Source organism: Natrix helvetica, assembly GCF_964273705.1.
Source record: "Natrix helvetica genome assembly, chromosome: 9".
Taxonomy (NCBI): Eukaryota; Metazoa; Chordata; class Lepidosauria; order Squamata; family Natricidae; genus Natrix; species Natrix helvetica.
The window spans coordinates 10,914,473-11,032,015 of NC_138560.1; the positions used below are offsets into that span (position 1 = coordinate 10,914,473).

The 117,543-nt window shown below is 43.7% G+C and overlaps 5 protein-coding genes across 10 annotated transcripts; 3 read left to right on the forward strand and 2 right to left on the reverse strand.

Annotated features, from left to right (window-relative positions):
- Nucleotides 1-675: 675 nt before the first annotated feature.
- Nucleotides 676-45,792, reverse strand: SERINC2 (serine incorporator 2). The gene is made up of 10 exons (XM_081961752.1): nt 45,501-45,792; nt 38,251-38,412; nt 22,258-22,439; nt 18,428-18,507; nt 16,571-16,708; nt 15,659-15,828; nt 14,674-14,764; nt 13,624-13,768; nt 9,769-9,981; nt 676-2,279 (listed from the first exon to the last, which is right to left on the reverse strand). Exons 1-10 carry the CDS (start codon nt 45,537-45,539, stop codon nt 2,141-2,143), a joined length of 1,359 nt encoding a protein of 452 aa, XP_081817878.1. The 5' UTR covers nt 45,540-45,792; the 3' UTR covers nt 676-2,140.
- On the forward strand, nt 44,626-64,587 carry LOC309396562 (cAMP-dependent protein kinase inhibitor beta-like). Of its 2 annotated transcripts, none has more exons than XM_081961753.1 (3): nt 44,626-44,720; nt 60,690-60,841; nt 62,406-64,587. In XM_081961753.1, exons 2-3 carry the CDS (start codon nt 60,697-60,699, stop codon nt 62,486-62,488), a joined length of 228 nt encoding a protein of 75 aa, XP_081817879.1. In that variant the 5' UTR covers nt 44,626-44,720; nt 60,690-60,696; the 3' UTR covers nt 62,489-64,587. The 2 variants fall into 2 exon arrangements, with proteins under 2 accessions (XP_081817879.1, XP_081817880.1); XM_081961754.1 differs by lacking the exon at nt 44,626-44,720 and adding an exon at nt 53,932-54,008.
- A 9,270-nt stretch (nt 64,588-73,857) lies between these two features.
- Nucleotides 73,858-84,963, forward strand: FABP3 (fatty acid binding protein 3). 2 transcript variants are annotated; one of them, XM_081962390.1, is made up of 4 exons: nt 73,858-74,061; nt 80,382-80,554; nt 83,672-83,773; nt 84,604-84,963. In XM_081962390.1, the coding sequence occupies exons 1-4, from the start codon at nt 73,989-73,991 to the stop codon at nt 84,718-84,720; spliced, it is 465 nt and encodes a 154-aa protein (XP_081818516.1). In that variant the 5' UTR covers nt 73,858-73,988; the 3' UTR covers nt 84,721-84,963. The 2 variants fall into 2 exon arrangements, with proteins under 2 accessions (XP_081818516.1, XP_081818517.1); XM_081962391.1 differs by having other exon boundaries at nt 73,867-74,061; nt 84,667-84,963.
- ZCCHC17 (zinc finger CCHC-type containing 17) lies at nt 84,812-95,159 on the reverse strand. Of its 4 annotated transcripts, none has more exons than XM_081962389.1 (8): nt 95,040-95,159; nt 94,425-94,549; nt 93,509-93,566; nt 92,610-92,710; nt 91,975-92,066; nt 90,793-90,893; nt 90,370-90,494; nt 84,812-89,622 (listed from the first exon to the last, which is right to left on the reverse strand). In XM_081962389.1, exons 2-8 carry the CDS (start codon nt 94,464-94,466, stop codon nt 89,455-89,457), a joined length of 687 nt encoding a protein of 228 aa, XP_081818515.1. In that variant the 5' UTR covers nt 94,467-94,549; nt 95,040-95,159; the 3' UTR covers nt 84,812-89,454. The 4 variants fall into 4 exon arrangements, with proteins under 4 accessions (XP_081818515.1, XP_081818512.1, XP_081818514.1 ...); XM_081962386.1 differs by lacking the exon at nt 95,040-95,159 and adding an exon at nt 94,874-95,033; XM_081962388.1 differs by lacking the exon at nt 95,040-95,159 and adding an exon at nt 94,866-95,033.
- A 37-nt stretch (nt 95,160-95,196) lies between these two features.
- SNRNP40 (small nuclear ribonucleoprotein U5 subunit 40) lies at nt 95,197-106,597 on the forward strand. Its single transcript, XM_081962385.1, has 10 exons — nt 95,197-95,423; nt 96,902-97,031; nt 97,644-97,737; nt 99,469-99,634; nt 101,015-101,137; nt 102,288-102,408; nt 103,843-103,925; nt 104,348-104,409; nt 105,512-105,615; nt 106,163-106,597. The coding sequence occupies exons 1-10, from the start codon at nt 95,277-95,279 to the stop codon at nt 106,210-106,212; spliced, it is 1,080 nt and encodes a 359-aa protein (XP_081818511.1). The 5' UTR covers nt 95,197-95,276; the 3' UTR covers nt 106,213-106,597.
- Nucleotides 106,598-117,543: the final 10,946 nt, after the last annotated feature.

Here is a 117,543-nt window from a genome sequence, read left to right on the forward strand (position 1 = left end):
GAAGAAGAAGGGGGTGACAAAGAATGAGGTTGCTGGGTGGGGTCACCAAAGCAGTCGGCGTGAGCTTAAATGGACTCCAGAGGATGGTAGAGGACAGGAAGGCCTAGCCCTAAAGGAATGTTGTCCATGGGGTCGCGATGGGTCGGACACGATTTAGCAACTAACAACAACAATGAATCCAGCCACAGTGGAATTAAGTTCCAATGAATTATCATGAGCAAATGCTCTCACTGTCTATTTCTATGTTGCTACTTCTGTATAACTCATCAGTTTTCTTGAGAAGGAAAAGATGAGTTTTTTCCCCCCTCCTTTGGGGCTTAATTCTATGTACCATCCCAAAGTATCTTACCAAAATGTTCTTCTTCCTAGGAAGAGGAGGAGGAGGAGGAGGAGAAAGAGGAGACCCATTGCTTGTTCGTAAAAAAGGAAAAGAGAACAAAATGCAGGAGAAATTTCAGAACAGCAACAATAATAGCAAAGAAAGGATAAATGCAACATGTTGTTTCTTTTACTGTATTGTTAAATAAGAGCCCAAAAGTGCTGCCCTATGTTGGATGCTACAAAAAGGGACATGCGTCAGCAGAGATCCACGCTACTTTTTAAACACAACTGCAAACTTTGTAGAAGAAGAACAGTGTTAATCGACGGTAGCAAAATTCAGAAGGATCCAGTAGCATCTTTTCCAATGTGCACATTTTATTCAAAGATACAAACTGCAGTTTGCGAAAGCTTATAATAACCTTAATAAAAAAAATTAGTTGGAAAGTTTTGAATAAAATTTATTAGTCAGAAAATTTTGCATAAAATTCGTGAGCTGGGAAATGACAACATTTGTTTGTCATTTTGATCAATCACAACAGAGGTCTCACAAAGAGAGACATAGCCTAAACTATTCTAGGTTATTGATGCGATTTTTCAGGTTATTGATGTGATTTTTCTAGTGCATTCAGTCAAACCTACCATTTATGGAATGTCTTCCCTCAAGCCACAATCATTTCTTACGCGTCTCTAAATGTCAGAACGAGACACGTATCCTAGAATGTGCTACACCATGATATAACCATGGTTTACTAAGTAAACCATAATTGACTAGGTTGGTATACACTGTATTAAAATCAAGGCTCTCAGAAGGCTGCCCTAAAGCAACTTACCCAGGCACTGTTGTGATGATAGTCTGTTTCTATGCTTGACATTCATTGACCTAATACAGGATATTAATTTTATTACCATCAAGTTCCATATCAAAATGAGAGTTTATTTAAAAGGCTTCATGTAAGAAGGCAAAGTGGTGAAAAAATCCTTTAAACCACAACTTAAAAAGGAACACATAAGTTATTCCTATACCAAATATATATATATACTATATTGCCAAAGGTATTCGCTCACCCATCCACATAATCAGAAGCAGTTGTGAGCAAATACTTTTGGTAATATAGTATGCATGTGTGTGTGTGTGTGTGTGTGTGTGTGTGTTGTATTTGTGCTAATAAATAAATAAAGGGAGACTAGTATAGATCTATTTCAAGCTATTTAGCTCTCATCAGCTAGCCATACCCTTACTGGGATTCAAACCTGGGTATGGCTAGCTGATGGGAGCTAAATAGCTTGAAATAGATCTATACTAGTCTCCCTTTATTTATTTATCAGCACAAATACAACACAAACATAGCAAAGGCAACATTGAAAATAAAAATATGGTTTTCTGCCTGGATGGTCTTCTGTAATGAGCCGAAGGACAGAAAGGGGGAGTAGTGAGCTCCCTCCCATATTTGGGCATACCAGGCATTTTACAATATACTTGGAAGTCCATTAGTATGGGGGGGGGGGTGTTGTGCACACATCCTCTACCAGAAATGTGTGTCGAGTCTCGCACACATAAGTGGATAAAACCAGCTTAACTTTTTTTTAAAAAGAATTTTTTTAAAAAAGAAATTTTTTAAGGCACAAAAAGATTTGTAGACTTGTCTGAATATAAGACACAGGAAAGAGGAGGAAAGAGGAGGATTGGTCACTTCTGCCTTCATAAGCTTGAGAGCCCATACCCAACCAACACTCAAACCTAGGTATTGAAATCGCTTGCTTATTTCTCATGGCACTGTGTAACATTTTCCCTTGGGAAGTTGGCACTCTTTGAAAGTTTTCAGCTGAAGTCACGGTCTGGAAGTACAAGTGGGGCAATCAAAGTCCAAAGATACAGGAGAAGCCCAACCCAGCTGGATGAAATCTTCACCCAGACAGCAGTCCATGGGCTGGTCAGCTCTTGGCGGCTTTCACTAGGCCTGGAGGAAAGATAAGAGCAACATCAAACATTCAGCTTAAGAGATTCAGAAAGATTCCTGCCCATCATATCCAACCTTTTGTCAATTATCAATATTCCTCAGGGTGACAGATGTGATTCTTCTAGTGTTTAATCACAGTCACACTATAAAGTTGGAGAAAATATGACTCTAGGACAGCTGATGGGTTTAAATCCATGCTGCTCCCATCTCTTAGAAATCTACCCATTCTAAGAAACCATTATTCCTAAATGTTCAAGCTTACACTGAAGCTGAACAGCCGTGCACTCGTACACCAACCAAAGAATTTTCAAAGTTTCTAAGGAAAAGAACTCTATGCACAGAACACAGCATATTCAAAGGTATTGTTTTATGCACCAAGAACGAATGGAGCCCTCTTCAGCAGGCTGCAAACAAGTTTGCTACAGAAACCCACATTGTTCACGTCAGATTATTTGTTGTGTTCTTCTCAAGATAAAGGTTCCCCTCGTACATATGTGCTAGTGGTTCCTGACTCTAGAGGGCAGTGCTCATCTCCCTTTCAAAGCCAAAGAGCCAGCGCTGTCTGAAGACGTCTCCGTGGTCATGTGGCTGGCATGACTAAATGTCAAAGGCACATGGAACACTGTTCCCTTCCCACCAAAGGTGGTCCCTATTTTTCTACTTGCATTTTTACGTGCTTTCGAACTGCTAGGTTGGCAGAAGCTGGGACAAGCAACGGGAACTCACTCCATTACGCAGCACTAGGGATTTGAACCGCCGAACTGCCCACTTTTCTGATCGACAAGTTCAGAGTCCTAGCCACTAAGCCAGGCTACAACTAAAACAGAAACTTATTTGTTCCTGGATCTTTACACAGATTTGTTCCAGCCGGTACACCTATTTGTTTCAACATCTGTACACAGCTGGATAGCCACTGCTACGCAGAGTTGACGCACTATTGCTAATCAGATTCTCAGGCCTACCAAATGCAAATGAAACTTGTAATGGAAACAACTCATGCCATCAGCTGTAACCTTCATGTTCAGCTTAGACCTTCTTCTACGTCACTGTCTAAAGCAGTGTTTCTCAAACTTGGCGACTTTAAGTCCTGTGGACTTCAACTCCCAGAATTCCCCAGCCAGCTATGCTGGCTGGGGGATTCTGGGAGTTGAAGTCCACAGGACTTAAAGTCGCCAAGTTTGAGAAACACTGGTCTAAAGCCTTCACTAACACAATTATACGGAGTACCATTTAGAATAGTGTTTCTCATTTGCTAACTTGAACACATGAGGACTTCAACATCCAAATTTCCCCTGCCAGCATCGAGTTGCCAAGTTTGAGAAACGCCAGTTTAGAAACTTCAGATATTTCACCCTTCCAAATACACTACAACAAATTAATCAACTGAAATTCTATTTTTCAGACACAGTAGACCAGTGTTTCTCAAGCTTAGCGACTTTATTTCTATGGAGGTTCTCCATAGAGGTTTCTTGGATGAGAAGTGAAACATTTTCAAAGAAAAACACGGAAGTCTAATCACCCCTTGAAAAAGCACCTAGGGGACTTAACAACTTTTAAACTTGGGGACGCAGTGGCTCAGTGGCTAAGACGCTGTGCTTGTCGATCAGAAAGGTTGGTAGTTCAGCAGTTCGAATCCCTAGCGCCATGTAACGGAGTGAGCTCCCGTGACTTGTCCCAGCTTCTGCCAACCTAGCGGTTCGAAAGCATGTAAAAATGCAAGTAGAAAAATAGGAGCCACCTTTGGTGGGAAGGGAACAGCATTCCGTGGGCCTTCAGCATTTAGTCATATGACCGCGGAGATGTCTTCGGACAGCGCTGGCTCTTTGGCTTTGAAAAAGAGATGAGTACCACCCCGTAGAGTCAGGAACCACTAGCACGTATGTGCAAGGGGAACCTTTACCTTTACCTTAAACTTAGTTGTTTGGAAGTCCACATATCTTAAAAGATTGAAAAACAGTGCACTAGACTAATACCACACTAGTTCTAATCCCATTTCATATCAGTCAAAAGCTATACTACCAAGTATATTCAACAGAATGCTTTTTTCAATTTGCTGATTTATTAAACTGGATGGGCCTCCACAGTTGCAACTGCACAAACTGCCATTGAAAACAGAGCTGAGACAACCGGGTGGCGTTGCATCCCAAACCCAACTAGGGCCAACTCTAATTCCTTTTTGGGTTGGGTTGTTTTTTACAGATTATTTTAGGTCAGCTCGAATGTTATGTAAGAGAAACTTACAAAAAAAAAAACCCTACTCAAATCCAGAGGTGAGCTGCTACGGGTTTGCCTGGGCTCGGGAGAACCTATAGCTAACGTTATGGCCTGTTTGGAAAACCTCCAAATCCCATCCCTGGCTGGCCTCTCCTACCCCTCTCCGCCCTTCAACCCCTCCCCTCTCAGGACTCTCCACGCAGCCCATTTTGGATGCGAGGTAAGGGCATGGCCCGCGTAGAGGATCGGGGAGTGGGGGAAACGGGCCTCCCAGAAGTTCTGGAAGACCAAAAATGGGCCCGTTTTCATCCTCCAGAGGCTCTCCGTAGTCTGAGTGAGGCCATTTTCACCCTCCCAGAAGCTCAAGGACAGCCTGGGGAAGGCAAAACTGCCCCCTCCCACCGTGGTGCAGGAGTCTGACTAGGCCACACCCATCATGGCCACACCCACCCAGCTACCGGGCAGAGAACCCGTTGCTGAAGTTTTTGAAGCCCACCCCTGCTCAAATCCACTACATATTTTACAATTCCCTCCCTCCCACTGCTCGCCCCCCACACCTCTGCTTTGACACAGGCATTCCCAAGGTTCCCAAGGAGTTCTACTCCTAGCTGTTTTGAACCTTGAGTTTGTATGGAAGTTGGAACTCATGCTCACGAATGGGCTGCCTATTAGTAAAATGGGTGAACAAGGATTCCTTCCTGAAGCTGACAAAATGCAGAAGGCATGTAACATTTTTATGGACTCCTGATGCCACGTGTTTATTTAATATACAGACTCTTGTTGACCATTCATGAAAATGGTCTTGGTACTGGCTATGTTTAGCTTAAGAGAAAGAAGGACTAGGGGAGACGTGATAGCATTGTTCCAATATCTCAGGGGTTGCCACAAAGAAGAGGGAGTCAAACTATTCTCCAAGGCACCTGAAGGTAGAACAAGAAGCAATGGACAGAAACTAATCAAGGAGAGAAGCAACTTAGAACTGAGGAGAAATTTCCTGACAGTTAGAACAATTAATCAGTGGAACAGCTTGCCTCCAGAAGTTGTAAATGCCCCAACAATGGAAGTCTTTAAGAAGATGTTGGATAGCCATTTGTCTGAAACGGTATAGGGTTTCCTGCCTAGGCAGGGGGTTGGACTAGAAGACCTCCAAGGTCCCTTCCAACTCTACTATTGTATTGTATTGTAAAACATTGTGAAGCTTCAGGGTTCCTAAGTGTGCGTTGTCTGTAAGTCGGACCTTTTTCACACAGGACTACTGTGTTTTCCCGAAAATAAGACAGAGTCTTATTTTCTTTTGACCCCTGAAATAAGCGTTTGGCCTTATTTTCGGGGAGGTCTTATTATTTTTAAGGTGCAGGAGTGGGCGAGCGTGGTCACCTCATGGATGCTGCTGTGCTGCAATATTTTCGGGGAGGGCTTATTTTCAGGGGAGGTCTTATTTTGGGGGGAAACGGGGCATCTGTGCATCCCATTGCACTCCATCAGGATAGATGCATATAAGCGTGACACATTCAGCATGTATTAATCCTAAAAATAATTCCAAAATCCTTGAACAGGTCACTCCAAATGAGGCTGGCTTCTAGCTCCCTTAGAAGAGAAAGAAAAGACCATTCAAGGGAAACTATGAGGCCTGGGATTGCTTACACGCCTCCAAACTCACGGTTCCAAATCAAACAACCAGGCCACTCCAACTAATGGAACACAGCCTGTGTCCTCAAAGGCCTTGTGGAAGTCCAACAAAGGGGAAACGAGGGCAAGAGAAGAACTGTTGCTCAGAGGTAGAGCACCAGTTTATGTGGGCAAAATCTCCTGATAGTTTTAAGGGCAAAGGTCTACTACCAAAACCTTGGGACATTTTTGCAAATCCGTATCAGTAAGACTAGTCTAGATGGAGCATGCCATGCTACACCTGGAACCTAAAATATTTGAAGAACGGTTGCAGGAAGTGTGCATGGCTAGTCTAGAGAAGAGAAGGATCAGGGATCACATGATAGCAATATTTGAGGGGCTTTCACAGAAAAGGAGGGGGATAACCTATTTTCCAAAGCACCTGAAGGCCAAACAAGGAACAATGGATGGAAACAGTTGAAGGAGAAGTTCAACCTAGAAATGAGGAGAACTTTTCTGACAGTGAGAACTATCAGCCAGTGGAATAGCTTGCTTTCAGAAGTTGTGGGAGATTCATCACTGGAGTGTTTCAAGAAGCAACACATCCACTTGCCAGAAATAGTGTAGGGTCTCCTGCTTGAGCAAGGGGTTGGACTAGATGACCTAGAAGGTCCCTTCCAACTCTGTTATTCTCTTATTATTATTAAACTAGTGTTTCCCAAACCTTTTCCTTCATTACCCAAAACCACTTATAAGAAAGCTTTAATAAATCTTGAGAACTGATTGTAAGTCTCTTGCTTCAGCATCGTCGTAACTTTGAATGGTCACTGAACAAATGGTCATAACTTGAGGACTACCTCTATTATAAAAACAGTATCACTGAATGATCTGAATGGTCATTTGAACAAGTTACCGTTGATCATTGATGAAATTATTCAATGTTTTGTCTTGAGAACTTTTCAAGTCTATTTTAGTAAACTTTAAACATCCTTGTTGTATAAATGGGTTTATGTGTTACCCAAAGAAAAACCACTTTTTATCCAGGTTTGGGGGACTTATTTAAGCTTGGGCTAAACCACACTGCGGTTTGTTTGGTTCTGATTGAGCTTCTGCTGCAAACTCAGCCAACTCGGATTGTAAACCAGGATCTGGCACATAAATCCAGCCGAGCGTAACTGATTCAATAAACCTTAGTTAAGAATGCCGCAGTTTAGGGCAAGGTGGGAAACCAGCCAAAGCCTTTGTAAATGAGTAACTGCCCTCCCAGACAACTTTTTCCTGCCTTCTTCCCAAATAAACTCCAAGGGGGAGGCAGAAGGACCTCCAGAAAATCTGTAGGGCAATGCTCTCCTCAACCTTGGCAGCTTCAAATTGTGTGGACTTCAAATTCACGCTGGCTGGGAAATTGTGCAGTTGATGTCCCCACATCTTAAAGCTGCCAAGATTGAGCAATACTACTGTAGGGCCTTGTTGACATACACACACACACACACACACCAATAATGTGGCAGGGCTGGATTCTCCCAGTGCTGTCTATGCGGTAGCAAAGCCAGCCCGCCTGTCAGTCTGCCTGGAGGAGGAGAATAATAGGATTTATTTGCTGCATGAGGGCCTTTCCTGGCCCTTTCCTTGTTTTTCAAGCCTGGTTCTTGCAGTTACGCACTCAGCCTGACCTTGGATGTCCTCTTCTCCGAGGGAAAGCAAGATCAAGAACCCAACCCCAATTTAGCATGCAAGGCCTTCTCCGGTTTGTTTTCATTCGGAAAGGGCAGCGGGCAGCCAAGAATTTGGCAGGGCAGCCTAGATTTTTGGTCAGAGCAGTGTCACAGACTGGGCCGTCTTCTATATCACACACACACACACACACACACACACTCACTCACACTCCGCATCAACCTTGCTGAGGCAATATATGGCCAGTGCCAGCCCACTGCAGCGCGACTTGGCACCGTTGCAGGTCTGGGGGACGTGACAGAAAGTCATGCGCTAAAAATAACCGAAGGACTCAGCGACAATGTTCTGTGCAATGGAATATAGTGGTCTTCAGGATGAGGCAATGCCGTTTGCAACCACGGTCTCACCTCCCCTGCATTCTCTCTCCCCCGCCCCCGCCCCCCAACCACCCCCTCCCCCGTCCCTCACCCAAAATGCTCCATTCTAGGCACGGCTTGCCAGCTTTTAAGCAGCACCTGCTTCTGCTTTCCCAGCCAACGCCAAGTTCATCTGAGGAGAATTGTTTTATTTTATTTTTTTGCTCTTCCCAAAGCTTGACTTGCGCCAAGCTGACAAATCATGCTGGTTTCCTAGGCAACGGGAAGAGGGTAAAGCAGGAATGCTAGAAACCTGAAGAAGCATAGCGCATCCTCAGAAGCTGGGAATTTATTTTATTTTTAAAAAGACCCGTGATTGAGTAAGCCATAGCAGGTTGCTTCAGCCAGCACGCTAAATTATGTTGAGAGGGTTTGCACCTCACATGAAGCCCAATCCAACCTGATTATGGTTCAATATCGTTTTGGTACCACTCTTCTCTATACACCCTTTTTCCTAAGCTTAAGAAACCCCATTCAATTTGGGTTCTAAAGATTCTGTGTATTGATTTGTTAATTGGAAATGGCAACCATTTCAATCAGGGCCAACTCTATAAACGATTGGTTTGGTTTGGTTTGGTTTGGTTTGGTTTATTTGGATTTATATGCCGCCCTTCTCCAAAAGGACTCAGGGCGGCGTACAACATTAAAAAACACACATCTCAAAAGTTAAAAAAAGATTAAATCCATTTCTCCCCCCAAAAAAACACCGAATTTTTTTTTAAAAAACAATACATTTAAAATAAGTTAAAATTAAAATTAACAGGCCAGGCCGGCTTGCTGGAAAAGCCAACTTTTTTAGAAGGTTCCAAGATGCAAGATGGCAAGGAGCTAGAAGAGTGAGGATACACCAGGCCACTTGCTCTACATCTTCTACATTACTGTTTATAGGAAATGTCCAAATATCAGTCTTGAAAGAGTTTGCACCAGAGGTGGTATTCAGCCAGTTCTGACCGGTTCTGGAGAACCGGTTGTGGAAATTTTGAGTAGTTTAGAGAACCAGAAAATAGGCTGGCCCCACCTCTGCTGCCTCCCAGCTGATCTTCTTTTGTTGCCCTGAACAGGAGAACGGAGCTGGAAAACAGGCTAGTGGGGTGGGGAGGGAGTGGGGATTTGGCAGTATCCTTCCCCTGCCATGCCCACAAAGCCACACCCACAAAGCCATGCCACGCCAACAAAGCCACGCTCACAGAACCGGTAGTAAAAAAATTTGAATCCCACCACTAGTTTGCACCTTAGTTTGCACTTGAAAAAGGAAGGAACACCATCTCAAAGAAGCGACATCTGTTCGTCTTTACCTTAAAAACAGACAAGTTCATACAGGAAAGTAAAACTTAGGATACCCACCATGGGGGCCTCATCCAAAACCACAGGGGAAGTCCACAAAGACAGCACTAGCTAATAAGTGCTCAAAAGGTTAAAATCCCAGAGCATAAAGTTCTGGACCAGTCGATGTTTTGAAAAACTCTTCACATAGCCGCTCCATTCCTTAAACACAACTCAAGTTAATGAAACTTGAAAATTATTTGACACAGATGGAACTGGAGCAGGAGAAGAAGGGCAGTGCCACTTGTACATACCTATACCAGTTGGTAAGTGTCATCATGATGTAGAGGGAGGCCAGGAAGAGGCAGATATGGAAAAAGGTGTAGTTGTAAGACACTCCTTCCTCTTCGTTGTCATAAGCCCTGTTCACCCCATCTTCAAGGTTAGTGTTTCCACCCCCTAGCATAGCTGGGCTTTCTTCTGTGAGCATCATCTTGTTCACCTGTGTATGATCCGAGGAACGGATGCTAGAATCAAAACAAACGAGGCTTAGTAATACTCCGTACTCACAGTCCATTATTCACTTACCTATGGAGAAACTCTTTGGGTCCATTGTTTTAAAGCTTATTATTGAAAAGTTTAAAAGCATCTTCTAAATCTAGTTTTATCAAGAGAGTGTCATAGGGCAATGATGGTGAACCTATGGCGTGCATGCCAGAAGTGGCACACAGAGCCATCTCTCTGGGCACACCAGCCATTTCATTGTGCCCGTTTCTCTTCTGGATTGCGCCAGTCAGCTGGTCTTTGTGAGTGAGTGCGTGCGTGCGTGGCAGAAACCGGAAGACCAGGTGATTGGCATGCATGTGCACGAAGAAGCCAGAAGCTCAGCTTCCCAGCATGCACAGGTGCACTGGGGAGCTGCTCTTCTGGTTCCTGGTGCTTCCCCCTGCACATGTGCGCACTCCCGTTTCGGTACTCGGTGCCAAAAACGTTCAGCAACACTGTCATAAGGTAAATGAAGAATTGTGGGGGGGAACCAACTTCTATGGCCTGTTTTAGAAGCAAGTCCTTTGGGGGTGGTAGAGATATTTGATATTTTGAAAATAGATGATGGCCGTTTCTTTTAAAATTGCTGCCAAGGTCGATCCAACCAGTGACCAAAGCAAACACACATGAATAAAGATGTGGAAAGTCTCTCGGAATTGGGAACAGAACATTCTGGAGATCTTGGGCTGTTCAATTTCCTTTCCAGACCATGCCCTTCCAAGAGTGATTGCGTGGTTTCTGGAAGTTAATCCGCCAAACCAGAAGTGATTTGTAATGTACTAGGAGGAATCAACCCCAAAACAGGTAGATCATCTCAAACCGTGTGCAGGATTTGTTTAGACAAGCATTCCTGAAATGGCTAGGAGATCTGGAGGAGATCCAGTGTACTGTGAAGGAGAATCAGAGCACTCCAAGCTCCTGTAGGATGTTCTGTTTCAGGGTCTGTGAATATTGTTTTCCCTACAAATAAGACTAATCACCACTATAGTCCTCAAGTCCTACTCCTAGTAATTCCATATCATAATCACCTCAAATTTAATTTGCCTCGGTTTCTCCTTGGCAGGTTGATATTCATAGCCCACCATTGCTATTTCTAAAGAACGCCTAGAGGGACCCATGCAAGGTTCACAGGGATTATTGTCAGCAAAGACAGGGGAAGGGTTGGCCTATTCTGCAAAGCACCTGGGAGCAAGACAAGAAGTAACGGATGGAAACTTATCAAGGAGAGAAGCAACCTAGAACTAAAGAGAAATTTCCTGGCAGTGAGAACAATTAATCAGTTGAATGGCTTACGTCCAGATGTTATGGGCACTCCATCACTGGAAGTTTTCAAGAAGAGATTGGACGCTATTTGTCCAGAATGGTACTGGATCTCCTGCTTGAGCATGGGGTTAGATTAGAAGACCTTCAAGGTCTCCTTCCAACTCTGTTATTCTGTATTATGAATGTGCAACATGCCAAATTCCCATTTCATTGTGTCTCATTAAGTGTAGCTAATAACACATGGGACGTGATGGCTTAGTGGCTAAGATGCTGAGCTTGTCGATCAGAAAGGTCAGCAGTTCGGTGGTTCAAATCCCTAGTGCTGCGTAACAGAGTGAGCTCCTGTTACTTGTCCCAGCTTCTGCCAACCTAGCAGTTCGAAAGCACATAAAAAATGCAAGTAGAAAAATAGGAACCACCTTTGGTGGGAAGGTTAAGAGCGTTGCCTGCACCTTCGGCATTTAGTCATGCCTGCCACACGACCATGGAGACATCTTCGGACAGTGCTCTTCAGCTTTGAAACAGAGATGAGCACCGCCCCCTAGTGTCGGGAACGACTAGCACATATGTGCAAAGGGAACCTTTACCTTTAATAACACATGGCAAACAGATGGGTCATGGAATCTGGCACACCTCTGATATGACAATGTGACTGTCACTGTAGTATCTGCATATCTGGCACATCACAGAGAAGGGAGGATGGACATCTACCCTGAGTACAGGAACCATATAGGGAAAGAGCACAGATCCTATTGTCTGGTTTTGTTCCCTTATCACTTCATGTGATACCGTTTTTTTCTTGGCTGTTATTAAAATATGATTAGATGCATGGGGAGAATGATCTTCATAAGCCAGCCTATAAAAAGCATAAATACCTACCAGGTTGATTAAAGCTGTACTTTCTAGGAAGAGACTGTAAGGAGATTGTTTTAACCCTTTTAAACCCTTCCAAGTCCCTACTCTTCTAAATAACCTGCCCTAAAGACTTTCAAGAACACCACGGAGAGCCAAGATTGGAGCACAGAACAATTGGAGCACAGAACAAAGAAATCCAGAATTTTCATTCAAGGCACAAATAGCCGGGGTCAAATTCTGGACACATCATGCAAAAGACCCAACTCCCTTGAGAAATCCATCGTTCTGGGAAAAAGAGGAAGGAAAGAGAAGTAGCTGGACTTCCATTACAGTAATGATGGGTGCAACAACACTGAAAAACCACAAGGGGCAGGATTGGGGCCAGATCGTCCTGCAGAACGTCAACATCTCCATGGTGGCTCAGAATCAACACCAAACTAATGGCATATATTCAATTTCTCAGCATTTACATGTATACATCCGAACTAGACTGTGTTGTTTCTCTGTGTCATATAATATATGACAGAGGTGGTATTCAGCCAGTTCTGACCGGTTCTAATGAACCGGTAGCAGAAATTTTGATTAGTTCGGAGAACCGGCAAATACCACCTCTGGCTGGCTCCGCCCCCATTTATTCCCTGCCTCCCAAGTCCCAGCTGATTAGAGTCCCAGCTGATCGGCTGGCTCTTCTTCTGTTGCCCTGCCCAGGAGAACAGGAGCTGGGAAGCAGGTTAGTGGGGTAGGGAGGGAATGGGGATTTTACAGTATCCTTGTCCTGGAGTTGGATGGGAATGGGAATTTTGCAGTATCCTTCCCCTGCCATGGCCACCAAGCCATGCACACAGAACCGGTCGTAATAATTTTTGAATCCCACCACTGGCTATGTGCATAATCTTTTATTTTGTATGTATTTATATTTTTCTCATGTTTATATAGTGTATATTGTAGGTGGTGACCCTTCGAGAGCTGTATGCAATGAAATTTTATTTTAATGTATGCTGATTAGGGTACATTTAAAGTGACGGTAAAGTTATTCTAAGCCTAGTCTAATCAATCCAGAGCCTTTCATTTACAAATGAAGAGCAATTGGGATCTCACAACCAGCAGAGGGAGTCCTGCAGCTGAAACGGAGATGCTCAGCCTACAGAAAACACCTCAGCAAAGCATTGTTGGGCCCCCAGGAACAATATCCGCACTGAGCCACGATGAGGTTTGTTTGGTTTTGGCTTAGGATGCTGACCTGCAAACCAGTTGATGGATTAGCACAGGGCTGTCCAAACTTGGGAACTTTAAGACGTGTGGACTTCAACTCCCAGAATTCCCCAGCCAGCATGGCTGGCTGGGGAATTCTGGGAGTTGAAATCCACACGTCTTAAAGTTCCCAAGTTTGGACACCCCTGGATTAGCACGTTCTGTAAACCTAATCAATGTTGCCGCGTCATAAAACAAATGCTTAAGCAAACCAAGGCTTAAATTCACGCAGGTCATTGGATGAGGAATCTCACCTTATGAAGAAAGTGCAGAAGACAAATATGATTAGGCCAACAATGCTTGGAGCATCCCACCATTGAGTTGGTTGGCCATTTTCAGGCAGTCCTGCTGTGCTGTTCCCCGCAGTCCTGATCAGGAGAGTGGGATTGCAGTGTTTCTCTAGGAAAAGAAAAAGAGAAATTCTATGCACGTTGCATTTCAAGTGTGACCGTTGCCTGCTCCTCAAACTCTCCCGGGTTTGCCGATTGGTTAGGTCTTCCTAGGGAGCGAAGTAGAAATATTCACCCGCCCACAACACCAGGAAGAAGCTTAGCCCTCTTCTCTCTGACCAGCATGAATCATGATCCTTTGCGAGAAAGGTTTTTTTCCCCCAGAAGAGGGCACTTTGCCTGAATTTGTAGGGAAAACTAGAGAAAAGTAATGGAAGATGTTTAAAAGTCCAAGAATCCAGGAGTGTCTCTTAAGAGCAGGGGTGTCAAACACAAGACCTGGGGGGGGGGCTGAATCTGGACCCCGGGGTGCTTAGAACTGGTCCGTGGGGCCATCCTGGAAACAGCAAAGGCCTCGCCCGTGGTGCCTCTGCCAGCAAAAATGGAGCTTCGGAGAGTTGCAGGCAGCTCTCGTAAACTGTTTTCACTGGCAGTGAGTTGCAGGAGGCCATTGCAGCCAAAAACGGAACTCGCAAGAACCACTGGCAGCCCTCCGGAACTCCCGTTTTTGCTGGCAGAGGGTTGCAAGAGGCCGTCACAGCCGAAAACAGAGCTTGGGAGCTCGTTTTTGCTGGCAGAGCACTCAGGCCACACAGGTGCCCCCGATACGAGTGATGTCAAGCTGACCACACACACCCTGCCTTCCCCAGGTCAAACACAACTCTGATGTGGCCCTCAATGAAATTGAGTTTGACACCTCTGTCTTAGAGGAATTAATTGAATTAAAAGTTCTCCCAAGAATTTCATGTCATGAAAATTGGAAAAAGACAGAAAGTTGGTCAAAAGAGTCTCCACTGGTTGTTGTTTTTTTAAAGGCACAAAGCCTTCAAAAAAGAAGAGAGCAACACTGCTTACCTGGTACATTGGCCAAAGCTGACCAGGTGACATACATGGTGTAGAGGGTAATGATGGAGGCTTGGAGAAGGCCAGAATGAGGCTGAGCATCCTGTAGAAAAGCAAAAACTCTTGTTACGAGGAGCAAAAAAACAGATTCAGGGAAAACGAGGGACAAACTAGGTACAATAATGGGGGTTCCTTTGCACTAATGCTGCCATGATCATATTCATTGAATGCTCTAGGTCAGAACAATCAAACTTGTAGCCCATGGACTGGATGCGTCACATGCTGCCCCTGCCCCCGCCCAGTTTAACGAAGGGGGGGAGGGAAAGTCCCAATATGTCATGTGATGCTGCTGTGACAACGCGGGTTTGACCCCCCTGCTCTAGATATTATTGCTCTAGTTCAGGGGTGTCAAACTCGATTTCATTAAGGGCTACATCAGGTTTGTGTTTGAACTTGGGCGGGCCAGGGGGGGGTGGCCAGCTTGACATCACTCGTGTCAGGGGCACCTGTGGTGGCCCCGAGTGCTCTGCCAGTGAAAAGTGGCTCCTGAGCTCCGTTTTCAGCTGCGATGGCCTCCTGCAACCCTCTGCCAGCGAAAGCGGAGCTCGGGAGAGGCACTGCCGGCCAATCCTTTGCTGTTTCCAGGGCAGCCCCATGGGGCAGATCGAAGCGCCCCAGGCCTTGAGTTTGACACTCCTGCTCTCGTTGCTGACAGATAACAGTCCGAAGGATCCCCACCTACGTGGAAAGAAGCTGATGGCAGTGATAGGCATTCCCTATGGAACAGCCTGCTCCTTGTTGCAAGGATGGCATTCCATTCGCAGGCTGGCAAAACGGGTCATTAGAAGGCCCTCTACGATGGAGCTCCCATATTACTTTGAACGATAAACTAATGACAATAAACAATACACATTGCATTGTAAGTGTCTACCTTCCCTCTAACCTAAGATTAAGGCGGTGGGGAAAGATATAAATCAATGGTTCGCAATACACTTACCTGGACCTTGGGCAGTATGGAGACCACCGAGACCACAATGCAGAAGATGAGATTGAGGCTGATAAAAACCTTGCTTGTGGTACAGCCATCTGATTTGGTGTAATAGACGTACAGTAGCACAATGGCAGCCATGGAGACAGCATAGAGCAGAAAGGTGAAGAAAAACAGAGCTACGGAAGAGGAGGAGGGAAGATTTGGCATCAGATTTGGCAGTGCAGAATATATGAGATATTTGCTCAACATGCTGAAGATTTGCCTCATACACCCCTTAGCTCAAAATTGCCAGATTACGCCATCACATTAGTAATCGTTTATTTGCTTATAGTTAGCGTACTTCAATTTACTTTATGCTTTTAGCTTCATGGGTTGCATGAATGCCCACCATCATGGTTTGTACATCGGAATTCAGGCTTAGTAAGGAGTTTACAACCAAAGCCTCAGCTCCAGGCGGCCCATTCAAACCTTTGACGCGGAGGCCCTACAAAAATTGCCTTTGAACTGTGCTATTTAATGAGGTAGAAGGGATAAAGTGACTGAATGCAAGGAAAGTAGCCAGATTAAATGAGCCACGGTGATGCAGTGATTAGAATGCAGTATTTGCAGGCTACTTCTGCTGACTGCCGGCTGCCAGCAATTTGGCAGATCGAATCTCACCGGCTGAAGGCTGACTCAGCCTTCCATCCTTCCGAGGACAGTAAAATGAGGACCCAGATTGCGGGAGGCAATAGGCTGGCTCTGTAAACTGCTTAGAGAGGGCTGTAAAGAACTGGGAAGCGGTATATACGTCTAAGTGCCATTGCTATTAAATCAGTGCTTTTACATGATATTGTTTAGTAATATGGAAAGATGTAGAGTTTGTTCTAGTCTTAGCTGCATCGACCGTGTTTCAAAACAGGCATGTTTCATACAGACCTGCATACCAGGACTTGCTGTTGCCTTCATCCGCATTGCGCAGCCAAATTTGACTCCAGGAGTGAGCAAAATCAATCAAGAGGATGAGCTGAATGAGGACAAAGAAGAAGGAACCAACCACGCCAAAGTAGAACCAGACTTCATGGGGGAGAAAACACACAAGAGACACAAGATAGTCATTCTCAACTTCCTGTCAGGCCTGGCAACCATCTTTTGCATTGGGCCTTCCGGCCTGCCTTATTCAATGCTGTGGGAAAATGGGAGGTGGGGATTATATGGAGTATGGGAGATATATCGTCAAAATAACGTTCCTTTCTCAGAGAGTCAAGGACATTTTGCCCTGCAGTTGCGATGGTGTGATTAGGAGGCATCTCCAGTTGGGACGGTGACTGATTGGGACATGTGATGGACATGTGGGTGCTGGGCAGGGACTTGGACTTTCATTTGGGTGGAGAAAACCTGGAAACTTTCAGATTCGGGTTTTCCCAGATGTGCCAATATGACTAATAAAATGGAACTTTGAGGAAAGTCAAGCCTCGGAGTCTTCTTTCCTTGGGAGATGTTACTTGGAACATTGACATTAACCTGAATCTCATGCTACCATCCTTGAATGAGACAACAAACCCCAGGAAGGAGTTTAAATATATCACAGAGGCTTGGAGGACGGGTAAGCTTTAAAAACACTTTGGAAGCAATGTGTCAGTCTTAAATGGATTATAATTTCTCTCAGGCTTAATTTCTTCCTGTTCCCCAAAATTTGGCATCCATTAGACCTGCACGACCTTAAGGTAAGGCCAGCCAGTAGCCTTACCTTAACATCTTTCTGTTTTTTCTGTTGGCCGGCTCCTCAAGAATTAGCCCCCAAATTAGCCCACCTCCCTGGAGGTGGCTGCTAGATCGATGGCGGACTTCACCTCGCTCCGCCTTGCTCTCTGCCCAACCACCCACCTATCCTTTCGGTTATCAGATTGATGTGTTAGTCTCACTGTGTTCCTTTGTCGTTGCTTATTTCATTGTTCTATTATTTTACTTCTCTTCTGTTTGCACGCCTTTCCTTCCCTTCCTTTTGATTATCGTAAGCGGCCTAGAGTGGCCCCACAGTAAAGACAGGCATTAAATAAATTTAAGAAATAAACTTAAGCACCATCACTAAGTGCTGCATCTTATGATTCTTGATGAATGTTTTTTTTTAATGTACACTGAGAGCCTATGCACGAAAGACAAATTTCTTGTGTGTCCAATCACACTTGGCCAATAAAGAATTCAATTCAATTCTTTTCAATTCAATTCAATTCTCAGTTCTATTTATTCTATTCTGTACTCTATTTATTTATTTATTTATTTATTTATTTATTTATTTATTTATTTTTTATTTATTTATTTATTTATTTTTTATTTATTTACTGAGCGCTTATAGACCGCCCCCTCTCCCGAAAGGGACTCGGGGCGGTGTACAGTCCATATCAGAAATACATCATATAAATAACTATAAAATTAAGCAATTAAAATTATTAAATAGATAAATAGATACGAAGGAGGATAAAAAGGTTTAACAGAACTTATTATATTCTATTTTCCTATTCTCTATTCTATTTTATTCTCTATTCTATTCTATTCTTTCTATTCAATACTCTATTCTATTCTCTATTCTGTTCTATTGTATTTCTTCTCTTCTATTCTCTATTCTACTCTACTCTACTGTTCCCTGTTCTCCTATTCTATTCTATTCTATTCTATTCTATTCTTTCAGCCCTGAGACATTCCCTTTTATTAAAGCAATTCCTGCATGCATATGAACAGAATTTTGCATCACAGATTCATTTAAATACACAGAAAAAAGGCTTTTTTTTCTTTTACCAGATGTGAATGTTCCATCGGGAATATAGAAGGCACCCACGGTTATTCCAATCAGCAGCAGGAGCTTGAAGAACCAAAACCTGAAGTTGGCAGCAACAAAATTTCTCTTTAGAGTTGTAGAAGAGGTAAGACAACTACAGTTAAGGTATCCCTCACCAGCAATCATGTCCTGCAGGACACAAAACTATCGCTGGCTTTGTGATTTGATTAGGTTCTCAGCATCATTTGTCCTCACAGAAATTCCCTATTTTTTTCACGTTCCAGCAATGGACAACATGTACCCCTCCAACCCAAACAGATATTATTAGATTTGGAGCAATTGCATGTTAGGTGGGCAAAGACTAATTGTCAGACCTGGAAGCCATATTTTGCATTGGGCCTTCAGGCCTGCCACATTTTTTGCTGTGGGAAATTGGGAGGGAGGATTATATGGAGTGGGGCAGTGAAAATAACATTCCTTTCTCAGAGAGTCAAGGACACTTGGAGTGGTGTGACTGGGAGGCATCTCCAGTTCGGACGGTGCTTGATTGGGCCATGTGATGGACATGTGGGTGCTGGGCAGAGATTTGGACTTTCTTTTGGGTGGGGAAAACCTGGAAACTTTCAGATTCGGGTTTTCCCAGATGTGCCAATATGATATCTCTAATAAAATGGAACTTTGAGGAACCTCAAGCCTTACGCTCGGGGTGTTACTTAGAACACTGACACTAATCTTTTCTTCAGCATCTTTATAGCTGCCCTTTCATTCTGCCAACTGTTCAGGAGTGGGTTCCTGCCAGTTCTAACCTCTTCTATACAAGAGGTTCCACAAATCTACAGTGCCGTTTAGAACCGGTTCCAGCTCCCTCCCTCCGCCCATCCGCACATCATCAAGATGAAGAGTGAGAAGAGGAATTCTGGGAGTTGAAGTCCACAAGTCTTAAAGCTGTCAAGTTTGAACACCCCTGGCGGTTATTCTTTCTAAAGGGTTAGGGGTGCAAGGGTCTTGTAACTTGACAGCTTTAAGACTTGCACACTTCAATGCCAGAGTTCCTGAGCCAAAATGACTGGAGGAGGAATTCTGGGAGTTGAAGTCCACAAGTCTTAAAGCTGTCAAGTTTGAACACCCCTGGGGGTTTTTCTTTCTAAAGGGTTAGGGGTGCAAGGGTTCACCACATTTTACAAGTTGGCCACGCCCACCCTATCACATGGCTGGCAAGCCACTCCCACCTGATCAGATGGCCCACAAGCCACTCCCACAAAGCCGGCCACACCTACAGAAGAGGTTCTAAAAAAATTTGAAACCCACCACTGCAACTGTGAGGGGAAAAATAAACCAGGAAGTGCCAGAAATGAGCGCAAAAAGCAGTCCTCATTTTGCAGACATTCTAACAGTATCACTTTCTTGAAGGACTAATTGTGATTTTGTGGTTGTAAGTTAATCATTCCTCCAGGTTCAGACCATATGGCTGAACTGAATCAAGTCAAGCTAGCCTACAACAACCTATATTGCAGACAGTCCTCGACTTACGACCACAACTGAGCCCAAAATTTCTGTTGCTGAATGAGACATTTGTTAAGGGAGTTTTGCTCCATTTGGCAACCTTTCTTGCCACAGTGAATCACAGCAGTTGATAAGCTAGTAAACGCCGTTGTTAAGTGAATCTGGCTTCCCCACTGACTTTGCTTCTCAGAGGGTCACAAACGGTGACCGCACGATCTCGGAACGGTGCAAACCATCATCAAAATGAACCAGTTGACAAGGATCCGAATATTGATTATCTGATCATGGGGATGTTGCAAAGATCATAAGTATGAAAAATGGTCGTAAAGTCATTTTTTCCAGGGCCATTGTAACTTCAAAAGGTCACTAAACATATGGCTGTAAGTCAAGGACTACCTGTAGTTCGGATTTCATGACATACCTGACTATATTTAAGATGAGCTGTAAGAAAACATGACTAAAGACCTTGCTAAAGAACAGTCTCGATTCAGAAACTAAGCTGAACTACAGTATGGGTTTAAAAGGTAAAGGTTCCCCTTGCACATACATGCTAGTCGTTCCCGACTCTAGGGGGCAGTGCTCATCTCCGTTTCAAAGCCAAAGAGCCAGCGCTGTCCAAAGACGTCTCCGTGGTCTTGTGGCCGGCATGACTCAATGCCAAAGGCACACAGAATGCTGTTACCTTCCCACCAAAGGTGGTCCCTATTTTTCTACTTGCATTTTTAATGTGCTTTTGAACTGCTAGGTTGGCAGAAGCTGGGACAAGGAACGGGAGCTCACTCCATTATGCGGCGCTCGGGATTCGAACTGCCGAACTGCTGACCTTTCTGACCGACAAGCTCAGCGTCTTAGCCACTGAGCCACCGCGTCCCTTATAGTATGGGTTAGTATACTTCTAAACCAGGTCACTAATGGACCAAGGTTACTTTTATTTTAAGAGAGGATTTATTTATAAAGCTTGCATGGTCCTGTTTCAGGGAAGGCATGGAGATATTTAATACCACCTTCCTACAAGCCTTGGTATTCTAGATTCACATCGGAGCCTTTACATCAACAGACAGCACTGTAAAATTTGGAAACTAATGGGGAGAAACTGAATTTCAACAAGTCATTGGAACACATAAAAAGGCACGGAGAAATAAGCTGTTTGATCAGGCTTTCAATCCTGAATTGCAATAGGGGGAGAGGCTTTAAAATAAATATCCATCCATTGATCCGGCTGTTTTTCACGGGCAGTTTATTCTGCCCTGCTTAGAGTTTTTAATTGAATTTGACAATACACAATAAAAATTGACCCAATTGTCTGCAAAGGCAAGGTCAGTTTCAACGTTTTTATCTATTCCTTAGATCTCTTGTTCTTTTTTTGACTTGAATTCTGCCAGAGACGATCTCGGCAACATCTACAAGAGAACTATACTTCAAAAAAGTTTTATTTTTTTAAAAAAATCTATTAGAAGCTTGGAAGGAACAGATCAGTAGAGAAAATTATGGAAGAGGGGATGCAAGAAAGAAGCCGGAATTTTTTAAAAAAAACAATCACCAATGTTTTACATCCGGAGGTGAAACATGTTTGGGTTTACACACGGGACGATCCTATCAAGTTCAGCTTAATGTCCCGAGATGACAGCTGTGGAAAAACTAGCTTTGAAATGATGCCGGAGCAACAGCAACAAAAAAAGGAAGGGAAGGGAAGGGAAAAAAGCCCTTAAATCAGTCAAAATCAGGGGTGGGATTCAGCCAATTCAGACCGGTTCTGGTGAACTGGATGTTAATTTTAATCTGGTTCACTGAACCGGTAGTTGCAAGGACTGGTTGACCCCACCCACCCTGCCCCTCCCAGGAATCTACACATGGCCTATTTTGAATGCCAAGTAAGTGCAGAGCCCACGTGGAGGCTCTGGGAGGGAGAAAAATGGGCCTACCAGAAGCACTGGAAGTTTGGAAACAGCATCCACAGAACCTCCGGAGCCCGGGGAGGTCATTTTTGTCCTCCCGGAGGCTCAAAGAAAGCCTCCAGAGCCTGGGCAGTGCGAAAACATAACCCCCTGCCATGGTGCAGGAAGCTGTCTAGGCCACGCCCCCATGGCCACACCCACCCAGCAACCGGGCAGAGAACTGGTTGCTAATCCTACCTCTGGTCAAAATCAATATTGCTTCTGCAACTTCATTTGTCTTTAGTCACAGATACACAAACACACGAAGCGAAACTGCAAGTTGAATGAAAGGAAGGCTCCCCCAGAATTAACTCCCGGATTCCCTGATCTGTTTTTTTTTTGTTTTTTTTTTTGCTCCCTTGGACAGGATAAAACATAAGCGTGAATAGCATCAGCTGAACGAAGGGCCTCACCCGTTCTGTATTGAAGCTCGGGGATCCTTGCTGCTCCTGACACAGAGCATCAGCAGGGCAAAGAAGAAGAAGAACGAAGCTGTGGCAAAACACATGCGGTACACCGATTTGAGTCCCAGGAAGGCCTTACAGTCAACATTGATGCCGACAGGCAAACTGCTTCCTTCGCAGAATCCAGGAAGCTGGTCAAAGGAAAAAGACAGCTTTAGAAAAGCCCTCAACTTTAATGCAACAATTACTGATTATTTCCCTGCCTTTTTCTCAGCATTATTTTTAATTGAACAGGGGGGGGGAAAAACCCTATTGATACAATAATTTTTAAAGGGCAATATTATAATGTTGGCGAAATTCCCCATGTTGTGTATGGACCATATAATGGTATGTTTGGGAAGAGATTTCCATTCTAAACAGCCACTCATTCCTCGACTTAAGAGAAAATTAAAGTTAATCAAATTAACAGAAGAACTTCTTTACCCATTCATATGAGCCGGAGACTGAGAAAAGTCTCCCTCTTATGAATCCGTGAGCTAAATTGAATCCTAAATAGAGGAAACAATCTAGTTGCTGGGATTTGTTGTAACCTCATCCTCTCCCCTTTCTTTTTCTTTTTTCCTTTTCATGAAGAAAAGGATAAACTTTTTTTTTCTTTTACTGTAATCCCTTTTATCGGGATGGAGTTGGGACAACTGAACTGAGCTGAGCATTTGCTGGCCAGATGCCCTTCCTGATGCCTATGCGGAGTTCACAGCAGATATTTTCTCTTTGCGCCCTGCTAAAGAAACATCTGTCCCTGCCTAGGATTGAATTCTCAACCTTCTGAGTGTGAGACAAGCGTCTTCATCTCTAGGCCACCACACCACTCATCCTCTCCCCTTTCAATAAACCTTGTTAAAGAAATTTGGGGAAACTGTTGCTTTTGGTGGAGGTGATCACACCATCTTTCTATCTTCCACTGGCATCTTAATTTTCTGTTCAATTCCAAACTCAGGATGAAACACCTCCCTTGGGGTTTTTCCCAACCTGGAAATCTGAGCAACCAGGAAAGCTATGGGGTGATAGCGAAACATACAACCCAAACCAATCAGGAGTAGCACCCTCCACCCACTGATTTATCAATAAAAGTAGCACAAAAAGACCACCAGATAAAAGCTCTTTAAACACGGCAAGTGTGAGGTGTGGAAGGGAGACATTATGCAAACAATTTAAAGAAGAAACAGACCACAAATTGAGCTCTTTGCAAATGTTCACTCTTGTTAATTGGAAGGTTAAAGAGCCAAGAGGAAATTTGTGTATTTATTATGAGCTTTCTAAAGCCCCCAAATAATTATTAATGGCATAAGGAGAGAGCCATATGAATTAGTTTAACAAATAACATGTATACATGTATGAGGGTGGGGAGAGAAATCATTATGGTCAATTTTGGAAGTATCCCAATATAGCCACTATTCCAAAAGAGTTCTGGAAATATTTTGAGTTGCCTGGAGTTCAAAATGTTTCCAAAATATCAAAAGAGTGTTAGAACCTTCCAATAACATCAGTGGTGTAGCGTGGGAGGTGCAGGAGGGGCCGGCCGCACCGGGCGCAACATCTGGGGGGGCGCCCTGACTTGCCCCGCGCCGCCCTTTGCCGGACTGTGGCCGCCTCTTTCCGCGCCCGGCTCGGCCCGCGAACTAAGGTCCCCGGCCCCAGCCCGCCCAGGCCCGTCCTGCGCACCGCCTACCTCCTAGCGGAGTCGCCAAGACCCGCCGTGCCCCCCTCGCGGGAGCCGAAGAGCGGCGCTGTGCTCCGTCTGCCCGCCGCTGCAACGCCACCGCGTCCTCCCGCTCCGCCTGGAGTGCCCCGGGGAGCCGGCGCCTTCCCGAAGCCCCCGGTGCGCCTCCCACCCCCGCGGCACCCTTCAGTCGAGCCTTTTCCCACTGCCCTTCGAGCTCCTCCTCGGGAGGAAGGCAGGAGGCCAGCATGGAGAGCCTCACTTGACTGATGCCGACCCAGGGGCAGCTGCAGTCGGGCCGCCCTCGGGTTAGGAGGGCGCAAATTACTTGCCTTGCCCCGGGTGCTGACAATCCACCCTACGCCACTGCCGAAGCGCTCTGAATCCGTTGGCAATATCCATTTTTCTGTACAGGTTCATGGGCAGCTAACCCTAACCCTAAGTGGGTTTTCCCCCCAATGGGATTTCCCCATGTATTTTACCAGGAAACATGGATAAAGCAGGCAAGAAAAGTCTTTGGCCTCCAAAGCATACCGAAGTGCTCTGAATCCGTTGGCAATATCCATTTTTCTGTACGGGTTCATGGGGAGCTAACCCTAACCCTAAGTGGGGTTTCCCCCCAATGGGATATCCCCATGTATTTTACCAGGAAACGTGGATAAGGCAGGCAGGAAAAGTCTTTGGCCTCCTAAGCATACCGAAGTACTCTGAATCCGTTGGCAATATCCATTTTTCTGTACAGGTTCATGAGCAGCTAACCCTAACCCTAAGTGGGTTTTCCCCCCAATGGGATTTCCCCATGTATTTTACCAGGAAACGTGGATAAGGCAGGCAGGAAAAGTCTTTGACCTCCTAAGCATACCGAAGTACTCTGAATCCGTTGGCAATATCCATTTTTCTGTACGGGTTCATGGGGAGCTAACCCTAACCCTAAGTGGGTTTTTCCCCAAATGGGATGTCCCCATGTATTTTACCAGGAAACGTGGATAAGGCAGGCAGGAAAAGTCTTTGGTCTCCTAAGCATACCGAAGCACTCTGAATCCGTTGGCAATGTCCATTTTTCTGTACAGGTTCATGAGCAGCTAACCCTAACCCTAAGTGGGTTTTCCCCCCAATGGGATTTCCCCATGTATTTTACCAGGAAACGTGGATAGGGCAGGCAGGAAAAGTCTTTGGCCTCCTAAGCATACCAAAGCGCTCTGAATCCGTTGGCAATATCCATTTTTCTGTACGGGTTCATGGGGAGCTAACCCTAACCCTAAGTGGGTTTTCCCCCCAATGGAATTTCCCCATGTATTTTACCAGGAAACGTGGATAGGGCAGGCAGGAAAAGTCTTTGGCCTCCTAAGCATACCAAAGCGCTCTGAATCCGTTGGCAATATCCATTTTTCTGTACAGGTTCATGAGCAGCTAACCCTAACCCTAAGTGGGTTTTTCCCACAATGGAATTTCCCCATGTATTTTACCAGGAAACGTGGATAGGGCAGGCAGGAAAAGTCTTTGGCCTCCTAAGCATACCGAAGCACTCTGAATCCGTTGGCAATGTCCATTTTTCTGTACAGGTTCATGAGCAGCTAACCCTAACCCTAAGTGGGTTTTCCCCCCAATGGGATTTCCCCATGTATTTTACCAGGAAACGTGGATAAAGCAGGCAGGAAAAGTCTTTGGCCTCCTAAGCATACTGAAGTACTCTGAATCCGTTGGCGATGTCCATTTTTCTGTACGGGTTCATGGGGAGCTAACCCTAACCCTAAGTGGGTTTTTCCCACAATGGGATTTCCCCATGTATTTTACCAGGAAACGTGGATAGGGCAGGCAGGAAAAGTCTTTGGCCTCCTAAGCATACCGAAGTACTCTGAATCCGTTGGCAATATCCATTTTTCTGTACGGGTTCATGGGGAGCTAACCCTAACCGTAAGTGGGTTTTCCCCCAAATGGGATATCCCCATGTATTTTACCAGGAAACGTGGATAAGGCAGGCAGGAAAAGTCTTTGGCCTCCTAAGCATACCGAAGTACTCTGAATCCGTTGGCGATGTCCATTTTTCTGTACGGGTTCATGGGGAGCTAACCCTAACAATAAGTGGGTTTTTCCCACAATGGGATTTCCCCATGTATTTTACCAGGAAACGTGGATAAGGCAGGCAGGAAAAGTCTTGGGCCTCCAAAGCATACCGAAGTGCTCTGAATCCGTTGGCAATATCCATTTTTCTGTACGGGTTCATGGGGAGCTAACCCTAACCTTAAGTGGGTTTTCCCCCCAATGGGATTTCCCCATGTATTTTACCAGGAAACGTGGATAAAGCAGGCAGGAAAAGTCTTTGGCCTCCTAAGCATACCGAAGTGCTCTGAATCCGTTGGCAATGTCCATTTTTCTGTACGGGTTCATGGGGAGCTAACCCTAACCCTAAGTGGGTTTTCCCCTCAATGGGATATCCCCATGTATTTTACCAGGAAACGTGGATAAGGCAGGCAGGAAAAGTCTTTGGCCTCCTAAGCATACCGAAGTATTCTGAATCCGTTGGCGATGTCCATTTTTCTGTACGGGTTCATGGGGAGCTAACCCTAACCTTAAGTGGGTTTTTCCCACAATGGAATTTCCCCATGTATTTTACCAGGAAACGTGGATAAAGCAGGCAGGAAAAGTCTTTGGCCTCCTAAGCATACCAAAGTACTCTGAATCCGTTGGCGATATCCATTTTTCTGTACGGGTTCATGGGGAGCTAACCCTAACCCTAAGTGGGTTTTCCCCCCAATGGGATTTCCCCATGTATTTTACCAGGAAACGTGGATAAGGCAGGCAGGAAAAGTCTTTGGCCTCCTAAGCATACCGAAGTACTCTGAATCCGTTGGCAATATCCATTTTTCTGTACGGGATCATGGGGAGCTAACCCTAACCCTAAGTGGGTTTTCCCCCCAATGGGATTTCCCCATGTATTTTACCAGGAAACGTGGATAAGGCAGGCAGGAAAAGTCTTTGGCCTCCTAAGCATACCGAAGCACTCTGAATCCGTTGGCAATATCCATTTTTCTGTACGGGTTCATGGGGAGCTAACCCTAACAATAAGTGGGTTTTTCCCACAATGGGATTTCCCCATGTATTTTACCAGGAAACGTGGATAAGGCAGGCAGGAAAAGTCTTTGGCCTCCTAAGCATACCGAAGTACTCTGAATCCGTTGGCGATGTCCATTTTTCTGTATGGGTTCATGGGGAGCTAACCCTAACAATAAGTGGGTTTTTCCCACAATGGGATTTCCCCATGTATTTTACCAGGAAACGTGGATAAGGCAGGCAGGAAAAGTCTTGGGCCTCCAAAGCATACCGAAGTGCTCTGAATCCGTTGGCAATATCCATTTTTCTGTACGGGTTCATGGGGAGCTAACCCTAACCCTAAGTGGGTTTTCCCCCCAATGGGATTTCCCCATGTATTTTACCAAGAAACGTGGATAAGGCAGGCAGGAAAAGTCTTTCGCCTCCTAAGCATAATGAAGCGCTCTGAATCCGTTGGCAATATCCATTTTTCTGTACAGGTTCATGGGCAGCTAACCCTAACAATAAGTGGGTTTTCCCCCCAATGGGATTTCCCCATGTATTTTACCAGGAAACGTGGATAAGGCAGGCAGGAAAAGTCTTTGGCCTCCTAAGCATACCGAAGTACTCTGAATCCGTTGGCGATGTCCATTTTTCTGTACGGGTTCATGGGGAGCTAACCCTAACCTTAAGTGGGTTTTTCCCACAATGGAATTTCCCCATGTATTTTACCAGGAAACGTGGATAAAGCAGGCAGGAAAAGTCTTTGGCCTCCTAAGCATACCAAAGTACTCTGAATCCGTTGGCGATATCCATTTTTCTGTACGGGTTCATGGGGAGCTAACCCTAACCCTAAGTGGGTTTTCCCCCCAATGGGATTTCCCCATGTATTTTACCAGGAAACGTGGATAAGGCAGGCAGGAAAAGTCTTTGGCCTCCTAAGCATACCGAAGTACTCTGAATCCGTTGGCAATATCCATTTTTCTGTACGGGATCATGGGGAGCTAACCCTAACCCTAAGTGGGTTTTCCCCCCAATGGGATTTCCCCATGTATTTTACCAGGAAACGTGGATAAGGCAGGCAGGAAAAGTCTTTGGCCTCCTAAGCATACCGAAGCACTCTGAATCCGTTGGCAATATCCATTTTTCTGTACGGGTTCATGGGGAGCTAACCCTAACAATAAGTGGGTTTTTCCCACAATGGGATTTCCCCATGTATTTTACCAGGAAACGTGGATAAGGCAGGCATGAAAAGTCTTTGGCCTCCTAAGCATACCGAAGTACTCTGAATCCGTTGGCAATCTCCATTTTTCTGTACGGGTTCATGGGGAGCTAACCCTAACAATAAGTGGGTTTTTCCCACAATGGGATTTCCCCATGTATTTTACCAGGAAACGTGGATAAGGCAGGCAGGAAAAGTCTTGGGCCTCCAAAGCATACCGAAGTGCTCTGAATCCGTTGGCAATATCCATTTTTCTGTACGGGTTCATGGGGAGCTAACCCTAACCCTAAGTGGGTTTTCCCCCCAATGGGATTTCCCCATGTATTTTACCAAGAAACGTGGATAAGGCAGGCAGGAAAAGTCTTTGGCCTCCTAAGCATACCGAAGTATTCTGAATCCGTTGGCGATATCCATTTTTCTGTACGGGTTCATGGGGAGCTAACCCTAACAATAAGTGGGTTTTTCCCACAATGGGATTTCCCCATGTATTTTACCAGGAAACGTGGATAAGGCAGGCAGGAAAAGTCTTTGGCCTCCTAAGCATACCGAAGTACTCTGAATCCGTTGGCGATGTCCATTTTTCTGTACGGGTTCATGGGGAGCTAACCCTAACAATAAGTGGGTTTTTCCCACAATGGGATTTCCCCATGTATTTTACCAGGAAACGTGGATAAGGCAGGCAGGAAAAGTCTTTGGCCTCCTAAGCATACCGAAGTATTCTGAATCCGTTGGCGATGTCCATTTTTCTGTACGGGTTCATGGGGAGCTAACCCTAACCTTAAGCAGGTTTTTCCCACAATGGGATTTCCCCATGTATTTTACCAGGAAACGTGGATAAGGCAGGCAGGAAAAGTCTTTGGCCTCCTAAGCATACCGAAGTACTCTGAATCCGTTGGCAATGTCCATTTTTCTGTACGGGTTCATGGGGAGCTAACCCTAACCCTAAGTGGGTTTTCCCCCCAATGGGATTTCCCCATGAATTTTACCAGGAAACGTGGATAAGGCAGGCAGGAAAAGTCTTTGGCCTCCTAAGCATACCGAAGTACTCTGAATCCGTTGGCAATATCCATTTTTCTGTACGGGTTCATGGGGAGCTAACCCTAACCCTAAGTGGGTTTTCCCCCCAATGGGATTTCCCCATGTATTTTACCAGGAAACGTGGATAAGGCAGGCAGGAAAAGTCTTTGGCCTCCTAAGCATACCGAAGCGCTCTGAATCCGTTGGCAATATCCATTTTTCTGTACGGGTTCATGGGGAGCTAACCCTAACCCTAAGTGGGTTTTCCCCCCAATGGGATTTTCCCATGTATTTTACCAGGAAACGTGGATAAGGCAGGCAGGAAAAGTCTTTGGCCTCCTAAGCATACCGAAGTACTCTGAATCCGTTGGCAATGTCCATTTTTCTGTACAGGTTCATGGGCAGCTAACCCTAACCCTAAGTGGGTTTTCCCCCCAATGGGATATCCCCATGTATTTTACCAGGAAGCGTGGATAAGGCAGGCAGGAAAAGTCTTGGGCCTCCAAAGCATACCGAAGTGCTCTGAATCCGTTGGCAATATCCATTTTTCTGTACAGGTTCATGAGCAGCTAACCCTAACCCTAAGTGGTTTTTCCCCTCAATGGGATTTCCCCATGTATTTTACCAGGAAACGTGGATAAGGCAGGCAGGAAAAGTCTTGGGCCTCCAAAGCATACCGAAGTACTCTGAATCCGTTGGCAATGTCCATTTTTCTGTACAGGTTCATGAGCAGCTAACCCTAACCCTAAGTGGTTTTTCCCCTCAATGGGATTTCCCCATGTATTTTACCAGGAAACGTGGATAAGGCAGGCAGGAAAAGTCTTGGGCCTCCTAAGCATACCGAAGTACTCTGAATCCGTTGGCAATGTCCATTTTTCTGTACAGGTTCATGAGCAGCTAACCCTAACCCTAAGTGGTTTTTCCCCTCAATGGGATTTCCCCATGTATTTTACCAGGAAACGTGGATAAGGCAGGCAGGAAAAGTCTTGGGCCTTCTAAGCATACCGAAGCGCTTTGAATCCGTTGGCAATGTCCATTTTTCTGTACAGGTTTATGGGCAGCTAACCCTAACCCTAAGTGGGTTTTCCCCCCAATGGGATTTCCCCATGTATTTTACCAGGAAACGTGGATAAGGCAGGCAGGAAAAGTCTTTGGCCTCCTAAGCATACCGAAGTACTCTGAATCCGTTGGCGATGTCCATTTTTCTGTACGGGTTCATGGGGAGCTAACCCTAACAATAAGTGGGTTTTTCCCACAATGGGATTTCCCCATGTATTTTACCAGGAAACGTGGATAAGGCAGGCAGGAAAAGTCTTGGGCCTCCAAAGCATACCGAAGTGCTCTGAATCCGTTGGCAATATCCATTTTTCTGTACGGGTTCATGGGGAGCTAACCCTAACCCTAAGTGGGTTTTCCCCCCAATGGGATTTCCCCATGTATTTTACCAAGAAACGTGGATAAGGCAGGCAGGAAAAGTCTTTGGCCTCCTAAGCATACCGAAGTGCTCTGAATCCGTTGGCAATGTCCATTTTTCTGTACGGGTTCATGGGGAGCTAACCCTAACCCTAAGTGGGTTTTCCCCTCAATGGGATATCCCCATGTATTTTACCAGGAAACGTGGATAAGGCAGGCAGGAAAAGTCTTTGGCCTCCTAAGCATACCGAAGTATTCTGAATCCGTTGGCGATGTCCATTTTTCTGTACGGGTTCATGGGGAGCTAACCCTAACCTTAAGTGGGTTTTTCCCACAATGGAATTTCCCCATGTATTTTACCAGGAAACGTGGATAAAGCAGGCAGGAAAAGTCTTTGGCCTCCTAAGCATACCAAAGTACTCTGAATCCGTTGGCGATATCCATTTTTCTGTACGGGTTCATGGGGAGCTAACCCTAACCCTAAGTGGGTTTTCCCCCCAATGGGATTTCCCCATGTATTTTACCAGGAAACGTGGATAAGGCAGGCAGGAAAAGTCTTTGGCCTCCTAAGCATACCGAAGTACTCTGAATCCGTTGGCAATATCCATTTTTCTGTACGGGATCATGGGGAGCTAACCCTAACCCTAAGTGGGTTTTCCCCCCAATGGGATTTCCCCATGTATTTTACCAGGAAACGTGGATAAGGCAGGCAGGAAAAGTCTTTGGCCTCCTAAGCATACCGAAGCACTCTGAATCCGTTGGCAATATCCATTTTTCTGTACGGGTTCATGGGGAGCTAACCCTAACAATAAGTGGGTTTTTCCCACAATGGGATTTCCCCATGTATTTTACCAGGAAACGTGGATAAGGCAGGCAGGAAAAGTCTTTGGCCTCCTAAGCATACCGAAGTACTCTGAATCCGTTGGCGATGTCCATTTTTCTGTATGGGTTCATGGGGAGCTAACCCTAACAATAAGTGGGTTTTTCCCACAATGGGATTTCCCCATGTATTTTACCAGGAAACGTGGATAAGGCAGGCAGGAAAAGTCTTGGGCCTCCAAAGCATACCGAAGTGCTCTGAATCCGTTGGCAATATCCATTTTTCTGTACGGGTTCATGGGGAGCTAACCCTAACCCTAAGTGGGTTTTCCCCCCAATGGGATTTCCCCATGTATTTTACCAAGAAACGTGGATAAGGCAGGCAGGAAAAGTCTTTCGCCTCCTAAGCATAATGAAGCGCTCTGAATCCGTTGGCAATATCCATTTTTCTGTACAGGTTCATGGGCAGCTAACCCTAACAATAAGTGGGTTTTCCCCCCAATGGGATTTCCCCATGTATTTTACCAGGAAACGTGGATAAGGCAGGCAGGAAAAGTCTTTGGCCTCCTAAGCATACCGAAGTACTCTGAATCCGTTGGCGATGTCCATTTTTCTGTACGGGTTCATGGGGAGCTAACCCTAACCTTAAGTGGGTTTTTCCCACAATGGAATTTCCCCATGTATTTTACCAGGAAACGTGGATAAAGCAGGCAGGAAAAGTCTTTGGCCTCCTAAGCATACCAAAGTACTCTGAATCCGTTGGCGATATCCATTTTTCTGTACGGGTTCATGGGGAGCTAACCCTAACCCTAAGTGGGTTTTCCCCCCAATGGGATTTCCCCATGTATTTTACCAGGAAACGTGGATAAGGCAGGCAGGAAAAGTCTTTGGCCTCCTAAGCATACCGAAGTACTCTGAATCCGTTGGCAATATCCATTTTTCTGTACGGGATCATGGGGAGCTAACCCTAACCCTAAGTGGGTTTTCCCCCCAATGGGATTTCCCCATGTATTTTACCAGGAAACGTGGATAAGGCAGGCAGGAAAAGTCTTTGGCCTCCTAAGCATACCGAAGCACTCTGAATCCGTTGGCAATATCCATTTTTCTGTACGGGTTCATGGGGAGCTAACCCTAACAATAAGTGGGTTTTTCCCACAATGGGATTTCCCCATGTATTTTACCAGGAAACGTGGATAAGGCAGGCATGAAAAGTCTTTGGCCTCCTAAGCATACCGAAGTACTCTGAATCCGTTGGCAATCTCCATTTTTCTGTACGGGTTCATGGGGAGCTAACCCTAACAATAAGTGGGTTTTTCCCACAATGGGATTTCCCCATGTATTTTACCAGGAAACGTGGATAAGGCAGGCAGGAAAAGTCTTGGGCCTCCAAAGCATACCGAAGTGCTCTGAATCCGTTGGCAATATCCATTTTTCTGTACGGGTTCATGGGGAGCTAACCCTAACCCTAAGTGGGTTTTCCCCCCAATGGGATTTCCCCATGTATTTTACCAAGAAACGTGGATAAGGCAGGCAGGAAAAGTCTTTGGCCTCCTAAGCATACCGAAGTATTCTGAATCCGTTGGCGATATCCATTTTTCTGTACGGGTTCATGGGGAGCTAACCCTAACAATAAGTGGGTTTTTCCCACAATGGGATTTCCCCATGTATTTTACCAGGAAACGTGGATAAGGCAGGCAGGAAAAGTCTTTGGCCTCCTAAGCATACCGAAGTACTCTGAATCCGTTGGCGATGTCCATTTTTCTGTACGGGTTCATGGGGAGCTAACCCTAACAATAAGTGGGTTTTTCCCACAATGGGATTTCCCCATGTATTTTACCAGGAAACGTGGATAAGGCAGGCAGGAAAAGTCTTTGGCCTCCTAAGCATACCGAAGTATTCTGAATCCGTTGGCGATGTCCATTTTTCTGTACGGGTTCATGGGGAGCTAACCCTAACCTTAAGCAGGTTTTTCCCACAATGGGATTTCCCCATGTATTTTACCAGGAAACGTGGATAAGGCAGGCAGGAAAAGTCTTTGGCCTCCTAAGCATACCGAAGTACTCTGAATCCGTTGGCAATGTCCATTTTTCTGTACGGGTTCATGGGGAGCTAACCCTAACCCTAAGTGGGTTTTCCCCCCAATGGGATTTCCCCATGAATTTTACCAGGAAACGTGGATAAGGCAGGCAGGAAAAGTCTTTGGCCTCCTAAGCATACCGAAGTACTCTGAATCCGTTGGCAATATCCATTTTTCTGTACGGGTTCATGGGGAGCTAACCCTAACCCTAAGTGGGTTTTCCCCCCAATGGGATTTCCCCATGTATTTTACCAGGAAACGTGGATAAGGCAGGCAGGAAAAGTCTTTGGCCTCCTAAGCATACCGAAGCGCTCTGAATCCGTTGGCAATATCCATTTTTCTGTACGGGTTCATGGGGAGCTAACCCTAACCCTAAGTGGGTTTTCCCCCCAATGGGATTTTCCCATGTATTTTACCAGGAAACGTGGATAAGGCAGGCAGGAAAAGTCTTTGGCCTCCTAAGCATACCGAAGTACTCTGAATCCGTTGGCAATGTCCATTTTTCTGTACAGGTTCATGGGCAGCTAACCCTAACCCTAAGTGGGTTTTCCCCCCAATGGGATATCCCCATGTATTTTACCAGGAAGCGTGGATAAGGCAGGCAGGAAAAGTCTTGGGCCTCCAAAGCATACCGAAGTGCTCTGAATCCGTTGGCAATATCCATTTTTCTGTACAGGTTCATGAGCAGCTAACCCTAACCCTAAGTGGTTTTTCCCCTCAATGGGATTTCCCCATGTATTTTACCAGGAAACGTGGATAAGGCAGGCAGGAAAAGTCTTGGGCCTCCAAAGCATACCGAAGTACTCTGAATCCGTTGGCAATGTCCATTTTTCTGTACAGGTTCATGAGCAGCTAACCCTAACCCTAAGTGGTTTTTCCCCTCAATGGGATTTCCCCATGTATTTTACCAGGAAACGTGGATAAGGCAGGCAGGAAAAGTCTTGGGCCTCCTAAGCATACCGAAGTACTCTGAATCCGTTGGCAATGTCCATTTTTCTGTACAGGTTCATGAGCAGCTAACCCTAACCCTAAGTGGTTTTTCCCCTCAATGGGATTTCCCCATGTATTTTACCAGGAAACGTGGATAAGGCAGGCAGGAAAAGTCTTGGGCCTTCTAAGCATACCGAAGCGCTTTGAATCCGTTGGCAATGTCCATTTTTCTGTACAGGTTTATGGGCAGCTAACCCTAACCCTAAGTGGGTTTTCCCCCCAATGGGATTTCCCCATGTATTTTACCAGGAAACGTGGATAAGGCAGGCAGGAAAAGTCTTTGGCCTCCTAAGCATACCGAAGTACTCTGAATCCGTTGGCGATGTCCATTTTTCTGTACGGGTTCATGGGGAGCTAACCCTAACAATAAGTGGGTTTTTCCCACAATGGGATTTCCCCATGTATTTTACCAGGAAACGTGGATAAGGCAGGCAGGAAAAGTCTTGGGCCTCCAAAGCATACCGAAGTGCTCTGAATCCGTTGGCAATATCCATTTTTCTGTACGGGTTCATGGGGAGCTAACCCTAACCCTAAGTGGGTTTTCCCCCCAATGGGATTTCCCCATGTATTTTACCAAGAAACGTGGATAAGGCAGGCAGGAAAAGTCTTTGGCCTCCTAAGCATACCGAAGTATTCTGAATCCGTTGGCGATATCCATTTTTCTGTACGGGTTCATGGGGAGCTAACCCTAACAATAAGTGGGTTTTTCCCACAATGGGATTTCCCCATGTATTTTACCAGGAAACGTGGATAAGGCAGGCAGGAAAAGTCTTTGGCCTCCTAAGCATACCGAAGTACTCTGAATCCGTTGGCGATGTCCATTTTTCTGTACGGGTTCATGGGGAGCTAACCCTAACAATAAGTGGGTTTTTCCCACAATGGGATTTCCCCATGTATTTTACCAGGAAACGTGGATAAGGCAGGCAGGAAAAGTCTTTGGCCTCCTAAGCATACCGAAGTATTCTGAATCCGTTGGCGATGTCCATTTTTCTGTACGGGTTCATGGGGAGCTAACCCTAACCTTAAGCAGGTTTTTCCCACAATGGGATTTCCCCATGTATTTTACCAGGAAACGTGGATAAGGCAGGCAGGAAAAGTCTTTGGCCTCCTAAGCATACCGAAGTACTCTGAATCCGTTGGCAATGTCCATTTTTCTGTACGGGTTCATGGGGAGCTAACCCTAACCCTAAGTGGGTTTTCCCCCCAATGGGATTTCCCCATGTATTTTACCAGGAAACGTGGATAAGGCAGGCAGGAAAAGTCTTTGGCCTCCTAAGCATACCGAAGTACTCTGAATCCGTTGGCAATATCCATTTTTCTGTACGGGTTCATGGGGAGCTAACCCTAACCCTAAGTGGGTTTTCCCCCCAATGGGATTTCCCCATGTATTTTACCAGGAAACGTGGATAAGGCAGGCAGGAAAAGTCTTTGGCCTCCTAAGCATACCGAAGCGCTCTGAATCCGTTGGCAATATCCATTTTTCTGTACGGGTTCATGGGGAGCTAACCCTAACCCTAAGTGGGTTTTCCCCCCAATGGGATTTTCCCATGTATTTTACCAGGAAACGTGGATAAGGCAGGCAGGAAAAGTCTTTGGCCTCCTAAGCATACCGAAGTACTCTGAATCCGTTGGAAATGTCCATTTTTCTGTACAGGTTCATGGGCAGCTAACCCTAACCCTAAGTGGGTTTTCCCCCCAATGGGATATCCCCATGTATTTTACCAGGAAACGTGGATAAGGCAGGCAGGAAAAGTCTTGGGCCTCCTAAGCATACCGAAGTACTCTGAATCCGTTGGCAATGTCCATTTTTCTGTACAGGTTCATGAGCAGCTAACCCTAACCCTAAGTGGTTTTTCCCCTCAATGGGATTTCCCCATGTATTTTACCAGGAAACGTGGATAAGGCAGGCAGGAAAAGTCTTGGGCCTTCTAAGCATACCGAAGCGCTTTGAATCCGTTGGCAATGTCCATTTTTCTGTACAGGTTTATGGGCAGCTAACCCTAACCCTAAGTGGGTTTTCCCCCCAATGGGATTTCCCCATGTATTTTACCAGGAAACGTGGATAAGGCAGGCAGGAAAAGTCTTTGGCCTCCTAAGCATACCGAAGCGCAGTGGCGTAGTGTGGGGGGTGCAGGGGGGGCCGGCCGCACCGGGCGCAACATCTGGGGGGGGGCCCTGACTCGCCCCGCGCCGCCCTTTGCCGGACTGTGGCCGCCTCTTTCCGCGCCCGGCTCGGCCCGCGAACTAAGGTCCCCGTCCCCGGCCCGCCCAGGCCCCTCCTGCGCACTGCCTACCTCCCAGCGGAGTCGCCAAGACCCGCCGCGCCCCCCTCGCGGGAGCCAAAGAGCGGCGCTGTGCTCCGTCTGCCCGCCGCTGCAACACCACCGCGTCCTCCCGCTCCGCCTGGAGTGCCCCGGGGAGCCGGCGCCTTCCCGAAGCCCCCGGTGCGCCTTCCACCCCCGCGGCACCTGCTTCCCTTCAGTCGAGCCTTTTCCCGCTGCCCTTCGAGCTCCTCCTCGGGAGGAAGGCAGGAGGCCAGCATGGAGAGCCTCACTTGACTGATGCCGACCCAGGGGCAGCTGCAGTCGGGCCGCCCTCGGGTTAGGAGGGCGCAAATTACTTGCCTTGCCCCGGGTGCTGACAATCCACGCTACGCCACTGAATAACATTAGACCAATCCCTCTCAAACTTGTAACAAAGTCTGCTACAAAGTCGAAATGTCTCACACACCCCTAACAATTACGATAGTTGCAAAATTTACTTGTCAGGGTTCCAAGTAATAGACCCATAGCAAGCAAAAACTCTGAAGCAAGTAGATTCCTCAAAGAATAGCTTTATTGGATATATCATACTGGCAAAGATCTGGTGAAAACCCTGAAGGTTCCCGCGGTTTTCACCTAATGAAAAAGCTTTTCATTTTCTCAAAACTATCAGTCACATGGTCCAATCATGGCTCCGTCTGGTTGCCTGGTGACATCACTCCTCCTTCCTCTGACCAGGTGTGAGAATGCCCTTGGTTCCCAAGAGAAAGCACCATATTTTTCGGAGTATAAGACGCACCGGAGTATAACACGCACCTTAGTTTTTGGGGAGGAAAATGGGGGGGGGATTCTGCCTACCAGGTATTCATCTGGCTAGCGTCCTTAGTCTGGCCAGCTTCAACACATAAGTTTGCTGGTTTTGAGCACGTGTGTGCTTTTCATCCCCTGGTTGGGGATAAAAAACAGCTTCTAAAGCACAGCTGATCGTCAAGAGTGAAGCAATGAGAAAAGCAGGAGAAGCCCGGAAGATGCTTCACTCATTAGCGCCTCATTAGGGCTGAAAAACAGCTTCTAAAGCACACCTGATAATCGGAGGGAGCAGCAATGAGAAAAGGAGGCAAAGTATGGAAGATCGCTAGCGCCTCATTAGGGCTGGAAAAAAAAGCTTTGGAAAAGCTACATTCAGAGTGTAAGACGCACCCAAATTTTAGCCTCTTATCCTCCGAAAAATACAGTATTTTATTTTGGCTACAAAGTCCTAACTATCTCAAATCCCGGCTCCCTATCCCTCAGCTCCAGTTCAGTGACAACACTGAAAGCTCCAAGATGGCTTCCGTCAGGTCACCTTTAGAGTTGACATTACTTACAGTACTATCAGCTCACCTGAGATTCTGAAGCACCTTCGGCCTCGTTTCAAAACCCCGGGGGAATCCCCGCTCCGTGTGTTACTCACCTTGTGCAGTTTTTCTTCGACTCCTGGAATTATCATGATGATGGACACTAATGTCCCCAGGAAGAGAAACAAGGTGAAGCTGAGGCGTGTTACAGTTGAATTCTTGGTAGAGGGACAACAGCCACACAAGAGGCAAGAAGCTGAGCCACAGAGACAAGACGCCTGTTGAGAGGAAGAGGCAGCAGCCGTGTCAGAAAGCCAAGAATATTTTCTCCTTATAAGATCACGTGCATTTATTTTAGGAATCCCGATGAACAGGGGCAATATCAGGATTTCCTATTAATATTTAAAGCTCTGTGGCGATTTTCAATTATTTCTTAAAATGATACGAAGTTGTACATATTCATGGTTTCATCAATGAAAATGAATGTTAAACTTTATGACAACCATACATTTTCTTTACCAGATCTTTTCATTTTTTTACTATGTACTTTTTCTTTTCTTTTTTTTTTCTTTTCCTTGTATGTGGTCATTTATTTTGTTTCTTGAATGTTTTAAAACAAGCTTTAAAACAGATATGTGGTCACGAAAAATAAATAATTTTGCAAAGGGACTCCACACGGAAATTGTTAACAGTTTTTGTTTCTAGGACAACAAACGACCCAAAACTATCATTAAGGAATAAACATTACTATAAATAAAAAATGCCTAGAATATAATTTAGAAACAAAAATCTGTTCTCTTTCCCAGTTGGTCATAATGTCCCCCTGCAGATAAGGGGAAAAAAATCAAGGGAAAAGTCCAGCTAGGCAAGTTTCTGGAATGGTCTTTGCATGACTCATCCATCAACATCTTCGGGCATCTTGATCCTATCTGCTCTTCATGAGATTATGAGCGTGTAGACTTGTTTCACGCACCACTTTAAACCACACAAGCAATCCTTGGCTTACGACCACAGCTAGTCCCAGAACGTCTGTTGCTAAGCAATGTCATTATTTATCCAACGTCCAAGTGTACAATCTTTTTTTCCCTGTGGTCATTAAACAAATCCAGCTTCGCTCCTCCATTTTGCTTGTTGGAAGCAAATGGGAAGCTCACAAATGATTATCACATGATCCCAGGACTACGCAATAGTCACAAACACAGGCTGCTTGCCAAGTGTCCAAATTATGATTATGTGACCATGGGGATGCCGGGATGATAACAAGTGCAAGGATTGGTTGTAAGCCAATTCCCCCCCCCAATACCATCATAATTTTAGTCATTAAGTGAATCGTCAGACACAAGTAACTCAAACCACCAAAATCATTCCATGAATAGACCCAGGTATTATTGCTGGTCACCTGTATTGCAAGAATCTCACCAGACGGCCCATCTTCTCTTGGGAAACAGCAGGTGGAGACAATTCCTCCCCTAAATCGGGTCCAAGCTGAAATGTCTTTTTATTCCCCTTAGAAAGTCCCCTTCTCCTTCAGCCAGTTATTCCAAAACACAAATAGTCATTAAGTCGATGACTTAATGTACTTTAACTTACGTTGGAGAGAGCTGGCTGAGTCAAGGTGAGGAGTCAAGCAGGGGATTAGCCTGGAATCTTTACGTAAGCATAGAAAGGCTAAATCCAACCACCCCTTGAATGCAGCTGGACCTTATCTAGTCTGGCCCAATACAAACCATCTATCTGTGAAACATCCAGTGAAAAATAGTTCATTGAACTTTTCATGCACGGAACTGGTTGTTCATGCCTGATGACTATGACTTACTGAAAGAATGGGTTCACAATAATTATAAGAACAGCCTATGGTTCGTAACCCGCAATGGTTGGCCTGATTTTGTGTATTATGCTAAAACCAATCCAACCTACATTGCTTTGCGCAGCTTGCTTTCCAAAGCAAGAGTCTACAAGTGCAACTTTCTCTCTACATACTGTACTTCCAGATGTATTTCCTCACTACTCGTACCCATTTCCCCCACCTGCATGCTCATCAGATGAGCTAAACTACCATTTATATAAAAGCTCTCTCAGAGCAGGGGTCCCCAAACTCCAGAGCTGGCTGAATTCTCCAGAGCTGGCTTAAAGTTGCCAAGTTTGAAGACCTCTGCTCTAGAGCAAGACATTACTGGAACTCAGCAGTTGGGGTAGGTCTCGGGCTAAAGAAGGCAGATGCAGTAACTGCACACCGAATTCACTGAATGACATTCGTCATGAAACCAAAATGGCAGCATCCATGCTCAGGTGGAAAGTCTTGGTTGAAGGGCAATGCCAACTTCACACGCCTGTTGGCCTCTGCCCAAACCTTGCAGTAGGCAAACCTGCTCAGAAATGACTTGGTATTCGATTGTCTTCTTCATGCATTGGGAGCCAATATGAACTTGAATGGCACCTTTGAGGATGTAGGCTGATGCCTACAGAGGTGTGTAACAATCACAGGATCACTGCCACTTGTACGAGTGAGACTGATGAAGGGGGCCACAAGGTCCGTCTGGGGAGCCCCACTTGGCTCTTTTGCATACATTCAATGCAGGAATTGTTTCACTGGCATCAAAAGTACATGGAGTGCCAGAGAATGCATACATAGCCATGTTCTCTAGATAAGTCAGGTTAAACAGTAACTCCACAGGATAAGTCACATAACAGTAGACATCTCTGTGGTCTTGTGGCCGGCATGACTAAACACTGAAGGCACACGGAACGCTGTTACCTTCCCACCAAAGTTGGTTCCTATTTTTCTACTTGCATTTTTACATGCTTTTGAACTGCTAGGTTGGCAGAAGCTGGGACAAGTATTGGGAGCTCACTCTGTTACGCAGCGTAGGGATTCGAACTGCTGAACTGCCGATCTTTCTGATCGACAAGCTCAGCGTCTTAGCCACTGAGCCACTTCATAGCTTTATTTCATAGCTACTTAACAGCAAATTGTTTTTGTCTCGGTGTTCCCAAGAATTAGGAACAATGTGTTTCCTTTCCTGAAGTTTCCATACAGTACGTCTAGAAAATACTAATAGGCACGCAACAATATCCTTATCTTCCCTTTCCTTTTTACAAACTCTTTCAATGCAACTGTCTTATTCATAATTTAGTGTATTTCTTAATACAGGAAAACAGACAACATCCTGATTGATTCAAGCAGTAACCCCATCCACAGTAACCATTTATAGAAACTTTTACAGTTTCTTGCATTTCCTAACTGCTGCCGCATTACACATCACAGTTTTTATGCAACACACCAGACTTTCAAATCGCCCGACACAGTTGTCCAATGCTAACACATATTCTGAGCGAGTTTGTGTAGTGGTTAAGGCATCAGGCTACAAACCAGCAGACCATGAATTATAGTCCTGCTTTAGACACAACATCTATCTTGGTCTAGTCATTCTCGCAGCCCTAGGAAGGAGACAACGGCAAACTACTGCTGAAAATCTTGCCAAAAAAACTGGAGGGTTTTTGTCCAGTTGTCAGGAGTTAAGATTGTCTAAAAGGCATACACACACAAAAATAAATCCTAAGAACTTTTCACAAAGCCTTTACCCTCCATTGGTTTTAATAGGAGGGCATAAAATAGTCTCCTCCCACTTCATGGAGACTTACTGCTTCGTTTTGGAGCCATAGAATGAAAGGTTTGAATTCCTTCGCTTCCAACAGGATTCAGGAAAAGGTTCCACTCTCAACTACTGAAACGTTCTCTCAACTCAACCTACCTCACAAGATTGTTGTGGAGAAAAGATCTGGAAGAACAAGTGCGATATAAACTGTCTGCTCTTTTTTTAAAAAAAATGCGGAGTATAAATTTAAAAACTAAGTGGACGTAACATCAATACTATTTCAACAATTGGCAAACATGAATCTTGCTAATAAGCAACTGTCACTGTAATTATTATCAATCACAGCCTCACTCATGTGTATACAAATAACATGCCACTCAGAGAGATTCTATCTCATTAAGTTTTAATAGTCAGATTCGTGGCAACAGCTCTGCTTTCTTTAAAACGGCTTCTGCTGAAAGCTTTGGAATATGCACCAATTAAATCTTTTTAAAAGTTTAATGCCAACAGCTCATTTACTCAGAGGTCCATCCCACTGACTGCAATTTGGTTCACTCCCAGATGACTTTCTGTGAAGTCATATACCCTAAGTGTGTCCGGCCACCTCCTTATAACATGGAGTGTTGCCTCACAGCCATCTTCCCAATTCGCCTCTCAGTTATGGCTTCCAGGGCACAGACAACACCCTGCAAAAAAATCTTCCAGCAACATCACTGCAAAGATTACTGTTGACATAAACTTCATTTCCCAGAACCAATTATTAGGGTTTTTTTTAAAGCATTCTTTTTAAAAAGTTTTTTCTTGTTTTATTTTCATACAAATAACCAAGTACACTATTACATAACCAACACTATTTTATATTATTCAGTATTATGTCAATTCTGGAATGACCTCCCCCCGGATATTAGGATTACCACCGACCTCCGCTCCTTCCGTTCAAAACTCAAGACCCACCTTTTTCAACTAGCAGGCCTGGCTCAACCATAGCTCCATTTTATTCCTCCTGGCAATTTTTAAACTTGTAATTTCCATTGGGGTTTTAATTTAACTTATTTTAATATTTCTATGTTATTATAATATTGTATTGTGTTTTATACCTCCTCCGTACAATGTGTAATTTTATAATATGTGTTTTTATTTATTGTACGCCGCCCTGAGTCCCTTTGTGGAGAGGGAGCGGCTAACAAATTTAATAAAATAAATAAATAAATAAATAAATAAATAAATAAATAAATAAATAAATAAATCGTCTTACCATCAACCCCCCAAAACTATCATTGGCTCTTCTGCTCTCCATGCACTATATTTATACCCTATCCATCGCTTTCTTCTCCCTCTCTCCTCCTCCCTCCCTCCTTTCTTCCCTCTGTCATCCTTCTCTTCTCTACTTCCTCTCTCTCCCTCCTTCTCCTCTCTCCTCTTTCCACTCCTTTCTCTCCTCCCCTTCCCCCCTCCTATTCCTCTCCTCTTCCTCTTGCCTCTTTGCTCTCTTCCACATTCTTCATCTCATTTGCATGGTGTATTTCAGCATCTGAGTGGGCTCCATTTAATGTTGGTGTTAGTAATTTCATTTTAATAAACATCTTTCACATTAATAATTTTAACATATATACTCCTTTTTTAAAGCATTCTTGTACCATACATTGGAGGGGGTGGAGTGTTTCAGAAGAATGAGAAAAGTGGCAGGTTTCCTCTGTCTGTGGTCCCCATTTTAGAGAAGTAAAAAACAAAACATATCTGAAAGACTCATTACATAAAAATAGAACACTCATCGGCATCTCTTATTAACCAAAAGGAAAAAAGATTATTGTGTCAGTTCATTGTACCCCTACTTTCTGAAAAGATTCACCAAATATCTTCAGCCTGCTTGGAATTTAGAATACTGTCATGGCAAGTAGCCCATCTTAACTCCTCCCTGATGCTTTTGAAATTTAAAACTCAACCCTTGCAAGATGAAAATGGGGCACCCAAGGCATCATTGGGTTCAAAAGGTACTGTACAAAACAGTGAAATATGAATATTAAATTGTTATTACACCACAGCTAAAGGAACGGATTTCCTTCCCATCCAACCACCTGAGTTCTGAAATGTTTGGGGAGAGTTGAACAGGCTGTATGTAAACGTACAATTCTACAATAAAAAACCAATTCTTAAATACAGCTCATCTGTCTGGAACCCGCACTGCAAATCAGACATTAATACAATCGAATGAGTCCAGAGATATTTCATGCAAAGAGTTCTCTACTGCTCTGCTTGCAACAGAATCCCTTATGCCACTAGACTTGAGATTTTGGGCTTAGACAACTTAGAACTATGTGGCCTTCGGTCTGACCTAAGCGTAGTACATAAAATTATCCGCTACAATGTCCTACCTGTCAATGACTACTTCAGTTTCAACCACAACAATACAGGAGCACACTATAGATACAAACTTAAGGTAAACTGCTTCAAAATCGATTTCATAAAATGCGACTTCAGCAACAGAGTGGTCAACGCCTGGAATGCTCTACCTGACTCCGTTGTTACATCCCCAAACCCCCAAAAGTTTAACCTAAGACTGTCTATTGTCAACTTCATCCAATTCCTAAGAGGTCTGTAAGGGGGCGTGCATAAATGCACCAGCGTGCCATTCATCTCTGTTCTACTGTTCCCATTTATTTGTACTCATTTCTTATGTATATTCTTATACCTGCTTATACTTATATGTTTATATGTTATATTCACACTTGTTTGCTCATACGTTGTTTGACAAACCAAAATAAATAAAAATAAAATTAACTAAGCCAATCCTGGTTGAGACCAGACTGAGAACCTTTGCCTTTCCCCCATCCATTTCCCCCCAAAAAATAAAAAGAAGGAAAGGAAGAAACTAAGGAGCTATCCACAAAATTTCGGGAGATTGGGAACTCCTGGCTGAACCGCGAAGGAATCACCTGCGAGTTTCCCAACCCGAGACTCAAAAAAAGAACCAGGAAGTATTACTCATATCGGTAAGACTTTTTCTTACCACCCACGGAACACAGGAAAATGTCTCTTTGTATAAGAGCCACACCTGTTGAATTTCCTCCCGTGGGTTACCCATTCAGTTGAAAGGACCCCGCAACCTACTGTTGACCTCACCCCCATTCCTAAGAGGTCTTTAGGGGGGGTGCATAAGCGCACCAGCGTGCCTACCGTCCCTGTCCTACTGTCTCCATTTATTCGTACCTATTTATTTATGTTTATACTTATACCTGTTTTTTTACATGTTTGACAAACTAAATAACTAAAAATAAACCTTTCTCAGTAGGGCGTGAACGAAGGGGAGGGGAGTAGGAAATATTTATTTGTTTATTTTACTTTATTAGTTGGTCAAACATGTACAAGATCGCAGGTATAAGGATGGGCATGAACAAAGGAGATGAAGGCAACTATTGGGGCGAAAGAGCGCTTTCCCACGGGGGAAACCAAGCAAGAGAATCAACTTTTCGCCCGTTTCCAAGTAAAGCCGGGCAGGATCGGAGCGGGACCCAAAGAAGCGGGTTCCTCAATAGCGGGGGAGGGAAGGAAGGGGGCGAGAATGGCGTCGCTCTCAGGTCCCCGGACTCCTCCTTCCCCTTCTTCCCCCCCCACCAGGCCAACCCGTGTCGTCGCCACCCCCATCCCCACGATAAGCAAAAAAAAAAGAACCGACAAGTCAGGGAAACAAAACAAAAAAGCCTCGGGAAAGTCAGGCTCTTCCCCCCTACACACACACGCACTCCTCCCCACGCGGGAAACGAGACACTCACGCAGCTCAGCAAAGAGCAGACCCCCAGGCAGGCTCCCATGTCCCCGGCCACGCCTCCGGAGCCCCCCCGCCTGGCAAACTCTCAAGCTCGGTGCGGCGCAGTTGCCGAAAGCGATCGACTCCGCGGCTCGGGCTTGGCTCCCGAAGAGCGACCTGCCGGAAACCGCTCGGCAATCTTCGGCTGCCTTCGCCTCTCTCTCTCTCTCTCTCTCTCTCTCTGGCTTTTCCGAGGCTGCTTTCCCAGACTCTCTCTGGCCACGCCCCCTGGGCTCTGCCGGCGGAGAGGGGCGGCTGGGCAGGAGTCCAACACACCTGGCTTCCAGGGGAGGGGCGCATGATTAAGCGAGTCACGTGACGAGCCTGAGAGGTTGAGGGAGGGCGGGGAGCGAAGGATTCGGCTGCTTTGGGAGGCTGTTTTAAGGTGGACCTGTCAGTCCGGGAGATTTGGAAGGCGTGACGTCACTTGACTCGCCTTCTTTGAAAGGGCGGGGTAGGGGCGACTGGTGTAGATAGAACTCTGGCTTAGAGCTATAACCCGGACTGATGCTTCTCGCCAGCACGTCGGGGAATTTTTTCCCTCCCTTCACCTTTATTGTTTCAAGTCCTACCCTCAAAACGACGCTATAGAGCAGGGATGTCCAAACTTGGGAACTTTAAGACTTGTGGACTTCAACTCCCAGAATTCCCCAGCCAGGGAATTCTGGGAGATGAAGTCCACAAGTCTTAAAGTTCCCAAGTTTGGACACCCCTGCTATAGAGCACTGCGCACCAAGACAACTAGACACAAGGACAGTTTTTCCCCGAAGCCCATCACTCTGCTAAACAAATAATTCCCTCAACACTGTCAAACTATTTACTAAGTCTGCATTACTATTACTATTAGTCTTCTCATCATTCCTATCACCCATCTCCTCCCACTTATGACTGCATGACCGTAACTTTGTTGCTTCTATCCTTACAATTTATATATTGATTGGTTCCTCGTTGCTTATTTGTACCCTAAGACTATCATTAAGTGTTGTATCTTATGATTCCTAACGAATGTATCTTGTCTTTATATCTACACTGGGAGCCTATGCACCAAAGGCAGATTCCTTGTGTGTCCAATCACACTTGGCCAATAAATTCAATTCTATTCTATTCTATTCTATTAGCACTATTGGGTCTTGAAGTCGTGCTTTTTAAAGACTGGATTATCATGAGCGGGTGGCATAGAATTAGGATACCTGCAGATACGAACACAGATCTTGGAGTGATTTGAGGCTAATGGATGTCTTCCTGTCCCGTTTTACTGTAGATCGAAATAAGGAAGGCTGCAAGAAGAAATAGGATAAATGTCTTATAAAAATAATGAAATTGCAATAATATTTTGGAAGTAGAAAAGTGGGTTTGACTCTACTCAAACGTCCATTGTGGATTGGCAGAGTTCACACATCATGCTACATGAGAGATGGCATTCTATTTTCTTCACTACTGGTTCGGTAGCGGGAGCGCATGCGCAGAAGGTTCTTGATGACATCAGGGTGGATGAGCTGAGCCTTGGGCTGCCGCCACTACCAGTTTGCCTGAACCGGTGCGAACTGGCAGCATAACACCTCTGTGCTACATGATGTTAAATTTCAGTACAATATATATCTATCGATGTATCTCTATCATCTATCTATCTATCTATCTATCTATCTATCTATCTATCTATCTATCATCTATCTATCTATCATCTATCAATCAATCAATCAATCTATCAACTATCTATCTATCTATCATCTATCTATCTATCTATCTATCTATCTATCATCTATCTATCTATCATCTATCTATCATCTATCAATCAATCAATCTATCTATCAACTATCTATTTATCTATCTATCTATCATCTATCTATCATCTATCTATCATCTATCAATCAATCTATCTATCATCTATCTATCATCTATCTATCTATCTATCTATCTATCTATCTATCTATCTATCTATCATCTACCATCTATCTATCTTTGGTTTTTATATAAAGAGCCAGTTTGGTGTGATGAGGAATCAGAAGACTGTCAGTTCTAATCCCACCTTATATTCAAAGCCAAATGGGTGACCTTGAGAAAGTCTCTCTCTCTCTCTCTCAGCCCTAGGAAGGAATCAATGGTAAGCATCTTTTGAAGAACCTTGTCAGGGAAACTGCAGGGATCAGTCCAGACAATCACCAAGAGTGTTAACTCTGACTTAAAGGAACCAAAAGCAAACGATAGCTAAGGAGTAAACAAGTACAAACTGTCCTGTCACAAGAGAGAGGAGCACCTTTATCCATATTCCAATAGGAATATTTAAACCTGGAAATTGTTCTTAAAATAGTTCCTGTCCCATCTATACACGGTGGCTCAGTGGCTAAGAAGCTGAGCTTGTCGATCAGAAAGGTCGGCATTTTGGCACTTTGGATCCCTAGCACCACATAATGGAGTGAGCTCCTGTTACTTGCCCCAGCTTCTGCCAACCTAGCAGTTTGAAAGCATGTAAAAATGCAAGTAGAATAATAGGGACCACTTTGGTGAGAAGGTAACGGTGCTCCATGCGCCTTTGGCATTTAGTCATGCTGGCCACATGTCACCACGGAGAACATCTTTGGACAGCGCTGGCTCTTTGGCTTTGAAACGGAGCACTGCCCCCTAGAGTCGGGAACAACTAGCACATACGTGCGAGGAGAACCTTTATATTTACGTACCTATTTATCCCATGTATTCTTGGGCTGGGTTCTCTTTCAGAATTTTACAAACCATTTTGTCTCTGTGTGCTTGTGTAATAATTAAAACAATTTCAAACAAGAAGATAAAAGCTAATGGAAACTAATAGAAAGTAAAAAAAAGGGAAAAAATGCAAGAAAAAAAATAAAAAGTTAACAATATAGAAAAAGAAAGTATAAAGTGGTTTCTGATATTCTTCACAGCAATTATAAGTATGTTTTGACCTCTCTTTCTAAAGTTACATCCTGACACTCTCCCTTCTATAACCTATCCTTTCTAATCATCCCAACCATAAGTCAAAAGTCCGTTCTTTATTTTTACACACACACACAATCATAAAAGGCTTCCAGTCACCAATAAATTCTCTAATCAAAGAAGTCAATGTATTCATTTCAGTAAAATCTGTCAACTTTAACAACCACCCCTCCAGAGTGGATAGTCTCAAATCTTTCCATTGCTGCGCATACAGTAATCTCACTGCTGTGATCATATATTGAATTAATCTCCTGTTGCTTTTCCCCCCTAACCATTTATCCATTAATCCTAAAAGGAAAAGTTTGCTACATAATTTGTTAAACAATTTCTTGCTCAACCCAGTTGGCAAAACAAAGGGGCTCCGTTTGTATACAACACAGAGCCAGAAACCAAACAAACCCCTTAATAGTATAGCATAAAGGCTACACCGTTTGTGGTTCAAAGCCATCATGCAGGCGGGTTTTGTACATTTCGCAAAACGAGCCATTGTATGGATTTGCAGCGCAAGGATTATTCTTAGCATATTGTGTGAACTTAATTGCAAGCTGTTTGCTATTAAACCCAACAAAGAAGTATGCAAAATCACTTGCAGTCAGAATGAGCAATTGAAGGCTCAACCAGAAAGAGCAAAAATCATACAAGAAGAAATGCCAGGCTGGGGGGGTGGGGTGGGGTGGGGAGGGAGAGAGAGGGAGGGAGGGAGCAAGCAAGGATTTCATGAGCAACCTGAGTTACTGAAACTGAAATCAGACTGCACTAGAAATAAACCTGGAATAGAACTGGTGCAGAGGGGCGGGGGGGGGGGTTGATCAACCTCAGATTGCAAGTTATTTTCTCTCTCTTGCAAACTGCCCCCAAGATCTGTTCCAGAGCTGCTGGTACGCAGTCACCCATACACCAGGCTGCTAAGTGAATTCTGCTTAGCTGCTGGGACTATATTTAGAGTCCTATGAAAGGGGTTAGTGAGTTGCCTGGAGCCAGCACAGTATCTAAAGAGGATGTCAATATAACAGCAGTCAGGGATGAAAAATAACCGAGAGCTTTAAGTAAACCCTTCAGCATGAGCTGAGCTTGTGAAGGAGGACATTGTGCCCTGCAAAACTGCAACTGGGGCTGGAAGAGTGGGCAGTGGGTTGACTTCTCTGAAATGAGGGTGAAAAGACAATGTCTGTATGGGTCATGGAGAAGGTGAGGTAGTCCTCAACTGGCAATCATTCATTTAATTATTCATTCAGAGTTATAATAGTTCTGAAAAAAGGACTTACGGCTGGTCCTCACATTTACAACCGTCAGTGTCCCCAAGGTCATGATTGTGATTGAGGTGCTTGGACACTGCATGTATTTATAATGGTCTCAGCTTCCGAGAATCACGTCACATGGTTTTCATTTGTGACTTTCCCAAGGGACTTCCCACAAGCAAAGACAATGGGGGGAGACCAAATTCACTTAATGGCTATGTTCATTTGCTTAATAACTGTGGCAAAAACGTCATAAAATTGGTCACAACCCACTTAATTGCACTGCTTAGTGACAGAGGATCCATTCCTATCTATGGTGATAAGTTGAAGACTACTTTCAGAATGCACGGCTAATAGGAAAAGCAGATTTGCACAAAGAATTGAGGCCTTTGAACTATGGTGCTGGAGAAGACTCCTGCGTGTCCTTTGGACTGCAAGGCAATCAAACCGGTCAGTTCTAGAGGAGATCAACCCTGACTACTCTTTAAAAGGCCAGATCCTAAAGAGCAAACTCAAATACTTTGGCCACCTAATGAGAAGGAAGGACTCACTGGAGAAGAACCTAATGCTCGGAAAGATTGAGGGCAAAAAAAGGAGAGGACGATGGAGAATGAGGTGGCAGGATGGAGTCATTGCATTAGTCTGAAAAGATGCTATCAGGCTGCTTTTGATTTTAGGGTTTTAAAAAAGATTTTAAACATTTAATGCTCACACTTTTGGAAATAATAACAGGATAGCCTTTCTCACTGGGAGAACTATTTATAGCTAGTGTGAATCCATGCATAAAAATACCCAGAAAGGCCAAGAACAAAAAAATAGCATTTACATTTTACTAAAGACTACCAGGATATTAAGAAGCCATTAACTGAAAAGTGTGACAACCTTCAATATTACTCAATACTTATGCACTGATACTTTTGTGTTTTGAATATGGTATACATCAGACTGCTTCAGCAGTATCTGGGCATCTACAGACCCCTCAAATCCTGGACATAAACTATTTCAATATTTTCCCTCAAGATGCTACAGGGCATTGCACACTAAAAGAACTAGACACAAGGACATTTTTTCCGCATGCCATTACTCTGCTAAGCAACTAATTCCCATAACACTGTCAAACTACCTAGAAGGCCTGTCTTACTATTCTTCTTCTCATCTTTCATATTACTTATTTCCTTATCTTATGGCTATAACTTTGTTGTTTGTATCTTATGATTTATATTGTTTTATTTAGTACCCTAGTATGATTTATGCTGATTGTTTAGTATCCTATGACTATCACTAAGTGTTGTATCTTATAATTTACGATGAATGTATTTTTATGATTATGATTTATCACTTGTGGCATGTATGTACACTGAGAGCTATGCTCTGAAGACAAATTTCTTGTGTGCCCAATCACACTTGACCAATAAAGAATTCTATCTATCTATCTATCTATCTATCTATCTATCTATCTATCTATCTATCTATCTATCATCTATCTATCTATCTTTCTTTCTTTCTTTCTTTTTCTTTTTCTATCTTTCTATCTATCTATCTATCTATCTATCTATCTATCTATCTATCTATCACATTCATCCAGATGTTTCTGCTGGCTGCAAATTTTGCATATTACAGTCTCCCCCCCCCCTCATATCTGGAAGGGACCACACCACACCTGGGAAACTTTGTTAGATTTGCACATATTGCTTGGCTATAGCTGAGTTTAGTCTTCATTTGTTGAATAAACTATTGCAATCTATAAATCAAGTTTACAAATCACAAAGCTAAGTTCACACAAGGTGTTAAGCCAAAACCAAACCATGTGTGATAACAAAGCATCCATTCAGAAATGCAGATACATTTCGGATTTCAGTTCCCATCAGCCACAGCTGGAAGGGCCAAAGGCAAAGAATTGTAGGAAGCTGTTAAATATTAACAGAAAATATTAAGACTACCTGCCCTTCTTCTCAAGTTTTCCTTCAGGACCTTGGACAGTCCCATCAAAGCAATAATTAGCTTTATCAAATTGTCAATGTGATTGTCCCTTCAGGGTCTGTTCCTTTCATGCAATGTAGATACTTTAGCCTTCTTTAAGAAGGTAGGACTGCTACTTGGCTGAAGGCTACTTGGCTGACTGATTACACAGTCTGATTTCATTTAGGCTCAGGAAGTCACGGTGAGTGGGTCATAGGCAAGGAGGGCTTTGTAGGGATTTCCTGCTGGTTCTAGCCCAGAGCCTTGGACATTGAGATCTCTGGTCTCAGGGCCCATCACTAGTGCAACTAAAATTTCCCCATCCCCCTCCCAAGCCTAAGTCATGGCAAGTCCTGTTTTATTCATTTATTTAATGATATTACTCATTTCATCAAAGGGTGCACACATTATGTTTTCTCCTCCTATTTCTCCCTATGGCAACCTTGTGAAGTGTCTCAGAGCAAGCATCTGGACTAGAGTCACTAGACTATGAGTAAGTTTCTATGATTGAGGATGGACTTGACCCTGGACCTCCTTGGCTCCAGTTCACTACACCACACTATGACTCAAAGGTTATGCTTCTTCTTAAAAGTCTAACTTATCTGTTAAAGGCTAGGAGCTCTCTGCAGGATATACAGAAGACCCCTCTGGGCAAGTGATAAGAGCTAGAAACAAATATTCCAACTGTGAGTCCCAACTGAAGTCGAGGTTCCAATAAAGGAGAATATTTGCCACTCAGGGTTGACGTGAGGGGTTCCTGCTGTTTTCTGGGCCTGCCTGTTTTCTTGCAGATGTTTCATTACCCAAACTAGCTAACGTCATCCATGGTTTAAGTCAAGGTATCCTGAGTCCAAGTGTGATGACTTGGAGCCATTTTTCCGTTAGGGTGGATGAAAAAGTCTATTAAACCTTGGCACATGGTTGGCTTGAAGACTTTTGATGCAAGACTTTTGATGCATGTGATTAAACACAACCGACTGACTGTGTGGTGGCTTAGTTGGAACACATCTGAAAAACCATATTGTGGCTCTTTAGGTTTGGCTAAGTATGTTCTGCAAATCCATCTGTTGTGGATTAGATAAGAAACCGGTGGTTTTTAAAAACTACACTTAATGTAATAAACAGCCCCGCCTTAATTGTGCAAACCCAGGCATTCCATACAGTATCAAGAGCAGCTTTCGATTTCCTGTCTTTCTAAATGTACTTTCGCTTCATTCCTGAAAACCAGATTACCAAGAAAACCTCCTTGTAAAAAAAAAAAAAAATCAAATAAATCCAGGTGGCTTTTTCCCCCCAATTGGATTGGGACCTTTTCCTCTACTCTGAAGAATGAAGTTAAGACTGGTAGCCAGCCTATCCGTCATGTTGATTTAGCGTCTAATTTAAGAGCCCAGTCAGACTGTCTCTCTTAGAATCCATTAACTTCAATGCCAATCCATGTTCCTTTTCATTCCCCACTTCTCGTTATGTGTTTTCCTTTGTTTAAAGCTTAGCAAGGACAGTTCTCAAAACCTGAATGCAAAGATTAAACCTTGGAACCTGGAAAGCCCACTGGTGTCCTTCCAGGAAATTGCCTTTCTCCTTTAAGAAATATTTGCTTCTGCTCCAACCCTAGAGCAATTTTGGAGTGGCCATGGGACCATCCTACAGCTGCAGGTGGGGTTCCTGTGCGAAAAGAACAGGGATGTGCAAAAATAAAATAAAATTGATAACCTGTTGCTCAGAAATGACAGTGGGGGCGGGGAGCAGGGCGTGGGAATGCTGGGGAGAGAAGCGAACTAAACACAGCCTTGCTCGGCAGGGAGGTGAATCTATCAACACCCCCCCATCCCCAGCAGCTCAAAACAACCATGTGTAGCAGAGGCAGACTCCCAGAGTTGTGCCAACTGAGAGGCAGGGCAGGAGGAAGCTGAGAGAGGAGAAAGTGGGGGGGAGAGATTTATGCAAGGCTGATGGGAAACAAGGAATTCGAGCTATCTTCCTTTGAATTAGGGGAGGTGGAAAAGGCAGAGGGGGTGACGCCAGCTTACCTGGCCAAGGAGAGCCACCAAATGTATGTGAGCCTCCCTCCTGCACCCCCTTCGAAGCAATTGGTAGATCCGGCAGGCGTTCCAGGCAAGCAACTCACAGTCTGCTGATACCCAAAAGCATCTTGCAAATTGAGGAAGAGGGATGCTCCGGGAGAGACCATGGAGACGCATTAGGAACAGTGGGGGAAACATGCTTCGAGGCAGATCCCATGACTGATCATTCTTCCCCTGCTCCCCGACCTTGTCTGACAGTCCTCCTTGGAGATCAACCCTTCCATTTTTTCCACAACTCCCTCGGTAAGTATGTCAGCTTGCTTGCTCCTCTCGTTGGGAGTAGAAGGAGGAGGGGTTGCACTTTCCAGATAGGAAGGGAGGGAGAGAGGGAGGGTGGACTAGGGGCAGCAGGCAGGGGCAGGTTACAGGTAACCGTGAACGTTATTCATCTGGTTGGCTTGGATGCAATCTGTTGATGAGCCCCTGGTTAGGATGCTGGCTTCCTGGAGGTTTGAAGAACAAAAGAAGACGATGAGGCAAGGTGGGGAATAGAATAGGAAAGGCTCCTCTGGAAGAGCATGGGTGCATAAGCCCAAGGTGGTGAAACTTTCCACAACGCAGCATTCGACTCTCCAGCTGCTTCCATCTCTGGGTGCATTAGGAGGTTTAATGAGCATTCTGCAAAGATGCCAAGCAAGCACATTGCAATTCCCAAAGGGAAGCCGGGAAGGGCTGCCAAGCCTGGAAACCTCTTCAAGGATGAGAAGAAGGTGGGGTTGGAGGGTTTTGGGTGTGGTGGGGAGTTGGGATTAGCAATGCTCATCTGTTGCTGCTACAGAAGGGTTCTTGTGAGACCCCACCACCCCTCCTTAAGGGCTAAGCGTTTCTAGTGCCATGAGGATGGATTAGGAGCATCAGCCTAAGCAAGGCTGGGATTTGCTTGGCTGACAATTGCAGACACCTTGGATGGGGTGGGGTGGGAAATGTGCCCTGGATGCTTTGGTTTCACTTCAATGGGCTTTTATGCATTTGAGTGCTTGATGTTAACCAGAGGTTGGGAAGTCAGTCAGGGTGTATTGAGAAAGAGAGAGACCATTGTGCAAGTACCAAAAATTAGGCAGGTAGCAGAATTTGACTATTATCAAGTCCAGAATATTTTGTGACAATATGTAAAAAAGGGAATGCAGCCAACCCACAAAAAACTTCTCTTTTAAATCCCAATTCAAAGGGTGGATTTACACATTGGAGTAAGCTCATTCATTCTTGGCTTAGCTGTGTGTTGCGTGATCTCAACCGTAGTCTCTTGTTCTTTTACCAACAATCAGCCTCTGAGAGGGCTCAAATGATCCAACAGCCAGCTCCTTTCTCACTATAAAGGTGGATGCCAGAAACCCACCTTCCACCCACTCGTGCCCTATTTAAGCACTTCCCATTTCTTCCTCTCTCTCATTGTCCAGCTTTCCTGCTCTGGATCTGGAGGGAAGCTTCAATTGCAATCCTTAGAATGGTGCTGACTTATCCAAGTCGCCCCTTCTGCAAAGGCATTTGCTCATTCTCCTGCTTCCTAAGCTTCCTGGTATTAAAGTCCGCCAACTGAATTGCATAATCCCAATGTACTGTAGGAAGGTGCTGCCTGGGTCATAGGTAATAGCTTTCATCCCTAGCAGATTAGTTTTTAATATGCAGGCTGGGTATGATTTTTTTAAAGTCTGTTCGCATGAACTGTAAGCATTTTGCTGCCTCCCCCCACCCCCCAAGGACCTTATATCAATACACAACTTTAAAATCAATCAGCTGAGGGCGGTTCAGACAGCAGACTCAAACAATAGCTAATAAAAATGAAATATCCTGCTTTGTTCACAGAAGTTAAACAAGCTGATGATGTCACCTTTCCCTTTGTGCCCTTTTGCATTTCCCATTGCCTCTCCTCTTTTTTTCTTTTTATTTTGTTGTCCTTATCAGAAAAGTCAAATTAAAAAGAGAAAGATGGAGCGGCATCATTCCCAAACCAATTTTGATTGCTGGCACTAAGGGCTATCAGTAGGAAAACGCCAGCAATTTTTGCAGCCCTCTTAAACCAAAATGAGCTAAGATGACATCTTCCAAGGTAATTTTCTTCCAGGACCGAGGTCCACAACCAGGGTGCTGACACAGAAAGGGGTGTGAGATCTGTTTCTCTACCAGCTTTGGCTAAAAGGGCCTACACAGCACAGGAAGGTAGCAGTAAATGAAAATGAAATGGATTGGACCTGGTTAATATTTGCCTGGGAAAATATTTGAAGGAGAGGCCGCTAGGAAATCCCTCAATTGTAGATTAGATTGGAAAGTTAAGGGGAGGAGAGAATATCCTGAAAGAAGAGAGTGACAAACCACTTTCATAACATTGCTATGAAAGCTGCACAATGTACCCAAGTAAATCAACAAGAGTCAAGATCAATTTGAAGACATTTTTTCCTGTATGGAAAGAAGTGATTTCTCCGTCATCTTGCTGACAAAGAATGTACAGTTTCATAAAGAAGAATTGACATGTTGAGTAGGGCTCTGAAAGAACTTGTAAATGCAAAAGCTACTTGGCTCAACTCCCTGCTGATATAAGACATCAGGTGGATGCAGCACCTGGGATAGCAAGGGATTACCTGGCACGTAAGCTTTAAAGAAGGAAAAACCCACGAAACAGTGATTGAGTTGGAAGATTGCATGTAGCCTTCTGTAATTCTGGGTTTTCTTTTAATCTTTGCCTGAAATTGTTGGGTTAAGCCGGCTATACTGGCTTGGGACCATAGATTATATTTTAGGGCAGGAGTGTCAAACTCGGGGCCCGGGGGCTGGATCTGGCCCACAGGTTGCTTAGATCTGACCTGCAGGGCCACCCTGGAAACAGCAAAGGAGTGGCCCATGGTACCTCTGCCAGCAAAAACGGACCTTGGGAGCCCATTTTTCCTGGCAGAGTGCTTGGGCCGCCACAGGTGCCCCCGACATGAGTGACATGGAGCTGGCCACACCCATCCTGCCCCCCCACAAGGTCAAACACACAACCCTGATGTGGCCCTCAATGAAATGTATTTTGACACCCCTATTTTAGGGGTTTGAGGGTGGGGGCAGGGAGGGGGTGGAGGTTGTGCCTTCAAGTCAGTTTTTAACTCCCAGGGACTGTCTGGACTAGTCCATGCAGTTTTCTTGGTAAGATTTTTCAGAAATAATTTGCTGTTGCCCCCTTCTTAGGGCTGAGAGACAGCAACTGGCTCAAGGTCATCCAGCTGGCTTTCCATATCTAAGGTGGAACTAGAACTCATGGTCTCCTAGTCTGGTGTCTTAACCACTACTCCAAACAGGCTATCCTTCTCCAATCTCTTCTCAATTTTTTCTGTTACATCTAATAATTTTTGAATTTCAAACATAATATTTTGCAATGTTAAGGTTTCTTTTTCATGTTGGTCCATTCTTCCAACTTGTAAACACTGCCACTCTGGCATTCAAAACTTTTTATTAAATTTAAAGCAAGTTCATTTATAATCTTTCAAGACAAGGCTTTGTTTTCACTCCACTCCAGCTGCCAATAAAGCTCCCGAAGAGCACCTGTATAAACAACCCATGCACTTCTCACTATCACTCTCTGTAAACAAGCTGAAGAACCTTGAAATACAAAGTCAAAAGATCAAAGAGAAAAAAGAAAAGACAATATTTCCAAGCCTTCCAAGCCTCCAGCCTCCACGTGGCAGTGTGACTTCCTTTTCCTCTGTTATTACAGCCCTCTTTGTATTCCTTTTATATCTTCTTTATATTCCAGGCTTAAGAAAACAAAATTCTTAAATGGAGCAAAAAAAACCCCCATCAAATCCAGCATTATAAAAATAAGGGAAAAGATTTTAATCCATAAATATTTTTTAAAAAAGAATATAAAAAGTAGAAGAAGAAAAACTAATCCATTCAATTTAAAGAATAGGAAACTTTTGCAAAAGTTCCATCTGTAAAAGAAAATTTTTAAAAAAGGATAACACACTGTCTAATGTAGCTTAATTTCGCCGCTTACTCTCTTCTGTTTTCAAATTTAATTTAGCTTTAATGTTTTTTGGGGTAGTCTCTTTTATAATAATAAGATTTCCTCACCAGATGGACACATTTTCTCTTTTCATTTTCCTACCGTTCCGGAGCTGTCCCAACTTCAGCAGCTTCAATGGCTGCACTTCTGTCGCTGGCAAAAAGAGATTCTCCTTGATCAATCAGGGACTTTGCGGTGTCCCTGAGATCAGCAGGACATACTCTTCCCTGTCACCATCTCTTCGGGACGGTTTAGGTCCAAAAGGACCATCCAGAGGCAAAAGTATCGACTGCAATCTTGGAGCTTCAAGATCGCATGTCGTGTTGTCAGCTCCTCCAAGTCAAACTGCCCCTGTGCTGTTTGACTCTTGAAGGAGATATATAGGGCTTGTGATTAGTCAACATTTCACAACATTTCACCCAAAGTGTGAGTTCTTTCCATTGACACCATGTCGTGTTGAAGATCTATCAATACATATTCATCTCAGCTGTCTTGTTCACTTACTGTAAAGGATGTAGAGAAATCAGAAAAAGCTAATAAGGATGATCCGAAGTATGGGGGGAAAACCCTATGGCCTGGAAGAGAGGGGAAAACCTTCATAGAATAACATGAGTTGGAAGGAACCTTGGAGGTCCTGCTTAGGCACGAAACTCTACACCATTTCAGACAAATGAATATCCAACATCTTTTTTAAAACGTCCCATGTTGAAGCATTCACAACTTCTGGAGACAAGTTGTTCCACTGATTAATTGTTCTCGCTTCTCCTTAGTTCTAAGTTGCTTCTCTCATTGATTAGTTTCCATCCATTGCTTCTTGTCCTGCCCTCAGGTGCTTTGGAGAATATCTTGACTCCTTCTTCTTTGTGGCAGCCCCTGACCACTTTCTTCCACCAGATGTCACCTAGAAGTAAGCATTGATTATCATTTATTCTTCCCACTTTCCCCAGTCACCTGGCAATCAAATAGGTATCTTTACTGCCACACTTACTTCCAGGGCCAAAATTAAGGGAAGAGAAACATGAAGACTGCATTCATGAAGAGAATAAGCAAGTCCATCTTACATTTCCTATAGTGAAATCTTGATGCCTTCTGAGCTTGATTGTGTTTTGGGGGACAATTCATTGCCCAGCTGGATAACATCATCACCTTGTGCTGCTGATGTTACCTGGTTGGGCAATGAAATGTCTGCAAGCAAACAACCCAAGCTCAGAGACCACGAAGAACTTCATAATTCAATCCTGAGCTATAAACATTCGCTTCTATGCCCCACAGTGCTCAGATTGTTGGATGAAGTCAGGGGCATTTTCTTAACCGGTATCTTCTATAAGTGCAAGGATCTGAAAGAAACTCCAGCAGAAGCAGGCCCTGTTCAAACATGAGAACTTAAGAGCTACCTGGGTAATCCAAGATGCTGGTGTGAGCTTTTGCTGGGATCTCGAATAGTTTTGATTTTAAAAAAAGATTTCTAAAAAATAACTATATATTGGAAAAGTGAATATTAACTTTTGACATGGACACCGGGCTGGAAAAACTCAGAAAAAGGCAAAGTCACCAGTGGCCATCAATCTATCAGCTTTGCACAGCCACTTTTCATCCAGATGTTACAGGTACCCTCCCTTCATCAAAGGAAAAAGGCAACTTTCCTTAGAACATGAGTTTGCAGACTATAGTTGCTGGCAGGGCTTTAACCACATGTCAAAAACAGATGGCGAAGTGCCTAGAGAAGAGGAGTAGGGGGCGAGCATCTGTAAGACTGTCTGGGGAAAGAACAGCTGAGCAGGATTTTCTTTGAAGAGGTGGGTGGCAGCAGCTGGCTGAGTGATCCTTCAAGGTTTTCCCTTCAGCTGACTACCCCAATTATCTAGTCTGGGAATAGCAATCAGGATGCCAGCATGCATCCACACAGATGCTTGTGCACACCAAGCGACACAGTGAATGCCACTGTATCACAAAAAGCTCCCGTTCTTTATCGTTTTCTGGGTCTAGCTATGCCTTCGTCATCTAGATCAAAGCTACCCAACCTGGCCCACTCTGCGACGTGTGGATTTCAACTCCTATAATCCCCCAACCAGCATGGCCATTATTAAGAATTCTAGGAATTGAAGCCAAAGTTTTCTAGGTTGGATAACCTGATCTACATAAAGGTTGAGAAACTCTTGGGTCTCCAGATATTATGGACTCCGAGTTGCACCACATCGTGGGTTCAGAAGACTGGATGTTTTCCAGTTTTATTTGGGCATCTTGCTGCCATCAGAAGAAAAGAAAGAGGTTAGTTAGATCAGAGGTGGGTTGCCCCCCATTCGGCCCAGATCGGACAAACCAGTAATAGCAGTGGCGGGAGGCTCCACCCATCTATCCAGACACTTCTGCTCATGCACGGAAGCATTGTGCACGCACAAACGAACTGGTAGTAAAAAAATTGGAAGCCCACCACTGAGTTAGATCTTGTTTTCATTAAAATCCAGAGTTGCCCAGAACTAAGGGCAAGGAGAAACATGGGGAGGCAAGCATACATCATAAGAAGCCATTGTTTGCTTATCAAGTTTTACTACAGTGATGCCAAAGTCAGGTCCAATCCAAATAAAATAGCCAGCTTCATTCATAAAATCAATTCAGATCATAACCCTCTTCATCAATCCATATCAGAATGTTGATTCAATCTGATCAAATTGCTTTTCCAATAAATGTCCCCGAAAGAAAGGCTTTCCACTGTCCTGGCTTTTGAAATAAATTAACATTGGCTGACTTAATAAAACACGCTTAGCCAAAACTGAACAAACTACAAATTAATGTAGGAGAAACGTATCTAAGAGTTGACCAACCCTAATGGGCACATTCTGGATGTGTATGATTTGGCTGAATGGAAGCTTGTTTGAAGGGGGGGAAATTTCCCTCTGCCTTAGTTGAGATGGTTGGCCTCTCTAGCGATTCTGGTGTCGTTTCAGGGAAAGTATGACTGAGGTGGAGCCTGTGCTGGATTTTGCATCATCCGGGCGCACTGGCCGAAGAAACGCCTTGCCGGATATCCTGGGCTCACCAGCTGGGGTCAGCCCCACCGACTTGCCCCTGAAACTGGCAGAAATGTCTATTTCCTCAGGTAGACCTTATTTGCCTCATTTCTTGTATCGGGGGAGCTCTTTTCCAATGGAGTAGTTCCTTCTTTCTTCATGTCCTTGGTCCTGGATCGGAAGGGTTTGCTCACAGCCATTTGTGCCTTGACCACTTCCTGTTTGGATAATTCGCAGTGCTCCTCAGTTCCACAAGCAGCACTAGTTGCTGTCAGTGCAGGGATATAGCCCCATACAAGGGTCTCCACCTCCTTACTAGCATGTTGCCAAGGCAGGCTGAAGCAGGCCAAAGTGTTCTGGCTTGAAAGTAATTATCTGAGAAAAGAATTCTTCCCAACTAGAGTTTGTCAGAGTTTGTTGCAGAAATCACATCCAGAAAGCACACACAGGTAACTGATTCAGCAGGATTCATTAACTTCTTTATATACATAATAACACATGAGTAAATGTACAATACCAACAGCAGATTCTTTCAATGTGGTAGAGAGGAGCGAATGGTTTCAGTTCAGAGATCAGAGCTGTTTAGTTCTCAGCACAGATTTGCAGTTTTATTACAGAACAGTTGGACTAAGCCACACCCAGGCGCCTAGCCATCTGGCATAGCTCTCAGTCACCAAATAGTTCCCATTGGCTGACTCAGTTGCCATGCCTATACATTGGCTGACCTTGTTACCATGTCGTATTCCAGCCAGTCCCCAATGGCTGACCTGTTGCTATGTCCTATTCCAGTTCGTGAATATTCTGACAGAGATGACTCATATGGAAGAGTCATCTCTGGACATCAATGGCTTGCTGGGCTTTAGCAAGACCACTCTCTCCCTTCCATGGCTGGCAATGACTGCTGGACATATACCCAGCTGTATGTCAGGGCTCCAAGTAATAAATCTATAATAAGCAAAACTCCAAGGTCAGCAGATTCCTCAAAGAACAGAAATATCATATTGGCACAGATCTAGTGAAAGCCAACTCCGAAAACTCCCACGGTTTTCACTTAATTAAAAGTAAATGCTTTTCTACCCTCTCAAAACAAACAGTCACATGGTCCAATCATGGTGCAGTCTGGTGACTGGGTAGCATCACTCTGCTTTCCTCTGACCAGGTGTGAGAATGTCCTTGGTTCCCAAGAGAAAATATTTTGTTTTGGCTACAGAATCACCTCTATCTCAAATCCCCACTCCCTATCCCTCAGCTCCAGTGTGGCAATACTGAAGTGGTCCAAAAGCCTTCAGTTAGGTCAGCTTCAGAGTTGACACTGTGACTTATTTGTGACTGTAAGATTTGGTAAAGAGATGATTATGAAGGACTTTATGAAGGACTGAATATGGTCTTCCATGGGTATGGATTCCCTTTTGTAAGGAGAAATCAGTAGCTGATTTGCTCTATCCTATCCCATATTTAGGACTAACAAAGCTGAGATTTATGGCCAAGACAGAGTGCTTTGTGAGAACTTCACAACTTTACAATTTATTTGTCAATAAATCACAATTAAGCAAGACATGGCTTAGCACAATGTGTGGATCTCATTGGTTGTCTCATTTTCTAGTCACCACTGACAAATACTTTCTTCATATTTCTCTGCTTTTCTTTCCCCAGACAGATCACAAGAAATGCAGTCCCCAGTCACAGAGGTGCCTCCACCAGCACCCCAAAGTCCAGAGTTGAAAGATACCTCTTAACCCTTCCTCCTGGAAGCCAACTGAAGAAGGAGAAGCTTCCTATCATCCAAAGAAGTTTGCCTGGAGTTTGCTGGGGCTACCTGGTGAAACTTGTCTTAACATCCTGTGGCATGAAGGAGACACACAGGAGGATGGAAAAAATAAGCCACCACACATTTTATAAAGACCTGAGTGGGACCTTTAGGTATTCCTTCTTCAGAGGGGACTTGAAGAACTGCAAGACAGAATGGAAGGGGTTGTTACAGAGTTAAGTTTCTTTCCACAGCTCTGATGTAGAGAGCAACTATGAACAGGAAGTACCATCAAGTTGCTTGGAGTCATCTAGTTCAGGATTGTCTTGGTTGAAAGCTGCAAGTTCTCTGAGTTTCAGCCAGAGGCCTTGTTGAAGCTCAACTGGAGATGCCCAGAACTTGGCATGGGAACCAGCTACATGCAAAACAAAAGCTGTTCCGCTGAACGTCATCCTTAACTGTGCATCTGCCATATATTTGTGGGTCCAAAATGTTATTCAAAGATCCATGAGCTGTTGTTATTTTTTAACAATGTGTATTTTTCACAGTATGCATCTGTCACTGTGAAGTTTGGAAGCAAAGCCTTCCCTTTTTGGAGATTGTGTGTTGGTTTCACCACCAGGTCTACAGTCCTCTCCACAAAACATTTTAGAGGCAACGGAGGTCGGCTCCTTCTGCCCTTGTTGAATTCCTCTCAAGGGGGAAGCTCTTTCCAAAGTAATCTGCCTATTTTGGAAAGTGTTCTGGCTTGTGGAATAAGATGAAGAGCATCTCACGTACAGGAAATCAATATGGCTGTTTATTGCCAAAGGTAGCTGCCCTTATGAGATTTTTCAGGTCATTTCATAACGATTGGACAAGCCATTTATAGTCATTTTAGAGATCCCTTAGTTCTCACTAGAAGTAGCAGATAGACATTCATACTTTGGATCAAGTGCCATTGAAGTGGAATTCCAACTGGTCCTTCTTGATGAACAGAGTTTTCGGTTAATAGATGGAGAAGACAGATTTTCTGTCTTGCTTTTTGTGGCCCTGTTCTGGGTTTCTATTTTTAGAAATCAGTAAGGAAGAAGTCACATGTAGATAAAGTAGCTTTTGCTAAAAACCAAGCACATCAAAAGACCTGAAAGGCCAGGTTAGGGATAGACCAACATGGAAGAAAGCTACCCATGTGGTCGCTAGGAGTAAAAAAAATCACTTGGAGACACATAATGAAACCCAACCCCTTGCTATATTTTTTGTTTGTTTATTTATTTATTTATTTGTTTATTTGTTTATTTATTTATTTATTTATTGAGGCTTCTAGACCCAAGTGACTGAACGGCTTCCTCTCCAATATGCAGAAACAGGATTTAAAATGTTCTGTAATATCCAATAACGCTCCCAAACAAATCAATAACAGATACACCTTCTCCCAAAAATTATAAGTGCACTATTGAAAGATCTGAAGAAGCCGGTTGGGGACAGATCGCAAAGGAGAAAAATCTACCTAAAGTTACAACCAGTCCTTGCATTTACAACTCTCACAGCATCCGCACGGTCATATGATCAAAATGTGGGTGCTTGGCAACCAGACATTCTGGTCCCAATTGTGGTAGTTACTAAGTTGACACCAACTTGATGACACGTAAGCAAGCAAGCAATTATCCCAGAAGGACCTCAAATCATATTGATCGTTTGTGTGTGAATATAGGTTAAAAAAAACACATATCACTGAGAAACAATTGAACTGATGAGCGGGTGCAAAACATTTTCAGAAGTTGAAGATAAACGAAGCACAGAGATTGAATAGTCCCAATTTATTTTATAGCGGTTGCCTCTAAAGAAAATGGCATTTGTAATCATCGGATTAAGGCAGGATATATTTAATATGTTCCATTCGTAATAGAAAATAAACGGGGGGCGGGGATCCTGAAAAGTCAACTGTGTGTTCAAAAATACAACGTAACTTTTTGGGGAGGAGGGGAAATGCATATTTGACCATTTTTCTGGAGTGAAAAACTATGTCTAGTGAGGATCTGATTGTGCAAAACTCATTAAATTTCTACCATCGAGAACACAATTTGCTTTTCCTGTCTCAGTTGCAGTATGAATCTTTCGCACAAGACAAAATCCCCTTTTTTTGCAGGGCACATCTTTTCATTGTTGGAAATTGTTACTGCAAATTGAGGGTGAAGTGTTGCATGGCTCAATCTGAGTGATTTTCTGCAGCATTTTTTTTCTTTTGGATATATATATATATATATATATAATGTGTGTGTTTTACAACCGCTGGTATGCCCAAATATGGGAGGGAACTCACTACTCCCCTTTCTGTCTATTGGCTCACTACAGGAAACCATCCAGGCAGAAAACCATATTTTTAATGTTGCCTTTTTATATTTGTGTTGTATTTGTGCTGATAAATAAATAAAGGGAGACTAGTATAGATCTATTTCAAGCTATTTAGCTCTCATCAGCTAGCCATACCCTTACTGGGATTCGAACCTGGGCTGTATTACATATTAGGCAGATGTATTAGCCACTAATGTATTAGCCACTAAATACATACCTATTTCCCTGGCTCAGCTGATAAGGAGGAGAGCCTGTGGCTTAGTGGCTAATACATCTGCCTAATATGTAATACAGCCCAGGTTCGAATCCCAGTAAGGGTATGGCTAGCTGATGAGAGCTAAATATCTTGAAATAGATCTATACTAGTCTCCCTTTATTTATTTATCAGCACAAATACAACACCCACCCACGCACACACACACACACACAATTAATTTTGATTCAAACATCATCTTCCATTAAACATTGTATCATCAGGGTACAAATATTTTGTGCAAATATTTTATACAACAATTCCAATTTACAGCCATATTTATTATTTTATCTATTCCTAACTTAATACTAATACTAATATATACCATACCTAATACCATAACAATTCTCTTAACTGATTTAGCTTTATTAAAACATTTTCTCTATTACACTCATCAGCTTTTTTTCCACTTTTCATATTTATTCTCTAACCATTGACAAAATAATTCCCATATGTTGTAATAATCAAGATTGTTCCTTTTCTTTAATTGCAAGTGTTAACCTATTCGTTTCTGCACATTCAAATATTTTCCTAATGACATTCTCATCCATAGGAATCTCTCCATTTTTCCAATTTTGTGCAAATACAATCCTAGCTGCAGTTATTATGTGAATTATCAAATATACATTTTCTTTTGGATACATATTTAACTTAAGAGGAAGATAAAATATGTATCTAATATGTATCTGCCCCTGTTCTGATATATTGGATTTTAAAAAGCCTCCAGGAACCCCCAGCTGGGGATGTCAAATTGGAAACGCAGAATCTAGTGTAGTAATGGCTAACTTTTTGGCCCCTGAGCATGTCAAAAATTTGAAAAATGCCTTAACGGTCTCTCCAGGTGTGTCATAGATCCAATTTGGTCCAGTGGTGAAGGCCCCAAAATAGAAAGTGAGGGACCATGAGTTCAAATCCTGCCTTTGCCACAAAAGCCAGATGGGTAACTTTGGGCCAGTCATTTTCTCTCTCTCAGATCAACCCACCTCACAGGTTGTTGTAGAAAAAAAGGAGGAAGTTGTGTTGAATATGTTTGCCGCCTTGAGTTATAGTAAAAATAATAACGGCTGGATACAAATAAATATAATAAAATTAAGAGTGGCCCTGAAAAAAGAGAAATATCATGGGGAGACATGATAGCAGTGTTCCAATATCTCAGGGGTTGCCACAAAGAAGAGGGAGTCAAACGATTCTCCAAGGCACCTGAGGGTAGAACAAGGGTGGGTGGAAACTAATCAAGGAGAGAAGCAACTTAGAACAGAGGAGAAATTTCCTGACAGTTAGAACAATTAATCAGTGGAACAACTTGCCTCCAGAAGTTGTGAATGCTCCAAACACTGGAAGTCTTTAAGAAGATGTTGGATAGCCATTTATCTGAAACGGTATAGGGATTCCTGCCTAGGCAGGGGGTTGGACTAGAAGACCTCCAAGGTCCCTTCCAACTCTACTATTGTATTATTATAATACATTATAATAAGTTATTATTATAAATAACTCTCTATCTCCCCCCACCCCCAATAGGTTATCTTGAACAGTGGCAGTGCCACGCCAGAACCTGAGGTAAAAGCTAGGCCTCAACTTCAGCCCTAACGCCACAGCTGCCATTCAAACAGGCAAGCTCATGCCATTCCCCAGTGTGTGACCTTTGGGAAATGGGGTGATTACCCCATGGCCCAGCGCTCCCCAGGATTTGCCATGTGGCTCAGTGGCTAAGACGCTGAGCTTGTCGATCAGAAAAGCAGTTCGGCGGTTCGAATCCCTAGCACCGCATAATGGAGTGAGCTCCCATTACTCTTCCCAGCTTCTGCCAACCTAGCAGTTCGAAAGCATGTAAAAATGCAAGTAGACAAATAGAAACCACCTTTGGTGGGAAGGTAACAGCGTTCCATGCACCTTTGGCGTTTAGTCATGCCGGCCACATAACCATGGAGACGTCTTCGGACAGTGCTGGCTCTTTGGCTTTGAAACGGATATGAGCACCGACCCCTAGAGCTGGGAACAACTAGCACATATGTGTGAGGGGAACCGTTACCTTTTACTTCCCTTCAGGCAGTTTCTACTTCTGTTGATAGGCCTCAGCAGCCTACCTGAGGTAGTTCTTGGTCACACAAGGCATTTGTTCTTGAGGCAGCTTCGGAGAATGCTCTTCCAGGCATCTGCAGCCTCAGAAAATCACCCCAAAATACTTCCCCATTTCCTCGTGATTTTTGGAGGCTCTGCAGGCTGCACAATTTCTGGTGGCCAGAAGAAAAAATACCCCATTTTTTTGTGCAGCCTCTGAAAAAGAGTCATTGACTGAGATGGGTGATCATGGAGAATGAATGAATGAATGAATGAATGAAAGAAAACACGAGAACAGGGTGTGCTTTCAGGAACAGTTGCTGTAAGTTGTTGGCGAATGCTGACATGCACTCAAAATATTGTGGCATGTCACCTTTGGCACGCATGTCATAGATTCTCCATCACTGATCTAAGGTTTCTTTATTTTTATTTTCCAAACAGCTGAGTAGAGAAATACAATGACACGATCTAACCAATAGGTGGCGCTACTCCTCAAATACTTTCCAATGACTTTGACAAAGTGAACAACCTTGGTTTGCTTTTCTGGACAAAAAAAAAACCGTTTAGATTTTTACTATTTTGGATTTGCTGTATTTAATATTGACTTTACCCTGCCATCCCTTAAGACTGTTAATTTTCAAGATATGGGTGGATTGCAATTCTCATAGTTTCTGGTTAACGTATGCTTGTATCCTTTTTAATAAAATTTCATGCCATTACATCAGAGGGTGTCAAACTCGATTTCATTGAGGGCCGCGTCAGGGTTGTGTTTGACCTGGGGGGGGAGGGCAGTGGGCGTGTGAGGGTGGCTGTGTCAACGTCACTCATGTCAGAGGCACCTGTGGTGGCCCAAGTGCTCTGCCAGCTAAACAGGCTTTTGAGCTCCATGTTTGGCTGCAATGGCCTCCTGCAGCCCTCTGCTAGTGAAAAAGGAGCTCGGGAAGGCCATGGGCAGCAGAGATTGGCCCAGATTGGGCGAACCAGTAGTGGCGGTGGGGGGAGGCTCCGCCCACCCACCCGGGCGCTTATAAGCATGCGCAGAAGCATCGCACGCACACAAATGAACCGGTAGCCCCAGGATTTGAAACCCACCTCTGGTGTGCTCCGTTTTCACTGGCAGAGGCACTGCGGGCCAGTCCTTTGCTTTTTCCAGGGTGGCCCCACCGGCCAGATCTAAGCACCCCATGGGCCTGATCCAGGCCCCGGGCCTTGAGTTTGACATTAGATAAAGGGGACTGGGTTCAGGTCACACACTAAGCCATATCCTATGTTTTAATGCTGCATAATCTAGGTTTACCCGACATACTAAGACAAGACTGTAATGAATAACGAAGGGTATTATGTGAATAGCAGGTCAATATGGCCTAGTGAAAAGTGTGAGTTCATTTGCTGACTGTAACTGCACAACAAATTAAGCCAAAATGTCTCGCACACCTTTTCCTCTTTAAGCAAAGCTCTTAGAGGTTTTTCCCCATTGAGCTTTAATGCTCTCTATTTATCCTTGAACCAGCAGAAAAGTAGACCAGCATAACATGTCTTGTTGCTCATTCTGTCTCCATGGCTACTGTTTTGAGTCAAGACAATCACCTGAGATCCCTTTCAGGTAAAAGGTAACCAAGCCTAATCGGTTTGACCCACATTTGTGTCTGTCCTTGGAAGAAGGGTAGTTAGGATGTGGGAGGGGCTACTGTGACATCGATATAGCTAAGGCTGACTTATTTATATCCTGCCCGTATTATTTTTATGAACAGCACAAGGCAGCAAATATACATAATACTCCTTCCTCTTTTTATTTTCCTCCAGGACAAGCAGTGGTGGGTTGCAGGTGTTACGCCCCGGTACAGGCATACCGGAGCCTGCCCGGAGCACTGGGTACCGTTCCGGGACGGTGCTCCGGAGGGCCCACCCACCCGCCTGAGCTCCTTACCTGTCCTTTAAAGCATTTGGCGCTTCAGCGCATGGCGTGAACAGCATGTGTGTGATGCTCCGCCGAGCAGCTGGAGCATCGCGGAAGCTTGTGGAAGCATCGTTGGGAGGTACAACACATGCGCGTGGTTGGAACGGGATCCGGAACCCACCAAGGATGGCAACCTACGCCGGTGATGGCGAACCTTTTTGGCACCGAATGCCGAAAAGGGAGCACTTCACCTGTGCATGCTTGTCTAGGCCACAACCAGGAAGAGGAGTTGCCAGGGGGTATGCGCATGCTGGAAAATGTACTTCCAGTTTTTGGCGCTTGCATGCAGGCCGGCCGGCAAGCATTCTGGTTAGCTGGCCAGAAGCGCATGCTCACCGTGGAATACGGAAGACCAGCTCTTCTGGTTTCCGGCACTGCCGCATGCACAGATGCCAGCTGATTGGCACATGTGCAACAGAAACCCAGAAGAGGAACAGCCGATGCTGCGTATGCCAGGCGAAGTGACATGGCTCCACATGACACTTCAGGCACTTGTGCCATAAGTTCACCATCACGGATCTACCCTATGAGGAGTAGTGGGCTGAAAGTGTCTGGCCCAAAGTCACCCATCTGATTTCATGCCTAAAACGGGACTAGAACTTCCTGGTTTCTAGACTGATACCTTGAGTGACTTAAGTGTAACAAACTCCTGGGCTGGGGGTAAAATGAAGACCACGACACATGGATGCAGCAGGAAAAAACTGTCATTCTAGTTAAGTGAAAATTGTAAGATGGCCTTAAGCTTTCTGGGCCATTGTTACTGAAGTGGCCAGTGGATGGCAATTGTAAGCAAAGCTTCCATAAAACCATTTTGGGGGAGGGGGGTTTGAGTGACACTGCTTCGTTTGCTTCAGAGTTGCAGCATTGCTGAGGGTTGCTTGCACACACACAAATTGTTTTATTGGCTGTGATATTAAAAAGATGTGGAGACTCTAGAAAGAGTGCAGAGAAGAGCAATAAAGATGATTAGGCGACTGAAGGCTAAAACATATAAAGAATGGTTACTGCAACTGGGTATGTCTAGTCTGATGAAAAGAAGGACTAGGGGAGACTCCAATATCTCAGGGGCTGCCACAAAGAAGAGGGAGTCAAACTATTCTCCGAAGCACCAGAAGGCAGGACAAGAAGTAATGGATGAAAACTAATCAAGGAGAGAAGAAACCTAGAGCTAAGAAGAAATTTCCTAACAGAACAATAAATCAATGGAACAATTTGCCTCCAGAAGTTGTGAGTCCTCCAACACTGGAAGTTTTTAAAGAAGAGACTGGCTAACCATTTGTCTGAAGTGGTGTAGGGTTTCCTGCCTGAGCAGGGGGTTGGACTGGAAGACCTCCAAGGTAACTTCCAACTGTGTTATTCTATTCTATAAAATAAGATATATATATATTTTGCTTGACTTCAAGTCTAGAAACCTGGTCTCTGAATATGCAGAGATATCAGCTGCAATCTCTTTGCTAGTAAATGTGCCTGCCTGGGAAGCAGCATGCGGTTTGTTAAAGAGCAACAGGTGAGGTGGGAATGTCAGCTATCACCCCATGTGTGCTTATTAACCCATTGCAGAGGCTTAACATTTAAACAGACATCAAGGAATATTAAACCACAATCTGGCTTTTTTCAATGAGGTGTTATAACCCAAAGGCCTTTTGAGTCTCCCCCCCCCCCCCCACTCCTCCTCCTCTCCAATTACCATGTTCACTGCTGCTCAAACTAATGTTCGGGCAGCAAAACTGTGTAATCAGCTTGTTCAGTTGAGATGTGTTAAAAAGTAACTATGCTGGAAGAAGCAGAAGTAGTTAAGGAGCCAGTGGGGAGGAAATGAAAAAAAACTGGACTTGCGAACTCACTCCAGCCATTACAGGTTGGTTACACTTGCACGTGTGTTCCTGACTCTAGGGGGCGGTGCTCATCTCCGTTTCAAAGCTAAAGAGCCAGTGCTGTCCGGAGATGTCTCCGTGGTCATGTGACTGACATAATTAAATGCCAAAGGAACATGGAACGCTGTTACCTTCCCACCAAACGTGGTTCCTATTTTTCTACTTGCATTTTTACATGCTTTCGAACGGCTAGGTTGGCAGAAGCTGGGACAAGTAACGGGAGCTCACTCTGTTACGCAGCGCTAGGTATACGAACCACCGAACTGCCGACCTTTCTGATCTACAAGCTCAGCGTCTTAGCCACTGAGTCACTGCGTCCCTCCAGCCATTACAGAAACCTTTTCTAAGGTGGCGTCCTCCAGATAGATTTCTCTCAATATTTCCTGCAACATCCCTGGGCTATTTGTGACGGCAGAGATTCTAGGGCAGCACATGTCTTTCCCAGCAAGGTCACTTTGTACCACTGACCTCTCCTTGGGCTGCTTTCCCAGGATGGGCTCCAAGCCAGAGATGGTGCGAGAAGTCAGGTGGCCTGTTCCAGTTCCTTCCCCAGCAATGGCCTTTAACTGTTCCACATTAACCAGCTGTAGAAAGATTTGCTGTTGTTGTTCTTGGGAGCCACATTCGTCTGACTCAGCATGCTGGTTTGCATTTAAAACTACACTTCTGCATTTGAAGTGTCAGCCTTAGCTGCACAGGATCAAGGTTGTATGGAGTCTCTTCTTATGCAGGGAGGATGCCCTGAATTTTCATGAAGCTGCAGTAGCTCTAAGTAATACGGTTCTTTTTCTGCATTGTAGAAGCAAGAAACTTTGAACCAATGTCCCAGTGGTGGGTTCCGGATCCCATTCCAACCGGTACGGTTGGAATGGGCCCGGCGGCATCCACATAGCACTGTACACACCGTGTATGTGCATGGAAGCGCTGGAGACTTAAAAGACCAGTAAGGAGCGTGGGCGGGTGGGCAGAACGGTATCCGGTGCTCCGGGCAGGCTCCAGTACGCCCGTATCAGGGCGTACTGCCTGCAACTCACCACTGCAGTGTCCTTTTAGTGAGCCCAGTAAGTGGTTCAGTCCAATAGTTAGCTCCAGTTTTTCAAAGTAGAGAGTTCAATTAAACCAAATTGTCCCACCTGATGATGAGACAATGTTCCATAACAGGCAAAGTAAGAATTCCTTATAAAGAAAACACCTAGAAGTCGGTTCGAATGTAAGCTGGCTTTCTCCGCTGTCTATCAAGGAGAAAAAAGTAGAATTTTGATTGTACCATGGTCGCTTTTCTGACCATACCCCAGTCAACTCAAGTAAATGTTTGGGGTCAGCCACATTCTAAGCCGGTGTTGGCAAACCTTTTCGGCACTGAGTGCCAAAACAGGAGTGCATGTATGGGTGCCAGAAACCAGAAGAGCAGATGCTTGGTGCACATGCGCGTGGCGGGAAGAGGATCTTCCAGTTTCCAGTGTGTGTGTGTGCAATGGCCATTTGGCCTTCCAGTTTCTGGCACGCATGTGTGTGCAAATACCACCTGGCCAGTGTGCATGTGCATGCCAGAAACTGGAAGAGCAGCTACCCAGTGCATATGTGCTTGCTGGGAACGTGATCTTCTGGTTTCTGGCAGGCGCATGCTCACTGGCCACCTGGTCTTCGCAAGTGCATATGTGCCCGAAACCGGAAGACCAAGTAGCTGGTGTGCATGTGCGTGCCAGAAACCAGAAGATTAGCTTCCCAGCACACGCATGGTGAAGACCAGCTGGCCAGCACATCCAAACCCAGAAGAGCAATGGGCGACACCTCACGTGCCCAGAGAGACGACTGACTCTGCATGCCACTTCTGACACGTGTGCCGTAGGTTTGCCATCATGGTTGTAAGCATTAAGCCATCCGAAGTGCATCTAAGGTGACTTTGTTTGGTGGGGAGAATATAATTTGTGTTGAAACAAGATAAAAACAAATATAAAGCCAAAAGGTAAAAAAGCAAAAATGTGCCAGGAAAGTAGAAAAAGATACGAAGCAGCTTTCCAAAAGCCTTCACCGCAGTTTTAAATACGAACACAATTTTAACCATCTCTCTTTAAATCTCTCTCTAGAGTTGCATCGCATTTCTTTTCTTTCTGTATAATCTCTCCTGTGGGAGACATCCGAACCATAAATCCCAAATTCTTTTTTGGGGGGGTGGGGTACGCAAAACCTCTTAAGAGGCTCCCAGTTACCAATAAAGCGTAAAACTGCCGCCGGCGCCTCTGGAGGTTACCACGAGACATGGGACATTCTGCCAGCAGATCCCACCTCCGTTGCTGTTAAAAGTCAACCTGGATAAAGATCAAAGCCAATTTACCTGTGAAGCTTAAGCTTACCCTCCCTCCGCAGAGCGGCGTGCTTCGTTCTTCAAGTAGAAGCAAGTCATACCGCGCCAGGGGAAGGGAAACTGGGGGCCCTCCACATTTCACCGCCCAATTCCCAGCAACCCCAAACCAGCATAGCCATAAATTCTGCTATTTCTCTGCATGGCCTCCCCCTCTCCTTCCCTCCTCCCCCCCCCCAGTCCCCGGGCCTCCCTTCCCCTTCCCCTCCTCCCCAGCTGAATCATAGCCTGTCCTGCAGCCGCTGGCAGGCAGGATTGCGCTGGCGAGTTTCTGAAACAAAGACCCAAAAAGACAGGATTAGAGAGGTGCGGGCAGCGCAGCAAACTATCCTCGCAAAGGCGCCCGGCGGGCTTGGCAAAGAGGGAGCGCTCCCATCCAGGCGCTAGGCGAAGGCAATGCGGCAGATTCCCACATCCTTCTATTTAAAGAGACCGGCCGCGCGAGGAGGAGGAGGAGGAGGGCGCCGGCCGGTGGGAGGGGTGGAGGAGGGGAGGAGGAGGAGGAGGAGGAGGAGGAAGAAGAAATAAAAGGCGAGCCCCGTCGGAAAGCGGGCGCGAGAGCCAGAGAGGGAGAGCGCGTGTTTGCTGACCCGGCCGCGTTTACATTTCGGAGAAGAGACCGAAGGAAAAAAAGCAATTTTCAGGCTCGCCATGGCGGAGGCGTTTGTCGGCGTCTGGAAACTGGTGGACAGCGCCTTTTTCGACGACTACATGAAATCTCTCGGTACCGTAAGGAGGGCAGAGATTTGGGGCGGGGGGCTTGGAGAATGAAGGTTGAATTGGCTGACGGGCAGGGGCGACGCCTCGACCGCGGCGGGCTACAGGTTTTTGCTCGTGTCGCGGTGTGGTTGGGGTTAGATTTCCACGGGGAAGCGGTTTTTCTCCATCGTGGCCTTTAAAAAAAAAGGATGTGGTTTGGAAATAGGGGGCCTGGGTCTCCCATTTCGCCCCCCCCCCACCTGTCCCTTCGAAGCACGTCACATCAGGCTGGTAATTATTTTATTAATTAGGGGAATGGTCTCGCTCCACATTCTCCCAGGGGAGGGGCAGGTTCCAATGGTAGAAATAGAATAGAATTCTTTATTGACCAAGGGTGGTTGGACACACAAGGAATTTGTCTTTAGTGCCTATGCTCTTAGGGTACAAATAAGCAATAAGCAATCAGGAAACAATATCAATATACATTGCAAGGATACAAGCAACAAAGTTACAGCAACAAAGTGGGAGGATATGGGTGATAGGAAGGATGAGAAGACTAATAGTAATAGTAATGCAGCCTTAGTGAACGGTTCGACAGTGGTGAGGGGATTATTTGTTTAGCAGAGTGATGGTGTTCAGGGGGAAAAACTGTTCTTGTGTCTAGTTGCTCTGGGGTGCAGTGCCCTATAGCGTCATTTTGAGGGTAGGAGTTGAAACAATTTGTGTCCAGGGGTCTGTAAATATGTTCACAGCTCTCTTGATTCGTGCAGTGTACAGGTCCTCAGTGGAAGGCAGGTTGGCAGTAATTGTTTTGTCTGCAATTCTGATTATCCTCTTGCTAACCCAATGAATTGGAATGACTGTAATTCATACAAATGATGCACAGATGCTCCTGGGGTTGGTGGCAACACAGAAGTCAAACCCACAAAGGGCTACAGCAAAAGCCCTGAGGTCCAGAGGAGCTATGAGAATGGGGAGCCGCCTGGTAGGGGGAGCAGACTGACCCAGAGAAGGAGAGCCCCCACCAGCAAGTTCCTTCCTATCACCTTTCAAAATTGGGAGAGGGACCTTCAGGAGGTGCTCTGGCCACCTAGAGTTTGGGTTTTAGAGGTGATAATTATCCAGGACCTTGAGTTGCACTTACACAATGCAATGGCTGCGGTGTAACGTGGTAGTAATGAACCTGAGCAGCCGGCCCAGGGTCAGCTGTATGCTGCTCTGCCCCCCCCCCTCAAATTGTTCCAGTGTGGTCTTCAAGGTACATGAGACTAAAAAACTATGTCATATGACAAGTGGCATGAGTGACTGTCCTTGGAGTCATTTGAGGCATGTGGATACAAAGCAAATGACACCTTGAGATATTTTTTTTCCATTGCTCAGAGATAAAGCAGCAAAGAGACATGTTTGCAGGGTTTGAATTTTAGGACTCCGCATTACCGGAGCTGCTCCTTGTGTAAACTCATTTGCTGTGTGGTAGATTTAATTGGAATTCTCTTTTTGGCCGGCCAGGCGCCTGAGGATCTTTGGTTTCTCCTCTCTCTCTCTCTCCCCAACCCATCTGGCAGCAATTTCTGCAAGAGGGAGGAGAGCGCAGCGTGTATTTCACTGAATGAGAGGGTGTGTAGAGGTGGAGTGATTGTTCATGTGATGTGTCCTTTTCTGCCAGAGGCTGCTCTGATAGGGTAAGGCTCTGCTAAGCCTCATGAGTAAACCTAGAACCCTGGAGGGCTTTCCTGCAACTTAAGGGCTTTAAGGAATGAATGCAGTCAATGTGCGTGTTGTAAGGGAAGAAGGTGTGGGACTGTTTTATTGCTCATTCAGCTGGCTGGTATTAAACTGGGCTGTTTTACAAACTCTCCCCCACCACCACCACCACTCCTTTCTGGCCCTGATTCTGCCAGAACACTTCTTTGACCTCTGAACTCCTATGTAAGCTTGGCACAGCTCTCGCCTAGTTTCTTTGGGTGCGGTTTTTAATTACTTTTGCAGATAGCAGGGATTAAAAATTCTGGCATCCCCCACATTTCTCGTGTGCTGAGTAAGGAAGGGTCATTAACCAGGTAATTCCCACTGTGGTTAGCAGGCCCTTGTTTCTGCCCAAAACAAAGTTAGGATGATTGCAGAGGAAGCATTTGCATTCATCTCCCAATTCTCTATATTACATATGTATCCTGTCTTTTGTTCAGAAGCCCCAGAGAGGAAGCCCAGCGGTTCTTAATTTTAATTTTCCCTGATGAAACTCCTGTGGAAGTGGGTGGGGCAGGGAGAGTGATTGGTCAAAAGACCCTCAGGGACCATCTATGGCTGGAGGTGGAGTAGAAAGTGAGTCATCTTGACCACTCATTTTTTTTTTACACAGGTGGCCCTTTTAATGCTTAGTGACTATTTGAAGTTACGACAGACTTCTCCAGGGCTATCACTGAAGTTCTGATATCAAGACCCCTCCTTGGGGGTTATGAGATTGCATTTTAGGTGCTCTACAACTGAGTGCATAGGGTGGCTGAGACGCGGAGCTTGTCGGTCAGAAAGGTTGGCAGTTTGATGGTTCGAATCCCTGGTGCTGCATAACGGAGTGAGCTTCCATTACTTGTCCCAGCTTCTGCCAAGCTAGCGGTTCGAAAGCACATAAAAAATGCAAGTAGAAAAATAGGAACCACCTTTGGTGGGAAGGTAACAACATTCCGTGCGCCTTTGGTGTTTAGTCATGCCAGCCACATGACCTCAGAGACGTCTTCGGACAGTGCTGACTCTTTGGCTTTGAAATGGTGATGAGCACTGCCCCCTAGAGTTGAGAATGACTAGCACATATGTGCAAGGGGAACCTTTACAACTGACTGCATTTATAGCCAATTGCAGTATCTTGTGGTCATAACTTATTGGTCCTAAGTTGAGGACCATCTGTAATTGAAACATAAATCTTACCACTCAACTTTGAGTATTTCCATTACCCCCCCCCCCCAGTTAACTCATGTAAGGTTCTGCATTTACATGGAGAGGGGAGAAGCTTTTAGCTGATTATGTGTATTTTTAAAAAATTTAAAAAAAATAAGAAAGCAAACCTACTGCTATAATATAACAGGATTTTTCCATTAAATTCTGTTGAGTGGAACCCTAGGCATTTGCCAGAAAGTGCCAGGGTTGGAGAAAGTTCATGAAGGCAGCAATGAGAATGATTTATGAGGGGGAGGTATTTGCAACCTATCTGCATGGAAAATGCTGGCGATTTGTCAGGATTTTTATGGCAGTTTTCATTCCTTTGACACTTTTCAAACCACTTTGAAGCTAAAGATTTAAAGGGAAAGTTTACTTAGCAGCTACACCATTATATAGGTAGCACAATTAAAAAAAAAAAAGAATCCTTAGATGCAGTGATGAGGAAGCATATGCTCTTATTTTTTATGAATCAAAATAACCCTTTGCTAAACCAGGGGTGGGTGTGGCCAGTGCGTGATGCATCCGGCCTGCGGGCCGCACGTTTGATACCCCTGTTTGATTTGCTTACATCTACTAGACAGAATCTTGCCAGACTAAAACTGTAACCCTCTACTCAGATATATCCTGATAGATGCTAGTGTGTGACTATCTTGAATCTCTTCTCCCATCCAGCTTGGGCCTGCTCAGTCTCTTAACCTGTCCATTCTCTGGGAAAGCTCTGGGTGGCCAGCACTATCTCCACTGCTTCCCCAGGGGCACGTTCCATCACAATATGCACCCAAACGTTGAGAAATGCACTCACAATTGATCTCATTGCAGATGATTGGCAAACTTCTTGAGTGAGTTGAGTGCTCACTTTCTGCAACTGCTCAGTGCAGGGAAAAGAAGCAAAATTGGCATTTCGGTCAGCATGCCTTCTCCCTACATTTGCAACCATGGAGATGGGTGTCTCTGCTGATAGTGCTTCAAAAGAAATGTCATTGTCTCTATAGTGTTTCCTTGCTATCCGCAACTAAGCCAGAAGTCCATATTTACATAGGCATATTTTCAACTCTCTTGAATGTGAATCCTCTTAAATAAAGCTACACGGTCAAAGAAGCCAGGGGGTAGGGGTAATCTGATGACTATTTGGAGGCCAGATATGGTGACCCTGAATTAGCCAGAACTTGAAAAGAGGAGATAAGCCATCTTTCTTGGTGAACAATTTGTGTTGTCTTTATATGCATACTTCCTTATCTCCAACAATAAAAGGTAGTCTGGGTTTCCCTATCTGGTGCCTTCTCCAGATTGTTGGATCTCATTGCTCAAGAGCGGCATTTGGGAAGGGCTATTGCTCAATGGCAGAGCATCTGTTCGCATGCTAAAGATTCCAGGTTCAGTCTGTGGAAATCCTGTCCCAAACCATGGAAAGCTAGCTTTATTAAGTCAGTGGTGCCAAAAATCAGACCGCATGGAGCAGCAACCATCTTTGGCTAAGAGGAGTACAATCTGAGAACTGGAGTCTAAGAGCCCCAGTTGGAGAAAGCTGGATTAAACGTAAACGTTTTTCTCATGAGAAAGTCAGGGGAAGGGCAAGCTGCTACAAGCTGTATGGAATTATGTTTCTGGGCTCATTCTGTTCCCTCACTCACTCAAAAGCATTTGGATGTTCTTTTTGACTTGAAGGGCAAAAAACGACATGAAGAAGACATGCTGGGACCTTCAGTGTATCACCTTGGTTCACTTAGTCCTCTATCAAAGAATCCCTTCCCGAATTATTTTAAGCAGAAATGCAAGGGAATAACTCGGGGGCTTTGGGCCTGGAAAGCAAGTGTCATTCTCCTTAGCTTCACTCCTTCGTTTAGTTCTCCAATTCTGCTGCCTAGGGAAACTCCAATTTTAATAACAAGACTGATGTGAAGAAGAAAAAAACAAGCCAAGATAGTCTCTCCCTCTGATGAATGGAGAAGTCAGTCCTCCTCATGCTCACAGCTAGTGGCATCAAGCCGTCTTTCTGTGCTCACAACAAGCACAGGTCAAAGTAGCCAGAAGGAGGGACAGTGGGGATTTGAACTTGGATCTCCCCAGTTCTAGTCAGGCTCTTGAACTACTGCCCCTTGGTACTTAATGACCTAGAGAGGTTGGGGTATAAATACAACTCTTATGGGCGGTTGGAATACAGGGCATTTATCTGTGAAGGGGTAGAGTCACGTACACGAGATGGGCTGCTTTATAAATTGGATAGGGGAAAGATGAAAGGACAGCATATTGTTTAATAAATAAATAAATTAAAAGGAGCATGGAAGAACAGCTGCTTCCTGCTGAATAAGTCCACTAGATCAGGCAGCAAACTGCAAAAGGGCAAGTCCACACCAAAGGAATGCTAAGTACTATAAAAGAGCCTTTACATTCATCCAAGAGGCTCTCTAGATCACACATCTTGTTCAAAGAGCGTATATCTGGCAATTATATGCGCACACAGACGGTTCTTTGAAGTCCTCTCCATTGAATGGTTCTCTGCCAGACCAAAAATAAAAATAAAAATGGCTTGGCAGCTGAAAGGCAGTTCACAGTCTTTGGGTGAACCCCTTTCTGCTGCCTGACAAAACCTCCATCTTTAGTTCAGCTCTGCTTGGATTCTGGTAAACAAAGACTTTTTGCTTTTGAGAGAAGGAAATGTGTCCGCCGCCCCCCCTCCCTGTCCCCCCCCCCCGCCTTTTCAGGATTTTTCAGTGTTGCTTCAAGAAGCTGCCTTTGACTTTATAGTTCCCTTACTGAAAAGTTAAAAGATGGGTATTGGCTGTTTTGCACATGCTAAGAGAATGGTTTCTTTTAAAATACAGCTGGGTCATCTAAAATGGCAAATTTACCAGCCAAACGCAAACAAACCGTACCAGAGTTTAACACGTAAGACTAATAATTATGGCTTAGTGCAATATAAGAGTCCAACTCCTACATTCTACAATTATTATTTATAGTTTAGTCAAATTATAGTTAACAAAATCATGACTGGGTGTGATACATGAAGCCAAATATTGGTAACCACACAACCAATCATTCCACTTACTGAAACAAAGCCAGCACCCCATCCCCTCCCACCAAGATTTACAGAAAGACAGCAGCTCCGTTCCCATTTTAAGCCCAAGCTTGAAGATGGCAAGTGAGATCTTGCCGAAACGTTGCAAAGATAATCTCAACCTTACACGGGAAAAGACCCGAATACAACAAAACCAGCATACCTACACCCGTGAAAATCTACGAAAACAAATATATATATATTTGTTTTATATATAATAGAATAGGAAGGGACACTTTAATCTGAAGTAGAATTGAGCAATGTCTGATTAATTTGCGGTAGCTAACAATGTTTTTCATGTTTTTAGGCTGCTAAACATTTGTTTAAAACTTTGGCCTCTTTTTCCTTTCTTGTAGGTGTGAGCTTTGCCACAAGACAAATTGCTAATTTGACCAAACCTACCACCATTATTGAGGTGAACGGTGATGTACTTATCATCAAAACCCAGAGCACTTTCAAGAATACGGAGATCAATTGCAAAGTGGGAGAAGAATTTGATGAGACAACAGCAGATGGCAGGAATGTGAAGGTAAAGATCTGATCACTAAGATTTGAGCAGTGATCCTGGCCATTTCCTTTAGCATCTGCTCACCAATAGGAGGGTTTCTTGGTCTATCAATATTAGCACTCAAGGCTCCGATTAGTGTCTACTGTTGCCTTGTTTGGCTGGCTATTTAAAAAAAAAGGGGGGGGGGTATTAATTACAAAAAAGTTAACTGATTGATTGCTTAATTTCTCATATGGAATATTGCCACACCTACATGAGAAGTGTGGTTCTATATACTGAATTAATTTCCTCTCCCGCAGCACCTCAAGACAGCTCACAAATATTTTAGAATACCATGCAGTATAAGCCAAGAAATTTAAAAGATCCTTGCTCCTGGGGAGGAAAGCTATGGCAAATCTAGACAGCATACTAAAAAGCAGAGACATTACCCTGCTAACAAAACTGTGTATAGTCAAGGCTTTGATTTTCCCATTTGCAATGGATGGCTGTGAAGGTTGAACCATAAGGAAGGCTGAGCGCCATAGAATTGAGGCCTTTGAACTCTGGTGCTGGAGAAGACTCCTGCGAGTCCCTTGGACTGCAAGGCGATCCAACTGATCAGTCCTAGAGATCAACCCTGACTGCTCTTTAGAAGGCCAGATCCAGAAGAGGAAACTCAAATACTTTGGCCACCTAATGAGAAGGAAGAAGGGCTCACTGGAGAAGAGATTGAGGGCAAAACAAGAAGGGGACGACAGAGAATGAGGTTGCTGGATGGAGTCACTGAAGCAGTCAGCGTGAGCTTACATTGACTCCAGAGGATGGTAGAGGACAGGAAGGCTTGGAGGAACATTGTCCATGGGGTTGCGATGGGTCAGACACTACTTCGCATCTAACAAACAACCCACAGCATCTCAAGACAGCTGACAAATAATTTAGAATACGATGCAGGCAGTGGTTTATATTTATGTTCATCATATTGTCATTATGTGCCTAAAATGTATAATATAATTTTGGGGCAAAATAAGATCCTTGCTGATAGATGAAAATTATCATTGGGCAAATCTCCCTTGGTATGAGCTTTCTCTAGATACAAGCTAAGAAAATCCTCCTTGGCTGTCCTTCTAGACTAAGACGGGACACCTGGAATATAGTATTCAAAATGTATCCAAGATAATGGAAGATTGAACAGGGGAAATTTGTCCTTCTTGCTTTTAAAAGAAGGCGGCAAGCCAAATTCACAGAGGAACAATGCTTCCCCTTAGTGGTGTGTCTCTCTTTTTCTTATAGAAGTAACAAATGGTAAAATCTCATCCGCCACTATTTTCTTATAGCCCTCAGGTTGGCTGGTGCTAAAACTGAAAGTTTAGATAAACTTTTAGCTTGTTCAGTCAGCCTTTTTGAAATCTTACATAGATAGTTGTGAAGGTTTGCATTGTATTGTGTTGTCAAGGTTTGCATATAGGGCTTCTTTCTATTGATCTGTAGCTTCAAGGACATTCAAAGTGTGTAATGTCTGTGGACAAAGCCTGAAGTTGAAGCCGTTTGTGTGTTTTATGTGAATGTCCCAGTGTATCACACCCACACTCCCTTCTTTGATTGGGAGTTTATTCCTAAATAAACATTGAAGCCGATCTTAACTTGGATTCTTATTCATGAAACTGAACTCTTATCAGAACTTAAGATAAAATAATCCCATTCATATGGCTTTCATCTTCCTGGTCCTTAAAAGGATCTTGTGCTGTTTTTTTGTTTGTTTGTTTGTTTAAATAGTTGTAAATGACACCCTGAGAGAGAGAAAACCTTGTGATGATTATTTTACTAGCTTAAAACCACAGTTACCCTGTGGTAAAATGGGTGGCCAATGAATTCAATAATATAATTCCAATCCTGACTACTCCATGGGAATGACTTGACAGAAGAATCTTCCTTAGAGTTCAGCCTTGCCAGGATATTTAAAATTTAAAATTAGGACTGCAGGAAGCCATAAAGCTTCAGTTTTCAGTATGCTTTGACCATGGAACATTACATGATAAGAAAATCAGAAAATGGTTTCAAAGTAGTTATTTCTTTGGAGTAGTAGCCTTTTTACAATAAAATTGCATACAATTCCATTAGCTAGTATCATTCTTCTGAAAAGACACCTCTATCGAGGATTTGCTAAAGTACATTGTTATTTATTGTGATTGCCAATTGCCAATAAATTAAAAATACAATTTAAGTGGTGAACAACTGTTCTTGAGAGCATGAGTATCAATGGAAATATCTTGGTGCTTGGTGGATCTTCAGAGCAACTCCGGGAATTTGGCTAATAGCCAGCCAGAGAAAACCAGCTTACAGCAGTTTCTCAAACTTAGCAACATTAAGACATGTGGACCTCAATTCTCAAAATTCCTCACTAGCTGAGGAATTCTGGGAATTGAAGTCCACATGTCAAGTTTGAGAAACACTATGTTGTGGGCCGCCAGCAGAGCTGGCAGCAGATTCGGACAGTGAGGAGGTTGGGGAGGAACATGGGCCAGTCCTGGAGTCTGGAGAAGGCTCTGATGAGGGCTCTGTGTCCTGGAGTGAAAAAGAGTTTCTTGGCAGGATGATTGTAGGTAGAATTGGTTATAGTAGTGTCTTATGAAAGCCTCCTCCAAATCCTTCAATTTCTTTAAGGATTCTTTACCTACTCATGGAAAATTTTACTTTGCTAATCCTTTCTCTTGTGCATTGCTCAAGGATCTTCAGCAATCCCTTTGATGGTAATTACCCCATTTTCCTTTGATGCAAAAGGAGGAAAGATTAGGAAGCTATTGGGGTTGGGAAAGGTTTCTTAGATTTATCCATGGTAGAAGAAAAAAATATTTACCATCCTTTCTAGAGGCATAATTGTGATTCCAGTCAGGAGGCTCTGTGGCTGTTATTTAAAAGAAAATAGAGCAAACTAATTATATAGCATTTCACATAACATGCAAAATTATCTAATCTTTTAATCTGGGCTTCTGCTTCGAAAGACTACTGTTATACATGACTAATGCAAACACAAACAGCAAAACGGGCAAGTCACAATTGTAAACTCAACTGCCTTTTTAAAATCTTGCATAATCCCTTTTTTCCATTCATAATCCCCAAGCTGTCTGGCTATGAAATGAGCATGATTGTTTCTTTCTACAGTCTATTGTGACACTGGATGGAGGGAAGCTTGTTCACATACAAAAATGGAATGACAAGGAGACCACACTGGTTCGAGAAATAAAAGATGACAAGCTGATTTTGGTAAGAGAACCAATACATTCCCCACCCCCCATCCCGGCAACTGGTGACTTCTTTTGTAGGAAGAAGTTCACTTGGAAATTGTTGAGATGGAGTGGTACCAAAGCACTTCTAGACAGTGAAAATTAATTAGTATTAATTGGGAAGTCTGAATGATTTCCTCTTTCAAATGAATAAACCATCAAAGGGAGCATAAAACCAAATAATGCAGTTTGCAGCATCCCTGGTTTAGTTAACTGGAAATATCTGATTTCCAGAAACTCATAGTGTGCAAAATGCTTCAAGTTCAAAACACGTGGTTTAGGGTGAGAAGTGGATTATTTGGCCCATTTTAGTTAAGTGCCTTGGCACCCTTTTGAAGTCTGGTGATTCAATCTGGGACTTTGGCGCTCAAAAAGTGTGTTTCAGATTTGAAAACATTTTCACAATCCTGCCAGAAATACCTTCAGCCTTGAGGAAAACTTTTGAGCACTGAATTGATCAACTTCTGATTAACAGAATTGATCAATTCAACTCTTAGTTCTTTCCCCTGGGGAAGAGAATATAGATTTATTGAACAAAAACTAGAGTAAATAATCTTCATGTTTAGGCTAAGTCTTTATTCTATTACAAAAAGGTAGGGAACAATCCTTTATTCATAGAGAAATATAGCCACGGGGCTGACTTAACCCATTGTATCATAATTTGGTTTATTTTAATTCAATTTAATATGCAGGGCAAGTCTGCCTCATTTTTGGTTACCAAAATAATGGTTAATGCCTTTGTAAATTGGGCAAAAACCAAGCCTGTAATAATTTACAGTGCAGTAAATGTGATAATTTTCTTTCCCATAGGCAGATTTTCCTTCAGCATTCCAGAATAAAGATAATTGTCTTATGTATCATCTTCTCTTTCAGACACTGACAATGGGTGATGTGGTCTGCACTCGTACCTACCAGAAAGATAACTAGAAAGTGTCTACCTCCTTCCTACCGTAATACTATTTTTCACTGCCAAATTGCTGATGTTTTTTTCTTTCTTTGTGTTTTGTACACTTACTGGAATTTTGGAGACCTTTCAGTATCCAACTTGAGCTCTCTTCATAAGTGGCAGTCGCCCTGACCTTTATGGAGTTTTGGGTGTGACCACACATTTTTACTATCGAAGAGATCTTTAAAAAAAACAGTAATAAAGTGAATCAATTGTTACAAAAATGCCTAGTTGAGTTTCCATCTACATGTTCTACTTTTATCAGGATTATGACTATGCCTCATTTAAAATCCCACATTTTCATCAAAATTGAAGGTTAGTTTCTACTTATCTACCTGACAAGAGGCAGTTGCTATGTTCATGCTGTTGCATGTCTGAAGCGCTTCTTAGGAAACTGAATACACAAGTCTGCATTAGACCTCACAGTTGCCTGCTAGTAATTGACAACCGAGCCACAAAATCTGCCATACAAGAGGTGTGCTTGCCTTCTACAAAATTTTTATCATTTTGCAAGACAAAATATGTGAAAGACTGATATTGGATTAGACCTGTCCAATCTCATCCTTGTATTCTAGATCAGTCGGTTTTCCAAAACTATATATTCCACTGCTTATCAGTCAAGAATGTTTTTCCCATCACAAATATTACTAAAGATCTAGTACAAGATTAATCAAGATTCTCCCAACTAGCTTACAAATTGTCTCATCACTCTGCTAGCTGGAGGGTGATTTGCTAGACAGAGAACTATCTGCATTATCTACAAGGCTGTTTGATATCAGAGTGGAATCTCTTGAAGATCTGAATTATGAAATTCCTTTTCTAGTGTGGAATGTAATGCCTATAATTTTAAACATGACATAGCATGCACAGACCCTGTTTTTAGATGTTGTTATAATGGTTGATAGTCCTGTATCTTTATTTGGCTTGTTTGTATATAAATCAAGAAATGTGAATGTGGCTTATTTATCAATTCAGTTTTAGGAAGACACAACAAATAGCCAGAATGGATCATATAGGCAGCAGCAAGCAAACTGGAATCACTCAAAACAAATCCTCTGAGTCGAGTGAACAACTTTTAAAGTACACAGACAGGTTGGGAAATATGTGTCACATGAGTTTTATTTTCTCCTGCTGTCAGCAACAGTACTTCCAAAGCACTACATGATTCCTGGGATGGTTATATCATTTTTGACCAAAATGTCTTGCTCTTTTGCTTAGTCAGTTTCTAGAGATTTTCCAGTGTATGCATTTAGGGTGGAGCATATATTTCTCCTATCAGCAACTTTAAATGAAGCACACTCAAACAATAGATATCATTGCAGACAGCACCATCGCCTAAAGCAGTATTTCTCAACCTCGGCAAATTTTAAGATCTGTGGACTTCAACTCCCAGAATTTCCCAAGCAGCATTCAGTTCTGGGAGTAGAAGTCCACACCTCTTAAAGTTTCAAAAGTTAAGAAACATAGTCCTAGAGCATTTTATCTGAGTGACTGGTTATCTCCATGTATTTCCAATGAGTTTCTTATAGAGACAAATCATCAAATTTTATATAACAGAAAACCCTAATAGTTTCTGGTTGTGTCAATCTAAATTGCATTGGAAACTTAAAACATTTTATACTTTCCTTCTGGAGTATCAGTACGTGAGTCAAAAATAAAGCAATGTACTTCAGCCTTGCTTATATCAGCACTACAACTACTGACATCAATGTTGTACCCTCCAGGAAGACAAGAATGCCAGTTATGTATTTTGAATTTATGTCACCAGCTAAGGGTACTTAAGCATTACATTAGTGTTGCATTTCTACATCTACAAAGTTAGCTACAGCTCAACAACCTATGCCTTTGAATAAAAATGTTGTCAAGTCCTTCTTTGGGCTGCCATGGACTAATGCAACTCTCCTGCTACAGTTTCTACACTGGATAAACAAGAGGCTTGTTCCAAATGTTAGGATAACTTAAACAGAAGATATCCAGTTGACAATTCATGGGAAGGTCTACCTGACTCATCAACCCCTCCCTCTTATCTTTGGAAAAAAAAACCCATTAACTGGCATGTACTGGAGAGAGGAAAGTGATCCTGGGTATTACTTTATATGCCTTTATTCATCCAATACATCTGATCAATAATTATTTTGCACACTGCTCTTGAGGGAACAGGTATCTGACTCAGGTATACACCTGAACTCAGGGCTTCTTCTGGAAAAATAAGACTGCTACTGGCATGCTTTAGCTGGCATGCCAGTTGCAGTCCTACCCTATCTTAACTGTACTGACTCATGCCCTTGTCACCATCTGCTTAGATTACAGCAACACACACTACATTTGAAGATCATTTAGTTTTCAGTTGGTTCAAATTACAGGAGCCTGTGTGTTGACTAGTCTTTGCTGGTGGGATCATATTATACCAGTAATGAAAGTCTTGTACTAATTGCCAATGGCCTTCCAGATGCAATTGAAAATGCTAACTTATGTAACTCCATGAGACTTGGCCCTTATTTGCAGGACTGCATTCTCCCATTGGAATAAATCTGGGCAGTTTGATATACTCAAGAACAAATATTAGCTGCACCCTTTGGAATTGGGGTGGGGCTAAAGCTCTATGACACTGTGTGGCTGGATGGCCGGACCAGTTCTTTGAAACAGCTTCCAAGTGCACACCTGACAGGCTCCAACCCTGATTACACCCTAGAATTGCTCAAAACAGATAGCACTTGGGTCTTAATCTTAGTTGGGTTACAATTTGGCTATTTTGTTACTCTATGGCTTCATTCACAGGTGGACCTTTTAGTGGTATATTTTTGTTATTGTGTATCATTCCTTGTGCATCCTGTAATCTTTAGTCCTTATGCATGCACCACACAGAGGCACGTTGCTGAAACCTATATTCAGCAAAGTGGCCCTTCAAAAAAAATATCAACTCTATTACAGACCCCAATTTAAAAACTTTATGAACCAAGCTGAAAACTTGGTTCCGCTTTTCCTTCTAACACAAAAAGACTACACTCTGCAGAAACTTATATAATCAGTGTGCATTGTGTCAATCACAAAGTAGGAAAATTCAATAATACACAAGCAGTGGTTTGCTTTGAAGAACTTCTGAAGGTAATATAGGCACGGACAAGTTATTTTTGGCAATTATGGTTCTTGGAGAGTTACATTTCTGAGAAACAGTACTATGCTAGAGGCATTAACTGCAAGACATCTACCTTACCTAATCTCTGATCAAAGAAAGTTTAGTTACACACCTTATATAAGTTGCTTTAGATTTCCCAAAGGCAGAAATACAGGATATAATTAAGACATAAGCTTCAAAGTTGCCAGGTTAATACAGAAAAGCTAGCACGCTAATGGTTATGTCACTGACTGCATCTCTGTACTTTTAATAACTAAAATAATATAATGGGGGTGAAATTATTTCAAGTTGGATTCGGCTGTTGGTATTTCATGGACTTGTGCTGCTTTAGGGTTTTTTTGTAACCAGAAGTCACTACTGCTATGTTATCACTGATTTCTGCCAGGCTGTTCTTCAACTTAGACTAGGGAACTGACCAATAGTTTCCTGTCTAAATAACGCCTTAAAGCAGTGGCCCTCAACCTTTTGGGCACCAGGGATTAGTTCCATGGAGAGAGGTTTTTCCTCAGACCGGAGAGGGTGTGGTTTTGCATGCTGCTTGCACCTCACGGATGGGAATTTATTTGTTTGCGTGGCCTGGTTGCTGGCATGCCATAGCCTGGTGCCGGTCCATATAACAGTCAGTGTAAGAGAAGCACACTACCCTCAGTTTCATTTATGAGCCCCACTCAAGCAATTCTCTTCTGGGCGAGGGGAGCATAATAGCCCTATGAAGGCTCACTGAGGTCTGGAGTCTTCATTTCGCCTCCTAAAGCCAGTCTGGGAAAAATAAACTCCAAAATGCAGCTGCATCCACTGCAAGTCACTCACTGCACCCCTGCAGCCTCCAAAACTAACAGAGTAAAATGTGAGTTTCCAGACACAAAAATGCTGACACCCTAGTTTTTAAAACATCTCACAATAGGAAAGTGAGACAACTTCTTATTTTGTCCCTTCTCCAAATCCAAATCTACAGTAAAAGGAATCCCACAAACCAAAACTTTATTCCTGGTTCAAAGGTGAACACTTGGTTCGTTTCTCGGTTTTTAAGACAACTGGTCCTGTACCCGATTTCTTCCCCCTATAGTATTACAGGACAAATGGGATACCAGGAATACAGTGGCATGATCTGTTCTTCAACCAATGTGTCCCTGTCGGTCGAGAGGGTACATTCACAGTTCCTTCTGCTAGTTGGCAGATAATAACTGGCGGATGCTGAGTCAACACAAGGCTGTTCTCAAGTGAGGAAATGCGCCAACTGCCAGCTCCATACAAGTTTTTGCAAGATAGCTCTGGGTTGCTTCAAAGAGGCTGGCTAAAATCCAAGCATGAAGAAATTAAAGAATGGAGAACGGAAAGAACATCTGGGACAAGGTCCCACCCAGTGGTAGGCTGCTCCTTCCTTTCCACTTTATGGGAGGAGAATAGCCATCCTTGTGATAATCCTTGAAAAACAAAGGTGATTTTCAAAGAAGGAAAAACCATTTTATCTTAATGCATCCTGCTGGTTCAGTTGTTCTTTTTCCAACTGATGACCAGAGGGAATGGAAGCCACAATTTGCACTGAGAACACATGCAGCCCAGAGTCAGATTCTCATTCTCATTCCTTGTGCTTTTTCTTATGATGATGCTTTTTCCTTTTCCGAGATGGACTGTTTTTTTCCTTGCGTTTTGCCTTCTTCCGAGCTGGCTGATTCCCATTGTCGGAATTGGTGCTGTCAGAAGCCTCCAAGTCTGTGTTCTTACGTTTCCTTTTTTTCTTTTTATCCTGGTCAGGAGAAAAAAAAATGTTTTGATGAATTCTGTATGACAGAGCAAATATATCACTATGCAGGTAGTCCTCGACTTAAGACCACAATTGAGCCCAACATTTCTGTTGCTGAGACTGTTGTTGAGTTTCCCTCATTTTATGATCCTTCTTGTCACGGTTGTTAAGTGAATCACTGCAGTTAAGTTAGTAACATGGTTGTTAAGTGAATCTGGCTTCCCCACAGACTTTGCATGTCAGAAGGATGCAAAAGGTGATCACACGACCCTGAGATTCGGCAACCATCATAAATATGAACCAGTTGCCAAGCCTCCTTTTTGAAGACAGCGAAGTCCAGATTCTGGACAGAGAGGACCACTGGTTTTAAAGAGGGGTCAAAGAGGTCATTTACATTAAAACTGAACAGCTTTAATTGGGGGGGTGGGAATAGGACACCACCTGTCTGTTTACAACACAGCCCTTTCAGCAATGCCAAGAAGGTTCCACACCCATTTACAATATTCAGGTGACCCTGAGGGCACAGATAAACCTCCAAGTGGCCTCAACAATTTTCAGAGGGAATGCTAAAGATCAGATGATTGCAAGGAATATAAATCCTTCCATTCTTCACCATTCAATCAGAACTGAAGAAGCTTATTGGATGAGAAGCAAAACGTCTTCAAGGAAAAATAAAGGAAGGCTAGTTGCTTCTTGGAAAAGCATCTTTGGGCAGTCGTGACCTGGATGACTGAGAATGTCCATAAATACCTTTTTCTTTTTCTTCATAGAGTGGTGAGCTTTCTTTTCATCTTCTGCAGGGACCGGTTCATCCTCTGGTATAAGGGTGTATTTTGTCCCTCCTGGCTGCATGAAGCAATCTTTGGCGAAATGACCTACAACAAATGAATTATATAGATACATAAAACCAGGCAACCTTTTTAGATTACTCTTCTCTATTTCTTCAAGATTTATACAGAACTGTAGATGCTATTTATACCTAAGTGCTTAAGTCTCATTACATTCATGTTCTCCAATTTTGAGGGAAAGGGCATATATTAACACCATATGGAATAAAAATAACGTAGGCCCACAAATAAAGTTATATTTCCTTCATTTCTTAACTTCTTTCAAACTCCTACCTTCTATAACTCTCTGAAAATGCACAATAAATGAAAAATATTAATCACGTACCTGGACAACCACACTTCTTACACACAGTGTTCAAAACAGCTTCTAAAGTGATCTTTTGACTGGTATAATCTCTAAAGGAACATTTTTTCCGTGCCTCTTGACTGCATAAAAACACAAGAATTTTCAAAAACAGAAACACCATTAATATGGGAAAACTACTTGCAACAATGAACACATTGGGGGGGGGGGAGCAGATTTTTTAATTTTTTTTTTCTTCCATAACATCTTACAACAATAAGTTATGTCATGAAAATTAAAATTAAAATATAGCTTCCTGAATTGTCATTCTCTATCATTCTAACTTAATCAGAAATCTATGCACACAAAATTATTTTAACAACCTTTTTACATCATCCAACCTCATAGCTCAAGAGAGTTTATATACTACAAAAACATATTTTATAAAAACATGCTAAAAATTGCAAAGACAGCCCAGGACCACCAGTCTACACAAGTGTGGATTTCAACTCCCAGAATTCCATAGCCACATTTTAAGGTTAAGAAAGGTTAAGAAACACAGGTCTACCCAAAAAGCCTGCCAAAACAATATGGTTTTCACTGCTTTGAAAATACATGTTTGTGTACACATATGGAATAACAGAAATAGTGAAACTTATTTGCCAACACAGAGATGAGATGGGCAGTTAAGAAGTGTGGGATATAAGTGTGGGAAGAATCCAACTCCTTGGCATGGTATAATCATACTTATTAAACATAAAATATTGACTGGCTATTCTATAGGAGGGAATAAAATCAACAGAAAAAGTGGAATGAAATGCTTTTCAAGGAGACTGGATGAAATACTGAACAGGAATCCTCCATACTACATTTTGTAGCAGGGTCTCTTGGTGCAGTGGTCCCCAGCCTTTTTGGCATCAGGTTTCATGGAAGACAATTTTTGGAAGGGGGGGGGGAGAGGTACAACATACAAACTAGATCCCTCACATGTGCAGTTTACAGTAGGGTTTACTTGGCCACCTCCAGCTATGTAGCCTGGTTCCTAACAGGTCAAGGACTGGTACGGGTCCATAGCCTGGGGGTTGGAACCCCTGTCTTGGTGGTCTCTTTGACTGAGCTCAAAAGAACTCTTGGATTTTTACACTTTCTTCATGACAAGTCATACTAGAAAGACCTTTGGTATAGAGAAGAAAGAAAGATTAGAGGAAAGGAGATTTCACTTACTCAAGGACAACATTATTGGGGTCTAAGTCCTTTCCAGTTCCTTGGTTAACAACTTTCATGGAAAGAGATAATTTCAGTTTCTCATCCGTCTTCTGAAAACACAAGGCAATACATTTTGATTTTTGTTTCATTCCCAGATATGCGAGACAAAAACTGATATTGAGGTTGTAATGATCATTTTAAGGTACTATACTTCAATCATTGCAATATAGTAAGATACAATACATTAGCTATTCACAATGAGCTTTCAGATAGTATCAACCTATATATGATTTAAAGCAGAACTGGACTTGATATTTCAGACTGGGTACTATGTAATATGTATTATGTAATGTGTAAACAACTTTGACTGAGTTGCATACTGTTACAAGAAATTTACAAAAGGATCAATTTTTGAACTTTTATAAGCATATCATTTATAAAACTCAATCTCATTCAATTCCATGTTCATTTAAAATTTCAATGAATTTAGATTTTCAGACTGCATGTTTTTTTCAGTAGCTTTGCCTGTGAACCTCAGAGTAAATGTTAATACTCTGATATCATTCCTCTTTAATAAAAAATGCTTGTACAGTAAATGCTAACTATTAAAATCTTTATTTGGTAGAAATCAATAAATGGAGCCACAAATTTACCTCTTTTCCTATAAGTTTCACCCATACTTTTTCTCCAACATCCACCATCTCTGAAGGTTTGTCTACTCTACAGTTTGACATTTGGCTTTTGTGAACAAGGCCTACGGCAATAACAAGAGAGAGAGAAAATATTTTATTTTCTGCTAGAATAAAATAATTTTCTAAAACAACCTACATTCTACAAAGAAACTACTCAATATTGTTTTCTATTCATTTTCCTATAATATAGGTAATTCTCAACTTACAACAGTTCATTTAGTGACATTCAAAAATTGCAACAGCTCTGAAAAAAGTGAGTTATAATTGTTTTACAACTGTTGCAGCACCTCCATAGTCATGTGATTAAATTTTGGCTGCTTATCAATTGATTTATATTTATGATGGTTGCAATATCCAGGATCATGTAATCCCCTTTTGTGACCTTCTAACAATCAAACTCAATGGGGAAGCCAGATTCACTTAACAACTGTTACTAACTTAACAACTGCAGTAATTCACTTAACAACTGTGACAAGAAAGGTCATAAAATGGGCAAAATTCACTTAACTGTCTCACTTAGCAACATAAATTTTGGGCTAAATAGTGATAAGTCAATGACTAGCAGTGTAAGCTTGGTGTAAGCCACCAAGGTTACTTGGGAATGGGTATGCTCAATACTTATAAGTGGGAAAGTAACACAAATCACTATACTAACAAAAGAATGTCAACCCAATAATCACCAGCAATAGCAATAACACTTAGACTTATATACTGCTTCATAGTGCTTTTACAGCCCTCTCTAAGTGGTTTACAGAGTCAGCATATTGCCACCAACAATCTGGGTCCTCATTTTATCCACCTCAGAAGGATGGAAGGCTGAGTCAACCTTAATTAATTAATTAATTTGATAATTATCAAACCTTGTTTTTGGGTTCCTGGAATTTTTATAAATGCTCCATATTCTGTCACAGAAGCAACCTGTAAAAAAAAAAAGCACCACTCAAAAATGAAGCAACATTTATTAACATACTGTCTCCTTACCCTGCTCCCAATAACAACAGAAGCTAACACAATATTCTTAGTTCTGTCTATCTGATGCTAAAGATCAGGTAGCCTCTTGAGATGTAACTGTTTGGAAATTTCAGAGGGAATATTTACATAAATATGGGTCTTCTAGAGTGCTATTTCTTTCACTGAATCTTATCCATCTAAAAATTGTCTCTTTAAATAGGAATCTCCCCTCTTTGGGAATAAATCTTATCCACTTTGGCATGACTAAGTTGTGAGTGTGTGTGTGAATGAAATTTAGCACCAAACCACCAGCCTCTATAACACAATTCCACACTATTTCTAAGATGTTATTCAAAAAGCTTTACCAAAGCCAGTTAGTTAGTTTCTAAACCTATTGATTAAAGACATCCTAGTCCAGCGATGGCGAACCTTTTTTGGCTTGCATACCATAAGTGGGGGGAGCGCAGGGTGGTCGTGCACGGGCTCTTTTTGCCCTCCCCAGGCTCCTATAATGTAACTGGAGCCTGGGGAGGGTGAAAAATGGCTTTAAAAAAGGGTGAACTCAGCGCCTCGCATGCCCTGACAAATGGCTCCCCGTGCCACCTGTGGCATGCGTGCCATAGGTTCGCCATCCCAGTCCTAGTCACTTATGCGAAGGATTTTTTTAAAAAAAAACCCGCACTTGTGTTAATTAAAAGAAACCCACTTTATTAAGCTTATTATCTATTCAACCTATATGAATGTAAAACCTTGTGAACTGTGAAAACACATTTTTGGTATGTATTCAATCTCATCTCTCTGAAAATTAACTGTTTGGGACCATACCTCTCCTTGGAAAACAGCATAGAGTTCTGGAAGCTGATCCATTGCTTTCAACTACCGCAAACGGAATTTATGCCAATCGTCCGGTCAAGGTTCCTTTTCTATATTCTATATTATCCCCTGGGCAGCTAAAAAAAAGGAAAAAGAAAGAAAGCGGTAAAAACCAATAATTTTTTTGGGGAAAAAAAGAAAAAAGAAAGCTCTTGCACTGAAAAAGAAACAAAGTTAAGGCAGACATATTACAAATAACACAAGTCACTAAACAATAGTAAAGCGAGTCCAAGCTTTTCCCCCCTCCCCATTCCTGTCAGCGGTGTACATCTTGCTCCCTCCCCTCATCCGGCAGTGGATGATGGGAGCCGTCCTTCTCTTCAATTTCACATTGGACTACAACTACCATTAATTTTACCTCACAGGAAAAACCGTGAGGAGAAAATGACAGGCCTTGTTACCCTCGAGGAGGAGGAGCCAAACTGAAGAGAATTTAAAACTCGAAACCGCCTTCCCCGGTCCTTCTCGTCCCGACTCGCATCTTATCGTCAGGATACAGAGAACTCCAACCGCCGGTTTCGTTATCCGTCGCCCTCAGAGCGCAGGCAACCTTCCCCCCCATCACACCTTTCAGCCAATGGGGAGACAGAATAAACGCAGGGTCGAGCAAGAGTCCCGACCATTCGGCGTCTTCCGTGTTAAGCGTGGCGACCTCAACGCTTACGTCTGGGTCCTCCCGCCTCTCCGCTAGCGTCTTCAGCCAACCGGCGTCGGGAAGAGGCCTGTAAAAGAGCCAATGAAGAGAAGTGGGCGTGGCCTCCCCACTCTTGGTCCCGCACGGCGGCGTTGAGGGCCTCCGACGCGATGATCGACCCGCAGAAACGGAAGGCTCCCGGGCCGGATATGGCTTTGGTGGCGGCGGCTGCCGCTGCTAAGAAACCCCGCCATGAGCTCATCTTGGGGCCGGGCCCCGGAGCTGGGCAACCGCCTCCGGGGGCCTTGTTACAGGCGGTGAGTTTCTCCCTGGGAAGGGAGGCGGCTGAGTTTTCCCCTTGAAGTGGATGTTGGGGGAAGGGGACAAGCGGCTTTTGCCCCCCAGAATCGTTTCATTGAAACGTCATTTCCTAATTCTCGTGTCTTTCTGCTAAGAATTTTATTTTGCATTAGGTTGCCCACTTGCTTTTTGCCCTTTGGTACTGTCCCAAAAGCGATGGCAAATCTAGACAGCCTACTAAAAAGCGGAGACATTACCCTGCTACTTCGATTCCCTATAAATTCCCAGGTAGTGACAGGTTTTATTTTCCTGGGCTCCACGATCCCCGCAGAGGGGGACTGCAGCCAAGTAATTAGAAGATGCTTCTAATGAAATGAAATGTTTGCAAGTAAACAACCAAGCTCAGAGAGCATCAAGGGTCTCTCATTTCAACCCTGAGCTACAAATATTTTCTTCTATGAGAACGCCTGCCTATTTCAAGCTCTTAGGAAGGAATTGATAGGTGGATAATATTCCAAATCTAGTTTAACCTTCTGGCTGAACGTGCAACAACGGACAATCATCATAACCATTAAACTTTCATGCTGCTTGACTCTAAACAATTAATATCCTCTCTATTAAATTATTAAACTTTCTATTAAACATGTTGACTGGTTTACACATATATTTGCTGCATTTTCCCAAATATTGCTTAGTGAATGTGATAAGTATTTGTTCAATTTATTAAGATGTTAACGCCCTCATTAAAAGCACTATAGATAATATAAGCAAACATATAAAAATGCAGAACAAATAATAACAATAAACGTATTGATCTCTTTTTGTGCGAATGCTGGTATCAATTGAATAAATGTTTATAGATTTTTAATGCAATCTTTCCTAATTCATTGTCTGCAGTTGGACCTACAGTTTCTGCTACTTTAGCCGTAGCTATGTTTACATTTTCCACTGATTACAATATTCATCCTGTTTTCTTAGCATTAGGTAAGAGGTGTCTGAGCCTTTTCAAAATGTATAGATCAATTTTCTTTCTGACTTCATTTTTTTTCTATCAACGGTTTGCGCTTATTTATATCGCCTTTCTAACAAACATCTCTGCGTGAACAGTGTAGCACCTGGGTGTCATACTTTCTAGTACAAATAAAACTAACAAAATCATAATTGTTACATTCCACCAACTTATATATTTCTAATAATACATAAATAGATTAAGTTGCAGTCTATCATTATTTGATTAAGTCACATGTTTTCTTCCTATTGCTCTTATTTTATTATATAAAAATATATACATTAATATTCCTCCTTTCTCTTATTTCTATCTCTTATTCTAATTATATCACCCTTTATTAAACGACGTTTTCTTTCTATCCTACCTAACATCTAATTGTGTCACCTACCTAAAAAATGAAAGGGGAGAGAGAGAGAGAGAGAGAAAGCAAATCAAAACAATAACCATATATCTTCTTGAATATGTTGCATTTCCTTTTTATTTTAGGGCCCCCCAAGATGTTCCTCATTGCAAGCACCCATAATGTTGCTTTCTGGTCACGAAGGAGAAGTTTATTGTTGCAAGTTTCATCCTAATGGATCCACCTTAGCCTCAGCTGGGTTCGACAGGTTGATACGTAAGTCAATTCTGTGATCTTTCTTTGAGCGTGATAGGCTTGTTAAAGCTGCACATTAGGTATTCTCAGAAGAGCCCTTCCATTCTAATGAGAGTAAATAGAGACATGCCTCTAATGCAGGGGTCCACAACCCTACGTTCGTGGACCGGCACCAGGCCACGGCTTGCCAGAAACCAGGCCACACAAACAAGCGAAGCAGGACTCAGGCAGCACACAAAACGCCACACACACACCCCGTCCACAGAAAATTCTCCCTCCATAGAACTGTCCCTGGTGCCCAAAAGGTTGAGGGCCACTGCTTTAATGGTGTGCACTATTTAATAGTTTTTAGCAGACCTTTATTGTCATTTGCAAAAGAATGCTTTACCCTTTTCATCCTTTATATTGAGCAGAATTTTATTTTTGCTGGGTGCTTCGGTCTGTTGCTAAATATGTCATTTATGGGGTCAGATATTAACAGCACTTTGACTACTTGCAGTCTTCCATGCAGTAGCACCTGCCTGATTGCAGGCTGTGCGTATTAAGAAACCTTTGATTTGAAATGGTTGTTTGATATATTCCAGTTTCCAGGGGAAATGCTATACTTAGGCTTGATCCTCCCTCTCATTTCAGTCCTATGGAATGTGTATGGTGACTGTGATAATTATGCCACTTTGAAGGGCCACAGCGGCGCAGTTATGGAATTGCATTACAACACTGATGGCAGGTTAGTGTCTGGGGTTTGGGTTTTTTTTTTTTTTTACATTTTGTATAATATGCCGAAATACTTCTCAGCTTGATTTGACACCCCTCAAAAAAAAAAAAAAACTCAATAGGAATACAGAAAACTAGCTTCGTATCATATTCCTATGTTGTGTTTTATTTATTTATGGTTTGCTATTGCTTTTCCTGTTTCCTTTGAAAAGGATGCTTGAGGTTTTTTAAAAAAAGTATTTTACTATAATCCTCAAAATGGCTAATGTATGTATGTACACTATATTGCCAAAAGTATTCGCTCACCCATCCAAATAATCAGAATCAGGTGTTCCAATCACTTCCATGGCCACAGCTGTATACAATCAAGTACCTAGGCATGCAGACTGTTTGTACAAACATTGGTGAAAGAAGGGGTCGCTCTCAGGAGCTCAGTGAATTCCAGCGTGGAACTGTGATAGGATGCCACCTGTGCAACAAATCCAGTCGTGAAATTTCCTCCCTCCTAAATATTCCACAGTCCACTGTCAGCTGTATTATAAGAACGTGGAAGTGTTTGGGAATGACAGCAACTCAGCCACGAAGTGGTAGGCCACGTTAAACTCATCCAACATCAGTGTGTGACCTCACACATGTGCTTCTGGAAGAATGGTCAAAAATTCCCATAAACACACTCCTGAACCTTGTGGACAGCCTTCCCAGAAGACTTGAAACTGTTATAGCTGCCAAGGGTGGACCGACGTCATATTGAACCCTAGGGATTAGGAATGGGATGTCACAGTAAGTTCATATGCGAGTAAAGGCGGTTGAGCGAATACTTTTGGCAATATAGTGTATTTATGTATGTATGTACGTACATATAAAAGGTAAAGGTTTCCCTGTCCAGTCGTGTCTGACATTAGGACAGGATGCTCATCTCTGTTTCTTGGCCGAGGGAGCCAATGATGTCCGAAGACAATTTCTGTGGTCATGTGGCCAGAGTGCGGCTGGGGGGGGGGGGGAAATGAACGAGAAAAGGCCTGTTTTTCATGAAAACGGGCCCATTTTTTGTCACAAAAATTGCATACATAACTTTATGGAGTGCTCGTGGGGGAGGCAAAAAACGGCCTGTTTTTTGCTCATTTCTGCCCTCCCCAGCTCCCAGGAGCTCTCTGAAAGCCTCCATAAGGCTATGCATGGCCATTTTGGTGAAGGAGGCGGAGCTTCGGGAGGCAAAAAATGTTGTATTCGATGTATAAGACGCACCCAGATTTTCAGCCTCTTTTGAGGAAAAAAGGTGCGTCTTATACTCCAAAAAATACGGTATATACCGCTTCACAGTGCTTCACAGCCCTCTCTAAGCGGTTTACAGAGTCAACCTATTGCCCCAACAATCTGGGTTCTCATTTTACCCACCTCCGAAGGATGGAAGATTGAATCAATCTTGAGCCTGGTGAGATTTGAACTGCCAAATTGCCGGCAGCCAGCAGAAGTAGCCTGCAGTACAGCACTCTAACCACTGCACCTCAGTGCTAGGCTTTATTCCTACCCATCATGTATTGCTTGTTGCAAACAAACATGAATGCCTTTTCCTTTAATGCTACAGGCAATATTAAGATGAGCCTCCTCCTCCCCCAAAAGGTTTTTGAGTTCCTGTCTAGTATCTTTCCCTTATCTAATGGACCATTTTTAATGTGATAAATAACTTTGAAGTGTTGAGAAGTACTAGCTTTATAAGATTCATAGCCATTGCCTTCTTTCTCAGCATGCTGTTCTCGGCCTCGACGGATAAAACAGTAGCAGTGTGGGATAGTGAGACAGGAGAGAGAGTGAAAAGACTTAAAGGACACACTTCATTTGTCAACTCCTGCTATCCAGCAAGACGTGGACCTCAGCTGGTTTGCACAGGCAGCGATGACGGGACAGTGAAGGTCAGAATTCATACTATACTCTTGCAGAATAACAGGGAAGGCTGGTTTGGTGTAGTTTTAATTACAAAGCAAAAAAACCTGGGCATGGAGTTCTAGTCCTGCCTTTGGCTTAAAAGCCAACAGGGTGACTTTCGGCTAGTCTTTCTAATTGCCAGTCTGTCTGGTTGTCTGTTAGACGCCAATGACTTTCAGCCTCTTTCAAATAGGCAGTGGCATTATTTTTTTCCTATATTTTAATACTTGGTATTTTGATTCTGCTTATATATAGCCTCGTGGCAGCATTGGACAAATGTTATCCGGAAGGTTTGGGGCCTCCTGAGAGGGATGATTGCTATCTTTTTTCCCCTGATAGATGCACACATAGATTGGTTGCCTATGGCAAAACAAGCCTACAAGAGAAAAACTAGAGCAATACGTGCAATTTTAGGAGAAGCTCTGTAGACCAGAAGTGTCCAACCATGGCATCTTTAAGACTTGTGAACTTGCAACTTCCAGAACTCCCCCAGCCGGCATGTGCTGGTGATTTTACCACCAAAATATTATGTGCAGATGGGTTCTTTATACCCTGTTTGCCATCCTTATAATGAATATGAAAAAGGGGGGTGGTTTTGGGGGATTTTCTTTTGCCTCTGGATGCATATCTCTTTTCAACCAAACATCCTTAATCTTGCTGTGGCCCGCCAGAGGAGCTGATGGCAGACTCAGACAGTGAGGAGGTTGGAGAGGAACATGGGCCAGTTCTGGAGTCTAGGGAAGGCTCTGATGAGGGCTCCGCATTGGAGTCGGAGTTCAGTGGGGCAGAAGAGCTGCCAGGAGAAGGGGACAGTTAAGGAACAAGGGCCAACTCGGGAGTAAAGGCACAAGTGGACGTTGAAAGGCCCCTCCCATGGGGAATAAAGAGGACCAAAAGAAGAGAGGAGTTTGCAAGAGACAATTAGTTCGCTTAATTAGTTTGAAGATTTGTTCATGACTCTCAGAGAGAGTCAAGTATTTGCCAAGTATTTCCTTGCATAGCATTGCATTTGGAAGATTCCGGCCTGGCAGCTCACTAAGCCTGATAAGATCTGTGGTTGTAAATTCACCCTTAAAAGACCGTTTGCCGGGACTTTGCTGGATATGAATGAGAGGAATTCATATTAGCTTAATAAAAAGGGGTTTTGTCAGGACAAGGAGTCTGCTTCATGATTTTGGGAAGCCTAGGTCAGAACAAATCTGCAGATCTTGGGGAGAGTGACCCCCAGTAACTATATCTTCATTGCTCCTTCCCTACACAATGATCTTCTGTTCATAATTAGTAGGTTTAAGAGAAGCCCTGATCGCATCATGCAATCTTGGCATATTTTTAATGTATGAAAATAAACACTTTTTCATCGTCCTCAGCTCTGGGACATCAGGAAGAAAGCAGCTGTTCAAACCTTTCAGAACACCTATCAAGTGTTAGCTGTGACCTTCAATGATATCAGTGATCAGATCATATCTGGCGGTATCGACAATGATATCAAGGTCAGTTGACTTGGCCCAGGAAGCCAGGTTTGATATTTATTTTAAAACGTATTTCTGTTTCCTCTTTCATTTCGCGCTGTAAAATAACACGGGCAGCCCCCCCCCCAAGATAAAATGGGTTAAAAGCATAGATGGTATGGAGGTTTTCTCCTTTCTTCTGGCACTTGAAATGTAAATTCTTTTGTGAGGATGAGTAGGCAGTGCTAGTTCTCTCTGATATTTCAGGTTTTTCTAAGCACAGGAATAGAAAATGGGTTTGGCTAAATGCCCCATGTGTAGGCCATGAATAATGTGGGGTTTGTGCAGGGGGGGGAGGGGGGAGTCATCTCTTTCCACACCTCTAAAACTGTTTTGGATTTTACTCCTAAAATGTCATTGTTTTTAAACAGGTACTCCTCACCTTACGACCACAATTGTCCAAAAATTTCTATAGCTAAGGAAGAGAGTGAATTCTGACCCATTTTATGACCCTTCTTGCCACAGTTGTTAAGTGAATCACTGCAATTAAGTTAGTAACACGGTTGTTAAGTGAATCTGACTTCCCCATTGACTTTGAAGATCGCAAAAGCTGATCGTATGACCCCGGGACACTGCAGCCGTCATGTATAGGAGACAGTTGCCAAGCGCCTGTATTTGAATCACATGACCATGGGGATGCTGCAACCATCATAAGTCACTTTTTTCAGTGTCATTGTAACTTTGAACAGAATGGTCAGGGGCTACCTATAGAATCAATTGGTGGAAAGAAATCCCTGTGTCTGGAACATGGATGTAGGCTGGAAGTCTTTTTATTACACCTTAAATGTGGCACTTTTAGGACCTCACTTTATTTATGGTAATTGCTTGTTAATTTCGAGTGGTGCAGTGGCCTAGAGGTGGAGCGCTCGCCTCACGATCAGGAGGCTGTGAGTTCGATCCTAGGTAGCGGCAGATATTTCTCTCTCGGCCCACTGAGAATACATCTGCTGAACAAAACTTCTCATTGGCGACAGGAAGGGCATCTGGCCATTAAAACACTCTGCCAACTCCATGCAGTTGCCCAGACTCCTCCCCGCAAGGGATTATACAGGGTCGAAGGTGATGATGACTTCTTAGTTTCTAGTATGTTTTTCAAGTGTAAAATGCCAGCCCTGTTTTAAATGTCTTAAAGGTATGGGACCTTCGTCAGAACAAGCTAACTTACACAATGAGAGGACATGCGGATTCTGTCACCGGTCTCAGCCTAAGCGCAGAGGGCTCTTACTTGCTTTCCAATGCAATGGACAATGCAGGTAATCACTTTTTTCCCTACTCTCTTTTCATACCTCCAGGTCATCAGTTGCTCATTAGTGGCAAACAAACGAGAATAGCAATGGCACTTAAGACTTACATACTGCTTCATAGTGCTTTACAGTTCTCTCTAAGCAGTTTACACTCCAGGATGCTGCAGCCGTTTAAATATCGTGTTTACCCAAAAATAAGACCCTGTCTTATAATTTTTCCCCACCAAAAAAGGTACCAGGTCTTATATTCAGGGGGGGATGTTGTCCACTGACTGATCTCACTTGCATGCATCACCCCTGGCTCTTTATCACTATCAGAGGCCTTCCGGAACTTCTTCATCTGGCTAGCCCAGGGGTGTCCAAACTTGGCAACTTTAAGACTTGTGGACTTCAACTCCCAGAATTCCCCAGCCAGCAGAGCTTGAAGTCCACAAGTCTTAAAGTTGCCAAGTTTGGACACCCCTGGGCTAGACCAACAAAGCTTTCCTGAAGGCCTCTGTAGCCGATAACCGAGCTCCGGATCGATCCAGAGCTCTCTCATCGGCTACGGAGGCCTTCAAAAAAGCCTTGCCGGCTACAGCAAAAGAAATGGGCCAAGGTATGTGAGGCCTGGTTGCAACTTTCTGAAGGTAAGTAGTAGGGCTGCTCCACCACCCCCATCCTCAACTCTGCACCCTGGAGTGGGCGGGGTCTTAATAAGGGCTTATTTTGGGGGGAGGATAGAGCTTATTTTGGGCGCACATGTAAAAATCAAACTAGGACTTACTTTCTGAGTAGATTGTATTTTCAGGAAAATATGGTATATGCCAGTTGTCAAGTGCCTGGATTTTGATCACGGGGCTGTGGGATGCCATGACAGTCATAAGTGTGAGGAGCAGTCATAAATCATTTGTTTCAATGCAATTGCAATTTCAATACCTAAACAAATGGTTGTAAGTCATGCTATCTGTAATAACATGGCCATGGTAAATAGTTGACTGACAGCACTCATGGTTTTAGAGCAACAGTGGTGTACAGATGAAAATTAAGAATGAGAGACAGGCTTGAGTGACAACTTTCTGGTGGAATCCAAGGAGTGAAACAAAGAGTAAAGAACAATTAAGAGAGAATCCTACAATGGCTGTTATGTCCCTTCCTCGTTCAGGAATAATTTTAAATTATCTTCTTTTTATTTGAGCAACAATAATGGGTGAAATTCAGCACTCGTGTTGGGTGTTGAGTATTTAGCTTTAAGCTGTCCTCCCATGGATCTTTTAATCTTGGCTGTCGGGGAGAACTGAGATGATAATCACTCTACATGTTACAACTTTATTTGATGTTATTGTTGTTATTATTGCATTAAAATTACATTTTAGCAGCTGGCTGGCAATTAAACCTGCATTATGAGCCAATATCGAAATAATTAGCTCTGGATGCTACATGCTGGTTTTGATTTTGTTCTAGTTCGCATCTGGGATGTTCGGCCTTTTGCTCCCAAAGAAAGATGTGTGAAGATACTCCAAGGGAACGTGCATAATTTTGAGAAGGTAAGTGAAGTGTTGGCTGGAAACATTGCCTGTTTATGGCTGGTAGTTGACAGTTAATTGATGAATAAATGGCTTTTAAAACTCGGAATAGCTGCAAACCCTTTAGCAAGGCCTACGTTGGAAATTAAAGCGTGGGATAAAATTCCAATTAGAGCTGCTGCAAAAGAGCTCCCCCCCTCCAAGTGCAGTTGTTGTCGTTTATAAATTAACCTTCTTGACATTCACAACCAATTTCATAGTAAGAAAGCAAGATGCTTATAGTGCTGGCAATAAAATCTGGTACAGAACTGCAGACTAAGGTTTCAGAGGAAAAGCATTCCTGGAGTATTGTTAATATTGCAAGTCCTGGTAGATTTCCCTTCGGATAAAAATAAAGAACATGAAATACACCTGGAATTGGACTGTGTTTCCTTCTTTGTTAGAACCTTTTGCGATGTTCCTGGTCCCCGGATGGAAGTAAAATAGCTGCTGGATCTGCAGACAGGTAAAAATCTGATGGTTTAACTTTTTAACATTTAAAAGCTCCCCCCTCCTTTTATTTTATTTTATTTTAGCAATAAATAAATAAATTGATGATGATGATGATACTTAAAATTAGGCTGATCCAGAGAATGTCTTGGTTAGTCTCAGTTGCAGAGGCCACGTTTATTATTATTTTTTACTGTGTGTTATTTAGTCATTTGTCTTGTATATTCCTTTTAATTGATAATTCACAGAATTGTGTTTTGATCTGCACCATATACCTGCCGCAGTTTCGCAGCACTACATTCAGATTCATTGATTCTAACTCCAATGATAGAGGGTTGTGTTAAGTACGGTAGCTGCAATTCACTGGTCTGAAGCTAGCTTCTGAGGTTGGCAGATTAGGGCCAGAGTGTCAAACTCAATTTCATTGAGGGACGCATCAGGGTTGTGTTTGACCTTGGGAGCGTGGCCAGGGAGCATGGCCAACTCGACATCAAACATGTTGGGGGCGCCTGTGATGGCTCAAGAGCTCCGCCAGCAAAAACGGACTCCCGAGCTCCGTTTTTGGCTGCAACGGCCTCCTGCAACCCCTCTGCCAGTGAAAACGGACCTCAGAAGTGCCACACGCAGCCCTTGCGAGCTCTGTTTTTGGCTGCGATGGCCTCCTGCAACTCTCTGCTCGCGAAAGCGGAGCTCCCTCCCAAGCTCCATTTTCGCTGGCAGACACACCGCAGGCCAGTCCTTTGCTGTTTCCAGGTTTACTAAAATGCAAATCTAAGGAGTTTTTTTTTTTTAAAAAAAAAAGATTCTCTAGTGCAGTGGTTGTCAACCTGTAGATCGGGACTCCTTTGGGGGTTGAACGACCCTTTCACAGGGGTCACCTAAGACCATCAAAAAACACATTTTTGAAAAAATACGGAAAACATAAAATAATTTTACAACACGAGGAACTGTATTAAAGGGTCGCAGCATTAGGAAGGTTGAGACCCACTGCTCTAGTGGTATTTAATGTGGACAAAACAAGATTATATGTTCAGCAGCTTCTGTGTTTATATATCGTTTGAGGAAACTGATCTCTTACATGCAGGGAGGCCTTTATGTGTGTTTGTCATTATACACAGGTTTGTTTATGTGTGGGATACAACCTCCAGAAGAATCCTCTACAAACTTCCAGGCCATGCAGGTTCAATAAATGAAGTGGCATTTCATCCAGAAGAACCAATAGGTAAGTCCTTCCTGTGCATGACCAGTAACCTTGAACATATATGCTAAGGTGTGAAATTATCCTTTTTAATAATCTGTTAACATAACTCTGAAGGAGCCCTTCTTCCTTGATGGTTGGTTCATTGCTCTGTTGGAGCGCTTAGGTTACAGATATTCAAAGAAATGCCTTAAAACCAGGGCCGGATTTTCCTATAGGCTAACTAGGCTTCAGCCTAGGGCCTCAAGATCAAGAGGGGCCTTTTATTTTTATTTATTATCTGTGCCACATTTTTTATAAAGGTTAGTACCAATTACAACATGTTTCATTTAATATATTGATATATATCACAGTAATGGTGTATTTTATTATCTCTCATGTAATTTACAAACTTAAAAATGGGAGGTGAAAGGGCCCCATAAGTGGAATAGCCTAGGGCCTCTTTTCATCTAAACCCGGCCCTGCTTAAAACACAAATATTTAAGGTGATAAAATAAAACAAGTCCCCAGAATGATTGAAATGGGACCTTTCACTTAACCTTTTAACCAAATCTGCCTTCCTTTCCATCAGTACTTTCTGCGTCTAGCGACAAAAGACTTTATATGGGAGAGATTCAGTGAGGAGGAGCATGGATTAATTCGGAAGATTTGCAGAACTTGATTGCTTCCAACTAATTTGAAAAGGAGGAGGAGGAGGAAGAGGAAGATGGCCCATGAAGAGACACAACTGTCATGTTTCCAGGGCAGCGTTAAATCATCATCTGTATCCTAAAAGATCTCTTCTTGAATTTTTTAACCATATTTGCAGAAGCCTAAAACACACGGCAGCCCAGCTCCATAATTTTGATGGATGCGCAAATGCTTTATTTTACCTTTAAAATGTGCTCTCTCTTTTTCGAAATCGTTGTGACTATGGTAAAGTGGGGAAGTTAGCATTTAATATTGCATGCTTCCCTAAGATTCGTTTGTCATTTTTATATTAAAAAAATGAAATGCCTTGTAAAAATTTCAGGTGGAATTTATTGACATGGACGTCTTTTGCTCTACGACAGGGGTGTCCAAACTTGGGAACTTTAAGACTTGTGGACTTCAACTCCCAGAATTCTGGGAGTTGAAGTCCACAAGTCTTAAAGTTCCCAAGTTTGGACACCCCTGCTCTACAATAAACAACAGTCCAGGGGCAGAAGACTGGGCTAGTTACCGTATTAAATAATCCTTACAGTGGGTAACAGCGTGCTAGCATAATATTTCATACGGATCTAATTAAGATGGTTTTTATTGGATTTTTTTTTTAAACTCAAAAGGATAGCCTAAACTGAATTGCAGAATCACTTGTCTGGTCAGCAGTGAGCATCAAAATAACTCATTCAGAAAACGATGAATTGATAACAACAATATACTGAATGAGATTGTGGATGTCTTCATTCACATAAGTGGTCTGGTTCTTTCTCAGTAAATTGTGTCTGTTCTTCCCGTCACAGTGCAGTAAGTGTAGAAAGTTTCTTTCTTTTAGAATGTATTGAAATATATATATATATATATATTTAGAAAAGGAAAAGCGTACTTGAGGGGACACACGCACAAAATGTGTGGGTGTATGTACAGTATATTCAGGAGTAGGAAACTTCCGGTTCGGACAAACCGATGTTAATTTTAATCTGGTTTGTTGAACCAGTAGTTACAAGGACCGGCTGACCCCTCCCACCCCTCCTAGGAGTCTCCAAGTGGCCATTCTGGATTCCAGGTAAGTACAGGTCCCACATGGAGACTCTGGGAGGGCGGAAAATGGGTCTACCGGAAATCTGGAAACGGGCCCATTTCCAGCCTTCAAAGGGTCTCCGGAGCCCAGTGGGTGTAGTTTTCACCCTCCCGGAGGCTCGAAGAAAACCTTCAGAGCCTGGGGAGGGCGAAAACACACACACACACACCGCCGTTGCCATGGTGCAGGAAGCCGACTTGGCCACGCCCCTGTGGCCACACCCACCCAGCAACCAGGCAGAGAACCGGTTGCTAATTTTTTTCAATCCCACCCCTGATGTATATTCTCAGTACACCAGCTTTGGAAGTTGTGTTTCTGTTAAGATTGTAAAGATACACCTGTCTGTCTTCTGCATAGCAAATAATTGGTCTGTCCTATTAACGGATGGGCAGAATTGCAAATTCCCCTCTCCCGCCCCCCGCCGGTCCGCAAAGCCAAAAGTTGGGGAACTCTGCCTTAAATGTACCAAGAGTCCTCTGTACTTTATAGGAGTCGGTTTCCAGGAGACCGCCTTAGCTTTTTCCAAGCCTAACTAAAGCTGTGTGAAACCTATGTCCCAAATGAGACCCAGCCTTTGAAAATGAGGTTTGACCAATGAAGATTATAGAAGAGAATTATTGTCTAGGTATGAAAGCTGGATCTATTAAAGGCCGTATAAATGGATGATGATGATAATTGCTGTTTGTATTGATTGTCGAGCAAGAGCAGGTCTCCTGGGTGTGTGACTAGAGCAGAAGTGGGTTTGTGGGTTCTTAAATTATGGATAAGCCTGTTTTTTGAATCTGGTACATGCTGCAGGCTTCAGCCCCCACCGGCAATGCTCCTTGCAAAGAACAGATGTTAGTTTCTTAAGGAAGAATTGCATCCTAGCCTTTCAATTACCGTACTTTTTGGAGTATAAGATGCACCTTTTTCCCTCAAAAAAGGGGGTGACAATCTGGGTATGTCTTATACACTGAATACAGCATTTTTTGCCTCCTGAAACCCGGCCCCTTCACCAAAATGGCCGTGCATAGCCTTTAGGAGGCTTCCAGAGTGCTCCTGGGGGCTGGGGAGGGCAGAAATTTTGCTTCCCTCAGGAGCACTCTATAAGCCCCCTAAAGGCTATGCATGCCCCCCCTTTTTTTTTTTACAAGAAAGGGGCCATTTTTGGGAGGTCTGTAGAGTGCAAAAACTTTTTTAAAAAATTTGCCTCTTCAAAACCTTGGTGTGTCTTATACTCCCGTGCGTCTTATATTCTGAAAAATATGGTACTTGGCACTCACTGATGTTTCCCTTACCTTTTCCTCCCTGAGAAAGCATCCTAAGGGACACGAGAAGGTAGAGAAGAAGCCTCCTTGTGAATCATTCAGTAGCAGGAGGGGGGTTAGGAATGTCCTTTGCTGCTCCAGACAAATGAGTGAAAAGGGACAGGGGATTTGCTTTTGACAGTGATCAGAAATGACATGTGCCACCTAGACAGGCTAAAGTATGGCAGCTTCCTGGAAGCTTTTTCATGTAAGCAATGAAGTTCCGTGTTAGTACAGTAAACATAAATCGGTTTTGGAGCGTTCTGGCGTGGAGAAGAACCACTGCTGCATGATTCTAATGGGAGCAGTAAAAGTGCCTCTCTTCAGACTGCTGATGGCTTTGGGGAAACTCAGAGATTGGATTACCTAAAAGGAAGCCTTCCAGACATTCGTTCGGAGCACTAAGGAGTGAGTCTCTGCCTGCAACAAAACACTATATCCACGAATGGTTCAACTCAAAACTTCCAGCCACCCAATCTACTATACTTTTCCCTCCCCAACCACCGTCATTTTCCATTTCCCATCCACAACATGGAGTTTTCCAAGGCTTTAAATATTCTAATCTTGAACCGATCACTTCCTCTTTTTTTTTCTTTTCCTTACAGGGTTCTTTTCTTTCTCTTTTTTTTTAGCATTTTGCAAATCTCAGGATTCCCCAAGTTTTTTTGGGGGGATGGATGATGCCCTTTTGAGTCCATAAACAACAATGCTCAGAAAACGAGTCCCATTATTAGCTCAAGGTTTTTCTGTGTTCCCATTTGGTTTGTTTTTTTTTAAATTCTGCCATCTTTGTTCTTTGTGGGGTTGTTTTCTTGCCTTTAAAACAAAGAAACCAAACTATTTCGCTCCTGCTGTAAGGCAACATATACATTTGCTAAATAAATAAGCCTCCAAAAGGCTCAAGTTTCCTCTCCCGGGATGACACAGATTACCGTATTTTCCGGAGTGTAAGACGCTCCGTAGTATAAGATGCACCTTAGTTTTTGGGGAGGAAAATAAGGGGAAAAAATATCTGCCTACCAGGTATTCATCTGGCTAGCGTCCTTAGCCTGGTCAGCTTCAGCACATTCTCTTCCTTCGCCTGCATGTGCCTTGTTGGGGCTGAAAAGCAGCTTCTAAAGCACAGCTGATCGTCGGAGGGAGGTGCAGTTAGTAAAGCAGATGAAGCGCGGAGGAAGTGGTAAGACAAGGCGGCACCTGTTCTGGTTTGCCATTTTGGGCTTTGCGCCTCGCGTTTTCAGCCTCCAAACCCTCAAGTTTGACACCTGTTCAAGGCTGCAGGGATCGCCATTGCTGCCAATGGCTGCCCGAAAACATGACCTGCAGAGGCCTAAAACATGAGGCACAGAGGCCAAAACGCGATACGATCCCAGCAGCCTTGAACGGGTCTCGAACGAAGCGTTCGGAGCAGTGGTGGGTTACGACTGGTATGCTCCGGTACAGGCGTACCGGTGCCTGCTGGGAGCACCAGGTACCGTTCTGCCTGCCCGCGCTCCTTACTGGTATTTGAAGTTTTCGGGACTTTCGCACACCGAGATTACGGCGCCAGTGTGACGCTCCGCCGAGCAGCTGGAGCGTTGCGGACAGTAAGTACTCACGCGCACGCTGCGTGTGTGTGCGCCCGCGCTGTGCGCATTCATGTGGTGACTCCTGACCCCGTTGCACTGTACCGGTTGCAATGGGATCCAGAATCCACCACTGGTTTGGAGGCTGAAACCGCGAGGCGTGGAGCCCCAAAACACAAGCCATTGTCTGTGGCAATCTCTGCAGCCAGGAAAAAGACACAGGGTGGGGCAGGGCTACATTTGGAGTATAAGACACATCCAAATTTTCAGCCTCTTTTTGGGGAGAGGGAGTGCATCTTATACTCTGAAAAATACGGTAAATGGGATCTGCAAAGGATGGGGAGGGCCCATTTCTTCTTTTCTCCCCTCCCCTCCTTTCTTATCCTCAGGAAAAGGATTGGGATGGAGTGTCCTTGCTAGCCCTTTTAACCCACTCCAAAATGGGAGCCTGATGGGCTACGAAAGACCAACTCCGCCTGCAGCTTTATTCAGTTTCATTAGCCTTGCTGCCCGAGCGAAACCCTGGAGGCCAGCTCCTCCTTTTGCTAGGGCGCCCTGGCAAGATAGCTGCCTTTCCACGTAATTAACCAATATAAAAACATAACAGCCAAACAATAAAATGCAGGCAGTGTGCATCTTATTAATTAAATCACCCAGACAGGGACTGCTGGAGTAATTAACTGCTAAACAGCAGAAGGAGCGTCTGCTTAAGCAATTTGCATTTAGCAGGAGAGTTGGAGGATGCTCGGTGTGGTCCAGCCCCCATGGCAAGAGGATGCCAGCCCTTGCCAACGCCTGCGTTGGGCCACAGTGGTCACGCAGGGTGAGGAGGATGGGAATTGTAATCCAACACAATGTGGAGATACAGATAGCTGTATTTTAAAGTAGAAAATGTCCTTTGAGGCAGAATTAATTTTGCTCCTGCTGTGGGTATAATCAATGCTGTATTGCACCGAGTTGCCCTTCTTACGAAGGAGATGAATATTGTATAAAAGTGACCTGCAATAAAATGTACCATGCACAATAGCTCAGCATTTCTCAACCTTGATAAAGGTGTTGTTTGCTGGCTGGGGAATTCTGGGAGTTTTAGGCCACCCTTCTTAAAAGTTGTCAAGCTTGAGAAATGCAGGAACTGATGTTAAGAGCCTAGCCATTTCCCCCATCCCCAAGTGACTCCAACCCCATATTCCATACATAGCGGCTACATTCAGGATTTATGTTATATGCCATTTGTTAAAGAAACTAGGAACAGGTCCCTTTGTAATGTGTATGTCACATCATCAGGAAGGAAGGAAAAGGAGGAAGGAAGAGAAGGAAGGAAAAAGAGGAAGGAAGGAAAAGGAGGAAGGAAGGGAAGGAAGGAAGGAAAAGGAGGAAGGAAGGAAGGAAAAGGAGGAAGGAAGAGAAGGAAGGAAAAAGAGGGAGGAAGGAAGGGAAGGAAGGAAGGGAAGAAAGGAAGGAAAAGGAGGAAGGAAGGGAAGGAAGGAAGGAAGGAAAAGGAGGAAGGAAGGGAAGGAAGGAAGGAAAAGGAGGAAGGAAGGGAAGGAAGGAAAAGGAGGAAGGGAAGGAAGGAAGGAAAAGGAGGAAGGAAGGGAAGGAAGGAAAAAGGAAGGAAGGAAGGAAGGAAAATGAGGAAGGAAGAGAAGGAAGGAAAAGGAGGAAGGAAGGGAAGGAAGGAAGGAAAAGGAGGAAGGAAGGGAAGGAAGGAAAAGGAGGAAGGGAAGGAAGGAAGGAAAAGGAGGAAGGAAGGAAGGAAGGAAGGAAAAGAAGGAAGGAAGGAAGGAAAAGGAGGAAGGAAGGGAAGGAAAAGGAGGAAGGGAAGGAAGGAAAGGAGGGAGGGAGCAAGGAAGGAAGGAAGGATCGATCAGACAAAGCTTTGAGGATTTTGCCATCCAACCAGAGAGCACAGTTCCATACTGTTGTGAAAAAGAAGAAAAGGTTTGCCTCCAAGGCTAAACCAAAAACATACTAATACATTAGGGCCGTGATGGCGAACCTATGGCATGCATACCGGAAGTGGCACACAGAGCCATTTCTCTGGACATGTTAGCCATCATCTGTTGCCCTTCTGGGTTCCAGTGCTCCAGCCAGCCGCTTTACACATATGCAGGAGCTGGAAGATCATCTTAACTGGAAGGTCATCTTACCGGCGTGCATACACATCTGTCGGCTACTCTTCCAGTTTCCGGCGAGCACATACACACTGGCCAGCTGCTCTTTGAGCGTGCGTGCACGCCAGAAACCGGAAAGCCAGGCAGCCGGCATGCATGCATGTGCCAGAAACCAGAAGATCGTCTTCTCGGCAAGTGCATGCGCACCGAGCAGCTGCTCTTCCAGTTTCTGACGTCCGCACACACGCACTCTCCCATTTTGGCACTCAGTGCCGAAAAGGATCGCCAGCCCTGCATTAGGGATTCCCTTTAGATCAGTGTTTCTCAACCTTGGTGACTTTTAAGTCCTATGGACTTCAACTCCCAGAATTCCCCAGACAGCTCTGCTGGCTGGGGGATTCTGGGAGTTGAAGTCGACAGGACTTCAAGTCTCCAAGGTTGAGAAACACTGCTTTAGATGCTAAAACATTTTTTGTGTCAAAGCACCCATGGATCTGAACGCCAATGGAGTCTACTTCCTCTATCGTTGATGGAAGAAAAGATGTTTAGAAATGGCAATGCTCTATTTCGGTTTCCAAGGTCAGCTCCAGTTTTCACAAGATGTCCATGAATCTGTCTGCTTGTCCAGTTTTCACAAGACGTCCATGAACGATTCTAGTCTGGGCAGTGGTGGGTTCCGGATCCTGGTACAACGGGGTATGGTGCAATGGGGCTGGGCATCCACCACATGAATGTGTGCATACTTACCGCCCGCGATGCTCCGTGATGCCTCTGCGATGCTCCAGCTGCTTGGCAGAGCATTGCGCAGGCACCATACGTTCTGTGCGTGGAAGCCCCAAAAACCTCAAATACCACTAAGGAGAGCAGGGCAGGTGGATGAGCCCGCCGGAGCATTGTACCAGAACGGTACCTGGTAGTCCCAGCAGGCACCGGTATGCCGGGGCGTACCGCTTGTAACCCACCACTGAGTCTGGGGCAATTGTGGGGAACAGAAAGAGGCCTGGAAAAATGCACCCCTTTTGCTGATCGCTGCAATTTTGGTTGGGTTTCTTAGCTGCGTGTCTTTTACCAAGCCCTCCTAAGACCTCAAGTTCCTTAGAAGAGGGAGTAAGCTTTCCCTTCTTTTCAGTGCTATTTTTTGTTTCTATTTCTCCTATTCTCCTATTCTAACTTAGAAGCGAGAAACGATATAAGCAGCCTGGGAGTAGAGAGAGATTCTCCTGGCTGTCATCTGGAAAAAAAAAAAAAACAGCCCAGGAAAATCTCCAAGGATTTACATCAACATGCAATTCTGGCACAGAGAAAATTGTTTTCTTAAACAGCCGCGTGGTTTGGAAGGAATAATTTGCTTAAAAACATGCATCCGCTCTAAATTAAATCTACCCAGGGATCTACCTAAACTCTCCATATTACGTTGAGAATTGTATGTGTGTGTGTGTGTGAAATGGCTGCTTCAGAAGGAACCTGAAAGTATGGACAAGAAAGCCAAAATGGTGGCAGTGATGGTGCTATCAAAGGGCCCTTTGTTTTGTGTGCATATGTGTTGCTCTTTGATGGCATCATGATGGCCATTAGCTTGATTTTTTTTGGTTAACCTTAACCTGCAGCCACACTTGCCACTTTAGAAAGGAAAAGATCTGGACCATTTTTATTGATTGATTGACATCCCATCATTCTTATTTTCACAAATAACTAGAGGTGGTAAACGTATCCAACACACTTTCTTCCTCTTTTCCCCACAACAATTCTGGGAGGCGGGTTGGGTAAGGCACAAGTGACTGGTCCCAAGTCCCCCCAGATGGCTTTCGTGGCTAAAGCGGTACTTGAACTCATCACGGTCTCTTGCTTTCTAGCCTGATGCCTTAACCACTGGACCAAACGGCTCTCTCGATTGGTGGCCATCTGATGTACCTCTATGGAGATGATTTCCAAAGTGATCTCTGTCAATGGCTATCGCCCCATTTTATGGTAGTGAATTCTCCTGGTCCACATTGTCTACTACAAGCTCATGGGTTTTCTCTGCTGGTCTGGCATCTTCCGCTCTTCAACTCTATGGGACAGCACTTTGCTGGGTATCCCTCCCACCCCAGCTGCATTCTTCTTCATGAAAGAGTGAGGCTATCAACTCTGACTTAGCTTCTCTACCTAGATGAAATCTCTAGCCAAGAAGGAACAATCAATGGCCCAGTAGCCTATTTGCAGCTCCACCAGCCCTACTCTTCTTCTTCTTCTTTTTTTTTGCTCCTGGAGTAACCCTAAATTGTGCTACCAAACAATAAGTTTGCTTTTTTAAAAAAAAATAGATTTCAAGTAATTTTAAAGTATTGAAGCAAATCCCTGAATCTATGATTATGTGCAATCCTTCCCTTTGTCTCCTAAGCCAAATGACTGTACTTTGAAACTACTGTACTGTTAGTCCTATGACAGCCCTCTGGGCTTAGATGCCCCCTTAACCCTACAGAAACTACAGTACAGACCACAGTTAATGAACTATGCCAAAGCGGGGGGGGGGATGGGAGGAGAGCAATCTGCCCAGACAGTCCTGTTAATCAACCCAAAGGGCTTGAAAGCCACGTAAAGAGAAGAGATGGCTTTCCAAGCACAGCCTCAAGCCATTGCAGCTAAAGCCTACGGACATGTCTTTCTTTGATTTCCTGGAAGTTTTCTCCTGCAAAAGGAGCTTCTGTTGTTCACTTGCTCTGGCTGTTCTCCGTGGCAGATTCCATCGCTGGCCAAAGGAGCCAACTTTTCTTTCCACATGTGGGATACATGTGCCAACCAATTACGGAAATATTTTGCACCCTCACCTCCCAAGATGCTCTTCCTCTCTTGTTAGAGAGAAAGTGCATTTACTGGGCAAAAAAACCAACTTCCAATCAGTAGAGTATAGGTTCTCCTGCTTGAGCAGGGGGCTGGACTAGAAGACTTCCAAGATCCCTTCCAGCTCATTCATTCTAATTCTAATATGGTTTTTATGTTGTTTTAATTCCTGATGGGGAGCTGACCAGGGCTTACTATAAGGTAAAGGTAACGGTTGCCCTCACACATACATGCTAGTCATTCCCGACTGTAGGGGGTGGTGCTCATCTCCATCTCAAAGCCGAAGAGCCAGCGCTGTCCGAAGACTTCTCCATGGTCATGTGGCCGGCATGACTCAACGCTGAAGGGTGCATGGAACGCTGTTACCTTCCCACCAAAGGTGGTTCCTATTTTTCTACTTGCAGTTTTACGTGCTTTCGAACTGCTAGGCTGGCAGAATCTGGGACAAGTAATGGGAGCTCACTCCATTATACAGTGCTAGGGATTCGAACCGCCGAACTTTCTGATCGACAAGTTCAGCGTCTTAGCCACTGAGCCACCGCATCCCTGCTATAAGATACCTAAATAAAACGGGCTGAATTAAGTTTGAGAACACTCCCCCAAAATATCCGCTGCTTTTTGCTGGCAGGCAAGGAACAAGATCTGTGGCATCTGAAGCATGTGAAGTGAAGTTGCTAGGCAGGCCTTGCCTTATGGCTGGGTCATGACACCTGGATTTAAAGGAGGGTCTCTTTCAGGGACATCATTGTGTGCAGGCTTGTCATATCTCATCCCATTTGTTTGTTCCCAGACTGTAAATAAATGTTGATGGATCAATTGATTGATTGTCCTATTTTGCAGCAGACAACCCTGCCTTCGTAGCCTCTAAGGCTTCTACCAGCAGTGCTTATGCTGAATGTTACTCTGAATGGATAACTGCATTTTAACATACTTTTTTCTTAGCGTCATTGGGCTTTTTGTTCAACCACCACGGAAAGGAACGGGGAAAGCAAATCAGGACGGGGACTAAAAACTACGGTATTACAAAGAAATAATCTGAAACTACTATGCGCCGTAAAAGAAAACATGCTCTGCCAGAAATTGCAGCTTTGTGGCAGCTTTTGTGTAATCTTTGGGAGCGATGCAGTGATGCAAAATAAATGAGTTCTGGTCAAATACGTTTGGATTTGATTTTCTGTTTTATTGTTTCTTTTGGGGGGGGACTTACATTTCGAAATAGTATTTTTTTAACAGTCACAATGAACAAGAAATGAATAACAGGATTCCAAACCCTAAGGAAATAGATGGTCATGAAAACTGACCCTCTATTTAAAGTTTAAAGGTAAAGGTTCCCCTCACACATACATGCTAGTCGTTCCCGAATCTAGGGGGCGGTGTTCATCTCCGTTTCAAAGCTGAAGAGCCAGCGCTGTCCGAAGACGTCTCCGTGGTCATGTGGCCGGCATGACTCAATGCTGAAGGGTGCATGGAACGCTGTTACCTTCCCACCAAAGGTGGTCCCTATTTTTCTACTTGCCTTTTAAAAATGCTTTAGAACTGCTAGGTTGGCAGAAGCTGGGACAAGTAACGGGAGCTCACTCCGTTACGCGGGGCTAGGGATTCGAACCGCCGAACTGCCAACCTTTCTGATGGACAAGCTCAGCGTCTTAGCCACTGAGCCACGCCGTCCCTATTTAAAGCTTACCACCCATTCAAATTAAAACTCGGCTATCTTTTAAATATTTCTTACTTCTGTTGGCTGAAATGCAACATTTGGGTATTGTGGGTAATATGTTACGATCTTGATTAAAAGGGAAAAAATGCGTTTGAAATCAATTGGTACAGCAAGCTTTGCGAAAGGATAAAAAGAAGTCGCTATTATGGCATTTGTTGCAATAGAGGGAAAACACGAGTGGCCCTAGACCCAAAGGGACATTAAAAAAATAATCTTAAATATGCTCGTGAGTGTTAAGCAATTGTCGTCTTCATCGGTTCCCACCATAGAAAAATGGGAAACCGTGCTGCTGAGTTTCAGTAATGTGTGGAATTACTGAAATTTGGCAAGATCATCTGGAGAGTTGGGGTGGGGGAAGGAAGCTGGGTGAGCTTCTCATTGTTCGTGAATATCAAATGCTGCTGATCTCCTGTAACGAAAAAATTTGGGAGAGAAATTAATCTCCCCTTTCTGCTCCTACCATGCAGCTGCAGATCAAAGAGGGGGAGAAAGGTGAAACAGGTTAGAAGAACACACATTTAACCTGGTTAGGTTAGTAGATTGTTTGTTTGTTTGTTTATTCATTTAATTTCTGTGGCTGCTTTAGACTCTGTCTAAAAATTTTTAAACAAAACTATTTAGGAGGTATCAAAGCAATAAAAACATCCACAAAAACAATGACTTGTCTGGAGTATTTCAGAGACCTGCTATGGAT

What these genes read in the sequence shown, in the direction of transcription:
- SERINC2 (XM_081961752.1), bottom strand. Translation starts at nt 45,539, where the DNA reads ATGGGAGCCTGCCTGGGGGTCTGCTCTTTGCTGAGCTGC. An exon ending in CGAGCTTCAATACAGAACGG is followed by an intron (nt 18,508 to 22,257) that starts GTGAGGCCCTTC and finishes TGCCAACTTCAG; the next exon opens with GTTTTGGTTCTTCAAGCTCC. An exon ending in CAGCAAGTCCTGGTATGCAG is followed by an intron (nt 15,829 to 16,570) that starts GTCTGTATGAAA and finishes CCTCTTCCGTAG; the next exon opens with CTCTGTTTTTCTTCACCTTT.
- LOC309396562 (XM_081961753.1), top strand. Translation starts at nt 60,697, where the DNA reads ATGACTGAGGTGGAGCCTGTGCTGGATTTTGCATCATCCGGGCGCACT. An exon ending in AGAAATGTCTATTTCCTCAG is followed by an intron (nt 60,842 to 62,405) that starts GTAGACCTTATT and finishes TTCTTTCCCCAG; the next exon opens with ACAGATCACAAGAAATGCAG.
- FABP3 (XM_081962390.1), top strand. Translation starts at nt 73,989, where the DNA reads ATGGCGGAGGCGTTTGTCGGCGTCTGGAAACTGGTGGACAGCGCCTTT. An exon ending in CAGATGGCAGGAATGTGAAG is followed by an intron (nt 80,555 to 83,671) that starts GTAAAGATCTGA and finishes TTCTTTCTACAG; the next exon opens with TCTATTGTGACACTGGATGG. An exon ending in AAGATGACAAGCTGATTTTG is followed by an intron (nt 83,774 to 84,603) that starts GTAAGAGAACCA and finishes TCTTTCCCATAG; the next exon opens with GCAGATTTTCCTTCAGCATT.
- ZCCHC17 (XM_081962389.1), bottom strand. Translation starts at nt 94,466, where the DNA reads ATGGATCAGCTTCCAGAACTCTATGCTGTTTTCCAAGGAGAG. An exon ending in ATGCTGTTTTCCAAGGAGAG is followed by an intron (nt 93,567 to 94,424) that starts GTATGGTCCCAA and finishes TTTTTTTTACAG; the next exon opens with GTTGCTTCTGTGACAGAATA. An exon ending in CCCAATAATGTTGTCCTTGA is followed by an intron (nt 90,894 to 91,974) that starts GTAAGTGAAATC and finishes GTTTTTATGCAG; the next exon opens with TCAAGAGGCACGGAAAAAAT.
- SNRNP40 (XM_081962385.1), top strand. Translation starts at nt 95,277, where the DNA reads ATGATCGACCCGCAGAAACGGAAGGCTCCCGGGCCGGATATGGCTTTG. An exon ending in CGGGGGCCTTGTTACAGGCG is followed by an intron (nt 95,424 to 96,901) that starts GTGAGTTTCTCC and finishes TTTTTATTTTAG; the next exon opens with GGCCCCCCAAGATGTTCCTC. An exon ending in TGGGTTCGACAGGTTGATAC is followed by an intron (nt 97,032 to 97,643) that starts GTAAGTCAATTC and finishes CTCTCATTTCAG; the next exon opens with TCCTATGGAATGTGTATGGT.